The sequence below is a fragment of the Aptenodytes patagonicus genome, chromosome 1, assembly GCF_965638725.1.
Source record: "Aptenodytes patagonicus chromosome 1, bAptPat1.pri.cur, whole genome shotgun sequence".
Classification (NCBI taxonomy): domain Eukaryota; kingdom Metazoa; phylum Chordata; class Aves; order Sphenisciformes; family Spheniscidae; genus Aptenodytes; species Aptenodytes patagonicus.
Genome location: NC_134949.1, coordinates 215648780 through 215792120, shown reverse-complemented (window position 1 = coordinate 215792120; position 143341 = coordinate 215648780). Strand labels below are relative to the sequence as shown.

Here is a 143341-nt window from a genome sequence, read left to right as displayed (position 1 = left end):
AATGAAGTAACTTTGTATTAATTATTTAGATTGACACTCAATAAAATTAAAGAAAGGGAGTAGCACAAAATGACCCTATTATTTTATTTCGTCTTCTTTCTGTGTTATGAAAGCTGTAGAAAACTGCTTTTTAAAGAGAGCACATTTCTGTTCGTGTTTGTTTAATCAATAGAAGTGGCCGATTGTCCTCAAAGAAGTCAGACCGTCTGACGTTGGGAATGAAACCTGGTTGTGCCAGGAGAAAAATATTTTCATAGGAGAGGCTGTGCTGAGTTATTTTCCATATGAAAAGGAGCATTTATTGAAGTTGGATGTCTGCTGGAAAAATGTAATTTCAAATAAAACAAAAAATGTCTCTTGACCTACAGGGAATTTGAATGTGGTTGGATTTTCCCCCCCCTTAAATTTCAAAATGAAATTGAGATTGTGTTTATTTTGATATTCAGCACGTAGTTTTACAGCTACCTTTTTAGCTGCAGCTTTTTTCATCCTTGTTCATCGTTGTCTTCAGCTGAGCAACAAAAGACAAAGGGCCCAAAGCTCTTTCCCCTAAGCTTTTGTTAACACCGATTGCAGCACGGGTGATTGCTTACCTCTCTCTTTACTCATCTTCTGTACTGCTTGGTGCATAGTATTGAGAAGTTTCAGCATTTCTGAAACTTCCAGCCCAGCCAGGATGGGGTAAGTGCTACAGTCCTCACTTTTCCCCCCATCAGGTGATTGATGTTGTAGCACCATCATATTTAACTTTTGTAACTAGAGCTTAAACTGACTGCTTGTTTACTCATGCCTGAGAGGGGAAACGTTTTTTTGCTGGTTTTCCAGACGTGATTGAACTCTGGGTTGCGGAAACCAGTGGAAATATTTTTCTGCCAAACATTGGGTACCATTTGTTCAAGCTTGTTTGGTGAACTCTTAAAAAGTGAGTTACACTTGATTAAATTGACTTGCACAGCTCTCTATCCAACAGTCATATAAAATGGTATTTGTTTTAAGAGTGTAAACAGTCCTTTGTAGGGAGCATAGAGCTGACTCAATCTAAAATCTGTTGACGAGAACACAATGACTTAACATGGATTTAAGTGGTATTTAACTAAAGACAAATCAGGATCCAAGGATAAAAGCCTATTTCTAATCAGTAAAAAAAGTCATTATTTGAGTTACTCAGGTGTCGCTTGTAACCACCTCGGTTTAACAATTATGATCTGTATAATTCTGTATTTTCTTATGTATGGTCGGTTTAAAAACAATACTTGAGGCCAGAGTATGTCTATTCTACATTCTGCAGATGTTTTGCTTTATGAACTTGAGCTAATTACTTAAGCCTAAATTTGGCACAGTGGCAGCTATTCCTGGGAGTCTCACCCCAAAGAATATCTGAGAGGAATAAGACAAAGCCTGTTTTTCAGGAGCGCTTTGAGAGCTGCAGGGATTTGGCACTGCTGGCGGTAAGGTGCTTGGTGTGTTCAGGAAGCATCCTAAAGCTACGAGCCCCTTTTAATTGGAAAATTTTCTCTTAAGGAGTAAATACTTCTCTAAAGTCCTTCAATGATTTTAGGTCCTTGGAATTATAATTGCACGAGTTTAAATTTTGCAAACAGAGTAAAAATTGGACTTTATTTCAGTAACACTCAATATTTTAATAATATTCTTTTAATAACTATCAAAAGATGGTCCAAAATTTGAAACTTGCATTTCTCTCTATTTATTAAACCGTCTTTTGAAGTTAATCAGCCCACGGGTTCGTTGTATGCATTATGGAAGACAATTCTGCATTTGCATCCTCAAATTTGCCACTGGTGTAAAAGACGCTCTAGGTATTTTGGATGATGGGAAGCTCAGTCCAGGAAGAAACAGCACTAGCAATGCCCAAGTTGTGGCATACTATGGCTCTGAGATCCTGATCACAAGAGTACCTATGACTGGAAATTGGCCATCTTGTTTATGAGCAGAAGGCAGAAAGATGATTGCAAACAGAAAGCATAGATTATCGGATTGTGAATATATTTTGGTGCATTCATAATGCTGCCACATAACTTTGTGCAGTGTTAAAGATGATTGATTTATTTGAAGGAAGCACAACAGGACTACATGAAATGCAGCAAAATAATTGTCCTAAAGGCAAAGTTGTATTTAAAATGGAAAAATGATACCGAAATTAAAAAAAAAAAAAAGGCTTGCAATTGCAGGAAAGCATGGATATACATTTTAAATTCTTAACTGTGAACAAAGAGAATTTTCTTGGAAATGCTGACTCTAGCCCCAGTTAAAAACAGAGAACATACATAGGTTCAGAGTCGTGCTTGTGTTCATGCTTACATCTGTTTCTGAACCGGAACGGCCTCCTGAGGTTAAGGCTCTGAACGTTTTTATTTCCCTTCCGGTCCCAAACATTTTCCTTGGCTTAATGCTAGTTGCCTTTCTCTGTCCTTCACGCGTTGCTCCTCAAATGTGCACAGGCCTGTGGCTCTGATGGCTTCTCACTTTGGAGAGAAGAGCTTCTGACTTTGGAGAAGCAGAGCTAAGAATAGAAAAGTTAATATATGGATGTTTGCTGAGAATTTTGGTCGGATTTTGCAGTAGTCCTGGGATAAATGCAAGTAAGCAGTAGAGGCTGAAGACAAAATAGAGAAGCGTGTTTTATGGTAGTATTTTGTTCGAGACCCCAGCCTGGAGTGAAACCTCGTCAGATTTTAAGGCTGAGACTTTGTGCTGTGAGTTTTCTGTTTATTGGTGAAGATGATTTTGTCAGGTACTCCTGAAGATTCCCACTGCTATATTATCTCAGTCATAGAATCATAGAGATGGACTTGAACACAAAGACTTCATTCAGTGAAAATATGAGTTAGGTTAATTAAAGCAGAATTTGTGCTGGGTTCAGGCTCTGATAATCACCATCAGGCATATTAATGAAAAACCACAGGTTCACCGCCCTGTCTGTTACAGTACCTGCGGTAAGGAATGTTTTCTGCACTGAATCTTTGGAGAAAAGCTAGAGCCTGCATGACGCTGAATTATTCTTTCTCGTAATTCAGAGTGGCGTTTTATTCCATTGTGCTGCCATTATGTCAAACCTAGATTTTATTCTTAAATACAGATCCTAAATGTATTCTACCATTTTACAAAAGTACTTTAAAATAATAACAAGAATTAAAAAATATTTTTCACTGGTGTCACTGGGAAAAGGAAGTTGTTTGTGTGTTTGTAGCACTGAGCTAAGAACCGGGAGGTTTTTGCTATAGAAGTTTCTGCTCTAGTTGTAGACAAGTTATTTGTGAATATAGGGCTGGTCGGAAGCACTGGGGCCTGTCTTCTGCAGACTTCACTTTAGGTGCTCTGGGGCTGATCCTCACTTTTGCAGGAGCACATTTGATTTCCGGAGAGACTCCGGGCATACACAGCTGCAGGCAGCTGCTTGCATCCTGGGCTTTATCTGCTTGTTTCTACCTCTGCCCTGTGTGACAAAAAGAGGAGAACAAGGCTACCGCCAGCTCCTCTGTCTCTTCTTTTGCAATCTTCTGTCCCTTTTCCATCCTCGGTCTGGGCGATGCTCTTAGTGCTGGAGGAGGGTGAAGATGGAAACGTCTATGAGAGCCAGTGTGCGTGTGAGCTCAAGAGGGAGCTTGAGTGTGCAGCAGGTTAATGAAGGGAAAGACAAAGATCTCTCTCCTAATCACGCTTCCCAGTGTACAACCTTCTTAAACCTTTGAAAGAAAGATGACTGAACACAAGGGGAGGCATAGGCTAGTTTCAGTCTTTTTTTCACAGCTGGAGAATTGCTAGTTTATCTGGGATTATTGTAGGAGAGGAGAGAAAATGCATGCCCTCTCCTGCCCTCTTCCCTCTTGTAAGCTGAGGTTGCCTCTGGTGAAACACAACTGCCCTGTAGAATATGAGCCTTCCAAAGTGTTGCAGAAGACAATAATCCAACTAAAACTATGGCTACTTATCGGAAGGTAAGGTGCTTATGGCTCCACTTAACTTCAGTAGGAGTTTTGACACTGCTCTCACTGGAACCAGGATTTCACTCAGCTTGTATCTGCCCTTAGTAATGGATAAAATCAATCATTAAAAATAATGCTTTATTCACAATGTAAAAAGTGAGCATTCTGCTGAGTTCTTGTCAAGTTATTAAGGTAATTTAATCCTACAAGTTATAACTTTTATTTATTCTTGGCATTGGAACTGAATATTCAATTTTCAGTCAAATACCCATTATATCTTGTAAAACCTGCTAGAGGGAGAGGACTAGGGTGGCCATGCTCAGCACAGGAAGGTGCAGGTTGCATATCAGCAGCAAAAGAAAGGAGGCAATTCACATCAATAAAACCAGAAAAAGAAAGATTATCTGGGACAGGGATGGCAACTGAAATGTTCACTTGGAGAGCCCCAATTAATATGAAAAAAATGAGGAGTCTGTTTTGTTTCTTTTATTTCCATATTAACCCTAGAGGGAAAGATGCTTCCTGGAACTTCGTTGATTCTAGCAGTCCCTTTGTGAGTAACCTCTCCCGTAGGAGGTATCTTTCTGCTTTGGAGTTGACAAATAACTAGAAATACAATGTCAAGCTCTCAACTGATGGAAGCCAGCATGCCCACCTTTACCTCCTGAGGTGCTTCATTTCATTCTTGGAATATTATGTACCAATTACTTACGTCTTTGGAAAGCCACATTAAAGAAATAACTTTAGGTTTATAGAACATATCATTCCTTTGGTTTTGGTATTTAGTTTTCCCTTCAGATTCTTTGCCTGAAGTTGTATTGTAGTTTGTCATTACAGTTTAGTCATTTCTGTTTCTACTAATTAGAGAGTTATTGAAGTGAGGAGTAATCCACAGGAGCTGGTGAGTTCTTAGTAAACATTTTTTTTCTGCACCTACTGATACAGAGGAGAGGAAATCTGGCCTCCTGCTCGGAGTCAAGGAGCGAGGAAGACCCATGTTCTTTTTATAGCTCTGCTTCATGGTGGGTTGCAGATCACTGAGAAGCAATAGTGGAATACCATTAACAACTGGTTTGTCAGGAGTCGTCCAAAGTCCAATGCACACCCCAAAACTCTGTCTTCTTACCCCATTTGAGTTGCTGACAAATCCTGCCCAGCCCTTGCAGCAATGTTGTACAGGGCTTCGGGGACGTACCCCGTGCCTGCTCTCTACTGGGTGGCAGCACCGGGACAGGTGGGACAGAGTAATGGGAGGATTCTGGTCCATGTTTCTGTCCACACAGTACCTGGGCAGATGCTAAAGCCTGGGGCATCTTATGTCCCTTCTGACCACTGGCTTACATCACTCTGGAGCAGCCCCCAAGGGCACCATCACTGCAGGTAGTATGAATGAGTGGCAGACCTGGGCTTGACTCCATGTGTGAGATGGAGAAGATGATAAACAAATGTCACCAAATAATTTTTTTTTTTTAAGTTTTGAAGTACTTTGAACCCCATTGCCTAAAGAATTTGAAGAATGCAAGGAACTTAACAATAAAACATGCAAAGAGACCCTTTTGGTCACAGGCACAGGCTTTTCCATAGCCTCAGAATGTTCCCATGCCTAAAACCTGCAGAAACAAGCCGGAAAAGCCCCATAAGCTTTTTCCCATGTGCAGCAACTGAAAGAGAGCAGGAGAAAGCAAGGACATCACCAAAGCAGTAAAAGAAATATGTTAGATGAAAAGCTTGCAGGAGCCTGGGAGGCTGACTAGCAGCCCTGGTGACCTGACCAGGACAGGGGCTGGGGGGGGTGTGTGTGTTCCTTTTTGATCTTACATCTGGGAGTAATTTTACCCTGAGCATGCAAACAAGATAGAAGATCCACTCAGCCTCTAGGTTGAGTATCATCAGTAGGACCATCAGGGCACTGAACAACAAGTTAAGGTTCATCTCCAGTGTTTCAGAAGAAAGATGAATCTTGTTCCTCCCTTTTGTAGATGCCTGAGGCACAGAGGCATAGGCCACTTTCCTCGCACTCGTTACTGACTTGTGACGTATTGTGGGAAAAATCTTCCTCTCAACATCACCTCAAGGGCTGAAGTGATTTTAACCAACCTTTTTGTATCGCCAATGTTCTTACAACTCTACAAGCTGTCAACAGCTGCCTAGCCTCTGCAGCTGGCTAAGCTATGGACTCTTTAAACAGTGTCTGCTGGCTGTGGGACAGCTAGATATGCTATTTAGGTACTTGGATAGACTTTTTACAGTTTTAAAACCAGATCCTATTGCTCTAGTGATTGATGTGTCTCCCTGTGCACTTATCTGTTATATTTCTGCTGTGGGCCATCTTCCACATCTTGCTCTCATTTCCCTCTTAATGGACTGCTCTCCATCTCAGCCGCTTGGGCAGGTTAGTCTGGCCTGGCGAGTTGTGATACTCAACAGAAAAGTAGTATCATGAAACAACAGGTACATATGTGATTTTCTTTTTTGGTGGCCTTTTGGGATTGTGGATAGCCAGGCTGGAGAGTTACCAAGTTGCTGGGAACAGAAGGAAAGTGAGATGAAGAACTGAGTGATGTATCTCCTTGCCTTAACCAAAGCTAATCACACCCAAAGAACAGAAGAGCTTCTAGGAGGCAAGCGACCCTAAACAGCGGATTGAAGAAACTCTCCATATTTGCACTGTAATGTTCCCCATGACAGTATCGGGAATGGGAATGGGGAAATCTCCATTTCTTTTTTCTGAACACCTGCTTCTCCGCAAGTTTAAGTTCGATCCTTGACTGCCTCAGAGCACTCATCTTGTGCCTCTTCCCATAACTTGTTCACCTGCTTGATCCTGCTTAACTGCAAAGGGATCTGGACTGTTATAACGTGCCCTTGAGGCCATCCACTTTCCTCTAGCAGATGCGTAGGGCCTGGAGGGGGCAGTGAGCTCTGTGCTGGGAGCGCTGATGGCTCAGATCTGATGCTCACATCTGCCTAAGGGATGCAGAGACAGACCTGACCATATGGTTCAGCTCTGTGAGATGCCTGCTCCTCCTATGACCCTGCATCTTGTAGCTTGTCTACATACTTGAGCAGTGTTATTTGTGGGTACAGTGCTTCTGCACAGACAGGCAGTGGGTACAATGGCAGATCATATGGCGAGAGTAACTATGACTCTCTTAAGACAGGGTCATAGTTACTAACTGGGCAGAGCTGCAGAGGTCACACCTCCTCGTGGTCCTGCTGGATGCCCTTCATGGTAACCAAGATAGATGACCTCTGCCACAGTGTGATGGAGTTATAGCTGCTTCCTCCCTATCGACTTGCTTCACCGACCACTCGATAGTATTTATAAAAGTGAAACAAAGTCCGGCATCGATTGTTAATCATTGCCCAGACTCTGTGCCCACGGGTGTAGTTGGGCTCAGTCTGGCAGCCTTTGAGGGTGGTACTGTCTGGCTTATTGCTGTGGTTTAACCTCAGCTGGCAACTGAGCACCACACAGCTGCTTGCTCACTCCCCCCGGCCCCCGGTGGGATGGGGGAGAGAATTGGAAGAGTAAAAGTGAGAAAATTCATGGGTTGAGATAAAAACAGTTTAATAATTGAAATATAATAGTAGTCATAATAATAATAATAATAATAATAATAATAATAATAATAATAATAATAATAATAATAATATACAAAGCAAGTGATGCACAATGCAATTGCTCACCACCCGCTGACCGATGCCCAGCCGGTCCCTGAGCAGCGGACCCCCGGCCAGCTTTCCCCAGTTTATGTACTGAGCATGACGTCCCATGGTATGGAATGTCCCTTTGGCCAGTTGGGGTCAGCTGTCCTGGCTGTGCCCCCTCCCAGCTTCTTGTGCACCCCCAGCCTTCTCAGTCGGTAGAGCATGGGGAGCTGAAAAGTCCTTGGCTAGTGTAAGCGCTACTTGGCAACAACTGAAACATGGGTCTGTTATCAACATTATTCTCCTCCTAAATCCAAAACCCAGCACTGTACCAGCTACTAGGAAGGAAATTAACTCTATCCCAGCTGAAACCAGGACACCTTGATACTGAAATTAAACCTGATTTGCACATCTGTAGGAATCTGTATTTAGATTGGAAGCACCTGCTTCAAGTCCTGTCTCCATGCATCCCTACTGCATTCACCAGGGTGTTCTTAGGAAAACTGAAGTCCTCCCTTGGACTTGCAATCTAGACATACCTATGCACACGTAAATGCTGAAGAAATATGGCCTGGGTGACTGACAGGTCTGTAACAGAACAGAAAGTATCTGGTTGGTTTTGTGGAGCCTGAATCTGGCCCAAGACATTACCACAAGGGAACACTGGCTTTGTTCTCACTGAGGGGTCTGACCACTTTGTGCTCCTGGATTCATCTTGTTTCTCATGGTGTTTACAGTACATTAAAGCCTTCTATATTGATCCTTCTGAAATGCTACTGCTGGATCAAAGGAAAAGTATGCATTTGTTTTGGTGGCATCTCACCCGTCTGGTTTTACCAGAGCAGGATAAGTAACATCAGCGAGACAGTCTACTCTAATTTCCAGGGCTGTCAATCACCTGATTTTACAGGTACTTCTCCATTCTGCTAAAAGAAAATAAGTTCAATTACATCTCAGGTTACTTGGTTTATATGATGAAAACTCAGCATTAGCATTAAGCTAAAAGAGCGTATGGCTTTAGTGAAAATGTCACAAAAATTTGTCTTTGCTTCAGCCTCTATACAAAGTCTGGTATAAAACATGAGAGAGGTATCTGAGGGGTTTCAAAGTCCTGTGACCAGCCATGGCATCTTTCCTGGCCTTGACTCTTAGGACCATATTCTAGATATTTCATTGTCTCCTCAAAAGGCAACTTGTGCTATGTGTTTATGTTGATAATAACAGGAATTCAGTTTCTTCAAGCCATGAGGGTATATGGACATGCTATCCACACACAGCTGGTGCAGAAGGGGTCACCACCTTCTTGAAACTATTTCATTTGATCCTTGGACTTATTCCAGCTGCCCAATGGAGTGGAAAGAGCTTCATCTGTGTCCCTGCCCTTCCCAGTGCAACAAGGTGGATCTGCTTGCTGCCTCCCTGGGTGTGACAAGCTACTTGGGAACTCACAGGATCCAGGTGTGATCCTCTCTCTATGCCAGTTATACATTTTTTTCTGCTCTTCTCTTATGATAACAGCTCTCAAACTAGTCTCTGCAATTTATATAAGGCAGTCTTTTTTTGTCCTTTTTTTCTGCTGAAGAAAGTGGTGGGAACTTGGGCTTTTGTTCAAGTGTCCTGGTATTCTGGGATACAGATTCACCATGATTTGTGAGAGAAGTGCCTTGTCATTAGAATCATAGTATCATAGAATGGTTTGGGTTGGAAGGGACCTCTAAATGTCATCTAGTCCAACCCCCCTGCCATGGGCAGGGACATCTTCCACTAGATCAGGTTGCTCAGAGCCCCCTCCAACCTGACCTGGAATGTTTCCAGGGGTGGGGCATCTACAACCTCTCTGGGCAACCTGTGCCAGTGCTTCACTACTCTCATTGTAAAAAACGTCTTCCTTATATCTAGTCTAAATCTACCCCCCTTTAGTTTAAAGCCATTCCCCCTTGTCCTGTCGCGACAGGCCCTGCTAAAAAGTTTGCTGCCATCTTTTTTCTAAGCCCCCTTGAAGTACTGATAGGCTGCAAGAAGGTCTCCCCAGAGCCTTCTCCTCTCCAGGCTGAATAACCCCAACTCTCTCAGGCTTTCCTCATAGGAGAGGTGTTCCATCCCCTGATCATTTTCGTGGCCCTCCTCTGGACTCGCTCCAACAGGTCCGTGTCTTTCCTGTGCTGAGGGCTCCAGAGCTGGACACAGTACTCCAGGTGGGGTCTCACCAGAGCAGAGTAGAGGGGCAGAATCACCTCCCTCGACCTGCTGGCCACGCTTCTTTGGATGCAGATTGAGGTAAAATGCAAGGCAAGTACCTATTAATTTAAAATATCCTTTAAAGCATTAAGGCAGCATATTCGTTCAAGTCACAAAAAGCATAGAAGAAGAAGCGTAGAAGGCAAGATAGCTGTATAGAGAGTCTCCTGTCAGGAATAGTTCGGGAGGCACAAGTAGATTTCATCTTTTTCTGAAGTCTTACATATTTCTAACTAGTTGGAAGTCATTCTTCTCTGACTTTCCTGGAGATAGCAGTGCTAATTTCTAGGATAGATATCTTCCCAGCACTTAGGCTCCTCCTTCAGTCGGTGACCCAGCGTGTAATTTGCGGTGGGGAGGGTCTCCACTCAGCCTTACACTGCAGATCTGTGTGCATGCTCACAAATATCCTTCACACAAAAGTGTACTCAAAATAGGTAGATGTAGCTTATGATCAGTTCTTATCTGGGCTCAGAGATGGTAGTAATTAATGGTGATGGGGTGCTCGTGGGTTTGGGAGAGCTGGCTCCTTCCCCCTAAGAACACAACAAAGGAGTAAGACGGGACCTTCCCAAACCATTCCTTGTTCTTATTTTCCCCTCACTTTGATCACAGTAAGCTGCAAAGAAGCCCTCTGTTTGTAAATGGCCCTAATATTAACCTTGTTTCCTAGGGGGATTGTGAGATATTTTTCCCCATTAATAAAGTGCTTTGAGATGTATAGAGAAAAAGCTACTATGGTAGCATGAAGAAGCTGATGCTAGAGACTGCAGGAGTGCATGGCAGTCAAAAAAAAAAAGAAAGAGGCGCTGTATTAAATTATCCTGGATCCGTGACCTCTGCCGGGATAAGCCACGGGCATCTTTGCTAAGCTGAGGCTCTCACGGGAGTTCTTACTTCTCTCCTGGCAGCGCAGTGCATGCTACCATCCTCATTCCCATCCCCATCCTCATCCACATCCCTTGCATTTTGCCTTTGAGAGGAACTTCGTGGCACGGTGGAGATGGGAACGTCTTCTTCGTGCCAGCACTTCCCCACAAGCTTGACTTGGTTAAGTTAAAGGCATCTATTCACCCAAGACTCACCAAAGCACAAGGGAAATCTCTCCAGAGACTTTCTTGGTGTATCACCCTACGTGTAAGTGCTGTATTTGCCTACATGGCCACAGAAATTATCGTGGAGGACACAGCAATAGGACTGCTGCAATACTTACCAGAGTGACCACGCTGACGTGGTGTTTGTTCTGAAAGCAGCAGAAAGTGAAATAAGGTCAGACTGTTCTTTCCATGCACACTGTTTACATTGTATTAATTTAATAATATATTTACATACTTCTGGTGCTTTGCATCTCTTTGATCTTTGCGATCGCACAAGTTACAGCGCAAACAGAACAGGATCTGCAGGAAATAATACCGTGTTGTATGCCTTTGTTTGCAGCGAGCATGACCTTATGGATTGCATTTCGGAGGGTCTACAATACAAGAACCTTGGCTGTGTCAAGAAGCTGGTACTGTGGAATAAAAATAGTAAAACCACTTGCTCTGCTATTTTCAGGTGGGATGTTCTACAAAGGACATGTGCCAAAGTATTTTAGGTAAACTTTGAATCAGGCAAAAAATGTAGTCAAAGTACTTAACATCACAAATACAACATTGTGGGATTCTGGGCTGCAAAATAAGCTTTGTCCTGTCTTTGAAAGGCAGCTTTTCTTCAATATCTGAAGAAGACTCTTAACAGGATCAATATATATCAGTATAGGTTTTTAGCAAAATTTAAGGAAATTTTCCTTCAAACTAATAAAGAAGCTCAAAGTGGCAGAGAAGCACATAGCCCCAGGGTAGATAGAAGACTATCTCCTTGAGCCAAGGAGAATCTCCATCCTTTATTGGATGCAAGGGGGAACATTGTCACTGAGGATGAGGAAAAGGCTGAGGTACTCAATGCCTTCTTTGCCTCAGTCTTTAACAGGCAGACCAGTTCTCCTCAGGGTACTCGGCCCCCCGAGCTGGAAGACGGGGACGGCGAGCAGGATGAACCCCCCGTAATCCAGGAGGAAGCAGTCAATGACCTGCTATGCCACCTGGACACTCACAAGTCTATGGGGCCAGATGGGATCCACCCGAGAGTGCTGAGGGAGCTGGCGGAGGTGCTCGCCAAGCCACTCTCCATCATTTATCAGCAGTCCTGGTTAACGGGGGAGGTCCCGGAAGACTGGAGGCTTGCCAATGTGACGCCCATCCACAAGAAGGGCCGGAAGGAGGATCCGGGGAACTACAGGCCTGTCAGCCTGACCTCGGTGCCAGGGAAGATTATGGAGCGGTTCATCTTGAGGGCGCTCACAAGGCATGAGCGGGACAACCAGGGGATCAGGCCCAGCCAGCACGGGTTCATGAGAGGCAGGTCCTGCTTGACCAACCTGATCTCCTTCTATGACCAGGTGACCCGCCTAGTGGATGAGGGAAAGGCTGTGGATGTGGTCTACCTGGACTTCAGCAAGGCCTTTGACACCGTCTCCCACAGCATTCTCCTAGAGAAGCTGGCGGCTCACGGCTTAGACAGGTGGACTCTGCGCTGGGTCAAAAACTGGCTGGATGGCCGGGCCCAGAGAGTTGTGGTGAATGGAGTTACATCCAGTTGGCGGCCGGTCACGAGCGGTGTTCCCCAGGGCTCAGTACTGGGGCCGGTCTTGTTCAATATCTTTATTGATGATCTGGATGAGGGGATTGAGTGCACCCTCAGTAAGTTTGCAGACGACACCAAGTTGGGTGGGAGTGTTGATCTGCTCGAGGGTAGGAAGGCTCTGCAGAGGGACCTGGACAGGCTGGATCGATGGGCCCAGGCCAACTGTATGAGGTTCAACAAGGACAAGTGCCGGGTCCTGCACTTTGGCCACAACAACCCCATGCAGCGCTACAGGCTTGGGGAAGAGGGGCTGGAAAGCTGCCCAGCAGAGAAGGACCTGGGGGTGCTGGTTGACAGCCGGCTGAACATGAGCCGGCAGTGTGCCCAGGCGGCCAAGAAGGCCAATGGCATCCTGGCCTGTATCAGAAATAGTGTGGCCAGTAGGAGTAGGGAAGTGATTGTGCCCCTGTACTCGGCACTGGTGAGGCCGCACCTCGAATACTGTGTTCAGTTTTGGGCCCCTCACTACAAGAAGGACGTTGAGGTGCTGGAGCGTGTCCAGAGAAGGGCAACGAGGCTGGTGAGGGTTCTGGAGAACAAGTCTTATGAGGAGCGGCTGAGGGAACTGGGACTGTTCAGCCTGGAGAAAAGGAGGCTGAGGGGAGACCTCATCGCTCTCTACAACTCCCTGACAGGAGGTTGTAGTGAGGTGGGTGTTGGTCTTTTCTCCGAAGTAACAAGCGATAGGACGAGAGGAAATGGCCTCAAGTTGCGGCAGGGGAGGTTTAGATTGGATGTAAGGAAAAATTTCTTTACTGAAAGAGTGGTGAAACATTGGAACAGGCTGCCCAGGGAAGTGGTGGAGTCCCCATCCCTGGAGGTTTTTAAAAGACGTGTAGATGAGGCGCTTAGGGACATGGTTTAGTGGGCATGGTGGTGTTGGGTTGACGGTTGGACTCGATGATCTTAGAGGTCTTTTCCAACCTCAATGATTCTATGATTCTATGATTCTAAGACAGGTTTCTATTCTCCACCACTTAGATACAGCCTGTATAGAGGAGAGGTGTGTGATGGTCATGTCTCATCGTACTCAGATTTTCAGGGGGACACCAAGATTTTCAATGACCTGATGCTCTAACCATCATCTGCTACATTTCATTTGCCACCCCAGGCACACACTTTGGCAATGAAGAATGTGTTTATGTCTGCACACAGCAAAGCACGTATGGTCTTGGGAGCCATGGGGAAGAGGAGGTGCTGGATCAGGACAGCAGGCCATTGCCTCTTGGAGCAAACAGCAATGCAGCGATCTGCTTGGTGCTAGTGGCAGCCATCGTCACCCATCCTTGGCCAGGCTACTACATATGTTTGGGTAAAATGAAGTGATTTTCTTCATCTCTGAAGATGGTGTTCCCTATTCTCTTCTAAGTTTAATACAGAATTAATTTGATCTCCCATGCATGGGTATCCAGAGTAAATCCTTAAAATAATGGACTAAAGCAAAGAGAAGAAACTTGACCTATGTAGTAAAGAACTTTCCTTAATCTTCAGCCCAGCTTTGGAGAGAAAAGTGCCCTGAAGAGTAACACATGTACTAGCTAATGAAACTCACTGCTGGCAATGTCCTTCTTTTCTAGGAAGGGTAGGCTTCTAGCTCAAAAGCTACTGCCAATTTTAAATAAGACAGCATTGAACAAGAAGAGGCATAGGTTCTTTGGTAGCCTATACCAGGCCCCAAAGACCATTCTGGACATTCTGAGTTAAAACCAGCAGCTTGGATTTTATCACTAACTTGAAACGATCAGTGTCTCCTAGAACAGAGGGGTCAAAGACACAGGTGAAATTCAATTACAGAAGTGAAATTCAGACCCATGGGGTCACCTTGGGAAAAGTTTGGGGACCACACTAGATCTCAGTTGACCTGGTTTTCATACTGTTGGCCTTATTTGGGAGCAGTTTTCTGCCCTGGCTATGTATTACCTTCTGTTACTGTGATCATGTCCCAGGGTAAGATAAGCACAGATAACTGAGACAAAGTCTGCACAGAAAAAGACACGATTGGAAAAATCGTTATATTGTTATAAAATAGTTATGCTGAACACTCCTCTTTCTCCAGAAGCGGGTCAGGCTATCAGAATACTTCTGTTTTGTTATGTACTCATATTACAAATGGCAGCTGAGTCCCATTAGTCGGGTACATGGATATAATTGTCACTTTTGCTTCTGGTTACTTTCCAGAAATGAGGTAGGTTATCTCAGTCCTCACCACGCCGAGGCGTTGCCAGGTGGCTCTCACCCGTGACCATGACTCACCTGAACACTGGATTCTTTGTTCCACTGCCCTTCTTCAGGTCGGACAAGGAACAAATAATCAGATTGCTGTTCACTGACAGCCTGTTTTTGTTAGACTAAGATCAAAAGGTTTAACGACTAGGGCTTTTTTTGTCAAATCTTCATCTAGCCTCCAATATTTTTGGTGTAATTAAAGTGCTAAGCTCCTAAATGGAAACAACCATACATGCAGTTAACTGCATGAGTGTTTTATTCTAAATAGAATGCATGTCCATGGATACACAGAAATATTGATTTCCTTTGTTAATACTGATTTCCTTTGTTTGGAAAACACTTTACTTTGCTTGCAGATAAACAGCAGAATTGCTTTTCTTCTCACTATCACACCAGTGAGAACAGCTGGAGTGTGCATGCTCTTCAAAACTGAATGGTTCCTATTAAAAGCCAAAAAATATGGCTCATTTCCTCTGTGGGTATCGATAAATGCACTTTACTTGCTCATCAGTTCTCTAACGGTATAGCTGGTATCTTATATTTTGCAGTCCTTTATGTTATCTGTGTGTTAAGAGCTATAAGAAGAACAAAGGACTTGTCTAGGGCTGCCTGTGTCTCACCTCTGTTAAAACATAATGATTGCATGTGTCAAAAAAAGAAGCCATCCAGACTTCCTGAAACCTAAAATAAGAAAGAAAATATCATGCTAACAGCAGCCTTTCAGTACTGAGCTCAGCTTGTTCAGTCGTCCTTAAAAGCCCAACAACAGAGATGAGCATGGCGGCAGGCTGTGGATATTATCAGATTTGAGTCATTTTGGTTTCAGGAGGTGAGAAGCTGACTTCCAACCTCAGAGTGTAAAATCCACTCTGCTAGCACCTGCCAGAGCTGCTGCAGGAGCATGTTCCCTGCCATAACTGTACCACGATGGCCCAGAGATCTCAGATTTCAGGCATTTCGGATTCAGTAGAAAACAGCTCAAACTCAGTCCCCTAAAAGGCACGCTGTTAGTATGGAGTATGGGATCTGGGGTTTCATACAGCAGAATGATACCACATTGTTCCTGTGGTCCAGCCTGTGTCTTGTGTGCCTACAAGTGTACGTATAGGACCCTGTGGAGGGAGAGTCACCAGGCTGCAGGTAGCGGGGTGCTAAAATTGCTACTCGTAATGAAGCCCGTGATGTTTTGAGTACAAGGATTGGATGGGATTAGGTAAGAGCAATAGGTTCAGCAGGCTTTTGCAAGTGCAGAAAGGAGAGTGAAACAGCTTGGCATCCTGCAAGTAGTAATTAATGTCTGTACATAGCTGAGGACAGGCAGGGGAAGAGGTTTTAGCCTCTTCCCTCTCTTTACTGATTTTCCCTCTTTGCGCTTGCTGGTTTAGCCAAAGCATTGTGTATTGAACATCTGTTTTGTTACCTCTTTCATGTCACTGTTTTTACACTCTCTTGGCTTTGGGGCATTGAAGCTTTCAGTGAAGAGCAAAGTAAACCTCAGCTTTGGTGTTCTTCTTGTGCATTATTTCTTTAGTGTCCTCTATCTATAGCTAGAGTGTGGAAGCCAGATCCAGACAGATAAAGCAAGAACAATATGAATTAGGACAGTGTTAATATATAAAAATGACAGTCCTAATTCACTCTCCTGTATTAGTCACTGACACTATGAAAGGGTCCACTCTACATTCCTCTAACTGCAAAAAATGAAAATAGCTGTATTAATCTGGGGGAGACTTGCTTTCCTTGTAACTCTTGAAAGACATTACTGTACTGAATATACAATGAATGCTGTATTTTGTCTGTGCTGCTCAAAAAATGTATATGAAGAATGGATATTTATCATCCTTTAGCATAATTTAGCTATGCCTCTCTAGCCAGTTATTTTTAGGATGAGATGAATCGTGGCCTGTTTCTGCCCAGTGACTATAAAAGGAGCCTAAAATGACCATCTCAGATGCAGATGTCTTTTGTAACTGTTTTTGTTGTACTACTCTTCCTTAATTTAGTTTCACAGTTACATTTGGTTAGAAAAAGCTGTTCGTAAACCAGAAGGCATCAGATCTGTTATGCCAAAACGAAACACAAAATTAATTTATTTTATATAATAAAATATGATCTAGAGAGTATAAAATAATAGTAGGTGATAAAGTAACCCCCCCAAAGATCTTCAGAGTCGTGGTCTCCTGAGGTGGGTGCTCTGGCAGTGCTTGTGTGCAGTGGGTGGCGTGTGGGTACCGGGACTCTCCTTGCGCATCGTATTGCCAGTGGCGAGCCTTCCCAGCCCCAGCAGAAGAAACAGCATTTCTCAAACTCTCTTCTTCTGACCTATCTGAGACATCTGTGCTGAAGTGAGATGAAGTTGCTTGGAGGGCTCATTTCCATCCCTCTAGGCTCCCCTCGCAGTTGGGAACCACTGCGGAGGCGAGGTGTCTGCAGCATCAGCATCCCTCTGCGACGCGATAGGCCAGGCTGCGTCCTGAAGGGGCTTGCATGGGGGAAAAAACACAAGGTGAAACACGTTGGGATGGTGCTGGCAGAAGGGCACGCGCCGTACAGCACAGATGTGGCCAGTTGTTATTTGTGGTTTCACGGACGTATTAACAGCATCTCGCAAGATCACTGCAGAGGTGCTGAACGGGCTTTGCAACCTGAGAAAGGAGCTTCCACCGGGGCTGACCACAGGGGAGCGTCAAACCTGACTCCAAAGTGTGAGCGTGCAACCCGCCACCCTGCTTTGCTCAAACAAATTAGTGGTCAGTTACATTATAAGCACATAGGGCAGGGACCATCTTTTTTTTTTTTCTCTGTTTTGTTCTCTGCTTCTTCTCTGACGTTGTCACAGTAGAGATAATAATGCTTTTATTAGAACATATTGCAAGATTGGTGTAATGTATCATTTTCTGACTAAAGGTATTGGTATTTATGAGTGTTAGGCACAGAATGCTGTAAATAAATTAATTTCAATGGTATAAAAATAAAACACTGATTTTGTTTTGTAAAATAATTTATCTTTGTTTTGTAAAATAATTTATCTTTTAGATTTTTGAAACAAGAATTAATAGATTATAATGTCACACTAGTTATTAAGCCAACTGGGACAAGTTTAGTAAGATTAATTTTGCATTCTGATGCTGTGTACTCTGCTGGCCAAATGAAAAGCAATTAACTATAATGAACCTTCAGATTTGCTATTCATTTTGCAAAACCAGGAAAAACAGAAGATTGCAATGCTAACTGCATCTAAACTTCATTGATCCCACTGGACCCATTAAGAATGAATAATTTTAGGCTTTTCTCCACATTTTCATTTTCTCCGTGCACTTTTTCCACACTGCAGGAGAGATCAGATTCACAATGCCAGAGAGGGGGAAGGCGGCTCACTGTAAGATTCAGGATTGAGAAATAAATACCAGAAAGACAATATCAGATACAAGAGACCATAAACCAGGTAGAATAAAATTTTTTGATTGCACTACTCTGCATTTCTGGGATGCGATTTGGACAGTGGCTGAGCACTGGAAGGAGGGGACCTCACTGGTTTTGCTGTGAGAGGCTCATAAGGCTGAAGCTTTAAATCAGCACTTGGAAATACAAAAGCATGCTTGTGCAAAGTGCTCATCTCTGGTTTTAGGTAGTCATTACCTCTGAGAGGGTGCTCGGAACACGTGTAGGAGTTTCCCTCTGCCAAAAGAATATTTTGAGATGTCTTTTTTTGACATCCCAATTTTCTTTGAATGCTTCAACTCCTTGGCTTTACTTCCTGACAAGGCAGTTCTGTCAAGCATTTACAATCTTTTTGATTCAAAGGGATTAGTAAATCTAACTAGGGTGAAATCCTGCTAAAAAAAATAGTACAGAAGGCTTTCTATTTTTTGGAAAAATATTCTTTGTATTTTTAAAATACAAATTTAAAATACAAATTTAAATACAATTTTTTTAAAAAAGCCCACAGCGGCAAGTCGTCTTGGCTGTCTCCTAGCATTGCTCGGAATTAAGAATGAGGTACCAGGATTATTCAGACGCACAGCACCAGGGTGGTCCCCCGTGCGTCACCCACTTCTCCCTGGCAAACACCAAGCACTTCCCAAATTCATCAGGCACCCCGACGCTGTTAGCCCATCAGCAACCTCTTTGCTCCTTAAAAGCAGATGCCTGCTGCCATTTGTCCCCTTGCTTTTACACCAGCACAGGGAAAGGGGAATGAAAAATAGCTGCTTAGAGAAGGTCTGAAGGCAGCGCTGAAGAAATGAGGTTACTTTCCACTGCTGCTGGCATGCACAGCAATGTGCTCCTTCTCTCACTGCTGCTCTCCTTCCTTTCCTTCAGCTTGTCTTCCTCTCAGCACTATGAATATCCCTTTGTTCGTATCTCTTGTAATAGGTTTAAAATCTGCTCAAATTATTTGGTAATTTTTAGAAATACTACGATTTTTTTCATATCGGTATTGTGCGGGATGAAAATGTAGGGCCCATTGCTACCACCAGCAGTTAGCTGAAGGACATTTTGGTTTAGATCTTCGCAGGAAGATATCTCTAAAAATCACTGTAGGGTGAAATGGGATCTTGTAAGGAAGCACATCAGGCTGTTTGCTGCTGCTGACTTTTCAGTGTGAGATATTTGGTTGGGATGGCCCCTCTGCGCCTGCCCTAATCCCTACTCAGGGGATTATGGCATCGCGCTTCGTGAGGGGTGTTGGCTGATGTAATCCACTGCTACGTGAGAGATTTGCTGTAGGATGATGCCAAAATGCAAAGCAGTATTTTTACTCAAAATATACTGTTATATTTCAGTAGGGCTGTTATGTTTGGGGCTATGAAAAATCAGTGCAGCGTAACAATGTGCTGCTTGTTACAATGCGTATCAGCTGGAATTTGAGTTTTTTATTGAACACTTCAGTTCAGCCCCATTTCTCTGTTATATTTTAAAAATGTGACAAGTAAGCGTTTTACAGGCGTTTGCATCCTGTGATAGAGGTTTGCAGGGGTCTTTGGATTTGCTTTCAGTGCAGTTGTTTTTTGATTCTGAGTCTTGTTTCCATAGTCCTTCAGAACACCCTGAAGGTTAGGACAGTGTCCATTTGCCATATTTACTTGTAGTTTTAGAGTTAATTTTTTCTATTTCTTCCCTTATTTTCTCTATCGTCATAATTTCCGTAAGGTAAGACATGTTAATAGTGGAAAATTAATTTTTTTGTTCTCACTTCAGGCTTCTTATATCTTCTTATGCTTCACCAGAGAAGATACTGTCATCACAAATCAGTAAGAACTAAGGTATTACTATCAACGATGTCTTAAACCAAAATTTTTCATTTAAAACTGACTGGTGGAATTGCAGGGAGTGGACACAAGCCTCTGTAGTTAAGGTTTGCCGAGGATGCTGCAGTTGTATCAATACCACGTAATGGCAGACTCAAGGTGCCTGCTACTTGCTTGGCTTTACAACCTTGAGGAATTTCATGGAAAAGCTGAAGCATCTGGTGGTGCTGCCCTTTTTCTGTCACAAAAGCTAGAAACTTTTAACCCTGCTGAGGTAGATAAATAGGTGTGCAATTTTGCATGCATGTTTTGCAGGAAAAATTAAAAAATGATGGCTTATATGCTTTGTGAGCACCTTAAAAATTACACTTTCTGGGCCTGAGTGCATCATGATACTATTGGCTAAAATGTCCCCGTGCACCATCTCCTGTCCTGCCGAAATTTATAATGTGGCAGTTTTTCCCAACTGTTTTTCTCCTCTCCAGACCTGGCTGTGTTTCATAACAAATGGGCAAACTTTGAATGTGCTTAATTGAATTAATTTTTCTCCTGTTTGTGTTATAAGGCATATAAGCTTTAATTGTCAGGACTGCCTGTCTTCTGTTTTTATACACTTGAACATATCTCAGGATATTTTTAAAAATAAAAAACCTGCAGGACTATGATAAATCAGAGCTCTACCGCATACCTTAAAATGGTGCCGCCATACCACGTTGATATTGTTAGAGTGTGTGGCTGTCTTCGGCCGGCTTGCAAGCACTTTGCTTGGGTGGCCTCATCTCCACAGTAGAAAACTTCAGAGCTGTGGTGGGGTGCTGTACCGTGGTGTTAACCAGCCTCTGCTCCTCAGGCAGGGCTTCCTGACACAGTGTTGGCTGGTTTCTGGTGCGGAGGCACCGGTCGTGTTCCGCATTTCCAGCAGCTCGCTGTTCCTCCTGCTTGCATGTGGGCTTGCTGAGGTATCTGAGATGCTTTGCTTCCTCGCACATCCTCAGGGCATGGCCAGAGTAGCTCAGTAAATGGAATTAAAGGAAGCCACTCATCAATGACCTTGATTTGTGATTTTTTTTGGCCCTAAAACACAGTATGGGACTTAATAGAGGCAATTTTAAATTTAGTCCCAACTTAATGTCTTTTACATCTAAGGAATTTCACTTTAGGATAATTTTGTTTAACTATCCTGTCTCACTTTCTGAGCTGAGCTACCCACTGATGTTTCATGCATTGCTATCATTCTGACCAGTGGTTTTCCCATTTTCAATATCTTTTGATAAGTCATCTGCTGCTGTGTGGTATGTGGGAAGGTTTTGAAGACATTCTCCAAATAGCAGGTTGGAGAGAAATTCTCCTCCCTCAGAGCTCATGGCAATTCTCTAGCACAACTCATTTTTGTGTTTCCTTCTTTTCCCCTCTTGTTCTTGTTATCCAGGAATTTGATATTTTTAATGAAACTTTAGAGTTTCAAAAGACCTTGCTCATTTTTTCTTGCTGCAAATCAGCTTTATTGATGAGTTTTATTTGAAAGCAGAATCCCCACCATCATACCAAACCCCAACATTTTGTTGTGCTGTTTTGGATATTCCAGATTCTTGATAGAAATTCTTGTTCCCATCAGCAGTACCCCTAACAGAAGGGAAAGAAACGTAGGGAAAAAATTGGTAGTGCAGCTGTTTCGTGGGTAAGAAAAGGAAATCTGAATTTTGCTTATATGCTGGTTTCTGGAGATAATGGTGTTCCATGTATTATAAGCACAACCAAGATGTCTAATGTTAGGACTGATGCACATGGAAACATATTAGACAATGCGTGGCTATTGTTTTATTTATTTATTTATTTTTATTGCTGAGATGTGTATTATGAGTAAGGTTGGAAGGACCTTGTTGTTTTTGACATACGCTTGTCCAACTTATGGTGATTCCACTGACCTACACAAACACTATGCTCAACCCACCCTACTTTTGGAAACTGCCTGGAGCATCCCAGGCATCTGCAGGTGGCTGTCGGTCTGATACAGGACCTTAGAGGAGATCTGGTTCAGTAAGGGGAACCAGGCAGGATTGTCCTGGCATGTCTCAAATGCAACTGAGGTCCACAGAAGTGCTTGGATCACCTACCCATACTGGCGACATCCCATATCACGACAGGGGGCTCTAGGGACACCCTACCTGATCGACAGCTACTGCTCCAGAGAGGTGCATGTGTCTTGTGGATCCTGTGTCTGATCTGCCGACTAGAGTTTTGGATGCTCCAGGGCATCTCAAACAGCGCTTGACACTTGAAACAAGCCTTGAATTTCTCCTGCTGCCAGTTAAGCCAATTGACGTTTTTCCTTTTCCTGTGGATATGGAAAGAGATTTTCTTCTGCCTCTTACATATTTAATAATCATGGTCGTGTATCTTCAGACTAGGTATAAGGAAGAAATGTTTTACGCTGGGGGTGGTGAAACACTGGCACAGGTTGCCCAGAGAGGTGGTGGATGCCCCATCCCTGGAAACGTTCAAGGTCAGGTTGGACGGGGCTTTGAGCAAGTCCAACCTTCCTCTAGTGGAATGTGTCCTTGCCCATGGCAGGGGAGTTGGACTAGATGACCTTTAAAGGTCCCTTCCAACCCAAACCATTCTAGGATTCTATGATTCTATGATTCTTGTCCACACCAGATAAATACTATGTTTGAGATTACTTTTAATAACAGTTAATAAAATATCATACTTTAGGACTGGTGTTTGTAAACATTTTGTGGGTGAAAATGCTATATGTATGAAATATTATTGGCATTTTGTGTTGTGTTAGATCATTGGTGTAGTCAAGCAGAACTCAAAAATCTTCCCACTGTCTCAAGACATTATTGGGACGCAAAACTCCTGATGAGTAACAGCTAAAGCAGAGTGGAAGTACTGTAACAGTGAGTACTGACTAATATACTGAGGTGGTGAGACACAGGAACAGGTTGTCCAGAGAAGCTGTGGATGCCCCATCACTGGAAGCGTTCAAGGTCAGGCCGGATGGGGCTTCGAGCAACCTGATCTAGTGAAAGATGTCCCTGCCCGTGGCAGGGGAATTGGACTAGATGATCTTTAAAGGTCACTTCCAATTCAAACCATTCTGTGATTCTACCTTGTTCAGAAATAGTGAGACCCAGAGTGCCCATGCATCATTTGAACTGAGGACTTTGGCTGCAACTGCACTCAGTAAAATCTGGGATAAACAGAAAGAAGAGGGAGATGCATTGTGCTCCTCAGTGCTAATCTTGATGTGAACAGAAGCTGAACTTTCATTTTCCAAAGTCAGGTTTGCTTTTACTTTTTCTTGTAGCAAATTTTTCTGCATTCATGGGTTTACCAGCTTTTTAAAATATTTTTTGTTTCAATTGTGTTTAACCAGTCTAATCCCTCTTAAAGTATTTTATTTTGTATAGCACATACTTAGGTTTATATATAATCAGTACTTATTGGTGGGAACAGGCAGGGAAAATGGAGACTAGAGTAGCACAATAAATGGTAAAATTAGATGAAAACTGAAAAAAAGGGTGAGAGAGATGTAGTGCAGGTAAAAATAGGAGGGTTTAAGAGCTGTGTGACAAATCAGTTGTATGGAAAAGGCAGGGAAAGCGGGGGTTTGGGGCTGGAACAGTGCTATTTTAATTAAAAGCGGTGCCCTTCTCACCTAGCGCTGAGCTGCCAGCTGCACATGCCTCTCTCATAAGCTGAGACGTGACTAAGTCCCCTAGATGGTGTTATAGCACTATAATTCTTGGTTACTTCTTATTGCTTGTTCTGCACTCTCAAGGGACTAGCTGATAAAATAGGCAATATCCTAAGAATGTCTTGTCTTTGGAGGGGTCACATGATGTTGGCAAATGCCACCCAATCTAATCATCTAGTATTGGGTTGTTTTTCTTGAGTAATAGTGTGAAACACAACCAGATTCTTTGAAAACTAAAGTTTGCTTATTTGATAGCTGTTTCTCAATTTTGTTAGTGTGTGCTAAAATTCTTGCCTTTTATATCAAATAAAATGCTTCTGCAGAAACAGAGGCTTGTTTGTATTGGAGATCTGGCCATGCAGCTTGCATGCCAAATTTCTTTAAGTGGACAAGCTCTCCCAGCTGACAAATCTTAATAGAAGAGCAGAGAGTAGGTTCACAAACCTAACTTTCACCATAAATTGCATATTTCTGTGTGTCTCCACAGTCTGGGACTGCCCGTCAAGTGTTCTTTGTGGTAACACATCTGGGTTTTCAAACCCTGGGGGGAAAAGCCTGCTACTGGAGAAAGGCCAGCTATGTCCTTGTCTCAGTTATAAAGAAAAAAAAGATGGTCTTTGGACAGCCGTAGGGGATTGCTATTTAACATTATACAGTTTGTATCTGCAGCGTACATTCCTATTCTATTATAAAATAGAAGTTCCTTGGCTGCAGGAGGTGACCTTTTGTCCTGGTTTCGGCAGGGATAGAGTTAATTTCCTTTCTAGTAGCTGGTACAGTGTTTTGGATTTAGGATGAGAACAAAGTTGATAACACACCGGTGTTTTAGTTGTTGCTAGGTAATGCTTACACTAGCCAAGGACTTTTCAGCTTCCCATGCTCTACCGACTGAGGAGGCTGGAGGTGCACAAGAAGCTGGGAGGGGGCACAGCCAAACTGGCCAAAGGGACATTCCATACCATGTGACGTCATGCTCAGTACATAAACTGGGAAAAGCTGGCCGGGGGGGCCGCTGCTCGGGGACTGGCTGGGCATCGGTCAGCGGGTGGTGAGCAATTGTGCTGTGCATCACTTGTTTTGTGTATTATTATTATTATTATCATATTATTATTATCATTTTATTTCAATTATTAAACTGTTTTTATCTCAACCCACGAGTCTTTCTAACTTGTGCTCTTCCAATTCTCTCCCCCATCCCACCGGGTGGGGGGGAGTGAGCGAGCGGCTGCGTGGTGCTTAATTGCTGACTGAGATTAAACCACGACAGTCCTTTTTGGCGCCCAACGTGGGGCACGAAGGGTTTGAGATAATAACAGATTAACCGGAGTGTATTAAGGAACTTATATCTGTTAATAGTTGTGGGTCACAATGTTGGTTTCTCTGTTCTCGATATTGATTTGTATAATCTGCATCGCGCTCTTTTTCCTGCTGTACATGTTAAAGATTGGTGTTGGGTTTTGCAGTTTGCTGTGGTCTGCAGTGAATAGTAATGTCTCGCTTGTGAGGTTTGTTTTTAGAACATTGACCTTGACGTTTCTGTGGTATGTAAACTTCGCAATGAAGCCGTTACTGTACAATGGATACCATATCGTGGAGACAACTAGCAATTGCAGTAACTTTTCTGAGAGTTTTTTTACGGAGGAAATACAGAATGGCAGTGTCACTACCTTCTTCTATGATGTTTCCTCCTTCATTACAGTAATTTTTCAGTATTTTGAGCATCCTTGGGCAGTTAAGATACTTCTATTAATACTTCTTGGGAATATTGTTTCGGTTTTGTCTAAAGTTGGTAAGCAATTTAAGAATATCATCCAGAGATCTGCCCCAAGGCTGAATAATTATGAGTGGCAGGGTGTGTGGGACAAGATGGGCAAGTACCTAGGCCAATGGGCACCCCCAGTGTTTTGGAACTTCACCCCTGAGCAAGTGCAGAATCCTGAAAAGTTAGTAGAATATTTGGAAAAAGTATGCTGTCACCCTGGCAACTCTAGAGAGATGCAACTCATTGCAACGTGCTGGGGCCTGGCCCATGCCTACCGAGCCCTGTTCAACACCATTCAGTACCCTCAAAGGGAAGAGAAGGTCTCTGGCTCTGACAGTAAAACGACACGCACTGCGGCCACTCAGACCCGGGCAACGCGCCCTGCAGCCACTCAAACCCGGGCAACACGCACTACGGCCACTCCGACCCCGGCGACAGGCTCTGCGGCCACTCAGACCCCGGCGACAGGCCCTGTGGCCACTCCAACCCCGGCGACAGGCTCTGCGGCCACTCAGACCCCGGCGACAGGCCCTGCGGCCACTCCAACCCCGGCGACATGCACTGCGGCCACTCCAACCCCGGCGACAGGCCCTGCGGCCACTCCAACCCCGGCGACATGCACTGCGGCCACTCCAACCCCGGCAACAGGCCCTGCGGCCACTCAGACTCCGGTGACATGCACTTGCACTGCGGCCACTCCAACCCCAGCAACAGGCTCTGCGGCCACTCAGACTCCGGTGACATGCACTTGCACTGCGGCCACTCCAACCCCGGCGACATGCACTGCGGCCACTCCAACCCCAGCGACATGCACTGCGGCCACTCCAACCCCGGCAACAGGCCCTGCGGCCACTCAGACTCCGGTGACATGCACTTGCATTGCGGCCACTCCAACCCCAGCAACACGCCCTGTGGCTGAACCAAAGAACGAGCCTGTGCCAGTATCAGTCGCCCCTGTACACAAGAAGAAATCTTGGAAGCGGAAGTCAGCTCGTTTAGTAAGGGAGGAAGAAGCTTCTTCTAAAAGGGAACCGGAGGAAGAAGTATACGAGACAGATGACCCTAGAGAAGGACCATCACGAGAACGGGAGGAGGAAAGCCGGCCGCTGACCGGGGAGGAGGAAGAGGAAGAACTCATAAACGAGGCAGTGACCACCCGATCTCTATCCCTGAGTGAGCTGCGAGATATACGAAAAGATTTCAGCCGCCGTCCAGGTGAGCATATTGTCACCTGGCTGCTCCGATGCTGGGATAATGGGGCCAGTAGCCTGGAATTAGAGGGTAGGGAAGCCAAGCAGCTGGGATCCCTTTCTAGGGAAGGGGGCATTGACAAAGCAATTGGAAAAGGGACACGTATCCTCAGCCTTTGGAGGCGACTCTTGTCAAGCGTGAAGGAAAGGTATCCCTTTAAGGAAGATGTCATATGTCGCCCAAGCAAGTGGGCCACCATGGAGAAGGGTATCCAGTTTCTGAGAGAATTAGCTGTGCTGGAGGTGATTTATGATGACCTCAACAATGAACAACTATCCAAAGATCCAGACGAAGTCAAGTGCACACGACCCATGTGGCGGAAGTTTATAAGGAGCGCACCATCGTCATACGCCAATTCATTGGCAGTGATAACCTGGAAAGATGGAGAGGAACAAACAGTGGATGAATTGGCTAGTCAACTCCGGCAATACGAGGAAAGTCTTTCTTCCTCCATCGTCTCGGCTGTGGAGAAACTGTCCGAAAAACTGTCCCGGGAGATCCAGCAACTCAGAGAGGATAGGTCCTACTCCTCACCTATACGGACCAGTATCTCGGCTATTAGAAGTAAGCGTTCTTTTGCTCAAGAGAGAGAATATAAAGGATACACACCACGGGGCACCCTATGGTTTTACCTGCGTGACCACGGAGAGGACATGAGGAAGTGGGATGGGAAACCTACTGCAGCCCTAGGGGCACGGGTACGTGAATTACAAGGGAAAACAATCACAGAAAGAGGTTCTTCCAGGAAAATTGCTGCTCCAGTTTCCAGCGGGCAGTTCCCCAGAGAGAGTAGAAGGGCTGATCTTACTCTTGATCTTAATAAAGAAACTTCTGACTCATACGTACAAGAAATGAGAAACGAGTACTGTGATGAGGATTAGAGGGGCCCTGCCTCCAGCCAGGGGGAGGAAAGGGACAACCGGGTTTACTGGACTGTGTGGATTCGGTGGCCTGGCACATCAGACCCACAGAAGTATAAGGCTCTGGTAGACACCGGTGCACAGTGTACCCTAATGCCATCAAGATATATAGGAACAGAACCCATCTATATTTCTGGGGTGACGGGGGGATCCCAACAGCTATCTGTATTGGAAGCCGAAGTGAGTCTAACTGGGAATGGGTGGCAGAAGCACCCCATTGTGACTGGCCCAGATGCTCCGTGCATCCTTGGCATAGACTACCTCAGGAGAGGGTATTTCAAGGACCCAAAAGGGTACAGGTGGGCTTTTGGTATAGCTGCCTTGGAGACGGAGGAGATTAAACAGCTGTCCACCTTGCCTGGTCTCTCGGAGGACCCTTCTGTTGTGGGGTTGCTGAAGGTCGAAGACCAACAAGTGCCAATCGCTACCACCACAGTGCACCGGCGGCAATATCGCACCAACCGAGACTCCCTGATTCCCATTCATGAGCTGATTCGTCGACTGGAGAGCCAAGGAGTGATCAGCAAGACCCACTCACCCTTTAACAGTCCCATATGGCCAGTGCGGAAGTCTAATGGAGAGTGGAGACTAACAGTAGACTATCGTGGCCTAAATGAAGTCACGCCACCGCTGAGTGCTGCTGTGCCAGACATGCTAGAACTTCAATATGAATTGGAATCAAAGGCAGCCAAGTGGTATGCCACAATTGATATTGCTAATGCATTTTTCTCAATCCCTTTGGCAGCAGAGTGCAGGCCACAGTTTGCTTTCACTTGGAGGGGCGTTCAGTACACCTGGAACCGACTGCCCCAGGGGTGGAAACACAGCCCTACCATTTGCCATGGACTGATCCAGACTGCATTAGAACAGGGTGGAGCTCCAGAACACCTGCAATACATTGATGATATCATCGTGTGGGGCAACACAGCAGAAGAAGTTTTTGAAAAAGGGAAGGAAATAGTCCAAATCCTTCTGAAGGCCGGTTTTGCCATAAAACAAAGTAAGGTCAAGGGACCTGCACAGGAGATCCAGTTTTTAGGAATAAAATGGCAAGATGGACGTCGTCAGATCCCAATAGATGTGATCAACAAAATAACAGCCATGTCTCCACCAACTAGCAAAAAAGAAACACAAGCTTTCTTAGGCGTGGTGGGTTTTTGGAGAATGCACATTCCAAATTACAGTCTGATTGTAAACCCTCTCTATCAAGTGACCCGGAAGAAGAACGATTTCAAATGGGGCCCTGAGCAATGACAAGCTTTTGAACAAATTAAACGGGAGATAGTTCATGCAGTAGCCCTGGGGCCAGTCCGGGCAGGGCAAGATGTAAAAAATGTGCTCTATACCGCAGCCGGGGAGAATGGCCCTACCTGGAGCCTCTGGCAGAAAGCACCAGGGGAGACTCGAGGTCGACCCCTAGGGTTTTGGAGTCGGGGATACAGAGGATCCGAGGCCCGCTATACTCCAACTGAAAAAGAGATATTAGCAGCATATGAAGGGGTTCGAGCTGCTTCAGAAGTGATCGGCACTGAAGCACAGCTCCTCCTGGCACCCCGACTGCCGGTGCTGGGCTGGATGTTCAGAGGGAGGGTCCCCTGTACACATCATGCAACTGATGCTACATGGAGTAAGTGGGTCGCACTAATCACACAACGGGCTCGAATAGGAAACCCCAGTCGCCCAGGAATTCTGGAAGTGATCATGGATTGGCCAGAGGGCAAAGATTTTGGAATATTGCCAGAGGAGGAGGTAACGCGTGCTGAAGAGGCCCCAATGTATAATGAACTACCAGAAAATGAGAAGCAATATGCCCTGTTCACTGATGGGTCCTGTCGTCTTGTGGGAAAGCATCGGAGGTGGAAAGCTGCTGTATGGAGTCCTATGCGACAAGTTGTAGAAACGGCTGAAGGAGAAGGTGAATCAAGCCAATTTGCAGAAGTAAAGGCCATCCAGCTGGCTTTAGACATTGCTGATCGAGAAAAGTGGCCAGTGCTCTATCTCTATACTGACTCATGGATGGTGGCAAATGCCCTGTGGGGGTGGTTGCAGCAATGGAAGCAGAGCAACTGGCAGCGCAGAGGCAAACCCATCTGGGCTGCCGCATTGTGGCAAGATATTGCTGCCCGGGTGGAGAACCTGGTTGTAAAAGTCCGTCACGTAGATGCTCACGTACCCAAGAGTCGGGCCACTGAAGAACATCAAAACAACCAGCAGGTGGATCAGGCTGCTAAGATTGAAGTGGCTCAGGTGGATCTGGACTGGCAACATAAGGGTGAATTATTTCTAGCTCGGTGGGCCCATGACACCTCAGGTCACCAAGGAAGAGATGCAACATACAGATGGGCTCGTGATCGAGGGGTGGACTTGACCATGGACACTATAGCACAGGTTATCCATGAATGCGAAACATGTGCTGCAATCAAGCAAGCCAAACGGTTAAAGCCTTTTTGGTATGGAGGACGATGGTTGAAATATAAATATGGGGAGGCCTGGCAGATCGATTATATCACACTCCCACAAACCCGCCAAGGCAAGCGCCACGTGCTTACAATGGTGGAGGCAACCACCGGATGGCTGGAAACATATCCCGTACCCCATGCCACTGCCCGGAACACTATCCTGGGCCTTGAAAAGCAAGTCCTATGGCGACATGGCACCCCAGAAAGAATTGAGTCAGACAACGGGACTCATTTCCGAAACAACCTCATAGACACCTGGGCCAAAGAGCACGGCATTGAGTGGGTGTATCACATCCCCTATCATGCACCAGCTTCTGGGAAAATTGAACGATACAATGGACTGTTAAAGACTACGCTGAGAGCAATGGGTGGTGGGACGTTCAAACATTGGGATACGCATTTAGCAAAGGCCACCTGGTTAGTCAACACTCGGGGATCTGCCAATCGAGCAGGCCCTGCCCAGTCAGAACTTTTACGTACTGTAGATGGGAATAAAGTCCCTGTAGTGCACATAAAAAATATGCTGGGGAAGACAGTCTGGGTTATTCCTGCCTCGGGCAGAGGCAGACCCATCCGTGGGATTGCTTTTGCTCAAGGACCTGGGTGCACTTGGTGGATAATGCGGAAGGATGGGGAAGTCCGATGTGTGCCTCAAGGGGATTTGATTTTGGGTGAGAATAGCCAATGATCTGAATTATGTGATGTTAAGTACTAATTATAGTTATAATAGTTATACTAATAATACACAGATATACTAATAATACTAATAATATTATATGCCATACTAATGTTATTATAATAAGAATCACCCAGATTAATGAAGAATAACTTCAGTGAAACCAAGCAAAGCACAGTGATGATGGTACCAGAACTGACTTCAACCTGAAACAATCCAACACCACATACCATCTCCATTTTTTCCTGCCCTGAAAGATTATTATGACAGATGGAGCCTGAACTCATGGACTAAATGAACTCACCGAACATTTTAGAGGGATGGCCCACAGATGAAGGGAATGATATCTGTGTATGTGTGTATATATATATATAAAAGGGGGTGGTGATTAATGAAAATGTACTGGAAAATGTGAGACTTGAGCATGATGCAAATGGTATAGAATAAGGGGTGGATATTGTCCTGGTTTCGGCAGGGATAGAGTTAATTTCCTTTCTAGTAGCTGGTACAGTGTTTTGGATTTAGGATGAGAACAAAGTTGATAACGCACCGATGTTTTAGTTGTTGCTAGGTAATGCTTACACTAGCCAAGGACTTTTCAGCTTCCCATGCTCTACCGACTGAGGAGGCTGGAGGTGCACAAGAAGCTGGGAGGGGGCACAGCCAAACTGGCCAAAGGGACATTCCATACCATGTGACGTCATGCTCAGTACATAAACTGGGAAAAGCTGGCCGGGGGGGCCGCTGCTCGGGGACTGGCTGGGCATCGGTCAGCGGGTGGTGAGCAATTGTGCTGTGCATCACTTGTTTTGTGTATTATTATTATTATTATCATATTATTATTATCATTTTATTTCAATTATTAAACTGTTTTTATCTCAACCCACGAGTCTTTCTAACTTGTGCTCTTCCAATTCTCTCCCCCATCCCACCGGGTGGGGGGGAGTGAGCGAGCGGCTGCGTGGTGCTTAATTGCTGACTGAGATTAAACCACGACACCTTTCCATGCAGGTGTTTAGCTATCAGCATCGCGCCTAGGGAGTGCAGCACTTTTTAATGTGAAATGATTGATCCATATTGGGAAATTTCATTGTAAGCTGTTAATGTGAAAGAGTCAGATGTGTGCCTTAATAACAAGAAAGGAAGAAAGGCTTGACCCTAAATTCCTTATAAGTAACAGGTGTCGGAGCCATACTCGCTCAAACGCCACAGTGAGCTGGCACAGGCTGTCAAGTTTGGGTCTGAGGAAATCCTGTGGTCCCAAGCCGCAGGTGGAGGAGCTGAATGAGGAGGGAAGCCACCGTGTTGGTGCCATCAGAGCACCCCCTGCACTGCCAAAGCCCTCCACGTTCACACTTCCCAACCCTGCTCCAGGGCGCACTCCCTCCTTGCTATGCAAAATGGCTCTTTTTCCTGCTTTTTCCAGATATTACTCATGTATTTTAGCTTTCCTTTGGAAGAAGGGGCTTCCTTTCTATCATTTAATATTAATTACTTGCACAGCTATAGGAAAATTGTTCCTGAGCTCTTAGTAAACATGACATCTCTGTCAAACCTGTGTACCTGTCAGCTCCTTGCTCCTCATTCCAGACACAGAATCAGGGTTATCATAGAATCATAGAATCATAAGATGGTTCGGGTTGGAAGGGACCTCTAAAGGTCATCTAGTCCAACCCCCCTGCCGTGGGCAGGGACACCTTCCACTGGACCAGGTTGCTCAAAGCCCTGTCCAACCTGGCCTTGAACACTTCCAGGGATGGGGCATCTACAACCTCTCTGGGCAACCTGTGCCAGTGTTTCACCACCCTCAGCGTAAAAACTTCCTTCCTTATATCTAGTCTAAATCTACCCCCCTTTAGTTTAAATCCATTCCCCCTTGTCCTGTCACAACAGGCCCTGCTAAAAAGTTTGCCACCATCTTTTTCATAAGCCCCCTTGAAGTACTGATAGGCTGCAATAAGGTCTCCCTGAAGCCGTCTCTTCTCTAGGCTGAACAACCCCAACTCTCTCAGCCTTTCTTCATAGGAGAGGTGTTCCATCCCCCTGATCATTTACATGGCCCTCCTCTGGACCTGCTCCAACAGGTCCGTGTCTTTCCTGTGCTGAGGGCTCCAGAGCTGGACGCAGTACTGCAGGTGGGGTCTCCCCAGAGCAGAGGAGAGGGGCAGAATCACCTCCCTCGACCTGCTGGCCACGCTTCTTTGGATGCAGCCCAGGATACGATTGGCCTTCTGGGCTGCGAGCACACATTGCTGGCTCATGTCCAGCTTTTCATCCACCAGTACCCCCAAGTCCTTCTCGGCAGGGCTGCTCTCAACCCCTTCATCCCCCAGCCTGTATTGATACCGGGGGTTGCCCCGACCCAGGTGCAGGACCTTCCCCTTGGCTTTGTTGAACCTCATGAGGTTCACACGGGCCCACTTCTCCAGCTTGTCCAGGTCCCTCTGGATGGCATCCCGTCCCTCTGGCATGTCGACCGCACCACTCAGCTTGGTGTCATCTGCAAACTTGCTGAGGGCGCACTCGATCCCACTGTCTGTGTCATTGATGAAGATATTAAACAGTCCTGGTCCCAATACAGATGTGCAGGTGATGCTTTTCAAAGACGGGCAATGGAGCAATGCTGTGAAAGCCTCACTTGAATGGTGATGCATCCAGCTCCCGGGGGAAGCGGGGGAATGCTTTCCTGCTTGGCGTTTGTTCATGCACCGTGAGACACAGCTGCCCTGCACAGCCCTGTTCAGATGTGGGTCACTACCACCACCACCCTGCTGCTGTTTGGTCATGCAGTTAGATTAAGTGCTGGGGAAAAAAAAAAAAAAGTCATCTACCTCTCTTAACTGCTAGAGCTGCTGGTCTTCAGGGAATGATGCTGGATTTCCTTTTGATCAAGGTGTAGCAGCTCAGAAATGACAGTTCATGTTTTCTGTTGGAGGAGATTGTTTATGAAGATCTCTTTTCTGATGAGGGTTTTTTTTTTCTTTAATGAGTTGGTGGTTTTTGTAGGTTTTCTTAACCTTTGCTAATTGGCTGCCAGTTAGTGCTGGTGATCTGTAAAAGGGCAGCGAAGTGCATCTTCTGGGTAGCTGGCTGCTGTTGCATTTCTGCAGAAGAGCAGAGCTTGCAGAGCTGGCTGAAACAGTCTGAAAAGAGCCAAGGGTGTAGCAGGGTTTCATATGAAATATCCCAACACGTGAGGTTTCTCAGAGGTGCCTCGGTTTGCTTAGCAGGGTTTGTCAGTCTCGGTGCTTTATCACAGCCAAGGGTAATAGTAAGAAAATGCATTCATGTGCCTATTTGATCCAGCAGCATGTAAAGACCTTTCACATGCTTTTAAAATCAAAAAAAGACCACTAAATTGATGAAGGACAAATGAAGGCAGCTTCTTCTCTCAGCCTGCTTCTCTCTCCAGTGTTGTGTTTGCTTTCAGTGTGCTCCCCACTGAGTGAGCAGCAGTCCCAGTCCACATCAGTAAAAGAAGGGACCAGTCTTCTCTTCCTTTAGATCTTCTCTCTGAAGATGCTTCCTCCCTACCACAGCTATTAAACTGCATTTTCATAATGGACAAGTAGCAGCTTCAGGTAGCTGGTACGGGGAACTCCTTCTTCTTTGTGTGTCTTCCCCAGGACTGCTGAGATGTTTGACTTCACGTGCCCAGAGCTGCTTTAGATTTTAAGCTGTTTGGGGCAGTTACTGCTGGGCTAGAGATGCCATCAAGTCAGAGGTAGGTGCTGCAGCTTAATAACTGCTTGCCTGCTGGTCGAAGCATCGCAGCTGTTTGTGAGTGCCCTTCGTCTGTCCGAGCTGTGAACCTGTGAACCTGTCTGGTTCTGTGTTGTGTGCTGCGCTCAAACCCCCTGTGTAATAATAGCAGTGAATTACAGACTTTAAGACAAAGTTAAATACAGCTTTTAAGGTGCAGACCATCTTGCCTGTGAGTAGACAAGGAGCTGGTCACCCCGTGGTATGGTATGTCATGCGCTCTGCAGCATGGTGACTTGGCTGTGTAGTTCCCCTGAGGTTTGAAGAGACTCTGTGCTAATTTTGGAAGCGTGGGGAGGTGAATGAGTGGCATCAGTAGGCGGTAAGGTAGTGGCAACATCCTCAGTCTGTCTTGCCTTCTGATAATGAAATAGGCAATATCAATTTTTGTGATTATTTTGGGTTTCATCCTCTTCTCCCGGGCTCCCAGGGCACCAGCTGGGCTGCACCAGGGCTAATATATAAAAGGGGCCAGGGTTCCCCCTGCCTCTGACGGCAAGCTGCACAGTACAGCTCCCGTCCGCATGGCTAAACACTTTCCCGGTCCAAAATTGGGTGATCTGAGCCCTGCTGCCTGCTGGGGAGGTCCCTGGCCTGTGTGGACATTTTGAATAACATGGCAAGGGTGACAGCATCTGCAGGTGACCATGTCTTCAAGCCATGATTACCCTGCGCTGAGCTCGGCCGCAGCTGCCTTGTGCAGGGGCAAGACCCAGCTGGTCCAAATCATATCTTTTTTGTCAGCCTGAGCTCCTGCCACATGTTTGGAAACAGGAAAACAAATGAAAGTGGAAAGGAAATTAAACAGGAAAGGAAAACAAGTTCTAACACTCTCCTTTTGAGTTTCCCAACCCAGAGTTTGTGGCTTTATGTGTGCTGTAGATGGTCTCTAATGAAGTGCGCAGCTGCAAAGAGTTTCTGGAGTGTGGTGGTTCTGGCTTCATCTCCAGGCCAGCCTCTGCCAGCCGCTGGCACTAATTACATGCCTCCATCAGGATGGGAGCATGCAGGCTGGAGAGCTGGTTTTGTTCCAGCTATGAGCTCCCCATCCTTGGGAGACACTGCACTGGCCATCTGCGGGCATCCCTCAGTGAGAAGATAACTGGAGTTATCTTGAAATACGTTTTCATCGAATTACCATGTTTGACAGCTGTTTTTTTGAGCTGGAGCTGTGATGTGAGTCTTTCCCCTCACTACAAGAAGGACGTTGAGGTGCTGGACCGTGTCCAGAGAAGGGCAACGAGGCTGGTGAGGGGTCTGGAGAACAAGTCTTATGAGGAGCGGCTGAGGGAACTGGGGTTGTTTAGCCTGGAGAAAAGGAGGCTGAGGGGAGACCTCATCGCTCTCTACAACTCCCTGAAAGGAGGTTGTAGCGAGGTGGGTGTCGGTCTCTTCTCCCAAGTAACTAGCGATAGGACGAGAGGAAATGGCCTCAAGTTGCGCCAGGGGAGGTTTAGATTGGACATGAGGAAAAATTTCTTTAGTGAAGGAGTGGTTAAACATTGGACCAGGCTGCCCAGGGAAGCGGTGGAGTCCCCATCCCTGGAAGTATTTAAAAGATGAGTAGATGAGGCACTTAGGGACATGGTTTAGTGGGCATGGTGGTGTTGGGTTGATGGTTGGACTCGATGATCTTAGAGGTCTTTTCCAACCTCAATGATTCTATGATTCTATGATTCTATGATTCTATGATTCTATGATTTGCTTCATGATTCACTTGCCCACTCTTCCCTGAGCACGCCATTCACTCCCACTAGGTGGGAGGTAGGTGCAGAGATTGGGTGCTCCTCGGCAGTGATGCTGACGGGCGGTTCGGTGCCAGCTGCACGGCCACCCTCTTCCTTCTGCAAGGTGACCGCGAGTGGCTCTGTGAACTGCCCTGTGGATTTTACACAGCTGTATGACACCCAGGTTTCCTTGAGAAGTAACAGCCATGATCAGAGGAGAGCCGAGATGGCAGGGCTGGGTGCAGAGCTTGGTGCTGTCCCAGCCGCAGGGACCTACCTGCGGAGCCAGTGCTGGAGGGGACTTGCGCAGGTCCTGCATCCACAGCTGGGTGCGCTGGCATCTCTGCTTTGCTGGTGCTTGTTACTAAGCATGTTCCCTAGGTTCAGCTCCTGCTAGAGCTGGGCTTACTTGGGGTTGTTAGCTGCTTTTGACCATAGAATCATAGAATCACAGAATGGTTTGGGTTGGAAAGGACCTTAAAGATCATCTAGTCCAACCCCCCTGCCATAGGCAGGGACACCTTCCACTGGACCAGGTTGCTCAAAGCCCCATCCAACCTGGCCTGAACACTTCCAGGGATGGGGCATCCACAGCTTCTCTGGGCAACCTGTTCCAGTGTCTCACCACTCTCACAGTAAAGAATTTCTTCCCAGTATCTAATCTAAATCTACCCTCTTTCTGTTTAAAACCGTGACCCCTCGTCCTATCACGCTCCCTGATAAAAAGTCCCTCTCCAGCTTTCCTGAAGGCCCCCTTCAAGTACTGGAAGGCTGCTATAAGGTCTCCCCAAAGCCTTCTCTTCTCCGGGCTGAACAACCCCAACTCTTTCAGCCTGTCCTCATAAGGGAGGTGCTCCAGCCCCCTGACCATCTTCGTGGCCCTCCTCTAGACGCGCTCCAACAAGGTCCATGTTTGAACAAGGTGTGTATGTCTGCAGAGCCTCAGTTTCCAGGGTCAGAGTGGTCAAAGTGACTGCTGCCACCTCAAGCAGCTGCTGTTGTGCACACTACAGCATGCAGGTATTACTGCAGCATTCTTTATACACTCGTTCTGGAAGCAATTTATTCCTTTTAAGAACTAGTTACCCCCAAAAAATCAGGTTTTACAAAAAAAAAATCCTGGGAGGTTTTTGAGTATTATATTTGATAGATGTGGTATCACACTGGTGACTGGCCCTCATCTGGGAAGATGAGCAGCAAACAGGTATTTGCAGCCAGTGCCCAGCTGAATGTGTTTACTGCACGTGTTTTTGTTCAGATGACAAGCACCCGAGCACCAGGTGGCATTCCCACAGGCAAGGCAGCAGCACCTGAATTTTGATGCACAGCTGGGGTTACTGCCTTTTGTTGACTCAGGCACCTGTTGGTACTGCATTTGAAGAAGATGCAGCCTGACTTCTGGCCCTTAGGGAAGGGAGATGGAGAAGGAATCAAGTCTTGACAGCTCAGAGATCGGAAACCTTAAAGCAGTTTGGATATTGGTACCAGCATGACTGCAAGGGAGCGGGGGGCTGCATTTTGCCCTGCAACCTGCACTGGAGGCTTTGCTCTCATAATTAGGCTATGACTGGTATTTGGACGAGTTGGTTGAAAGCTATATAAGGCATATTTGTGCAAGGGGCAGTCATTTCTCTATTTTTTTAGGGTAGGCATGAAAAGGCTGTGGGGGGAGCGGGGTGGAAGTGCAGTAGGTCCAGGGGTGGCAGCTTGGAGAACACGACGTCCTGCTGCACGTCTTCTAATGAAGTATACTTGCTTTTTTTCTCCCCAAGAACTGGGCTAAAGTAAGTGTGCTGCATTTGCTCCCTGGCCTGGTAGTGTTGCCGTCACGGGGGTCTCATGCTCCCGTGCTTCAGCTTGTTTGATCCGGGCAGGATTTGGCCTGGAGCTGAGTCACCGGTTTATCCAGTACAGTCCATTTAGGCAGATATCGTCAGCCCTGTTATATGGATCTCATTTTCCAGCTGTCATCTGGTCTGAAAAAGAAGTTTGCAGAACAACTAAGTTAGTTAGACTTCATAAATTCTTCCTGTTTCAATGGGAAAAACTTTGTACGTGTTTAAAAAAGTGGAAAACCCTCAAGCAGGAGGAGATGTGTGGAAGTGGAGCACTGCTGCACCACCTCCATGCCTTCTGGGGAGGGACGTGGGTGCTGTGAAATTTATATGTGGATCTAGTTATAATATTGCTTGAATAATAAAACTGAAGGCATTTGAGACTATCAACATAAAGGGCAGGAAGGGGCATGTGCCAGGGGCCAGAGCAGAGAGCAGGGAGTGTTACCCCCAGGACGACCTGGCCGGGGACACTGTCCTCCTGCGCAAGGAGGAAGACCAATCAGAGACAAACTCTTCCTCTGCAAATTGGATGCTGGAGATATTTTAGCCTTTTCTTCATGTAGGTCCCAGAGGCGTGGTGATCTGACAAGTGATGTAGGAGGTTTTAACAGGTAGACTTCACCCTGGTAAGCATAACCAGTGCGAGGTGCCTGTCCCCTGGGGACACTGTGTGTCCTGCCGGTGCTTTGGCACTGCAGAGCTTGAAGCCAGAAGGGGCTGTGTGTGGGGTGTTTCAGCCGGGTCATGTGAAGTAGCTGACACGAGAGAATACTATAAAACTAGTTAGCTTTTTCCATTCATCAATAGATCAGAAAATAATTCTATGTCCTTTTCTAATTGGTCATTTAAGGATGGATTAGCCCAACATTAAAATGTTTCTTGGTCTTTAAAAATAAGCAGATGCTTAGTTAGACAATTAGACAATTATTTAGAAAGTATTGTACATTTTATCAGTGTATTAGTAATAGGAGAAGTTTGCCCCTATGTTACTGACACATCGACAGTAAATCTGGCTTTCTTTACTGTTTTTCTCCCCATCTTAATTATTAAAAAAAGGTTTGTCAGCACTGTAGAAGTTCAAACACCAGTATAATTGAGTCACACCATTTGATTTGAAGTGACCCATCACTCATTATTGGCCTCATTATTGAAATCTGCCCATTTGGTTTGACTTCTGTGCATGGGGATGTCATGGGCCAAGTCCAGTATGGGCCAGATTCCCACCTCGGTTATAGTCATAAATCCAATTATTTTCTTCAAACCCTCTAACAGCACGCAGGGATTGTGCAAGGTGCAGGAAGTGGCATCAGGCATTATAAAAATCATAATGTATAAAATGTAATAATGCATTAGCAGCTCATCAAAACCAGTTTATCTCTAAATCACTCCAAATTTAAATACGTTATTTCACAGTTCACATCACTACTGGTGACTGATGCCGGTAAAGACCCCGTCAACGCGGAAGACTGGGTAATGGGGTTGGTGGCCCACCCTAATTCCAGCATCATGAGGTAAGGCTTTGCTAACACAGCCGCTATTATCGCTGTGTCTGCCTTCCTTATTAGGGCTGTCTGAGGTTTAATTTCTACTTGGACCGCCTCATACAAATCAGATCATCACTGAACTGGAAGACAGCAAAATCCTTACTGGTAACACTTGCAGCTGACCCAAACTTCAGGAAATGGGTAAAAGAGGAGGGAAGACAGCCTGTAGATGCTGAATGGCCCAAATTACCTCCAGCCATGGCCAAATTCTCGCTGAAGAGCAGGAGGTAGTGACTCATCTGGTGAGCCTGGTTATACAGCATGAAGCTTTGCTCCTGCCCAAAAGCATGTGGCTTTGGGGGGACCCAAGGGCAGCCCCAGTGCCTACAGGGAGGGCATGGAGGAGCTGGAGCCAGGCTCTGCTCAGCGGTGCAGAGGAGGACAACAGGCAACAGGCACAAGCTTAAACATGAGACATTCAGATAGGAGAAGCTTTCTCCCCATAAGGACACCCACGCCAGCTGCTGAGGTAGTTGAATAGGTGAACCCGAGCAGCCAGTGCTGGACTCGTCCCCTGGACCAGTGCAACCCAGGGAAGGCACACAAAGCTGCAGTCGGGAGCTTGGCACAAAACCACAGCTTTGTCTCTGATGCTCTAGTTAGTCACTTGGACAGAGGTTCAGCAAAATGCTTGGTCTTGCTGTAAGAGTGTAAATACTTCCATCATCAAAAAACAGCTTAAATTACACTTAGTTCCCATGACTTGGTCGCATGGACGGTCTAGTTTTACGCGCTTCACTTTCTGTAACTGTCATATACAGATAATGACTCACTAAAATGCAGCATTTCATTATTCATCTCTGTATAATTAACAAAATGTGAAATACTTTTGATGAAAGCCACATATGAACATTACTGTGTTGCAACTAATTGACAGTCACAGGCTTAAACTATATTTCAAATAATGCAAACTTAGTGTCAGCTCACAGTAAAAGATGTACACACTTTGTCCTCTGCATATTTAATCAGCACTCATGATGTACTCCACTTTATAGAGCAGTGTCCTGGTTTTGGCTGGGATAGAGTTAATTTCCTTCCTAGTAGCTGGTACAGTGCTGTGTTTTGGATTTAGGATGAGAACAATGTTGATAACACACCCATGTTTCAGTTGTTGCCAAGTAGCGCTTACACTAGCCAAGGACTTTTCAGCTCCCCATGCTCTACCGACTGAGAAGGCTGGGGGTGCACAAGAAGCTGGGAGGGGGCACAGCCAGGACAGCTGACCCCAACTGGACATTCCATTCCATGGGACGTCATGCTCAGTACATAAACTGGGGAAAGCTGGCCAGGGGGGCCACTGCTCGGGGCCTGGCTGGGCATCGGTCGGCGGGTGGTGAGCAACTGCATTGTGCATCACTTGCTTTGTGTATTCTATTATTATTATTATTATTATTGTTATTGTTATTAATTTCAATTATTAAACTGTTTTTATCTCAACCCACGAGTTTTCTCACTTTTACTCTTCCGATTCTCTCCCCCATCCCACCGGGGCAGGGGGAGTGAGCGAGCAGCTGTGTGGTGCTCAGTTGCTGACTGAGGTTAAACCACGAAAAGCAGTTTTCATCACGGGGTTTAAATACATTTAAATATTAACTAATTAACTGCCCAGCATTTTTATGAGAAGGATGTGCAATAGTAAGGTAATGGTTTGATTTTAAGAGCATGTGCTGAGGACCAGCAGGAGCATAATTCCTGATGCTAACACTGGTCTCTGCAGCGCTGGGCACCATCTTTTCAAGAGTTTTTTTAATTTAGGAGAGTGTATTTAGATTTTAATCGACCTAGTGTAAGGCTGTTGTCACAATAATGGTCAGGTAACAGTCGTCAGGGTGCTGTCAGCTGAGGTGCGAATGGGTATTGAGAAGCACAGATGGATAAGCAGAGTCATGAGAAATGACTCAGCTGGAAGTTGTGGGAGCCGGGAATGGAGCCCTAACTGGGAATCAGACCTCCCAGGCCACCAGCTCCATGTGTTACATATGGCCACCTTCCATGCTGATGGAGAAATGTGAAGACATTTTCTTCTTTTAGTCTACATGCAACCCCTGTCATTGTTACTGAGCACAGAGAAGTGATTTCTAATAGACTGAAAACATGGCACCACCTTAAGTGATAAGAATGTCTTAAATGTCATATGTAACAGTGGATAATCTCACATATGTTATACACCCATTCTGTTTTTTATCCTGATAGTAAAATCAGCCACAGTCATGGGTGTTGAGGTTCCCTAGCTGCTAAATGACACCACAGGATTCAGCACAGGGACAGACATATGACAATTCTTATTTTCCTTTTCACACTCTAGGAGCCTGAGCAGGTTCAGTGCTTACCTGTTCTGTGAGGTTTTTTCCCCCCAGAAAATATATATCTAAAAACTTTAAAGGTTTAATGTTTCTTATTTCTATAAGGAATTGAATGTAGAGAGACACTGCCTAGTTTTATACCAGTGGATGTCTTTCTCGTCCCGAGCCCAACAAATTGCTTAGATGCGGAGGCTGCATTCACAGTGAAGGGTCACGGTGTCACACACATCGAGTGCCTCTGTCTCTGCTGTTAGCGCCACGTCCACCTCCCCACCTCCTGACACATAGCTCAGATACCTATATGAGATGTGTGGTTGCTGTGGGCTCCACCTTTAGACAGTGAAGAAGACATTGCAGCTCTGGGAAGGAAACCAGATCTTACAAGGACTGAGCCTGTCTTCAGTGATGCTCAGCTCATGCAGTGTCTCCGTAGGGATCCTAAGGTAGGACAGGTTCCTAGGACTTAGCTGCTTCAAGTGCATCCTCAGGTGAGATAAATCTGAGCTTAAATTCACCTATATTTAGGAAATATAATATATGTAAGTACCTGGATATGTGTGCTTTTGTCTTCTCTGTTGTTTCAAGACCCAAAATGTCACAGCTGTGGTCTGGGAGAAATGCATCCCTTGGTTCCTTGCATGCACCCTGAATGGCAAGGAGGGATTTACATCAGGCCGAGAAAATGTTTGGCATCTGCATACAGCCCAGTGAAGACACCCAAGCTAAGGGGGAGTCATGTTGTTCAGAGGGTATCTGCCATCACTCAGCATTTTGAGAAAATATTCAATTCAAAACCAGGCCACATACCTGGACCAAATGAAGAAGTGCATGACTATTTTTAGCATTTCTTCATCTAATAAAACTTGCCTTGCCTTAACTACTTCACAGAAATTCTCATATTTTTAAAATCACAGATATATATTAAAATTCCAATATGGAACTTGCTGACAGAGTCGTTAGTTACATTGCAAAAGGTGCATAACAATCCATGTTAACTTTTTTATGGCTTTATGATGATGACAGTTCATTAAAAATAGAAGACGTTGCATATAGGCCAATTTCACCCATATAGTCTTAGATTTTAAAGGTAATTCCTAATATGTGTCCCTCCTGGAAGAGAAAAATACAACTGCAGAATTTCTCTTAAAGTAATTCACATAAATCTGATTCCACAGTTTCTCACAGCAGTTTTGCATTGCTGCTAACACAATTTTAGAGTGAAGTGTAGTAATAACCTTAATGGACAAGAAACTATATGAAATAGGTATTGCAACAGGTAATATATTGTGAAATCATAAGCGGAAGAAGTCTGCATTTGGATATTTCATAACATTCAAAATCAGAACTGAAAGTGTCCTGGAGAAGAAAGACTTGCCTGGAACATAAACAAGAGGGTTGCCACACACCTCATATAGGTATCTGAGCTATGAGTCAGGATACAGGGGAGGTGGACGTGGAGCTAACAGCAGAGACAGAGGCACTCGATGTGTGTGACACTGTGACCATTCACTGCATATGCAGCCTCTGCATCTAAGCAATTTAGTGCTCATGTGCACGAAATGCTCTTCCACCTCCTGCAGCGCGGGTTCAGTGGGCACGAGCAGCGCTGCCTGTGCAGAGGCTCCTTTCTGATGCCCAAGGGGTCCGGGGGAGCCTTGGGGGAGCTGAGCAAGATGCAACTTTCTCCATACGGTTCCTGGTAAATAGGAGGGTTGGGACGGGATGCTCTGCCCAGGCTGGCATTGGGCACAGGGAAGCCTTTCCCTTGCCGGAGCTGCCTGGAGGCCCTCAGGGGCATGGGGCGCATTGCCAGGCACTGCAAAGTCTTCCCAGAAAGCTTGCAGCTGCTGAAAAACTACTAAACGTGCTTGTGGTCTGAACCTGTTGTTAGTGTGCCTGTGTCAGGGCTGCTGGCTGTGAAGAGCATCACTGGTAGTTGCAGGAGAGGGTCTAACAGCTAATAGCTGCTCTTTCTCTGCTAGCGTTCAGGGGAGACTGAAAGCCTTGGTAAGGGCTGGCTGGCAGCGTGGCTTTGGAGCCTAGGTCATCTGGGACCATTCCTTCCGGAACAAGACAGAGCCTGTAATAACAAATATTTAAATATATTTGCATATCTTCACACAGCACACACACACACATGCACTCTGGTGAAAGAAAAAAATTACAAAGCTTTAAATGCTTGGTCTCACGTGTCTTGAAAGATGACTAAATGTAGAAGGCATCACAGCAGGTATCACCCCAGTAGGTAGCACAGCAGGCATCACCGCAGGCATCCCACCAGTGCATCTCAGCAGGCATGAGAGCAGGCATCTCACCAGACGTCACTCCACATCATCTCACCAGGACATCACAGCAGGAACCACAACAGGGTGGTGCTTTGCTGCCAGCCCTGGTTTTGAGCCTGGTGGGAGCAGACGGATGGGGAAGGCAGGGCAGTTGCGTGGCCAGAAGCAGGCAGCGCAGGTGACTGATCACCCACCAGGTTAGCCTGAGTGGGGTGAGGAAGGGCTGAGGAAGGCAGAAGCAGCAGCCTCCAAGAGCATCCAATTGTTGTGTTGGTGGGAAGAAGAGTCCTGAAGGTGTCATGCCGCTCCTCAGCTGACTTTTAAGGAGCTTTATGAATGTTTAGTCCAAAAATTGTAAAAAATGGCTTTCCTTCCACCTGCTATATATGTCATGTCCCCAAAAATACAGTTTTCATGTGAAATCGAGCCTCTGGCTAAACATGCAGAACATGACCTTGGGTGGCCCATGCCCGCCAGCGATGGGGAGAGCAATCCTGCGACAGCACTGTGTACAGGAATGGTGTTTCCCTGGGCTTGTCTCTCTCAGAAAAAAGAAAAAAAAGAAGCAGTGGTGCAGAGAAAGAATGACCATTTACTTTTCTCAAATGCTTCTTTCACAGGGTCTGTGAAGGGTTGGCTTGTGAGCACCGCATGCCCACGAACAGGGGGACGGAGCAGCCACAGGGAGCCGAGCCTGGAGCTGCCCGACCGGCTCCTCTGTCTAGTGAAGGGAATAACTTCATACCGTAAAAATGATTTTCAGAAATCCGCTGGAATCTCAAGGCTGCCAATATAGTCGTGGTCCAACTTTCTCTTGCATTCGAGAGGGGAAAATATTTGGGTTTATATTTAAAATGAGGAATAATCTGTTCTCTGAATTAGGACAGCTGAGGACTTTGTGTGCCTGGTGTAGCACAGCATCAGAAATTATGATATTTAAATTCACATTCTGGTGTCCAGGAGCAAAACCCTCACTAATGGCCTAAGACACGGGGCATAAATAAACCATATCTTACACTGCAGGCACACACATTTAACTTCTGGGTTCCTTTTCAAGGTCGCTTCTCCATTTACAGAATTTTTTTACTGTCTGTTTACGAGAGATTTCAAATGGTTCTTTAAGAAATAAAGCTTCATTGCATCATAGGAGTATTTTTGCTACATAATATGAACGTTGAATTACTAAGAATGTATTACGCTGAACTTTTTTCTTAGCTCATTCTGTTGTTAATCTTGATATCGAGGTAATCTTGGTAAGGAAACAGGCATTGGCACAGATGGTTTGGAAAATGAACCCTAATGTCGATTCAGCACAGCGTACGAACAGGTGAAGACATTAAAACACACTGACACATGGGCTGGAAATGGAGGAAATGCTCCAGGCCTTGCTCTGGGCTCAGCTTGTACAACTCAAGAGAGTCATTATATTCTTGCTGTCTCCCCGCCATGGTTACTTGAAGGAGGACTGTACTCAGGCAGTGGCTGCAGTGCAGGTTTGGCTCCCGAAAGACATAATTTGTAATGATGAGCTAGGACTAAGCCTTTTTTGCAGGGAGTTTATACATTTCCAGTCCAGCCTTGCTGGATACCAGTGAGTTTCTGTCCAAACTATTTCCACATCCAAAGCACAGCGCTTGGCCGTGCAAATACGACTCTAAGTAACACTCCTACTTCGGTCTGAATTTTATGTACTATAAGCATTGCTATTCAGGTGAAGAGTCCAAGAAGCTAAAAAGATCAGGTCACGCATTTCAAATGGCAGCATTTTGTGGATTTTCTGTTTATATTTCAAATATTAGGAGGCTAACAAGTTGGTATTTTCATTTATAGATGGTTTGGCTGACGCTGGCATCCAGTATTTGTCCACCCCTGCTGTTTTTGCAGTAGCTGTTTCCTGTATTTGACAATCTCCCTGTGTTTTATTTGCATGCTGGGCCAAGCTCTTTCCCCAGCTCTTATCCACAAGTGGTTACAGGAGAACTGAGCCATATGTGACTGTGAGTTTAAATACTGGCACGTGAACAGCCGACATGCTCTTAAACACTAAGAAAACTTCTGGAAATTATTTTCAAGAAGGAGCGAAGGGAAAAAGATCGCATGAGTTAGTTTATTTGAGGGCGGGGACAACTGTCAAGGCCAAGGAATGCCTGTCTTTATTAATATATCAGTAAGAGATCTCTCAATCTCCAAATTTATTTCAGTTCTTAGTATCTTGCCATACCCAGCCAGAACAGAAGTTCTTTAAATCAATGTGATGGGGCTATTAAACATGTATACGTCATCCAAAGGCGATACTTACATTTGTGTGTTTTCTTTTCAAATTCTTTTCAAAAGAATTTATTTCAAAATAAATAAATTCATTTCAAAATAAGAGTGAGTGGGAGTTTTAACAGGATAAAACTGGATTTGACTCAATGTTTTCATTCCCTAACATTGCAGCATAATAATTTGTGGATCAAGGAAAGCTGTGGGATCTTCAAGCATCAGTATCCAATACTTTACATTTTTATTGAAAGAACCTACTTTTACAGCAAACGGCTAACTCGCTGAGGTGGTGAGGACCAGGAGATGAATGTCACCTTGCAATATCTCACCTTGCATTTTATCCATGGCCTGAAGGCCCACGCATGGCTCTGGACTCTGCCCTGGCAGTCCCAGGACAAGAGCTGGGTCCAGCAAGCATCTGGCTTCTAGGGACCCCTACTCCTGCCTGGATGGAGCCCTTCAGCACTTGGCCTGTTGGAGCTGCGTGTGTGCACGGGCACGGCAGCCACTCTGCTTCCGACAGCACGTTTCCCCATGTGGTAAATTGGTTAATAACAGTAAAATTTCAAAAGCTTTTTTTTTTTAACCACAGAAAATAAAAAAAGCCAAAAACCTGAATGTGTGGATGGTTTTATTCAGGATAGGTTTGAATCCAGCATCTAATTTAGCCAATACACTTTGAATTATATATAGATTTAACATTTACTCTTCAGAAGCTTAAGGTTCCTTAAAAGGTCATATTTCATTTTGTATTAGAACATGCTGTGTTGGCTTTCTGCTCGTGGTTTTTTGCACGTATGAGCACTTAAGGTAAAATGTTTTCTACTTCCAAAAGCAGCAAGTGTACAGACACTTAATTAAAAAATGTTTTCTTCATGCCCATTTCTGATCAGTAGGAATTTTTCCTCTCTCTATAGAGGAGCAGGGTAGAGGAATTGAGGCTTATTTCTTCAGGTTTCCATCTCAGATTCTCCAGAGAGCAATGAATATCATAATAATACAAAATTATTCTTCATGTTAGTACCATTCCTGAACGATTTGCCTGTCTAGCTCATCACGCCGATCTCAGCTGCCCACTTTGTTTTTATGAGTTCTGGAAAATCAAAACACAAACCAATTTGCTTTAGCAATCGTAACTTCAACCAGACAAGAAACAAAGCACGTGTGAGTCCTTCTCCCTTCCCCATCAGGTTTAGAAGAAGCATGACTGAAGTTAATGGAGTAACACCTGCGTTATATCTACTAGAGTAAGCCAGAAGAGAATGAGACCCATGATATTTACTCAAAATTTTACAAGAGTGGCCTGGTTTTGACTCTGTTAAACCGAGTATAGACCCAGCTATGTCATGTCAAAGGTTCAGTGCTAAACTGAAAGATGTATCTGCTTAAACGTGCAGCTATTGCACTGGTTTCATTAAACTGGCACAACCCCGGTGTGCATACGTCTGACAAGAGTGGCTGTAATGTAATTTGAGGGTCCACACCAGTTTTTAGTTTCTTCAGATTTAAATGGGTCGAATAGTAGAACTTTGCCAATCATCTGATGTGTTTTGGTTCAAGTGGGCTGAGGACATCTGCATGCAGGTCCCAGCCAGTAGATGCAGGAGGTTGTGCTTCTCAAAGCAGGGCACTGGCCTCCGGAGGAGGTCATCTGTTTGCAGCCGAGCTACAAAGCTGCAGTTCCTGCCTTTGAAGCAGCCCTTAATGAAGCTCCGAAGTAAAGCAGCCGGAAAAACCGGTACAGTCCCTGCAGTCATGGAGTTGTAAAGAAAAAAGTTGTAAAGAAACCTCTGAAGCTGAGAAAGTGTGAAATGTCTCTGAACTGAAACTGAAATCACTGTAAAGTGATTTACATGGTAACACAAGGAAAAGAATTGGAGACTGGAGAAAGAGGACAAAATGCACGTGTGTAAGACAGAGACAGAGACACAGCTATGCTACAGAAAGAAATGCTGTCTTCCACCCTATCTGTCCGCAGCAGATGATTTCAGTTTTATTAAAATTCCCTTCTGCTAATTGCAGTCCAGAGAATAGCCACAGTCTCCCACTTGCTTCTTTAGAGGTTTGTGGATGACTCAACTGAAATGTGATATTTTGGTTTAATGGCAGCCAAAGAAACATCATTTTTCTATCACACCAGGCTATAGGGAAGCGTTTCTGGAGCCAGCTGCTGCCTTGTGCAGACGCATCCACCGTATGGAGCATCCCTCTGCCATGCTCACCGGCACATCGGTCTGCCTGAGCACACCAGCAGTAAAAACAGACTGAGGAAATACCCAAAGGGAAAACAGAGTGCATCTAAAACTCCAGGAGAAAATGAAATTTGCAGAATGCCATCTCTTCCTGGGAAAACCCTCATAGCTCATCAGCATGCTTTACCTAGCAGGCATGGAAGGGGCACACACATGCCTAATTTAGCTTTGCAAATATGTCAGCGGGCACAGGATGGAAATCTACCTAAAGTTTAAGAAACAGAAAGAATTTAGAAGATCCTGACTTTTAAATGCAAGAAATATAAACCAAAGGTGCCTGTAGGGGCCCCAGCTCCAGCCCTATAACTCCTCAAGCACAGGCACTGCGGGGAGTGGCCGCCTTCTACCAGCTATGGCTCATCTAAATTGGTCATTTGAGTGCTGGTGTCAGTGAAGTGAGAGAGAGACACAGCTTTTGAGGGTGACTCAGCCCATCCCTAGTCAGGAATTTAGTCTGATTCATCTCATCATGAAAGTAGGCACCTCCATTCACCTGGGATGAATTTTACAGCTTAAATCAGGTGAAGCTAATCCCATCCGCGTACCCTTTCCAGATTAGAAAGCTTTGAAAGTAGTCTGCAGTTGTAGATCCATTTTGGGTGGGAATCATCTCCCCTCTTTAGGACATTCAGAAATCAGATATCCAAGTCAGAAGTAGTTGCCTTCGGCTTGCTTTGTCATCAGCAGAGAAGAATGGGCACCTCTGGAGGGAGATTCATCTGTTTTAAGAGAGCTGGTAGGCTGGTTGGCTGAATCATCTTCTGGAAATGCTCACTGCCTTCTGTTAAGGCAGGTCACTGTTAACAAAAACTGCTTAAAAATAAGAAAAAAAGGCCTTTTGGGAATACAGAAAATATTTTATGAGCTAGAAATACAGGGGTTTGCTAGCAGGTGGAGAACCTGGGACTGATTCTGTAGTTGCAGATGCACTGCTGGAAGCACTCGACAGAAGTGCAGTGGAGGTTAGCCCAAAGATGACTTACGCGTGTGCTGCACAAATAAAGCCCCACAGGTTCTCTGATCTCGGACAAAATAAGGAGTGTGGCTCCCAGAGTAGCCTCTGAGGATGGGACTTCAAACACTGTTCGACCAGGCTATTGGGGCAGTGTTGGATGCAGCTTCACAGGGTTGACACCTGAGTCGAGGTGCCTACCTGGGAGCTGGCTGTCTAGCCCTGCATGTATATATATGTATGTATATACATACACACAGAGAGAAGTCAAATGGACTGACATGGAAGGAGCTGCTGAAGCTCACTTTATGCTCCAGCATACAGGTTAAAAGAGCAAAGAGATGAGGATGGTTGCACAAGAAAGACTAATTTTCTCCACTGAAAGCACTGGGTTGGTCGATGGGAGGAGAAGCTGCCGTGCTGCGCCATATGTAATTCATATTGCCAGTTATTCCAGGCTGAGCCTGTGCTTGTCTACTCAGAGTTAGGAAATTATGTTTGTAAAAAAAGCAAAGCAGTTTCATCTGAAATAGGTATTTCTGTATCAAAAGTTCATTGGCATGTGGCATAACAATTTAGTTTTGTGCCCAGGTACTGTGTAGGTGAAGCTGGTGGGAGGTGTTGGTTGCCCTATCACTCAATGCATTTTCGTTAGCTACACGCTAACTCATGTGTAGGTGAAAATGGTGTATGCTCTACTTTTATGGATGATGTGGTGCTAACTTGGCCAAAGTTTTCCTATCTTTTCATTACTAAATTGCATGCAAAATCCATATATAGCAATCAGAAATGATAGCGTGCTGCACACCGAGCAATAAGGAACTGTCATCGTTAAAGTCCTTTGCCCTCTTCTACATCTTGCTGGATGAAGGGTTTTGCTGGATGAAGGGTTTTGGGTTTGCTTTTGTATTACTCTTAACACAAGATTGAGACAGCGCTACGGCTTTAGATATGCTTGTAACATCTTTTAAACCTAAGTAATTGTATTAATTTGTCATAGAGCTCTGTAATTTCATAATGAAAGAAGACAAAGGATATTTGTTTCTATTGACAGAAAATACATCCTTTTGAAAAGCAGCACAGACTTTTTAGATGCAGAATACACATAGATGCAGTTAATTACACAACCAATTTTCCTGCGAAGTTATGCTTCATTTATTTCTGAGTAGTCCCTTTAAATTTAATAGGCCTACGTGTTAGAATAAAATTAAGCAGATGAATCTTTGCATGTCACAGCCTTAGGGGGCCAGTATATACCAGCCAAAAGGTATAATACAGCTCAGTGCTGTATATACGGGTTATGACTGCTCTTTTAAAAATAGATTCCTGGGTTAGAAAAGAGGATGGGACTGAACTGTTTAAACTAAAAGAGAACATTGGCTTAAGAACAAATGGACATTAACTGCCCATGAATGTATTTAGATTGGAAATGAGAAGAACATCTTTAACCATCAGAAGGTGAGAACATTCTTCTAATAGGAAAAACAGATATAGAGGCTGAAACTAGCTGTGAGATACACCTTGGTTGGTTTAGCACAGTCTCATGATGTGATGCCTTGTGGCAGACAGCAATGGAGCGCGATGACCCAGGAGCTCTGCTCCGGCCATCTTCTGGTTCTAGTATAACATAATGAGTACTTTTTATGTAAATAACCTCCATGGTTCTTCACAACGAGTGCTTGGATCCACACTAATCACCATCGAACTCATTATGTTCAAGCACTTCAACATGAAAGCTGTGAGGTAGAATCAGATCCTCTTCTGCAGAGGTAATTGGGCCAGTGGAAATGACTGTTGACCTTCAGTGACTGCAGCAGGAGGTGGGAAGGTGAAGGCGCTTGCAACATGTCCCTGAGCGTAAGCAGCATCAAAGAGAACATATTAATCAAAGGAGGAACAAAAGAGGGCAGAAGAATGACTGATCTGAGAACAACACTGTGTCTTGCTCATTAGCTGGAGAGTCAAATTGCAGCAAACATCCTCAGCAGTCACAGACTGTGAAAACCTGGGGGACGATGCACAGTGAAAGGTGGTTGTGAAATAGGTAAATTAATGTCTAGATGCACAAGTAGCAACATTGGAAAGAAAATGAAAGTGATGGTACCTGATCCTTGAAGATGTCAGGTGTTTGTACCCCAAGAGTGAAACAAAGGCTTTTCTGCGGAAAGTATTTGAATTCTGCAATGAAAACTATTCCAGATTTTTGAAAAACACATCACCCCCTGATGTAGTGAGTGTATTATTCCCCTGTGCAGTGCTGATAAGGGCCCATCTGGGCTCTGCTGTGAGGAGGAACACCCTGAACATGAGCCTCCCACATCCCGTGGGCACGGAGGACCTTCACAGGCTGAAGCTATGGTGATGATTTTCCTCAAGACAGAGAAATTTGGAAATGCTGTCAGAAGCCCTTCCACATATCCAATAAATTTGATTAAAATCTGAAAAAAAATTCATTATACTAATAATAAGCTCTACAACTTGTCAGCCAGATTACATTAGTGTACTCTTAGGTATCATTAATGTCAGAAACAAGAGGCTGGACTTGAGTGCTGTCAGCCTGCTCTGCTCCACTGCCTTTTGGTATTAGCACTGGCTAGGGACAAGTACTGAGAAAGCAATTAAGGGTTATCTTGTTTCTTACAGTCTGGCTTGGAATTAGCTGCTTCCCATGGCTGCCGTTTCACTGGCTGTTTGGTGGCTGCAGAGCTATTCCTTCAGGAAAGCAAACAGATGGCTTTTTCCTTGCACCCAAAATGCTCCAGCCTCTATTATTCAGGTGCCACACGACTGCAGCAAAACAAGGCAGTTGCTCATACAAGATGGTATGCTCAGAAACAGAGAGATGCTGCTTCTGGTCTTGTCGAACGTGGGTGTCCCACGATCTTCATACTTAAGGTATGTGAAAATTCAAGGGTATTACTGCAATGGCTTTCTGGGATGTTCTTCACACAAGGAATAGAGAGAGCTTTGCAAGAATCAACAAGGAATCAAGAGAAAAAAATAGAGTCTTCACGAAAGAGACTGTAAACTGTAGAAGCCATCTTCTGTAAGTACTGAGGTTGCCAAAACCAACCTGCATTGCAATTACACACCTACAGCTTCTACCCACCTCTACAAATGGCAGACAGACTTGAGATTCAGAGACTGTCCTTGGATTGTGGAGTTTCCTCTTCATCTCTTGGGGGGAGCTGCCTCTTTTGTGACTGTTTCCCGTTCTTTTCCTTTGGAGGTACACTCCCCTGGAGAGGGGACATGGTGGCTGCAGGAGGCTCTTGGGGGAGTCCGTGGTCTGGGAGCTGCTCGGTGTCACCTCCCCTCCCACATCATCTCCACGTGGGGGGCACCTCCGTCACCCTGCAGCCTTCCACCCCGACCAGTGGAGCAGGAGCAGCAGCTCCATGGGGCTGTGTGATTTCAGGAGGGGCTTGCCACAGGCAAGCCCAGGGAGGCTGTTTGCTTTTGTGCTGCAGCAAGCCACAGCACACCTTGCTGGGGGGGTATTTTTGAAGGGGTGATGTGGCGTAGCAGTGGGGCTGGTGCAGAAACTCCTGACTCCATCCCCTGCCTTTTGCTTGGGGTGGGAGGTGTTTGCAGTGTGCTGTCTATCTCCTGCCAGCCTGGCAGCAGCTTTCCTCCAGACCATTTTAGGACTGTGCTAATCCCCTAAATTTAACCAGTGATGTCAAAGGCTCATGTTAGCTCCCTGCACCAAGTCCTGCGCCCACACACGCCGACGTGAGCCAGGAATAACTCCACCACTACGTAGATCTGAATCCCATCCCAAGCAATGCCGCCTGATGCCCGTTTTCATAACACAGACCCCTGAGCCATCGCTGTGCAGGTGGAGCAGCACCAGAGCTGGGGGGGAAGGAGATGCCGGGGCTGGGCAAATTCGCCACAGGAGAGCTGGATACAGCCAACAGGGTAAGGAGAGACCTCTCAAGGTAAGCTGGAAACGGAGCGGTGTTATTTATTGATCCAACGGTGCCCGGAGAGCAGGCGTGGGGACTGCTGTGTTTGGTTTGGCTGCTGAACTGACAAATTGGAGGAGGAAAGAAAACCCACTCTCCTGCAGTTTATATGGATGTTACTTTTTGTTGTTGTTGTTGTTGTTTTTGTCATTAAAACTGCAAAGGAAAGAAGAGAAAGTTCTGTTCAAAACAAAATGTTGGATGGGGCTGGAGATGACTGTTTCCACTTTGGGTGCCGGTAAAGAAAAACAAGGGAAACAAAGGGCTCATTTCACAAAAATGCTGGCAGGGTGGCAGCCCCCCCGGCCAGCCTCCCATCCACCCCCCTCCTTTCCTTCCTGCCCCCGAGAGGCAGCAGTGCAGCACCCCACCAGTGTTCGGGACACAGACAAGCTCCCACCCAACCTCATCCCTGAGCTGCACTGCAAGGTGGTGCCCAGAAAGGCTTTCCTAGGAAAAAGTGTCTGTTTTCAGACAGAATTTGCCAGCCACAGTGGGATGGCCTTTCTCATCCCGTTGCCTGGTGTGACCCTCTGTCTCCATTTGCCCTGCTCTTTTGGGGGAGTGCAGTGCTTGCAGCTGGGCAGATGTTTAGCAGAAGACAGGCCCCAGTGTGGAGACCTTTCCCCCACCAGTTCAGAAGAACTGGTGAGCAGGAAAAGCTGAGAGGAATGGGAGTTTTGACATGATGGTGTTTCATTGGGACATTGTCGTTTGTGAGGATGGACTCGTTTGGTGCTATTAGGAAAAAGTGGTTACAGCCATGCGTGGTGTTTTGCTGCTGGGGCAGGACATGGGTGGGCAGAAGGCTTGAGCCGAGTTAGCACAGGACAACCATCACCTCCGCCTTTCTGTCTGGCTGCAGGCTGTTACACACCCACTGAAACCTTTAGCCCTTCTCATCTCCCAGAGCCAAGTGGCAGAGAGCAGCCGCAGCGTGGATGGTGCAATCTTGGCTCAGGACATGCAGACATCATGGGAAATGCGTGGAGAACATTCCCTGGGAGTAAACCAGCCTGAGCTATGGCTGGGAAGAAGCACTTTTCTAGCTTTATCCTTTCTACCCGACTTCTCAGGAGGACCAAATCTCATCTTTATATTTTTTTGATTTATTGATTTTGTTGGGAAAGGAGTTAGAGCCCGAGATCGTAAGCAAAGGGTTAAGGGTGTGGGACGCTCAGGTCTGAGATCCGCATTTGAAACAGGCCATCTGAGGTCCCACCATCGCTCTGCCCTAACCACTAGCTGCTGGCACCTCCCAGGTGGCTTTTCCACACATGGACTAAAAATTCCAGCCTAAGAAACTTTTCCTGGCAGAAGTTTTGTTGAAAGTGGTACATTCCCCAAAGGAGGGGAAAAAAAGGATTAATTGCTATTTTCCAGGGAAATATCAATTTCCCTGGCAACTGGGAGGCAGCAGGGCGGGCGCAGGGGCCGTGGGAGCTGCTGCTGACCCCCTTGAGTGCAATGTCGGCTCTTCCCTGGACAGGGAGCAGCTCTGGGGCCTCAGTGTGTCCTGGCCACTGCTGACACAAATGACAGCCCTTTGGAAAACCGTGGAGGCCAGCGTGCGGGCTCCAGTGCCTGGGAAAAAAACAGCAGTGGAAACCCCACCGGCACAGCCCAAGCCGCAGACAGCCAAAAATTAGCTGTTATAGCTTGTTCATGGGGGGAAAGAGATAGATTTGGTCTCCTTCACTTCCCATCCAGGGCACATACGCAATGTTTCATCCTTCCTGAAAAAATCTTGGAGAAAAAGCCTAATTCTTGGCTTTTTAGGTAACCCAAGCTGTATATCCAATGTGGTTCACTGTCCCCATAGGAGGGCAGAAGGCGGCTTTGCAGAGGACCCTGCCTGCTCAGTGGGGAGGAAAGGAACTGAGATATGGAAGGAATCAAGGAGCACCAGTGGGTTTCTTTGAGCTGTAGTGATGGCGAGCTTGGGGTACGTGGTTACTGGGAGGAAGGAGGAGGGAAAAGGGAAAGGGCAGCCTCTGTCACACCATCTGTTGGGGAAGAGCCATGGGATTGCTCCATGCCCTGGAAGAAGGTGCCTCCAATTTGCTCAGACCCCCCGGGCACACTTCCTGTGTGTGGGTTGCAGAAAGAACAGAAAAAGGCTTGAGAGCAGTTGTTTTCTTTGGGGGAGAGGGACTCAGGCAAAATTTAATGCATTTAATAGAATTTAAAGCTTATCCTTCATTTATGAGTGGTAGGAAAAAAACCACAAAACCTCTGAAAAGAGTTCATGTCCAAGTTGTCTCTGATTAGAGAATCACAGTGACCAAAGTGGGTAGGATTGACCGTTACGGTGAGCAGCCTGGTAAAGCCACAGGAAAGTTGTTTAGTTTGTTGGCAGCATCACAAACATGTTGGTGTTAAAGGAGGTGTCTTCTTGGCTATTAAGAAATGTAGGGCAGTTATTATGTATCATACAGCAAAAAGATAGAGCTACCCCCATACACTCACTTTGTTGCAACTGGGGGGTCTGGTCCACCATCTGTTGAAGTCAACAGGGAGAACATTGCTGACCTGAGGAGGTCTCTCTTTGCCCCACACCTGGAGCTGTTTCCATTTGAGAAGTGCTTCCCACCGACATTGGATTGCTGATGAATTTTTCAGTAATGTGAATGAATTTTTTCTGTGTGAAAGTAATAATTGTCTGTATATTACCTCAAGGGATGATTAAATCACCCAGTGTCTCAGTCTCCAGGATGCAGTTGGACACATCCTGTTAGACGCTGTTCTTCCAAAATTGACCTTAGCAGACTTCCTTTATGGTTGTTTCTCACCGATAACTCATACCGGTTACCGGCATCGCTGTGTTCGTCAGAGTCTCCCATGAATCACCAGACCACGGGGTGGATAATTGTTACTTTGGTTCCTTGCTGAGAGTTCAAATAACATGCACAAATCAAAAGCCCCTTATTGCTACAAAACGCAAGTCTAAAGAATACTCAAGCAGTAATGTGAAAGGAGAAGAGGAGCTGGTGTGCTTCACATTTCAGCTGGAACAAATGCCGCTGCAATGCTGATATTTTTATGGTGGAGAAAGTTTTGTTTTCTTAAGCAGCAAGTAAACCTGGCTGAAAAACGGCATTTCTCTTTTATGAGATACTTAGAAGTTTCACCTTTTTGTTTTGTTCTAATGTGGAGCAAAACCAAGGTCTTCTCTAGTTTTTCACAAGAACTGAAGAGAGTGTGGCTGGGGCTTGGTGACAGGGACTCACCTCCTACCGTGCCATGTCTGAGACTGGTGGCCAAGCCCTTGCTCAGCGTAATTAGTGGTGGGGGCTTATAATTGTGCCATCCTCATGCCCAGTGAGGCACCCTGGCTCCTCCCATGCCAGCGGGCAGAGGGGACCCTGCATCAGGCGGGGCTGAGACCTGAATGCATCCAGGTCCTCCTGCAATTAGAGGAGGGACCTGCAGAGGATGCGGGGCAGGAGGTGACCGCAGCACCTCACTGCACAGTTCATAGGGAAGAGCAGGCAGCCAGGACAAAATCAGGAGAAAGTGGCTGATGGATGCATTTCTTTGACCCCAGTGGCAAGACATTAGGTGTCTGTGCCATGACTGACCCTGGTGGCAGAGATCATACCCTCATAAATTGGCACTGGACTCTCAGGGGTAAGGAGACTTATTTCTCTTAGAGAAAGGAGGAGGGAGATTTATTTCTCTTCTCCCCACCACCACAGCAGGACTTTCACTCACACTACGCTGCTGCGGTAGACACAAGCAAGCTTGTGGCTTACTGTCATCTCAAGGTCCCACTTGGTCTGCTCTGTAAATATCTGTGCTGGTTTTGGCTGGGATAGAGTTAATTTTCTTTATAGTAGCTAGTATCAGGCTAGGTTTTGATTTGTGCTGAAAACAGTGTTGATAACACAGGGATGTTTTAGTTACTGCTGAGCAGTGCTTACACACAGTCAAGGTCTTTTCTGCTTCTGACACCACCCCACCAGCGAGTAGGCTGGGGGGGCACAAGAAATTGGGAGGGGACACAGCTGGGACAGCTGACCCCAACAGACCAAAAGGATATTCCACACCATATGACGTCATGCTCAGCATATAAAGCTGGGGGAAGAAGAAGGAAAGGGGGGATGTTCGGAGTGATGGCGTTTGTCTTCCCAAGTAACCATTACGCGTGATGGAGCCCTGCTTTCCTGGAGATGGCTGAACACCTGCCTGCCGATGGGAAGGAGTGAATGAATTCCTTGTTTTGCTTTGCTTGCGTATGTGGCTTTTGCTTTACCTGTTAAACTGTCTTTATCTCAACCCACAAGTTTTCTCACTTTTACTCTTCTGATTCTCTCCCCCATCCCACCAGGGCGGGGGGGGGAGGAGTGAGCGAGCAGCTGTGTGGTGCTTAGTTGCTGGCTGCGGTTAAACCATGACAATAGCCCAGCCTACCCAAGCAAGACTTGAGTCTTCTCTCTTCCACCCATGTGAAACCATCAACGAGCATCCGTCTGTGCATCTGTCCAACATGCATGCCACAAGGCCAGGTAGGTGGTTGGCCGGGACCTGGAGGCTCCACACCAGCACCTCCCGAGTGCCAGTGTCTTTCACTGATGGAACTGGGGCTGGGATGCCCAGCAGCCCCGCTCCTGCAGCCCAGGCAGAGGCACGCTGGGTGCCGGCTGAGCTGGGAGTGAGTACAGGCTCACCCTCAGATGGTGAAATACGGGACTCGGGGAGATCAGAGCTGTGTGTGGGTGAGCCGCAGGGATCAAAGGTGCTGGGTTAACCCTGAACCAAAGGAGGATGGATTAGAAGCCAGACCAGGTATGGGATGCCATATCCCCTATATGCAGCCAGATAAGGAAGGAAGGATAAGGCATCCTTTACATGGGCCACTGAGGTCTGGTTTTGCCATGTAACTCCTCACACAATCGCCAACACCACCACCCCCTTACCAACCCCTTTTCTGCTCTTGTCTGATCCCAGGGAAGCCATTCGATGAGATGGCAGTTGGATTCCCTCTTTATTTTTCCCTTCAGAGCTCTAATTTTGCTTAGCACAGAATTACATCCCCAAAAGCAGCTTCCTCTGAAGAGAGCGCTGTAAATATGTCTAACTCAGTCCTCTGAAAAATACTGCAGCTTAAAAAAAAAGCTGAAGTGTTTCCCATCTGCCAGCAGAGATCCTGCCTGAGCCTCAATTGCATTGAATGATGTACTTAGGTTTTTGAGCAAAGAAGCTTCCTCAGCCTGCTCTTGTCCTTCACTAGGGAGAAAATTATTATGATTATGGCTGTGGTGTCCGTCCGGGTCTTGGGGAGACAGAGCTCTGCTCTGACTTTCCCACTGCTGAGTAACCCAAGAGCTGCTGCCCATCTCTGCCTGCCCCACAAGTAACCTGAGACTCCCCGCTGCCTGCGGCTGGCCCAGGACTTATCTCCTTCCTCCCACCAGCCACCCTCCCCTCCTCTCCCTCACTCAGTGCAGGTAACCCAGCAGTGTTACTGAGTGAGAGACCATGATGTGTGCGAGGCAGTGCCCAGGGCATGGGGATGAGGGACAAACCAGCCCTCAGCCACGAGGCTCCGCTGCTACTCAAGAGGCAGCAGTGCAGCACCCCACCAGTGTTCGGGACACAGACAAGCTCCCACCCAACCTCATCCCTGAGCTGCGCTGCAAGGTGGTGCCCAGAAAGGCTTTCCTAGGAAAAAGTGTCTGTTTTCAGACAGAATTTGCCAGCCACAGTGGGATGGCCTTTCTCATCCCGTTGCCTGGTGTGACCCTCTGTCTCCATTTGCCCTGCTCTTTTGGGGGAGTGCAGTGCTTGCAGCTGGGCAGATGTTTAGCAGAAGACAGGCCCCAGTGTGGAGACCTTTCCCCCACCAGTTCAGAAGAACTGGTGAGCAGGACAAGCTGTGAGAGACGGGAGTTTTGCCATGGGTGCCCGGGTGCAAGGCTCAGGCAATGTGGCTGGAGAAGGGCCAGGAGGCTGGTGACATCCAGCACCACCCTGTGTCCCCGGCACAGGGTGGGAAGAGAGGAGAGACACCCCCTTTGTGGGTAAACCCTTCTGTGGCAGATGCAATGCTGTGCAATGACTGATCGTCGCCGCCTCACCCCGTCTCACCCTGGAGCTTGGCTTGGGCTGCAACCGTCCGCTCCATTTGTCTGCAAGGCAGGTCAGTGCTGCCAGCTGTAAATCTGCCGGGGAGCTCATGACTCACAGTGCAAGAGCCGTGGAGCGCCGTGAATTATGCGGCGCCGACTGCTCACCTTTCTGAAGGCGGTTTTGGCTCCCCAGGATGTTTGTGCAGGAGCGAAGAAGCCTGTGCCTCAGCAGGGCAACCACAGCCCTGCACGGACACGCCAGGAGGAGGGTAAGAGCGTGGCCCATGTAAGCAAGCCTGGAAAAGCCATCAGGACTTGGTGTTGCTGTAATTACAAGCCTGCTATGTAAGATTTTTTTTGAAAAAACAAACTTAATCCAAAGCTTCCATTGCACATACATCCATTGGTTGACTTCTGTCCAAGTGGAGTGGTTTCTCCAAGTGTCTCCCATTACAGAGTCTAAGCCTTGGTGCAACCCCATCCTCGGGGTGTGTCCTGGGGCACCAGCACCCCAGGGGCTTGGTGGGAGAGCTTCGACACTGCCAGGGCTGCTCCTGCTGCTTTGCAGCTGTGGTGGGTGAGCCTGGATGTGAGGATGGCCTTGGGACATCCCAGCACAGCCAGGACTCCTCTCAGCTCCTCACCTGCACACAGGCGGTGGCACAGCCTGAATCTTTCATGGCCCCACACATCAGCTGCCTCCGCAGCTGGCACCAGTTGGTACCGTGCTGGCAGTCCCCAAAACGCTTCTTGGTAAGAGCTTGGATGCTTTTTCCTTTGTGGTCAGAGCTGAGACATTCCTCTGGAGGAGGTGTGGGAATGCAGGGTCTTTGAGGGTCTTTGCTTCCCGGCTGATGTCTGCTGCTCCTGGACCCGCTGGCTTCCTAAATGCACAGGCATCCCGCAACCCACTTCATGCCTGTCAGTACCCCAACCTGCTCACGCCCCATGAAGGTGCCGAGCACAGCCAGGTACTGTCGGAGGCATTAGGCAATGCTGGCCAAAGCCGGGATGGGGTGATAAAACCGAGCCCCAGCTGGAAGGAGCAAAGGCCACCTGTCAGAGTTGGCTCAAAGGCTGCACAGCACATTTCTCTTTGTCATTCAGTGCATATCGGTGCTTGAAGCCCTCCTGGTTCTGGGAATGGGAGCTGTTTCCCTCCCAGGTATAAGGGTTTCTGTCTAACCTGCTGGCTGGAAGTCCTTCACAGCTGAGCTCATAATTTTGAAATCACCTCCTGAGTACCGTAAGCTGTCAAGAGAGATGATGGATGGAGCTGGTCTTTTGGGAGATGGAGCAAAAAGCAAGATCCGTTCACATCTGCCTCAGGTGCGTGGACTGCCTACGCTCAAGTGAGCTTGCTGCTGTCATGCACAAATTGGAGCTTCACTTCTGAGATGTCCTTGTTGTAAGTCATCTGGGAAAACTGGCAACTCTGACAAAACATTGTAGGGTGTGAACATCAGCTGGAGCCATTTGCTCCATGGTAAGCCCATATTCTTCCTTGTGAGAAGATGGTGTAATCAAGGCCCCCTACACTGTTTGCTCTTCATTCTCAGCCTTCTCTCCTCCCTTAGGCTTGGCAGAAGGGGCTTCTCTGGGAAGCTCACCTATGTGGTATCCCATTCTCTCATGGTATCTATTCCTCTTCTGAGACTGCCTGAGGTGGCATTTGATCATGGCAGAAATCCCTTTCCTGGTGTCACCTTTCCCCAGGTGCTTCTGACTCAACGGAAAACCCAGGAAGACACCCGCCACCCTTATCAAGATGTAACTAGCCCAGACACACACTGCCGCATCACATCATTTTCTCAGCCCGTATCACCGATGACTCAGCCTCCATTTACAGCAGTCATCAGGGACTATTTCACCTTTCCTCCTGGCCAGAGCCCATGCCGTAACCTGTGCAACCCACCAAACTTCAGATCAGCTCTTCCAGCACTGTGGCTGCTTTCAAGACCGTGCTGCTCCTTCTCCTCGCCACTCCCCGCACATGCTGCTGCAAACTACCGAGGAAGGCAGGAACAAAGGTGGACAGCCCAGCATCTCCATTAGCTTTGATGTTTGGGACATATGATTTAACAAAGCCTCTGTTTGAGGTGATCTTGCAGGGCTACTGCCAACTGTCGAGGGATTTACATGGCCAATTGTTTTTTTTTTACCTCTGCTGTGCTTCCGCAGGTTACTTTCCCAAAGATAATTATATGACTCAGGAATACAAACACATACCTCACATACTTGCGGAAACCATAATGCCGATAGGTGGTCTAGAGCATTTTGAAGCTCTTTGAACACACAAGAGCAGCTGAATTCCCGTGACTTACCTACCCAAACCAAAGCAAGTCCAGGCAATGGCTGCATAGTTTTCGTGGAGCCCTTACCCAACGGAGGACAAAAGTCTCCCCAAGAAAGCTTTGGTCTTGCAGCACTGAGGCACGGATGCTTTTTGTCGCCAGAGAAATCACAGGTGTTTTGTCAGGTAAGATTTACCATTTCTATTTTACCGGTTTTTGAAAGATCTTGTCCAAACTGAGGCTGGAACGGGAACATTTCCTACTATGAATGCAAAGAAAAGGCAGTCATGTGCTTTCTGAGAGGTCACGGGAACAGCACAGAGAAATTATCCTCTCTTGAATAGATAAGTGATTGTTATGGCTAAAATAACCTGGCAGCTAATTGCCTGTGAAGATAACTGGCAGAAATGAGGTGCGGTGGTGTTTGGTATTACTAGTTTAGCACAGACAGCTCTGCAAAAGACAAAGGGAGACACAGGCTTTGCTTCGAGTGCTTTAACATTTGAATCGTGGAGTTGCAATTCCATTTGCTGATTTTGGAAGAAAACCAGAGAAGTAAGAAAGAGAAATTTTATTCCACATGGTAACTTGGAGAACCTTACAGATCTTAAAACCACCCCAAATCTGGGTTGACATGCGCACCCAGCATCGCCTGTACCTTGTCATCAGAGCGGTGGTCCTGAAGTGCTACGACGTGGCTCCTGGCATCCTGCAGTACCTGCGGGATGGCTGGGACAGGTTTTGAGCTCCTTCAAGACTGTTTTGGGGGGCACCCTTGCTCAGGAGTGAGAGTAAGAGCTTGGCTGAAATTGAAGCTAGTATTTTCAAAGCTTTTCAAGCTTTTGTTCTGGTTCCTGAGTATCTGTGTAGATGTGTGTCCCTAGCTAGGGATGAGCTATTCAAATGAAATCATGACATGTAAATAGGGATGTATTTATTGATTTGCCTCCTATCTTTATACCCAAAGGGATATAGAGGATATAGAGGAGCTTCTAGCACTTGTCTCCATCAGTGCGGGTGACCTGAAACTACCCACCTGCCAACATCTCCCCTGAGACCAGACTGGGACACGTCCTCCAAAAGGGCTTCGTCATACAGAGGGCTTATCAGAAATGCCTTGGGGTCCCTGAGCAATGCTGGGAGCCTGCCCCCAAGCCCCTTACCGCTCTGGCCATCCTTGCAGCCCTGAACTGAGGCAGGGGGACAGTGGCTGTGCTTTTGGGAAGGCTCCCTTTGGAGGACATCCTGTGTTTCCTGGTTCCTGAATGTTTTTGATCATCAGGGCGAGGGGACCGATACAACTTGCAGCTTGTCCTGACATGTGCCTGCTGTGTGTAAACCCACAGCTTTTATAAAAAGGGCTCCTGTCCTGGGGGCTGTGGAGCCTTCAAGTGCTTCTTGGCTCTGGGCTTCTCCTTTAGCTGTTGTAAGATCAGATTAATGATGTATTAGTTTGAGATAACTGCCATGAGATCATGTAATTAACTTGTGATCATGCTCTGTGCCAGTTGGCTGAAACTCACCGCTTTTAAAAAAAACTCTTTCAGACCAGCTACAAATAGAGCTTTTTGAATGATGGCATTAACAAATAGCTCATTAGTCACCTTTTGGACTAATTAAGGGAGAGCATATCCAAGGCAGTAAAGAACAGCAGTGGGTAATTAAAGGCAGCCGTCAGGCTGAGCTCTGCGGTACGGGGAAGCAGTTTACCACCTTGTGCCCTTCGCTGTGGCCATCATGCTCCCAGTTACACAGGTTTGTGATGTCCCCCTCCAAGGCCTGATCCTGCCCTGCTCAGCTCCGTAAGGCTCAGTCAGACCTTCTCATTTCTGCTCGCGTTGCCCTTGGGCAGGTGAATAGCTGTGGAGAGGCGAGTGCAGAAAGGCGACGCCTTCGCAAGGCGGCGATACCTGCCCAAGAGCAGCGGCTGCTTGCCCAAGTGATGTGAATTCACCTCGGCACTGCTCCCACATTTGGCATATGTGGCCTTTTTGACACATAAAAGTTTTGCTCCGAGCAAAACTGAGGGTCAGGGGATGCTTTAACTTCTCTGGACTCATTGGGAGTGGGAAGAATCTGGGTTACCGTGTAGGCACCATCAGGATGTATATACCATTTTGGTGAGCACTGGGCTGGAACAGGCACGGTAAGGATGTATATATCATTTTGGTGAGCATGGGGCTGGACATTTCCAGCCCATGCCTGACAAGAGGAAGGCTGTGTCGCTATCCCAGTATTTTTGCAGGGTGCTGGGAAACATCCCAGGGAAAGGGATCTGTTTTGTAGCATTTAATCCCATGTGTGGTTGCTGCAAGACTGCTGCCCGAGACCTTCTCCCGCAGTCTGCCCGAGCTCTCTCCCTCTTCTCCAGCTGGATCAAGCTCCCTTCTTCAGTCCCTGCTTCTTGCCTCAGCCTCAGTCCTGCCTTGGCTGCCACTTCATCCCTTTGGTGTCGTGAACGTCCATCCCAGACCCCACAAATTGCTCGGAGGCACAGGTTAGGGTCGATGCCCTCTCTTGCTGGAAAACACACTAGCAATGCCCGGCCCCCATTGCAGGGTTTGCAACATGAGCAAAACAGAGATTTCTCTCCTCTGTCCCACCCTCCCACGCCAAACTGATACCCAACCCCACTCTCCTCAGTGTCCTCCCTCCTGCCCCATCTACCAGACCTCCCATGGCTGGTGGCCACTTCAGCTGTTGTGTAGCCCTTTCTCTTGCCCCAGTCCCTGCTGATGCTCACTTCCCCTTTACACCAGGCTGCGACATGCTGGTGGTGGCTCTGCAGTCACCCACCCTGGCCTGATCACCAAGCCCTGTGATGGTGTGTCTTGGGGCTGCTCTGCTGCCCAGGAACCAGCTGTGTGCACCCCATGCTGCCCGACTCCCCTGGGCCAGATCCTGCTCAGAACAGTTCACATGTGAGCTCTTCTTAGGTGCTACAAGGAGTTTGAAAGGTTGTTTATCTAAACAAACAAATCATTAAGTGCAAAGGGCTCCTGTATGCTGCTCTGGGGGTCGGACAAGCAAGGTGGTGTGTGGTTATCACCAGCCCTAGGTGGTCACCAGCCCTAGGTGGTCACCAGCCCTAGCAATGCCCAGGTCAGATTTGACTGAGCATCTCACGAAACTGTGCCCTCCTTCATTCCTAATGGAGGAGAGAAGAAGTAGCTGAGTCTGCATCTTCTGGAAGATGCCAGTGATTTTTACCCCCAGTCAAGCAGGTGGATGCAGCTAGAGCTCTGAAGTTGAACCGTATGTAAGGAGATACAATAGCTCAGAGAAATGGGAGATCCTTCATACAGCGTCTGCATCTCTGCTTAGCAGCGCCTGGTTTTGGTGAGCCATGTGGATAGAGGCAATTTTGAGGGCAGTGTTTGGGCAAATGTTGCTGGCTTCTTCCTGTCCTCCAGATCAAGCCCCTGTGTGCTGGAGCATTTAGGGTTTGACGCTTTAATCTCTTGTCTGTCTGGGTTAGTCTCAGGTCATTAACTTTTATTTTCCTGCTGTTCTGGCCATGTGAATTCTGCAGTTTACGGTACTAAAAAAAAAAAATCCCTGTGCAGCTGCTGGGTGCCCAGAGAGGCTGCCTGGCAGATTGTCTTAAACTGGAAATGCTCCAGAAGAGGAGCTTAACTGGGGCTTGTCCTCCGACAGCCACTTCTTACAGATTAGAGGGGTTGTAAAATATTGCTGAAATGGTCATTCCAATATTAAGCTATTTTATTCTGCAGTTCGGAAGAGATTTGCTGGTTAGGCTGAAAATGGACAGTGGCTTGTGATCTGTGTGGGTGCTATTGAGGTATAGTGAAAGCTGTGAAGTGAAAGGGGTCTTAATTAATTCAGCCCCTATTATTTTTTTATATTGTATCAGGATATGACATATAGCAGGAATGTGAGTCAAGTCTTTTCTTGTTTTTTCTTAGAGGACTGGTGGAAGCTGTAGGTGTGTAAAATGAACTCCCCCTGCCCTAAATGAAGACTGAACATAGGATCTGAGTGCAGGCACTTTGGAAAATATGACATTTGATTTGTCTTCTTCTTAAAAGATGGAGGTAATAGGTGTTGACTATTGACTGCAACAAGGCTGAGCGCTTCAAGCAGCTGGAGCATAAATCCCAGCCCTTGCGAGACACCAGGCTGAGCAGCAATGCCTCTTTCTTCAGCTTTGCATTTTAGTGAGAAGTGTATTGCATGAACGCTAATGCAGCTAGTGGGCCCTGGTCCGTGTTCGTACCCATCCCTTTCCCTCCCATCCCATCCTGCTGGGTGGCCGCAGCGGAAGGTGGGCACGACGGATGCTCTGTGGTGAGACAGGGACCATAAACCCATACCTGATCCTGTGATGCTGGCCCCAAGGACCTGACACCACCAGCTTCTGCTGGCACCAAGCTCTGCTGTGAAGGGAAGGGATGGATGCCCTAAAGCTACAGCAATGACTGAGGTTTATGATCTTTTAGGTGTTTCTCATTGCCAGTATTATTGTCCCAAATAAATTTTGGCTTTTGCTTTCTCTAGTATTGGTTGGACCTTATGCATCAGTAAAGTCAGAAGTTTTATATTTGCAATTAATCTTCTGTGTGATGGGAGCTCAGGACTCGTGTCTATACGATTTCGTGTCCATACGATTTCATGTCTATACGATTCTGAACAGAAGGGGACAGTGGACAAAGAGCTGAGGTCTGGAGGTTTGCGTTTTTCTTCTTTCAGAGAAACGAGTGAATATGGAAAATCCATTTTATCTTCTACGTTATGTTGATAAATTGCCCTTTCGTTCTTTCTCTCATACTTTTATTGAACTTGCAGACAAACCTCTCCCTTGGCAGGTGGAAAGAATAAATTGCCAGCAGTACACATTGACGAGATGCCTTTCAGTAGTGGAGTTGTACAAATAATAGGTTTTTCATTTCAGTGGCTGAACAGAAAAGTTGAAAATACTTTTTGTTTTGGGTCACCCCCTAAAGGAGAATGTTTCTTTTCTTCTTTGATTTCTTTTCATAAGCATTACATGAGACATTCTGGTTTGAGATTATTTAGTGCTTTTCATAACTTAAAAAAAGAAGAGAAAAGAAAAAGCAAACTAGGTCACTTTCAAACTAAAAACATCATTTGAAAGAACAACAAAAAATGTTTCATTTTAGAAACGTCAAAATGGAGCCTTGCAGCTTTTCTCAGAACTTTTTTTCTTCTCTTTCAGCTAAAACTCATTACATATTGAACCCAAATTCACCCAGTGTCTCAGTACCTATTAATTGCCCTTTGGGTGAATTTGCTACATCAAAAAACCCCAGTCAAGCTCCACCTGCATGCGGCAGTGACCGGTCCTGTTTGCTGCTCAGCAAACGCATATGCACAAGTATTTAATTCTACTGAATTAAGGTGTTGAGCAAGAGACTGGGTGAAATGACCTCTCGCAGGTCTGGCTGGCTCACCCTGGTGAGACCCAGCAGCGCGCTGGGGCAAGGGCTCAGGACTGGAGCCACTGGGGCGATAGCCGATGTGGGGCTGCTGCCCCTCCCCACAGACCGCCCAGCTCTGGCATCTCCCCCTGATGGGATGGTGGCTGGGGTACGCCAGTGCTTGGGAAATGCAATGGTGTGGCTCGGTTATGCTTCGCTTCCCCATAGGGACAGGGCCCATCCACCTCTTTCTTTGCCAGGTTTCCTAAGGAAATGGTGCTGCTGTGATGGTGTCCCTCCATTACTACCTGCCCGTCCCTCCCAGGAGCACCCTGACAGCATTAAATTACAACAAATTCCTACAAATGATGATGATGAAAATCAGGGGCTGAGTAGAGATGCACAGCTTCCATTGTGGTGGGTACCAGGGGACTCACCTCGCCGTGAAACCAGCTCCATTGGTGGCATTTGGGGTCCAGGTTTGGCTCACACAATGTTAGGGAAAGTCCCTGTTGTCACCCCCACTTCAGCATCTTCCCGCAGAGGCAAAAAAGCTCTGCAGTAACTTTTTGTTGCATCCCAACACTGGTGTGTGCTTCCTTGATAAATTAGAGGTTGTTGATGCTGGAAGGACTTTATTCCCTCCCAAATCCGTGTAATCCTGAAAATTTAGGAATGGATGAAATGCCCCTGTGTGCTTACCCCACCGGGGATGCACAGGTCCAAGGGGTCAGGGAGGGAAAATGCCTCCACATATTCCCATGGACTCCCAGGTGCAGCAAACCTGTAGGTAGTACCGAATGGCCGATAGACAGGAAAATAATTCAGTGTCTACACCAGAAAGGGAGTTTTTGGGATTAGGAGCTCCAGCTTTAACTGTTCAATAATCTCCATCCTTCCCCAGTGGCTCATAGCCACTGCTCCAGGGCTTGGGCAGCTGCGAGAACCAAGCGGCCAGTGGTAGCATCGGCTTGTAATGTGTAACTGATAACTCCCAGCCTGTAACTCCTGTCCATGGCGGGGCTGGGATGTGGGAGCAAGGGCCAACACCCCTGCCCACTCCCCTCGTCAGCTGGGACCCTGGGGTGCAGTCAGGCTGGGCATGTGGAACTGAGACACTCATCCCCGATGGACACCCTTGTGGCACATCACCCTGCTCAGAAATAAAACCCCATCCCTGCAAATATTGTAAGGGATTAGGAATTTCTCAGCATTGGTCAGACTGACAACAGAAAATGGAAGAGGTCCAAGCATTGGTGGCGTTTTGACACAGCAGGGAGACTTGTCGACGTGATAAGTCAAGGCTTGGCAGAGTCAGCCGCTCCTTGGTCCAATAGTCCCCTGTGAGCCATGTGATTTTTTTCTTTTCCTTTTTTTTCCTGAAATATTTACAAGACATTTTCCTCTGCTGAGGGAAGCTTCTCAGCAGCTGGCCATGGTGTGGACCACGACAGGCACTCAGAGTATCTTCTGGTTATTTCCCAGAGAGAGCGGCAGGAGGCATTGCGAGCAGATCTTTGATGCTGCAGATCAGAGATGGACCCTGGTGAAAACTGGAAGCTGGATGAAACCAACTGGTTGTCTCATGGTGGGATCCATCCCTTTGCCAGTGTGAAAGGAGGTAGGACATGATTGCTGGTTTTTAATCCACCCAGTGAATATGCTGGGAGCCTTTCTGATGTGCTGCCGCCCTTCACTGTGCTTGCAGTGGTCCCAGGGGTTTTGCTGGGCTATGTCCAAAGCAAGGCAATACTCGGTATGAAGGTGGGAAAGGTCTGACCCAAACTGCAGTATCTTGCCAGGAGCTGGCACACTGACACAGGCACTCGATTTGTGGCTTGTCTTCCTTCTCTGGAGTGGCCTTTTGCCAAAAAAAAACCCCAACACCCACCTTTTGGCAAGTTAATATGCCACTTGTGCTAGATGTGACCACCCTCACGCTCCACAAGCAGGACTCTGCAGATGGCAGTGGTCAGGGAGGAGTGAGGAGGAGAGCCAGTAAAATACCCCTTTCTTTCTTCAATCATATTTGCATGGGACAATTTAGGATGGCTCCAGGGAGATACGCTGTCCCAGCAGTGACAGGAGGGCCAAGGGCTGCCCTGGCTGGGGCTCCCTGTGCAGGACCATTCAAGGTTTCAGCCCACCTTAGCATGACACAAGACCTCCCAGCCCAAGGCTAGGGTCCATCACTCTCCAGAAATTGCCAATCTCAGGAAAGCACTCAGGGCAGATGCAATGCGAAATAGCCAGTAGAACTATCGATTCATCTCTACCTAATTTCCAGCTGCTGTAATTTGCTTTTTAATCCCTGCTCAAACATCTGGCAGAAGCAGCCACATGTGCTCCCTGCTCAGCCCCAGCTCATCTTCATCACCGGAGGTCCCCATCCCCCGGGCCAGCACAAGCTGCCCCTCCTTGGGCAAAGCCCCTTCTTTGGCTGGGACACACTGTGCCCCGGACTAAAACCAAAATAAACCCACAGCCTTCCAGATGACAGCACCTTGGGAACAGAAACATTTTGCTTTGGTAAAATGCTTTGCTTATCTCCATCTGTTTCCCTTGGCTTCCCACTGATAGCCCAGATGCCTGGGGAAGGGGACAGTCCAAGATGCAGCATTGCCTCCTTTTCCATGAGAGTTAAATTAGATAAGGAAGTTTATGCTTTTGAACCCAGCAGCCTTGGGTTCAATCTCCCCAGCCAAGCACCACTGGGTGGCACCCTTATGATAGCACATCTGCTGCTTCCACAGGTACCCGGCCCAGGGTGGCTCCACGGGACTAGCACAGGGATGCTTGCTGCAGTCCATCCTTTTTGCCCATTAGAACAATCTCTGCTTCTGTCATTTTTCTAAAATCTTCGCCATGTGCATGGTCTGTGTTACCGTTTATAGGTTGGGTTATACTGTTGGGTTTGGGATCCCACTGTGCTTGGGTCTGTAATGCAGAGGAGGGCAGAGTCACTGCCATCAGGAGTTTATAAAAATCCCAAATAGTTAAATGTGGTTATACATTGGCCTTTTGTTTTATATGCAGCCTGTTGCTATCCTAAACTAGTGGCTCACAGCTTTTTCTAACTGATGGGCATAACAGCATTTTATAGTGGGGGGCAAGATCTCTTAGAAATGTCACAAGTATGGATTACTATATGGTGTCATGCACCTGCCCTTCTTATACATTCTCCTTGAACACCCTAGGAGCAGTCCACAGATTCCAGACCGAAAGGTTTTTTAGTCTAACCCATGAACATTGAACAAATGTCATGGATCTGAAAGGAAAAAAAAACCCAAAAACCAACAGGAAAAAAACTACTCTCTGCAAATTTATTTATTTTTTTTTTTTAAATTGCATTGAGTCTCTGCAATTTAGCAGTATTTTGACATTGAAAGAAATGTTTGAAAATAAAGAAATCCCCACCAACTCCAAGGCACAAATGGCATTTAACACTTGGCCACATGCTCCTGTGTGGCTGCAGGTCCTTCTGGCAGTGAGGGATCCCTGTGCGCTGTGGTCTGCAGCGCGGAGCAGGCGAGGATGGGTGGGCTCATGGTGGGATTGGGCTTGGGATCCAAAATAATCTCCCACGAGCTTTCAGTGAGAGATGCCACTGGCTCAGGAGTTTCCAGAGCTCATGGTCTAACCTGCCACAGGCACTGAGTTACAGCAATATTATTATCAGATGACTCAAGGGTTTGCTCAGCCTCTGAAAAATTCCAGCCGGAGCATTTTCCTGCTCCCACTGGTTAAACCTACCCCAGCTGCCATTGTTGGAGGACACTGTAGCACGCAGGAAAGCTTTGCTGCAGGCAGGATGCTCCTGGCCGTACCCTGAGACCCGGGTGAGACGGGGAAAGGGAGCAGAGAGCCATGGCATGGCCAAAATGGGGAGCACGGCCAGGGGATCCCAGCATGGGCAGAGACAGGGCAGCAGAGCTTTTGCTCTTTGGCAATGCTGGAGGGGTATAAGGGTTCATCCTGCCAAGTCTCCATCTTGAGCTGCCTCCAAGGTTTTTCAGTAACAGCTGAATTAAAAGAAACACACATATAAAGACTGTCAGGGGTGAACTGGAAGCAAGTTGAGCAGGGGCTTATCTGCAGTGCGATTAAAACAGCATTGTCACCCCAGCTCTCCACGCTTCCCTCTCCAGCTGACCTTTCCAAGCATTTGTTCTTCTTCCCTCAGACAATGAGCTCTCCGAAGGTGCCCCAGCCCTCTTTGCTCTGGATCAGCTGGGTAAGTCCGTGTGTGATACATTTCCTCTTCCTTTTTTCCTATGTAAAGTAATTAGGGGATGACTTAAAACACAGGGCAGCCATTGAATGCTTTCCACTGCATAAATTCATCATCACCAGTGCCTCCTTTCTGTGTTGCTTTTGAATGCCATCCATCAGAGGGATGGCACAGCTCGATGCCAGATGTTTTTAGGACCTTTCTGTGTTTGATGCAGATTTTTCTTCCCTGGGAGAGAAGCTGTCACTTTTCTGGTGCAGAGCACTCTCACATGCTGCTGCTTCTTGGCTGGGGGTTTGAGGTTTAGCCCACGGCTGGCACTGGAGCTTCTGTGACTTTCTGGTGCCTTGCAACTCAATGAGGGTTTTCCCCCCTCCCCGGGAGGCAGAAGTAGAGGTGTGTAAAGAGAGAATGAAGAGTAAGACACCCAGGGAGAATATAACCTCAAATGGGCATGGGAAGCTGAAGGCTTCGGAGGCTGAATCCATGGGGGAGCCCTATCTGGCAGTGATCTCCCCTTCATTCCAGGGCCAAGGTCAAAAAAGATGTGTTGCTCAGGAGGAGTTAGGTGCTCAAGGTAAGGTGGGGGTGAGGACCTGAGCTGCACGCTGGGAAACTTCTGCAGGAGGTCTGATGTGCAAGGAAGGGGGAAATCAAGCCCCCAACCCCTCCTGAGAAAATGGGGGAAGGCTGGAGATGGAGCATGTGGGAAAGTGCAAATTAGATATGTTGGGAGAGACGTGAGGCTCGGGTCTGTGCACCTTTCCTTGCTCTTCGGCAGCATGGTGGGACCGCCCCCACACGCTGCAATGCCCATCACCTATACGACCGAGCACCGGCCCTTCCTCCCAAGGAAAAGGCACCCTCCTCTTCATTTTCAGGGCAATGAATTCTCCATCCTTGGAGATATTCAAAAGCTGTCTGGACACGGTTCTGGGCGACCAGCTCTAGGCAGTCCTGCTTGAGCAGAGGGCTTGGACCAGATGACCTCCAGAGGTCCCTGCCAACCTCAACCAGTCTGTGACTCTGCGACTTCCCCGCTGCTCTGAAAACTCACCTTGTCACCAGTAAGGATTCTCCGCATGCACCCACTGGGCTGCTCACCACATGCGGCACTAGTGGAAACTTGGGGTAGGAGGGTAAAAACTGCAGGAGCGCAGAATGGTGATTTTTATCATGTGTAACTATCTCTCCTGTAAACCTCTGCTGCTAAGAGCCAGGATCTTGAAAAAATTCCTGTAAATACAAAAATAAACTGTATGATGCCTCGCTGGTGCTTGAAGGGGTGGCTGGGCCGGCAGCTGTCCTCACTGGCAGTCTCATACACTTGATCTTAAAGGAGTCCTTGTGAGCTCTCTCCACTTGGTGTCAGGATAGAGACTGCTCTGACATGCGTTCACCCAGAGGAGTGTCTAACAGGGAATGGGAATAAAGCCAAGAGCCTTCCCTTGGCAGCCTCATTCATTACCCGATTGCTGTTAAAACAAGTCAAGTAACTTTAAAATGCATTTTCAGTGACACAGCTTCCACCAGCTCCTTTTCTTCTTGATCTTCCCCATCTTATCCCTTGACCGGTGCCTTCCCTCAGTGACACATGCCCATTTCTCCTAACCGTGGCAAACCCTCCAAGTCTTAGCAAATGTATTCAGTGACAAAGAACAAGCTCCCTCTCCCAAATAACAAGATTTGGTTGGTTTTAGCTGAGTAGCAAAGAAGTGCATTAGCAGCTAGACAGATGATTTAGATGTGCACAGTGAGGCTCGTGGTGACCCGTGGTCAAGGGGCAGGGCCCTGGAGAGGCAGGGATCAGGGCTGTAACACGGGACAACCGGCTTCCTGGCATCCTCCTCGTGTTAATGGGGAAATAGTCTGTGCCATCCAGTATGATCCATTGCCTCCTGAGGTGGTGGTTGGCATCTCCCAGGGCTTCCGCACAGCCCCATTCCCAGCTGAGGGGCAGCAGGAGCTGCTCGGACACCGCTTTCCTCTGCACAGCAGTATTAGACATCCCTCAGTCTGGAAAAGATTATTCAAACCAGGGCTTGTATCACCTTACATTTCCACTCTGCTTTCCAAACACAGCACAAGACGTGATTGCTCCATCCAAGGTAGACAAGACAGACAAAGGATGTGAGATAGCAGAACAAGTAATGGAAAACTGATCTCTCCTCTTGCCTCCCTCCCCGCTGGTGAGTTTTCAGCTGGATCAGTCTCCTGTCCTGAGTCATGCACAGCTGCGTGGTCTGCGGTGCCAGGCAAGCGAGGGGGTAAGAGCAAGCACATGTTGGAGGGGGAAAGGACAAGATCATCCCAGTAGCAGCTCAGTTTTATGCTGTGTTGAAGTGATCGTGTAAGTGGGGCCTGAGAATACCAGGTCAAAAATACTCAGCCCTGGTCAAATCAGCCACCTGAACAGCAGGAGTTATTAGTAGAGGAGCAGAGAATAAAGCAGCATTATAATAACAACATCCTGAGACAAAACATCAATATTGTAACAAAGCATCATCACCATAAAAATCACAGAAAAGCAGGTCTGAGCGGGACTTCAAGAGGTCAGCTACACCTCTCTTCTGCCTGAAGGCAGGACTAGCACCTCCAGTTCACCCATCACCCCACATGGACAACCAACCTGTCCTAGCAGCCTTCCTAGGCGATCCACCCCAGTGCTTCACTGCACTCTAAGGGTTTTCTTGGTGTCTAACTAAATTTCTGTAATTTAAGCCAATTACGCATTGTGCTGCCAAAGGCAGGCATAAGCAGGGAAAAGCCCTTCCACGGGTCAGACTGAGAGTTTCTTGTCCTCTGTGCAGGGGCTGGAGGAGGATCCCAACGGAGGATCACTGGATCACATCCTTTTTTACCTGCTCGTCAAGTCTGCCTTGACCTCTAGTCCTGCGTCCAGCTTCCGTGCTACTTGTCCCAGCCTGCTGTCAACTGCAAACGTAAAAAGCCATGCTTGGATTTTGAGTCATTCATGGAAATGCTGATCAGTATCAGTTTTATGAGAGGCTTTTTGCGTTGCCTCATGTCATGAGTAACTAACCTGCAAGAAGGGTTTTGACCAGTGATGCAGCCATCTATTCATACTTTCTCCTAGTCCAGGTGTCCCTCTCTTGCTTATAGTGATGCCATACGACACAGTATCACAAGGCTTACTTATACGGCAACATATACGGCATCTGCACCTCCTCCCTCATCTATAAGGTTTATTACCTCATCACAGAAGATTAGATGAGTCTGACCAGCTCTGTTCTTGCTGAATCTGTGCTGGCTATTACTCCTTTTCTACATGTTTGCAAAGCCTTTGGTCATTCTGGTGCTTCCAAGGATGGAATTAACAATGACTGGGAAATCACTTCCTAACTCTTCTTTCTCTCCTCATCTTAAAGACTGGTGCTGTGCTTGCTATGCCCAACCTTTGGAAATCTCCCTGTGGTCTGCTGCTGTGTAAGTCAGTGCATGGCTCACCTGTACCTTGAGCAGTGAGCACATTTCTGATGTTCCCTGAAGAAGTACCAGGCAAGGGAGGCAAAGGTGACCGAGGGACAGAGCAGCTTCTACAAAAGCAGACACTGAGTAAGCTACAACTTGATGACGTGGAAAAGAGATGCTTGAAGGAGGATACGGTAGAAGTACAAGAATTATGAATGGCATAGAAGGAAATAAGTGCAAGAGAGACACGAACATACCGGAGATAGTCCAGCGAAGGGCCACAAGGATGATGAAGGGACTGGAGCATCTCTCCTGTGAGGAAAGGCTGAGAGAGCTGGGTCTCATCAACCTGGAGAAGAGAAGGCTCTGGGGGATCTTATCAATGTATATAAATACCTGAAGGGAAGATGCAAAGAGGACAGAAACAGGCTCTTTTCAGTGGTGCCCAGGGACAGGACCAGAGGCAGTGGGCACAAGCTGAAACACAAGAGGTTCCCTCTGAGCATCAGGAAACACTTTTTTTACAGTGAGGGTCACTGAGCACTGGCACAGGTTGCCCAGGGAGGTTGTGGAATCTCCATCCTTGGAGATATTCAAAAGCTGTCTGGACATGGGCCTGGGCAACTGGCTCTAGGTGGCCCTGCTTGAGCAGGGCGGTTGGACCAGATGACCTCCAGAGGTTCCTTCCAACCTCAGCCACTCTGTGATTCTGTGAAATACGGAAAGGTTTAAAACAACGCAAAGGAAGTATGTCTTCACACAGCACACAATTCCATTGTGCAACTCGCTGCCACAGGATGTCCAGGGTGCCAAAAGTATGAATGGGCTCAAAAAGTGATTAGAAAACATCATGGAAGAAAGGTCTATGAAGGGCTTTCAAACCTGATGATGCAGCTACAACCTCTGGGTCAGGAAGGGAAACGGGATCATGTACTAGAGGAAACAGCATTTGTACTTGTACTGTCCCTTGTATTTTCTCTGCAGTCATCTACCAGAGGCCATGTCAGAGAGAGGACACCAGGGGCTCTTAAACTTTGGTATAATCCAGCGTGGCCCTTCTTGTCTTTCCTTAGGTCCACAGTGACTAACCAGAAGAAAAAAAACAAACCAAACCCACACCTCCTCTTCCTTTCCTTTCTTCATCTGTCTCTCCTCTCCCACAGCTTTGGCTGCTGGTTTTCAGCAGATATGAATCAGACGGTGACTGTTGTGTTCCTTTTGTTCTGTAAATGATTAAAACAGAACATTTCACACTTGCTTTGTGGCCCAGCAGAGGAATGCTGCATTGTCTCCTTGGCAAGTCCTGAGGTGGAATTTCTGGCTGTGGAGAAAGTGAGGTCAGGGAGAGAGAAACTCTCCGAACAGGGAACATGTGCAGACTGCTTCGCTGTCTTTCTCCTGTGCTTGCATGTCTTCTCCCTGTCTTCCATTCCCTCATCTCTCCTCTCTTTTCCACCTCCTTCCTGCTTCACTGGCAATTTTTCTGCTTGCTGCTTTCAGATGATTTAGCTGAATATCAGGAAAAAGAATGAAGAATAAAAAATGCAAGGTGAAAGCCCCCAGCCCAGAAAGCCTTGGGTAGACTAATGAGAATGTGATGAAATGGAAAAATAAAGTGGGACTGTGGGGTATGAACCCCACCTTGCCAAAATCAAGATGAAAATGTTTGTGTAGGAGATGCAATATCTCAGTGGAAACCCCTAGGACCTGTGCCTCACATTTCCTGACAGCTGACCAGAGGAGGGATTAGCTGGCTGTGCTATTTATACCTGCACCCTGGGTACGGTCAGCCTGCTGCAGGAGGCTCCCCACAACGGCGGCTTGCAGGAAATACTGCTTTTGCGATACCATCTGCTGGGGGAATAAATACGCCCAGGAATGAAATCCCATTGGATAAATAAAAAGGGAAGGAAAGAAAAAGCCCTGGTCCCTGCCCTGTTTGTTCCCACTGCTTTGTAGCCATCCAGCTGTTTCTTTTTCTTTGTTGTCCTGACCTCATCCCATACTGGAGTGAATCCAGAGAGCGAGTGCTCTGCTTAGCCGTCTTCTGCCAGAAAGCAAACAGGTCAAGTTATTAGAGAAAAATGAAAGCTCTTTGGCAGAACTGGAAAAACAGATGTGTGGAGATATTTCTGCTGCCTCGAAATACAATGCTGCCCGTTAAGTGCATATCAGAGGGGACCAGATAAATATGTACATTTGTCATTGTGGAAATCTTAACAGTGGCTATTAATTTAGCAGGATGGGTTTCTTCGGGGCTCCCCGAGCCCTGAGCTCACTGCCTGCCTGGTAGCAAGATTGCTTAAAAACCTTCTGTAGATGTGGTTTAGAAAGCGCTGCTCCAGCGCTGCAAGAGGATTTGCCTCTGCTCAGTAGTTAGAGATGCTTCGGGGATGCTGAGGATAGGTCGAAGGGTCTCTGCAGGGCAGGCGAAGCCTGTGACTATCAAGAAGAGGTAGGATTATCTCCACCCGAGATAATGGTAAGGGCATCTTTCATATCAAAGGCTTTGTGGCTTTTATTTACTAAACCTATCTGGATGAAGCTTTCTACACGGTGTATTCTGATTTCTTGATTCAGCTCTTGCTGTGGTCTCAACATCGTACGGTGGCTATTCATGCCGTCCCCACCGGTGGTGTTAACGGGGCTATAACTCTCCAGCTGCCCATTGGCCATCATTAAAAGCAGCAGCGACAGCAAGAAGTGAAACTGCATGCAGGCATTTGGGGTTGCCACAGTGTCAGGCGGAGCAGGACGATTATTTGTTTGCTTGCAGCATTAGGAATCTGTGGGATTACATGCATGGGTGGGTGCAAATGTAACGAGTGTCAATACCCGGGTGCGCTTGCGGTTTGGGATGGCCGCGTCCCCTCTGCAGGGCCTCGGTGGTCCAGCCCCAGCCATGGGGGATTCACGGTGACGCAGGGATGCTGAGTGATCCAAGGGGCTGCTAATGGCCGAGCCAGGGAGGCACCTGGAAATGCTTCTCCTTTCCCATGCAGCTCGCTGAAATGCGTGGGAAATCCATGAGAGGTGTTTATTTTCCACGGCAGGTTATAACAGAGATGTGCTTCCAGCCTGTGGATCATGTGTGTCTCCTTGATCCATAATTACCAGGGAGAAGCCGAAGGGAGGTAGTGAAGTGAGATGGCGCTGTCAGCTCCGCTCTGCTGACTTGACAACTGGAGTTGTGGTGGCACTTGGCCCCAGCTGAGCAGGTTAGGACCAAAAGGAAGGATGGAAGGTGGAAGGATGAACTTCTTTCCTTCTCCAAATTCAGTGGGGGAATAACATAAAAAATATAAAAAAACCCCCCAACAACCCAACATTTATAAAAATAGTGGAGTTATTCCAAAATTCATTGGGGGAACAACGTATTTAATATATATTTTTAGATATATAAAAATTATATATTATATATATAATTTTATATATCTTAAAAATATATATATAATTAGTGGAGCTGCAAAGTGGAGAAGGTTGAGCGGTGGTTGCCTTGCCCTCCTGGGCAGACACAGCTCCCCAGCGGTTTTCAGGTGTATCAAACCACAAAGGGATTAGAGAACTCCCTTTCCAATCTGCCATCCTTAGTTTACCAAATCAAAATAGAGTTGAACGGGAAAAAAACTTTGAAAATCACTTGGAAACATGCACCAGAAAATGAATAACGTGGGGGAAAAGAAAAAAGACACTTTTACCTAGGCAGAAAAAAAGACTGTTTTCCTTGGAAACGTAACAGCATGGTTCATGAGGTCCTTGTGATGCTACTGAAAGACAAGACAGCAGATAATCCTTTTTCTTGATATATTTGTTCTTCTAGCACTGAAATCATCACTGATCATCATGCAGCAGTAGATGAAAGGGGAGCATAGACTGTGGGGCCAGAATGAGAAACAAAATAAGCCCTTGGACAGGCTGGGTCTGCTTGGCTGGGGGTAGTACAGCCAGATTGCGCTGCAATCGCCCAGTCCCCCATGACACAGACTAATCAAAGCAGAATAACCAAAAATACGTGCCCCATTTTGCTCAACCACATGATAAAGCTGGAGCATGACAAAAAGTAGCGCTTGAATTGCCATTTTGAACTGGGCTCGGCGAGCAGTGTCCTCATCCAACTTCATCCACCGCTGTGAACAGGCACCTGACAAGCCGAGGGCAAAATTTCACCTTCATTTACAGCTGAGCAGGTTCATGGTTTGCCTGTGTCTATGAGCAAAGCCAGCATTTATCTCCAGGGGAGGTAGCAGAGAGCAGCTATACAATCTGAAAAACCGAAGGCCAGCTCCTCCAGGGGACCGAGGTGTCTAACTCAATCTATCGTCAAGGTTCCCCGTGATTTTGCAGAGGATTTAGCATTTAAAAACCTTAATTTGGGCCTGACTTGCTCTGAGATACTCAGGGCATCTGTAGGAGACAAGAGAACTGAACATCCCCCTCTTGTCCAAGTCTGGTACCCAAAGCACTAGCCTGTGGTTTTTCCCCTGAGGAGGCCAAGGATGCGATGGTTCCCTTGCCTCCCCCTCAAACAGCAGCGTATTTGCAATTCTCTGCTCTTCTGCTTGAGCGTAACTCCGGCCTGTATTAGGTAACCTCAGGGAGACAGCTAATAGCTGCCTCAGTTTCAAAGCTTCAGAGAGACACTGGCAGGGACAGCACCCGACTGTCACCTCACCTTGCACACCAACACGGAGGGAAGGGCACCTCTGAGGATGCTCAGCTCACATGGAAAATGTAGTTCTGGGGTAACCGCTGCCGTGGGAGATGTGCAGATGTGGGAACAGAGGAACCTGATTTCACCACCAAAATTTTTTCCTCCTTTGCCCCTTCCCCATAGCCTGTAGTTTCCCTGTGCCTTGCATACACCTAAGCAACATTGAGCAAAGCTGGGTTTTGCAATTTGAAAAAGCAATGCCTCAGACTGCTGTGATTCACAGCACACTCCCACCACCTGGAGCTGCTAGGAGTCCCTGCTGCATCTATCCAGCCCTGCGACGATGGCACCGGGCCAGCTCCAGTCTTGCCATGCCCCTTTACAGGGCTGCAGTGGCACTAGGCGCTGTTCCTCTTCAGCCTGTTGCTGCATTTCCACTTGCTTTTACCACTTCAGCACAGTATTTCAGGAGGCAGAAGCCACCATCAGTCCCTTTGGGGCCTGAAAATCTTGTCTGTGTGTTAAGAGCTGGGAGAAATGAGTGCAAATCAAATGGATAATCCCAGTGTCATTGGGCATCTTGCTGGGGCAACGGGATGGGGAAACCCAAGCAGCGTGGTGGCAGCACCAGTCATCCAAAAAGAGGTCTGCCCTGTGGGGCAGTGCTGGGAAAAGGATGCAGAGGGACTGCTGAACCCAGTTTGTGCCCACATGGCCCCGAGGAGGGGAATGAAGTGCGGTGCAAACACCCGAGGAGATCTCCCATGCTGTCCCCCACACCAAACCCTCGGCAGCAGGGCCGGGGTGGGCTGGGGAGACAAAGCAGTGGCTCCAGTCCTAATGAAAACGCATCCCATGGAGCTGGTGTGCCGAACCGCAAAGAAACCCTGAGCTGACAAATGTCCTGTGGTCCCATATCACAGTGCTCGTGGCCAGCATCGGCCATAAATCCCTTGACGTCAAGGGGTATGTGCATCCGCTGCTGATGTGAAAATGGGTGATGAAGCAGGTGGGCAGCAGAGGAAAGGGACTGCATTTAAGAATGGGGGGCTGCCCCAGCTCCGCACTGGCTAGATACAACCGAGTCACTCCCCAACAGCCACCCGCTCCTCCAGGCGCAGGGAAAGCACCCAGAGCCCTGGGAGACGGGGAGGAAGCCTGGGGTTAATGTACGGGCTTGGGACTCAGGGTAACTCCTATCAACTGCACATTGCCTGCGAGGCTTGGAGTGGGGTTTGGGGAGCCTGTGTTGGCATCTAGGATGGTATTTAGGTCCCAAGCATACCCAAGCACGAGGTGGGGAGGCCGTGCCGCCACGCAGGCTCACCCCTGGGCGCATCCAGGTGTCTCCGAGGCTCCGTTCGGGGCTGCAAAGCTCCAGCGAAGCCCGTGGCCCAGCCTGGGGGGCTCCGGCTCGCCCTGAGCCCGCCGGCCCCGTAGCCTCGATGGGAGGCACTTGCGGCCAAGGCCCCCCCCGGACGCTGCCCGGGCGGTGCTCAGCGGCCGCCCCCCTCCGTCGGGAGGTGCCGGGCCCGCCTGGCCCCGCCCCGCCCCTGGCCACACCCCGCCCCGCCTCCAGCGACCGGCCCCGCCCCGGCCTCTAGCCCCGCCCCCGCCGTGCTGCCGGCCCCGCCCCGCCCCGCCCCGCCCGGCGGTGCGCGCCTGGGGGCGGCGGGGAGCGGCGCGGATGGCCAAGGTGCTGCCGGGGGCGGCGGGGCGCGGAGCCGGAGGTAACGGCGGGGGGGTGTGCGTGTACGTGCACGTGCGAGGTGTGTCTGTATGTCACCGCACAAGTGCGTGTCTGTGCATACATGTATGTGCACACGTGTGTCTGTGTGCAGCCGTGTGCGTGGGAGTGCGTGTGCCTTCGTCCACGTGTGTACCGGGGAGTGCAGCGGCGTGCGTGTACCGGTCTGTGTGGGAGTGCCGGTGCGGGCTGTCCCTGCTCATACGCACCCGTGCGTGGAGCGGGCGCTGCGTGGGGGGCCGGGCCGGGCCGGGGTCGCTGCCGCTCCCGCTCCCCCGGGAGCCGAGCCGCAGCTCCCCCCGGGACGTGCCCCGCCGCTCCCCGGGGAGGATGCGGGAAGGCCTGGGCAGCCCTCAGCGGGCTCCTGGACCCAGCGCACCCGGCTGCCCCCGGGCTGCGTGGAAACCCCACCCGGTGTGGGAGCGAGGGCGAGTTTATCCTTCCCCCGCCCCGCTGCACCGTTAGGGCCGAGCAGCCCGGCCCGGCCGGCCGCGGGATACTCCATGTTTCTCCGCGCCCTGAACCCTCCCCGAGTACTCCTGCGAATTTTCTCCGCTCTGAGAAGGCAAAGCCGGCCGGGTGCGCGAGCCCGGGGTTGGCGCCGCCGCAGCCACCGGTCGGCTCGGGATGTTTGCAGTTTATTTTGAAGGAGGAACGTGTCAGGCGTTGAGGGGGGGCCGCCTCCGGCTTTCCTGGGGAAGAGCGAGGCGGGCGGCCGGGACCGCGGGGGGAACGTTTCCAGCGGGACCCGGAGCGGCCGCTTGTGTTTCCGCAGTAGCGGTCGCAGCGTCCCCGTGGGTCCCCCAGCGCCAGGCTGTCACCGCTCGTCCCAGCCCCGCCACCCGGTGGAGCGGAGGGCCTCCCCCGGGAGCACCCGCGGGGGTGGCGGCGGATCCCACCCCGCTCCTCCGCCGCGGACGGGGCGAGCGCGGCCGCGTCCCGCCGCGGGGTGCGTGGGGAGGGCAGAGCCGGCGGGCAGGGCGAAATGCAGGAAGGGCCTCCCACGCCGGGAGAGCGTTTTCTCACGTTGTTGTTGTAGGGGGATGGTGAGAGGGAACTTTTAGATTTAACCTTCCTACCCCTGCGGGGAGAACAAAGATAAACTCCGCTTTAAACGCGGGGGGGGGGAAGCGTCGAAAGAGGAGAAAAAAACCCCACGTGAATTTAACTCGAGTCCTCCTGCCAGGTTTTGTGATTCGTAGTTTTCGATACAGGAAGGTCGCCGCTTGGTCTTTTTCCTCTTTCGATGGAAAGAGGTGGTGGTTTTTTCCTCTTTCCCGGTGCTGCGTGGCCGTCCCGGGAGCGGGGAGCGGCGCCGGGCCGGGCTGCCGCACGCCCGCCGGAGACCGAGGTCTGTCTGCTGAGGCATCTGCAAGGCCCTCACCGGCATCCGCTCAGCCGAGGTTTTGTCTTTTTTTGTATACAAATAAGCCTAGAAAGCTTTCTGCGAGAGGGGTGGCCTTGAAGATCGGGAGTCCCCGGATTTTTTTCTTGCGCACGGCTACCTGGCAACGCCGTTCCTGCTCACAGGTGTGCATGGAGGTATATATATTTTTTATATATATATGTTTTTACATATACGTAGAGTTCTATATGTAAATATATGTAGATATATATTTTTATATATGTATGTAGAGATATATAAAAGATATGTAGATATATATGACTACATATATACCTATATAAATATAAAGTATACTACATATATTTATATTTTTGTGTGTGTGTGTGTATATATATTTTATATATATATGTAGCCATTGCTAATGGCTAGAAAAGCTCTTAAAAGGGTCCTAAAATACCATATCAAAAAATGCCCAAGTGGTGAGGACAGGGAGTACCGGGTGGGTGAGAGCCCATAATAAAACCCTCTTTGGGGTTGCCTTGGGTGCGTGCTGTGGCCCCGCGTGGAGGGGCCGCATCCTGCCCAGCCTTTCGCATCCTCGGCCCCAACTGGAGCAGCGGTGTGAGGGGATGAAGTTGGGGGGTGGTTTTAGGTTGTTAAATAGGGAGGGATGTGCCCCGTAGCATTGCTGGGGCTGGGCCCCCCAGTTTCCTCAGGCTGTGTGGGGCCAGTGGGAGTCCCTCCATCACCTGCATGTCCATCCTCCTCCTCTGTCCCGATGTCCATCGCTCCCCTTTGCTCTCTGCCAGCATTTGGCAGGGGGGCTTTGCTTTCCCTTTTCTTTTGGAAAGCACTCGGCTGCTGGAGGAGCATAGCTTCAACCAACACAAGCACGTGCTGCCCCTCCAAAGCCTCGATGCCCACAGGATCAGTGGTTGCTCTCTCTTGTTTTTCATTTCCAAGCACGTGCTGCTCCTGCGACATCATGGAGGAGCGTAGGGGCAGTTCCCGGGGTCCTGGCCCCGCACAGTGATTTGGACCAAATCCACCGCACATTGGCATCCTGGATGGAGGGACTGATGCATGGAGACAGCTCTGGCGCTCCTTGCAAGGGCTCCTCTGCGAGGAACCGCCAGCGCAGAGCTGAAGGCATTGCGTTTCTCCAGTGCAGACACACCGAAGGGGGTTTATAGGGATCCCTGCAGCAGCTCCAGGAGGGATGTGCACGGGGCTGCCCGCGGGTTCAGGCTTAGCTGGACTCTGGGGATGCATGTGGAGGTTTCAGGCTGACGTGGAGATGTTACTGCTGACCATTGCAGCTTTCCTTTGGGAAATGAGAGCCTGATGGTCCCCAGTGCCTTTTTTTAACACTGATAGGCATATAACTCGCTTTAAAGGCCAGATCTGGTATAAATGTTATTTGGTGCTAAGGTGGGAGTACGTGCCTTGCGCAGCCTCCTTGTCCTGGAAACCATTAGGAGGACGGCTGCATACTCGGGTTTTCGCACAGAGACTATCTATCTGCTAATGTAATAGTCCCAGTGGAAACTTTAGTGCTCAGGAATATTTTGCGGATTTGGGAAAAATCCCAGGAGGATTTTTGGTTTCATACAGCAATTGCTTTTTGGCAGCTTTGAGATAGATGTAATCTGGTTCCCATTTGTGTCCTGAATTTTTAAATGGAACAGCCTGCCTTCGGCTCAGGGCAGAAGTAGAAATAGATGGAAGTAAATAGAAAATAATAGTAATAACAAGAACAACATCACCTCTATAAAAAAAATTGTTAGGGCAACTTTTCTATTGAAACGTTGCATTTAGGAAGTGTATCTCTTCTTTTTTGGTCCTTTAAGTGGCTTTTCAGTAGGTGAGATGCTGCTGTGGGTGTAAATCTGGAGTAAATCTGTAGAAGCTGGTGAAATCACTCTGGATTTGGACCAGCACGGGTGAGATCAGACTTTTGCCTCACAGTAAGGTATATCCTGCGTGCGGCAGCAGGTCCTGCAGCATTTGCTGGCATGCCTGCTTGTCACTGCCTCTCGGTGGCCTTGCCACAGACGCGGCGTGTCCCAATGTGTTGCGTGGCCGTGCCTTTCCCCATGCGCGTCTCTACCACGTCTTGAAGTTGTGGCGGGTCCTTATTGCACGAGCCAGGTGATGACAGCTGGCACGCGTCGAGGCAGCGCCTTTCGAGGAGCAGGGTGATCTATAGGGGGATGCCACATCTCAGGAAAACATAGCCTGGGATTAAATAATTGAGCAATACTTGGGATTATCTGCTCTGACTGTATTGGTTAGCACAAATATAAATGTGCTTTAGACAACAGTAACTCCAGTGATCAAGGCTCAGGCTGGAAAATAATGAAATTATTTAATTAATTTAGTTTTATTTTATTTTATTTAATTTAATGAATAATTTTATGAATGAAAATGCTTTTAGTAAAATTCAGTCTCCATTTAAGACCTAAGCGAACTGAAATAATTAAAAACCTGTTTTCCTCTGCCCTCCCTCCTCAATGTACAAGTTGTGAGCACATATTTCAGTGAAGTCCCTGCCAGGCTGAGGGATGGCACATGGGTCCCCGAGGTGCCTGGAGGGCAGGAGGCACCGGGGTCCCCCCCAGGGACCTGGTCTGGGCTTCGGCATCCCGCAGAGATGGGAAGGTACTTCGCGGGGGGACTCCACCCTGGGATGGCTACCTGGGTTGGGCAGGGGGTCCCTGCCTGTGACATGTCCCGTCCCCTGGGACATGTCCCCCTGCCTGCGACGTGCATCGTTTTTGGGCCGTTTTCGAGGTGATGGCTCCATGCCGTCGGCCGTTACTGTGATTTTCCCTGTTCTAAATCTGAGCTCAGCCAGCTGGGAGCAGGAACTGAGGCAATTATCTTGTTAGTGCGTCTGTGTATAATACCTTTATTAAATTTCTGCATTTTAAAAATAGCTGAATATAAATTGCATGTAATCATTTAATAATGGAAGGCTCATATTTTTAATATATATTCTGGTGGAAGACAGTTTAATTTCTTTAGACATGACACTTAAGAATAATGCAAAGGCTCCACTCAGTGTAGGGTTATCACGAGCAGTTCTTCACATGGATCAAGTGAAGCACTGTGGATCCTTAGCCTATGGTTTGTTGCCTGTGTTTAAAAAAAAAAAAAAAAAAAAAAAAGGAAAAGCTCTAGAAATATGAAGATCCATACGATAGAGTTCAATGCCTGCATTTTCAGTTAGAGTACTGTACAGTCTTTGTACTATTTTTGTTCTGTCCTTATCCCAGGCTCCTTTGTACGCTGCAAGTTTGTGGGAATGACTCAGGGAGAAAGCTATTTAACCTAAAGGACACCACTGGCAAAAAAAAATAGATGTCAGTGACTGTGAGTGGGAACCGAGAAGAATATTTGTGTGTAACTGAGGAAGAGGATCCTGAAACCGCCTCCAAATGGGGTGAAAAAAAAAAATCCACTTTTTCAGATGCTGTTTATTCTGTTCAAGAAGGGAGTTCTATAATATGGTTGCTCGAAGTAACGAGGAACTAGACTTGATCCACAGTCCTAGGTCCTATTTCACTTCTTGGTTAATTAATGGAAGGGCTTAAATATCCAAGTGACACGGATCATGCCAGTGCTTTTCTGTAACGTGATCATTTTTAAAGGCAGTAAGTACAGCAAAGTTAATCATAGCTTAAACTCCTGCTTTGCAAGTGTCTTATCTGTATGTCGTAGCTGGTTGACTTAGGATTTTTTTTCTTCCCCCAGTGGAAAAAAAAAATCCTTTCCTAAGAATTTGCATGATGAATTTTTATCTTGGAGTTTTTTATGGCTTGGAAATCAGAATTTACGGCGTAGTGAAAATGTCTGCAGACTCTTCGCTGTGCTGACAAGCGGCACGGCTGTAGCAGAAGTGTTGTCTCACTCTCGAGCTCCATGTCAGCCTTTGTATTTCACTTTTTTACGGAGAGTTTCTTCCCTTACTTTCAGCTGAATAATACTTACCCTTTTATCTCGGAGCAGCAACGCTGACATGAGTCGTCATTGTGCCACTGGCACTTTGATCAAAGTAGAAATTTCAATTATTGATTCAATTCTTTGAATAAATTTAGGCTGGCTCCATATTGCAGACTCGCTGTTATAGCTGCAGAGGCAAATGTATAGCTCATAATATATAGAGGCCTTTAAAATGCACATATTTCTGCAAAGCCTAGCGCAGCCACCGAAGGAACTTGCATCCCTTCCTCCATTGGGCTGATGCCCAGGTAACTGCTCGGTGCCTGGAGCTGCGATGAAAATACTCTGCCTGCATCCTGCCTCTCCTCCGGGTGTGAGCCTGGGAAGGGGGAAAAAAACAGCAGGTCATTCTAAAGTTAAAAAACCTGTAACCATCCGAGATGAAAGAGCACCGTTTGCCCCCACATGCCCGTGCACCTGATTTCCATTGGGAAGGCGGGGAGGTGTGGGCATCCATGGGGGATCTCCCGGGCAGGGAGACTTGGCTCCGCTCTTTCCTGTATCCATCTGATCTCATGCCAGGTTCAGGAGCTGCTTTCAAGGCGCCTTTGCTTTGCTTTGCTCATAGCTTTTTTTGCTTGTCTGCTTTGTTTTTTGCTGACGGGAAGCGTATATGAAAATAAGCACGTGAAGCTGCAGTTTCACAGAAAGTGTTCATCCTTGTAGGCAGTTAAATTTGGATGTGTTAGCACGATTCCTTGGGATAGATGGGGTTTGGCTGCCTTCATTGCCTTTTCTCATTAGTCTTGCTAGTGCTTTCTTGGACAATGCACTTTTTGGAGAGTGAAATGATGGTACGCGAGCTGGGAGACTCCAGGAGCTCTTCTTGAGCAAGGGAATAGCACAACGTGGATCCCAGAGCTAACACTGCGATGAGGATTTCTTTCCCCAGAGCAGGGAGCTGCTGGGGGGTGCTCGGTCTGGTGAACCCTGCCAGGCACAGGGGTGAGGCTTCTCCCGGCTCAGATGTGGTAGATCCCCAGCTTTCATGTGGGAAACGAGAGGTGCTGCTCGCTCACATCTGGTGTGAGTTATGTGGGTTGGATTTCTGTCCTGCAAGATGTTGCTCTGCTCCCGTGAAAATAATATTGGTGATGGTTGTTCAGTCCTCGCGGGGCTCAGGAGCCCTGGCAGCAGATGTGAGGTTCCCAAGCAGAATTACAGGGTGCGGGAGTGAGTCAGCCACCCCAGAAGTGACCTAGAAAACCTGCACATCAGCTGGGGAGCTGCTGATGGGAAACAATCACCAACGCGTGTCTGAGCCCCTACTCTTTGTGGGAGCTGGGGCTGGGGCTGCAAAGGAATCCCAGCACTGCCAGAGAAGAGCTACCAGCAGTACCAAGAGCATCCTTTGCAACAATGTTGGAAGTGGCGTCTCCTTTTTGTAGGTAAACTAAGAAATGGGACATGCGAGTTAATTTTTTCTGAGCTGAAGGAAACTCAAATCTGCCTCCCAGCCTTGGGAGAGCAGCATGGCTGTGTGGATGGGGTACGGCAATCCCCCCCCACTCGAAACTGGGCTGATGCTCAGGAGAGAAACTAAGGTTCATGGGCCAGGTTGCACATGGAGGGGCACCCAGCCTCGATGGAGGGTCCCTGTGACCCATTGGAGGGACTGATGGGTCCACCCTGGCGGATTCATGGCACAGCGTTCGGGCAGCCCCTGGGACGCTGGAGCACTTCGACCATCCTTTCGTTGGTTCCCTTAAATGATTATTTTCCTTTCTTGTTGACCTGAAATTTTTATGCAGCAACAGGGCAGAGAAAATATTTTAAATGTGGAATAAGGTATTTATACTCCTTTCTGGCTTGGCTATGAGACAGAGGGACAGATGTGGGCTTGGAAACGATGTCATTTTTGTTCTGTCATTTTTGGACCTCCCTTACAAACCGCGGCAGAGTTTATAGGAAAGCGTAAAGCCGCCTTACTTACTTTTTAATTTCAGATGATTGCTTTGGATGGTATTTGAAACGCCTCAGTCTCTTTTAAACCGCTAGGTCAGTAGGGTACAAATTGGGAGAGGATTTTTTGGAGGACAGCTCTGTGTTTTTGTTTGGCTGGGTGGCTTTTGGGTGGTGGAGGAGGAGCCGTATGTGCCAGCAGCGCAGGCTGTGCCGCAGGCAGTCACAGAGCGGTACCCAGGCGGGCAGTGGGGTGTGATGCAGAAACTCATCACTCGGGTGCTGCCTCAAGGTGTTGCCTCTAAATAGCAGCAAACTGTCTTTGCACAATGGGCATTTTTTCGTGTTTTACTGAAGGTGAGAGTAGTGGTACAGTTTGGCTGTAAGAAAACCATCTTCTCCGACTAGTTTTTTGAGGAGGAAATTTGCTTCTTGGGGATGCTGTTGTTGCTCTAAAACTGTGGCTTTCCTGTAATGTCACAGCAATGAGCTTCCTGTCAGGTTTTGCTTTAGATCCTTTTCAAAACCAGACTGAAGCCACATCAGAAACAGGAAATATTTAAGCATTGCTTCTCTGTCCCTGGGTCCTTGCTGACTGTCTGGTGTTAATCTTAGCAAATGATTCATTGAAATAGTTCTGAATCTTCAAATGAATTGCGCTGCTGTGTAGTAACCCTCCAGGATAATACGTCTGCTTCTGTATGGTGTAATGCATGTTTATCTTGAAAACAAATGAATTGGTGTCAGGCAATCACTTAGATGTGGGAGAGTCGGCAGAAATGCAGAAATGAAGGCCTGGAGCAGCTGCCCAATTCAGCAAGGACTGAACCGGGCCAGGAATGCCTTACAGAGTTGGCTATAAGAGACACCAGATATATGGCAATTGAAGAGGTGACGTCTATGGATTGGGCTGTATCCTAGCATGCTGGGGCCGAGGGGGCTGGGCTGGCTTTGAGAGGGGGAGAGGAGGGGGCACGTCACAGCCGGCAGCTGCCCGCAGGCACCTACAGAGGTGATGGGTTCAGCTCTTCTTGGCAGTGGCAGCAACCATGGTTTATGACTTAGGATGTTTGGGCTGGATGTGGGTAGAAAGCCCTTCCCCGGGGACATGTCCTTGGAGGGGTGATGGTCTCCATCCTAGGTTGCCCTCAACTGGCTGTTTACCTGCGGACCCTGGGCACCGCTGCTCTGGCACCAGGATTCAGTTTTAGGGATGGAAATTGCTTTTTTTGGCGAGCATCATAGAAGAATGGGCAGGTGTGGGGAAGGAGCAGGTGCCCGAGCATCGGAAGGGTGCCTTGCACCCCTGCAGAGCTGGGTGTAGCAAAACCTTTCCCTCCGGAGAGGGGAGCTGGGATTTGGGAGGTTCCAATAATAGCAAGGGGGGAAAGAAAAAAAGGCTTGTGCCTTGCTCCAAAAGGCTTGTGAGGCTTCACTAAGCTTTCAAGTGCTGTGTTATTGCCCGTGATCTGGATGGTGGCCACGCGCCAAGCACTGATCTTTCAGCAACTGCTATCTGTTTTACACATAAACTGGCTTTCTGTGCCAGTTACAGCTGACATTTTATTAAAACCTACCGTGAATGAACATAAAACATTGTTACATCATTTTTAACATCATAAAACATCATTACATCATTTTATGATGATAAAACATCAACATGGGTACAGCAAAGTGCAGTGGTTTCTGCCTGGGTCAGAGCTACTTGGTTTCAACTCCGATATAACAGAGATGGGAGACCGAGCAGTTTGACAGATGCCAGCGTTTACCAGTCCTTGTGATTATAGTACAATATTGCTTGGCCACAGCCCCAGCCCCCAAAGACAAGTGGTTAGGTAAGAATTTCTGCTCTTATCACAGAAAAACCAGGTCTTTATTCTCCATTTTGTATCTTGGAAAATTTGAAAACATGACCCAAGGGTGCCTACAGACTCAAAACACAGAAGGCGAGTGTACAGTTTTAGTAACAGTTTTTCCTTTAAATTCTGTTTGGTGAATGGTGAGGCCAAGCTGGTAGTTGCTGGTTGTTCAGGTTACCTTTAATGCTTGAAACCGCTTGTCTTCCTTGGGTGTGTGGATTTTCTTTGTTTCACCCCAATCCACTTCTTATTCATAAAACAAGCCCGGGCTCAAAACTTTCTTGTTTCACACAGAATTCCTGATTCCAAGGCAGGACTGTGTGTGTGTAGGAGCAGTGAAGGGTGCCTTTAATATTATTCTGTACCAGAATAGGGTAATAATGTTGGAAATTAGGGTTCTTGAGATTTTTCTTGGGTCTGTATCAGCATCAGCACAAATTCCAGACCAGTCTACCATGCTCATTTTCACAAACATATTCGGCTTAGATCTACTCAAGTGAGCAATCTTTCCCTCTTGCTCTCTAAATATAGATAACTGCCATACACGTTCATGCATAATATAAATGGTAAAGTGATGAATTCATTAACATTTCACAGAAATGCCTATTTCCTCTCCTCTGGGCACAAAAGAAAATAGTATCTTCATGCCTGTAGAGAAGATGGACTGGATCATACCGTCCACTACCCTCCTTCTGCCCTGCTCCATGCAGGGGCATGGGGTTAGCTATGACCTGTACGTAAGGAGGAGAGCAAGGCAACCTCTCCATGTGATATATGCCAGTGAGCATGCAGTTAGCCGAGCACAAACCAAGCAGTCAGGATTAATAAGTCCAGGTCATCTGTGGCCGATGTTTTTTTCCTGCAGAGCAGGGTGCTGTGGCTCTCTGTGCTCATGGGCTTCCTGCCCCACTGGGATGGACAGATGCTCTGATGGGACGGATGGATGCCCTGCCGGTGCCACTGCGAGCCCTCCACCTCCTGCCCGAGCACGTCCCTTGGCAGTGGCCGGTGCTAGAGGTCGATGGCCGTCCCTTAGTCTAAAATGTCTGGCAATGGGTGGTGTAAATGGAGAGCAATTCTGCCGTGTCCCCGCTGCACCAGGGTACTCAGGGCCAGGAGACACTCACCTCCAAGGTTTGAACCTCAAAGAGCCTTCTCTTTACAAAAATGAGGTAGTGCTCAGAAAAAATAAGTAGGAAGCGGAAAATCATAGAACAGCCCAGGTTGGAAGGGATCTCAAAAGATATCTGGTCCAACCTTCCATGGGAAGGGGAGCCTAGATGAGATTATCTAGCACCCTGTCCAATCGCATCTGGAAAACCTCCAGTGATGAGGACTCTACCATGTCACTGAGGAGGTTGTTCCAGTGAATAATGGTTCTCACTGTAAAAAATTTCTTTCTTATTTCAAGATAGAACCTCTCTTAGTGCAACTTGTACCCATTACCCCTTGTCTTCTCCGTGTGGCACCTTGTGAAGAGCGAGCCTCTGTCCTCTTTGTAGCCGCCCTTTAAGTACTGGAACACTGTGATGAGGTCCCCCCCAAGCCTTCCCTTCTCCAGGGAGAAAAGACCTAACTCCTTCAGCCTTTCCTCATAGGGCAGGTTCTGCAGCCCTTTGATCATCTTTGTGGCCCTCATTTGGACCCTCTCCAGTCTGTCTGGGTCTTTCTTGAATTGTGGGGTCATGCCAATGTCATTCCTGTCTTAACACTGCTGTGATGCATTTTGTATAAGCTTGTTAAAACAAGCACTGCTGGAGAAAGCCATGCCTGAGAGCAGATTTAGGATGAGCCTTGTTGCTTGCCAGGAGAGCTTGTTCCTGCTCACTGATTGTGAAAGGGGCTGGGGGACTAGTCCAGCCATCGATGTCTGTGGGACACCGGAGTTCAGGCATGCGGCTCCTGTGCAGTTGGTATGCCGGACACATTCCTGTGGCTCTCCAGCTACATCGTCTTCTTACGGTATTAAGAACATCTGGACAAAGTGATTTACAAACTATCTGCCTTGATAGTGTTGTCTGTATTTTATGTTTCAGCAATTTTCTGTGTTGCTGAACTATTATTCGTGAGCGGATTTTGTTGCAAAGCCTTTCCCAGACTTCAGCCCTATTGAATGTGTGGCTGGGTCCTCACCTATCCTTCTTTCCTTCTTTTTACCCACTCCCTCTTTCACTTTTACTCTGGCTCTGTTGGCTTCATGTCCCAGGGCCGTGCCTTGATTTGTGAGTTTGTCACTGTCAGCTCTTAGAAGCCGGGCTGTGCCAGCCTTGCTTTGTATCTGGTCTGGGGACCTCAAAGGCCAGGCTGGATTGGTGCAAGGAACATGACTTGGTGGCTGCCTCTTGTTCCTCAGAGCTAATGGTGTTATTTGGGTGGTGAGGACAGCAGAGGTGGTTGGCTCAGTGGCCTCAGCAGGGCTTCTCAGGTACCTAACCACGCTCAAGAAAACATTTTGGACTTCTGTCATAAGTCATGGCTTTGTATTTTGTCATTCAAGTGGTTTATTTACTGACAACCCTTTCTTCTTTCTTGCAGGCTCCACATCTGTTTGTTACAAGCCTACCAGCCCAGTCCAGGTACTGGAGGACACTGGCTTTCTTTACCAGGATCACCAGTTATTTGCTGGCAGGCATGAAGTTTCTCCGCTAGCAGCTGAAGCAATCAGTGCCAAAGAAAAAGCTGGTAAGTGGGTGGCCATGCTTCCATACGAACCCACCGCATTTACTTCCAGGTTTTTCCTGAAGCATAAATTGAACAGTTTAGACCATTTACAAATAATACTTACGGAGTTGAAGGCCAGCTTCTCATCCTCGGTAGAGTCAAAGGGGAGTTACCTTTGACTTGACTGTTAAACCCACCATCATTTGTCACCTGTGCTTGTGGAGGATGCAACGTTTCTGCTTGTCCTTCAGGACATGGCTGCTCTTCACTGCACAGCTGGACCAAGGTCCATAGCTTTTTGCTGATGGAGCAGGACCGCAGGTACCCTGTGGAAGGCACACTGTGGTCGATCCTTTTGGACCTCAACAATAGGCAGTTAAAGTACATCTCCTAGATATAAGGATGCTAACAGATATCTAGTACAGGGGTGAAAATCCTTGTGGTGTATGATAAAGAGCTGCCTTGACAATGTAGCATTGGCTTTTTCCACTTTCCACAGGCTTATCTCAGGCATAGTCTAACAACCTACACTGTGAGCTTTCTGGTACGTTAGGGAGGTTTTATTGCACATCTGCAAAAAAGTCCAGTATGGTGAAGCTTCTGTGCGCTGTGATAACACAAATAAAGCAGTAAGAGGTTGCTGTAGCTGCAGGGGCATATAAAGTAGATGGATACTTGTCTGTGCAACAGCCAGGTAGATGGAGATGTGTGTGTCTGTGCATCTTGTTGGCTCAAACAGTGTTCCAGGGAGCTGACAGACCCTCTGAAAGCTGGTGGCCAGGCTGCAACCCCAGTGAGTCAGGCTGGTAGGCAGATAACGTTGTCTCAGGGAAAGCAGGAGAGGTGTATCTCATAGAGCAGGCGTGGAGTGAAACAGCCTGGGAATCTTCTCTCTCCCTCGAGCCCCACAATCATCTTTAAGGCTTTGCCACAGAAATGTTAGTGGAAATGACCTATTCCCATAGTTAAGAGTCGAAGGCTTTTCTTCCCCTCTGGCATCCGGGTTGTATATAAGTTATCCCACAGCATGTACAGTAACTGATGAAACCTCAGGGAAATACCAGACCTCAAGAGAAAGTTTGCCTTTTAACTACTTTCAAATGCCAAAAAACAAATGTAAGTACTTCTGACGAACTCCTCTGAGAATTGGAAACAGCAGGAAAGAGGGAGAAAGTTGCCAAGAATGACCTCAGAAAACTGAACTCAAAATGGCACCTCCTTCTTGCCTAGGGACATGGGAGAGCTCTGTCCAGAGCTGCGGGCTTATTCTCACTTTTGTTCACACCGGGGTCTTTCAGGAGCCACCCCTCCGGGCTCAGACACTATTCAGACAGACATCTCCCAGGAGGGAGGGATCCCAGCCACCCAGCCGTGGTTATATGCTATTAGATGCTTAGCTCCAGGCAAGCTCCACTGTGTATGTGGTGCAAAAATGGTACCATTGCCTCTGAATTACTTCATTAGCCTGTGTTAGGATTGTGTAGCTGAGCTGTCTGTGCTCTTTTTAAGATGCTGGCATTACATCTATGACCATAATGCCTTCCTTATACTCACCCAGCAAAATTACTAAAGTTAGTATTGACTCTCTTAGAAATACCGTTATTGGCCAGAAGGGAAATTGCAGTTTTAGGGGAAGATGCCAGAGCACAGACTGTTCTTTAATGGCACTTTTAGGACCCTTTTATTTTCAGTGTCGTTTCACAGTTTTTCTGCGACACGTTCTGTATTATATTTTGTCGTGGCAGGCAGTGCACTTTGGAGGGGATTTGACTCATCTGACTTTGGCCATTAAAAATGTAGCATCTCGTTTAGTATTGCCATGCAGGCTGCCTCTGTAAGCCATGCAAGGCATCTCCGGGGGGGTGGTCAAACACTAGAACAGGCTTCCTAGAGAGGTGGTCGATGCCCCAAGCCTGTCAGTGTTTGAGAGGCATTTGGACAATGCCCTTAATAACATGCTTTAACTTTTGGTCAGCCCTGAATTGGTCAGGCAGTTGGACTAGATGATCATTGTAGGTCCCTTCCAACTGAAATAGTCCTGTCCTATTCTATTCTATTCTAATCTTAGAAAAGACCGAATTTCCCTGTGATATCGCCTGTCCCTCTGTTGACTCGGGACGGGGTTCAGAGCCATGGGTATGGGACGCACGGAGTATTATGGAGGGGAGGGCAGGGAGAGGATGGGAGTATGTTTTTAGGGGCCACTGGAAACAGAATTAGGGATAAGCTGGCATGGGGGGACGAGCAGGGAGTGGTGCCCTGCCTCCTTTGGTGGCTTCCAGCCATGTCCCCTCTGCTCCCAGGGGTACCCTGGCAGGGCACTGCCCCAGGGGTGCATTCTGGGCACGGGGTCACAGCCGTGGGGTGTAAGAGGGAAAAAAAGGGGGGGGGAATCAGACCTCCTGGGCAGCAGAGCTAATGGCCGCCTCTCTCTTTCCCTGCCCAGCCGAGGAGGCCCTCTGCACCCTGCGCCCACCCAGCTTCCGCCGGGTCCCAGAGGCAGAGATGCGAGGGGCGGAGGAGGTGGCAGCCGGCACCGTCCTGCAGCGCCTGATCCAGGAGCGGCTGAGGTATGGCAACCCCAGCGAGAACATGAACCTGCTGGCCATACAGCACCAGGCGACGGGCAGCGCCGGCCCCTCCAACAGCACTGCCAGCACTCTCTCTTCCGCAGAAAACCTCACGCCCGAAGAGCCGCCAATGGTCCAGCCATCGGGGCGGCAGGAACCGCAGGGGCAGGAGCACCAGGGGGACAGTGCTGCGATGGAGAAGCAGCCCCGGGCCCCGCAGCCCCCACACGGCACCGAGGAGCTCCCCACCTACGAGGAGGCCAAGGCGCAGTCTCAGTTTTTCCGAGGCCAGCCGCCAGCCACTGCCGCCGCGCCGGGTTTTTATGGTGCATCCGGCCAGAAGTCCAGGACAGAGGGGAGGCCGACGGTGAACCGGGCCAACAGCGGGCAGGCGCATAAGGACGAGGCGCTGAAGGAGCTGAAGCAGGGTCACGTCCGCTCGCTGAGCGAGAGGATCATGCAGCTCTCGCTGGAGAGGAACGGGGCCAAGCAGCATCCCCCGGCCCCGGGGGGCGGGAAGGGCTTCAAGGCGGCCCCACCGTCCGGCAAGGCCACAGACCCGCGGGGCCCGCCACCTGAGTACCCCTACAAAGGCAAGGCAGTGGCCCCCGTCAGCAAGGCGCAGGAGCACGGGCTCTTCTACAGCGAGCAGCCAGCGCAGGATGTCCTCAAGGCCTCCTACGCCGCCCCCCAGCCCGCCCGGGCAGAGGTGGCCCTCGTCCGCTACCAGCCGCCCCCAGAGTACGGGGTCAGCAGGTAATGACCGTCAAGGGGGGGGTGGGTCTGGCGGAGGGGCCTGATCCTGCCCTCGCTGGAGGAGCCGGCTTCTGCGGGGCTTGGGCCTCGTGTAGACGTGGCCCCTGTGAGCTTCAGCCTCAGGCACGTGGTGGGGACATCACACCCCCGCGGCCGGGCCTGCACGGGACAGCTGGTGGAGGCACCTGCATCTCCAAGAGGGCTATACAAAGCATATACACCGCTTATGCCCTACTTAAATCTTCCCAACAGAGCTCACGTGGGGCTTTCACGGTGCCGGGCCTCCCCACGAGCATGGGTTTATTCCAAGCACATTAAAAATAATCCGGGGTGTTTACTCATTGCGAGCTGATCCCTGCGAGCAGCGCGGGTCCTGCCTAGCGCCCAGGCAGTTTTGCTGCCTTCAGAGGCGAGCCCATGCGTTAAGGGCTCCCTTTTCCTTGCTGTACCTAAATACAAGTGTTTCTCTGTCTCATCCCTGTCTCTTTGACTGTTCAGACAGTATTTTGCCGGATTTGGAAGGCTGGTGTTGTCTGGTGTGATTGTGGGTGGTTTTCGTGTTGTATGTTGCCTCATTAGGACTTTTCTGACCCCAAAATCCCCAGAGGTTTTGTCGGCGTCGACTTAACTTGCCTGCACTTATTTTGCCACAGCGCAGGCACAGTGAAAAGATGGCGCAGCTGACCCGGCTCTTCCTTTCTGAAATTTGTAAGGCATGAAATCAGGGGGTGAATGCTCTGCCTTCCTGTGTTTGCAAAAGTGACAGGTTTCGTGTCAAGATGGGGAGGAACTTGGAGCGTGGCTTTCATGAATGTTGCAAGGCAGTTGTGACAAGCGGAGGGCCCGCGCTGAGTGCCGCTGGCCTTCCTCCAGCTACACATGTGTTTTGATTACCAGCCTACCACTGTGCAGAGTTTGTGCAATTTTTTTCAGAGCGAGATGATATTTTTAAGAGCTCAGCGAAAATCTCTGTTTATGCTAAGAAACAGCTATACAAACTTGAGGGCAACAGGCTCGAGCTGGGGCCATGCTCTGCCGCAGCCATTTGCGGTGCTAACAAACATCTCCGGCACCAAGCAGATTCATCCCCACAGAAAAGGAACTGGTTTGGGTTTTTTTATTACTCTTAGAAAATACTGATTCAATACCCACAGAGTCTGTTGTGCTGAGTCCGTGTAAGCGAGTGGACCTGAGCGCTGCATGCACTGCTGCAGCTAACCAGGAATGGCATTGGTGTCAAGTGGGAAGCCCTTTGGGACCAGTTTCAAAACCTTGTCCAGGTGCCTGATCAGCAAGGTTAATGCTGAGAAACCCCTTGATTTCAGTGCAGCTTTCCACACTGACAGCGCAGGCCAGCCCACAGCCTTATCCCAAGGTGCTGCTGGATCACCCCAGCAGTTGTGGGGAGAAACCCCCTGGCTCATGATGGTGCTTACTGCTCATTCCTGGTAAGGCAGCATGGTTTAACTGCCAAATCACACTGCAGAGGGGATGTCTCCTACCCCTGTGTGCTGTTTTCTTTGCATGACGGTGGAGAAATGTCCTTCCTGGCAGGTTTAGGGGCACCGGGGGGATGTGTTGTGCAGCAGAGGACTGGCAGCGTGGCAGAGCAGAGCCGCTGCGGTGCAGACTTATTAAAAAATCTTGGGTGGTGTCTTTCTTGCAGCTCAGCAAGGGCCTGAATACCTCTCAGTCTGCATATATTCCTGCTGGCTACTCGAGCACGCGTTTCCAGGGATCGGGTAGGAGATTGGCATAGCTGGGGGGTGTTTCATGAAAGCTAGCTTTGGTCTAAGGTGTATGGTCTCTCTTGTGCTTTCTCTAAGGCAGTTCTGGGTCCTGGTGTGCAGACAGGGATTTTCAGGTCCTTCTTAGCTCCTTTCACACGGTGCCTGGATTTTGAGGGATGTTTCCTGCCTACGTGTTCCTGCTGACTACATTTTAGGTGGTAATTAGCACTAGCAGGACAGTTGCTCACTTGCAGACTGTATCTTGTGTCATTGCTTTGCACAGCGCCAGCAGCTTGGGGGACATTTGGCTGCACAGGAGATGTCAGCAAGCAGTGGTCTTCATCCTCATCTCAGGCTTTTTTCTGTGATATTTTGTGATACAGGAATGTCAACCTTTCACTTTGCTTGGGCGCAGTGAAATATTCACTGTTGGCATTACCCAGACTTGTTCTTAATTGGTATGAACTGGTTTGGTTTCTTCTCCTGTGCCATATCCCAGCTTATAACTGGCCCCATGGACTGCAGGATCCCCTTAAGGCCCTGTTATCTGGGAAGATTTGGGTGACAAAAGCCTTTAGGAAGTGGCAGTAATCCCAGTGTGCTCATCACTTGCCATTTCTCTGTCTGCAGTAGCTCTGCTCCGGTGCATCCCCGCACGTATCTCGGGCTGCGTCACAGGATGGGCTTGCCCAGGTCCGGAATGAGCATGGTTAAAATGCAATTTCACAAAATGGCCTCTGCCCCAAATATTCCTCTCTATGGAGAGGGTTAAGGCAGGTTACCTGTCCGGGGAAGTCAGCCCCATCTCTGCTGGAGGACTTGTCTGGGCGGCAGCCCCTGAGCATTGCTGGAGGAGAGCCAGGGGCTGTGTTACACTGCTGGGTTGCTCCCAAGCACAAACCTTCCTGTGCCTCTGCTCTTGCTCACCGCTTCCTCCCTTACCTGGGCTCTGGGGAGGCTCCCAGCCAGCCATCTGGGATGGAGGAGCTTGATAAGAGAGATTGAGGTAGGGGACAACCTGGTTTCATAAGGTTAATGGAAGAGAAGGGTTTGGAGAGGCTGTTTTTTCTGTTAGAGGAGCAAGCGAGGTGAGAAATTCCAGCTTTCATCTCGTCAGGAGGGCCTGGGAAAGAAGCTAATGGAAATAGAGCTTTTCCCATGGTCAGATGGGAATCTCATAGATCCCAGCATCTCCTTCCCTCTGTCCTGGCTATATCTGTTCCCCCGCCCATCCATCCTGGCATCCTCTGGACATGGACTGTTCAAAAGGCTTCTGCCTTCCAGAAAACAGAGGAGAGAAGCACAGAGCTGCATCGGTCCAGAGGAAGCACCCACAGATGGTGGGTGGGATAGAAAAGACCTGTAGGGTCACCGATCCCCCACTCCCCTCCAGTCTTTCTGTGATGAGGGAAATGTGGCTGGAAACCCACAAATGCTGGCAGGGAGCTGTTGAAGGAGATGGGATAGCTGCAGCTGCTGCTTAACTTGCTTTTTTGGTTTGGCTTTTTTTTTTTTGCACGTGGCTGGTTTTAAAGGGAACATTGCCTTTATAATCACCGTGGTGAAATCTCACAACTTTACTGTAAATCTCAAGATATTTGGTGTTGTCCTGAAGACCTCCTAGAGTCATATGATGCTGCAGTAATATCAGCATTTATATAAATTAGACTTAGTGACCTCTGCTTTATGGACATCACAGTTGCAGAGCAGAGCTTGAACCCTGAAGCTTAAAAGGCCAAAAAACCAGAAGGCAAATAAAAAGGAACCGATATTTGTTCCTGTTCTAAAATATCAGTATTTTTAAGCCAGTTGCATGATGCTTGGGGCCCTGACTCATGACTTCTGAATGCTTTAAGTTGGCCAAGTGTAATAATCTTTAGAAAACCTTTCCTTTCCTAGATATGCAGCTATTCCTGAATGGTGTCTTTGCTAACTTTCCTTAGGTGCATGTTCAGAGAGCCATAGCTTGTCAGGTAAAAGGGCTTGGAAATAATCTAATTTAGTGTTTTGCACAACGCTGTGAATTAACACCAGTTTGTGAAACATTCAGTCCTGGTGATTATAACACTGTCTGGAGAACCCATCACAGCCTTTACAGATTTGTTCCACTAGCTAATTGCCATCTCTGGCGCAGATCTGCATCTTAGTTTTAGCCAGTATTTTCTAGTTACCAGTTGGGATTTTGCAATATCTTTGTCAGATACAGTGACGAGCCCTGTGCTGTCTGTCCTTTAATGTGTTTAACAGATGGAGCCTGGAGCCCCATAATTATTTCACTGTTGTCAAAACCCCTGTTTTCACTGCAGAAAGCCAACCTGGACACCGTTGCAGTACCAGCTGAACCAGAGGCTAATCAGATAAAATATCACCTCTGCAACGCGACTCAATGTTCCTCGTTTATGTAGCTCATTAATACTTGCTGTTTCAGATGTTGGCACCCTGGGAGCTCCCCATCCACCTTGTTATCCGGTCAGGCATGTGAGGGTAGTCACAGCCCAGGATAGGATTTCCCACCCTTTTAATGTAGTTTGCTGTATTTATTCCTGGGTGGATGAACTTGGATCTGCTCAAGTCCATATTGTTTCTCCGTGCCCTGCTTAAGCAGTGATCCAGATCACCCAGTGCAATGAATCCCCTTCATTGCTCCCAGTGGCCCTTGTCAGATCCTGGTGTCTTTTATCCAGAATGATTTCTTTCTCTGCACCGTTAATAAAAAGTGTGTATGATGCAAATGAAGCCTTGAACTGGAAACACCACTGCTTGTTGAGGAGACTTCATTCGTGGCTACATGCAGAAGTCAATCATGTAGGCACCTTTTAATTCTGATTTAATCCATGCATTTTAAAAAACAGCATGCAACTGAAAAATAAATCTGGGCTGTTTTTAAAGATATCCCAGTTTTTTATGTGCCTCATAAAATTCCACCCTGCCTGGATGTAGAAGCCTATATTTAACTGCCAGAATAGTCTGTAGCTTCTCTGGTTATTTGTGTATTAACCCCCCCCACATTACCACTGTTTTCAGACAACCTGTTGAAATTTACTCATTCAGCCATATGTCTGTGGCCGCTGAGGGGACTACAAGGAGCTCCTTTTCCTCCCCAAGACACCCCAGGCAGGCGGGCGTGCTGGCAGCGTGGCCAAGCCAAGGGATGTCACGCCCAAGCTGACTTCTGCTGGCATTTCTCTGCGAGGATAGCCCAAGCGCGAGCGTGGGTCAGAGGCTGCGCTTCCAGCTGACATGGATGCTGGCAGCCCTGCAGAAGAGCTTCGTATCCTCTCCTTCCGGTCTAATCTGCCTTTCATTAAAATAAATGGAAGGGAAATTAAGCCATACCCACAGCTTGGGTGATGCCCATGTCATTTCTCCTTACCCTTCTGTGTTATTATTCCGGTTGGTTCCTCTAGGAGTGCAGAGGTTGAGGAAGGCACCTTTTCCTTTGCTGAAAATCAGCTGGGCTTTAGAAGGAGTATTTATTCTGGGTGTGGATCCCTATGAAGAAATAAGATATCCTGTCCCTCTCTTAACTACGGAGGACATGTTTAATACAGTGTGTGTCTTTTCAGATGATAATTTTGCCCTACAAATCTTGATGTAATCACCCCTGAAGAGGCCAGGCCAAGTCTTTCTAGCACTAATAAGCTTCACTAACAAAATAGTGAATTCTAGAGATGTGATTCCAAGTCCGCAAAATGGTTTTTGAAATAAACCTTTGTCTTTACAAGGTGCTGCAACTGTTGCTGATTGCATAAACCAGAGGATACCATGAGGGCTACGTCTTGGCTATGGAAAGTCTTCTCCCATTTCTGCTGTATCAGCATTTAATGATGGGTCTATAACTGTGTTTCCTTACACCATGAGCATTAGACTGGGCTTACTGACTTTCCCAGGATCCTGTCTTTTTCCCCCATGGTGACAACACTGATTCCTCTATGTTATTCACAGCTACAAAGAATAGCATTTGAAGTCTGCTTCATAACTGCAGAAATCATAGCTGAAGTCAGGTAGACATCTGGGTCTGAGGTTAGTATCCAGACTCAAGGCTCCTGGTCAGTGGGCAGGAATAAGCACCTTTCATGCACTTTTACTCTTATTGTAAGGTAAAAGCCTAAGGCAGCTTCAAAGATCTGCACCCCAGAAACGCTTCTTTCTCTTTGCTGACTCAGCTGGAGCATCCACAGTAGATGTGTGAGGTTGTGAGATGAAGTTCCTTGGGAGAGTCTTTGAGAGATGAAGTAGGCCAGTCTGCCCTAGAGGCAAAGGAAGGCAGAGCATTCAGAGAAAGATGAGCTAAATAGGTTAGAGGAAGGCATTTTAATTATGACTGTAAATGCCATGGTATGTTGGAAACAAAGTCCTTCCTCCACTGGCCACCCTTCATCCCTACATAGAGGAGAGCTGCATTGTACCTGTAGCAGGGTAGTGGTGAACTTTCCTTTCCAGAACATTTACAGGCATTTTCATTTCATTACTTCCTTATACTGCCCTGCTTTATTGAGCAATAGCTATTCTATATTTACGATTTCCTGGTGGTCAGCAGCAAGTGGACTTCATCATTAATTGTCCTTTCAGGGTTTCTTATTCCTACATACAGCTACAAATTCCCCCCAGAATTCCTCTATGTTGGTCATTCTTCCTTCCAGGGGTTCCAGTATAAGAGATGTATTAAGACCATGCCGAAATTTGGGGGCTTGAGTGGCCTTGCTGAATTCTGAGGAGTTTCTCATGAAAGTGAGGTCCATGGTCAAGTATTTTGCTGAAGACACTGTATTGCAAGCTATATATAGCAAGGTATTACATATATCACAAGCTATACATCACTTAAAAGAGAGAGTGCAGTCTGGTGACCCTAGCATGGTAGCCCTTGAAAAGCTCCCATATACTTCTGCAATGCAATGCAAAGAAGAAAAAAAGAAAAAACTAAGGAAACCAGCTTTTAGAATAGGGAGAAATAGGAGCCCTACTTCTACAAAAATGTCAACAAAAAAATATGTTTTCAATAGAAACGTAGCTGCAGTGTTGCAGAGATACCCAAAACTCATAATGTTAAAACAGTTTCATGCTTTTAAGGACGATTTTCGATGAAAACGTGTTTGACTGGAAGATTTTAACCTGCTTTAATGCAGAGTAAGATCAACATTTAAAATACAGTAGAAGCATTTTGAGAATGTCATTCTTTACTAAGTCCGAAGGGGTTCAGGATAATCCTGATTGCTTCATTTCTTTGGAGCTTTATGTGAGTGGTTGGATGTGAACTAAGCTGATGTTATAACTCTCCTATTTCTACAAATGTTGATTTGTTAGTATGAATCGCTCTGTTGATTTTATTGCATATACACTTTGTCGTGGTTTAATCTCAGTCAGCAATTAAGCACCACGCAGCCGCTCGCTCACTCCCCCCCACCCGGTGGGATGGGAGAGAGAATTGGAAGAGCACAAGTTAGAAAGACTCGTGGGTTGAGATAAAAACAGTTTAATAATTGAAATAAAATGATAATAATAATATGATAATAATAATAATAATACACAAAACAAGTGATGCACAGCACAATTGCTCACCACCCGCTGACCGATGCCCAGCCAGTCCCCGAGCAGCCGGCCCCCCCGGCCAGCTTTTCCCAGTTTATGTACTGAGCATGACGTCACATGGTATGGAATGTCCCTTTGGCCAGTTTGGCTGTGCCCCCTCCCAGCTTCTTGTGCACCTCCAGCCTCCTCAGTCAGTAGAGCATGGGAAGCTGAAAAGTCCTTGGCTAGTGTAAGCATTACCTAGCAACAACTAAAACACCGGTGTGTTATCAACTTTGTTCTCATCCTAAATCCAAAACACTGTACCAGCTACTAGAAAGGAAATTAACTCTATCCCTGCCGAAACCAGGACACACTTGGCGATTTTGCAGTAGGCTTAATCAGAATGAAATTGGGACAGATTAAGCGAGTCAAAGGAAAGTCAGAAATGTATTCATTATGTTGAACAGACACGCTTCAAGGGATGTAATGTTGATTTTGCTGGTTTAGTTTCCAAGCTGGAAAACGCTTTGGAGAGTCTCTCCTGTGGCCCTGGCTATTGAGAATCTGGTGCCTGCTGCTGCTACAGGGTGTAAATCTTTAGCAGCTCAACAAGTGGTTTGTAGTTCAAGAAAATGGAGATCCCGGGGAGCTTTCCTCCCTCTGTAGTGTAAAGCTAGACAGACCAAAGTGCATGTGAAAAGGTCAAATTGATGGGAGGTTGCGATTTCCTAAAAGTACAGTGTCAGGAGTTCCTGCAAGTGTTTAAAGGGTGTATCTACGACCAAAGAATGTACTACTTCATTATGAAAAAGAAAAATTGCTATATCTCCACTGGTTTAGATTCAGAGATCAATTTAATTATATTACACTAAGCTATTCCCATAAAGAAGTGAGAAAATCTGTACCTGTTGCAAATCTGTGTCTTTGTAGTGATATAACTGTGTCCAGACAGCTGGGCTTTTACTTGCATAAAATCAGCTGTGGCCTTTATTTTGGTAAAGACAAGCAAACTCACACTTAGCTCAATTAATCACTGTGGTAAAACGCGCAAGTGCAGACTGGCTGTCAGCAGCACTGAGGAGGTGCCGCGTGCTTGGCTGTGTTTGCACATGCTTGTGGAGCATCTTTTGCATCATGACATCTGTTGCTCCACTGCTCATGATGTTCTTTATTGTTCAGATTTTCGAGCAAAAAAATATTCCAGTCCCACGACGGGCATGGGGTCCCTTGTTGGGATTTACACACTGGGGCACCAAAAGAAAGGGGCACTGTGGAGATGGTGTGAGAGCTGTGCTCATGGTGGGCTGTCCTTGTGATTTGCCGAGCAACTCGGCACAGGGCTCGCTGGGCTCACTGGCTCGCATGGCCTCAGATCACCAGGTACTGCTAGGAGACGTGGTTTTGGTCTCAGGAAGGTAAAATGAGCCCTCCAGGTCAGTGTGGCCCCCCAGGGCATCCTGCTGTGAGGTCCTAGCAGCAGGCAGAAGTGGTGAGGCTGGAGAGGGAGTAAACTCCAAAGGCAGGTGAGCAGGGAGCAGCATTTTAACCCAGTGCCAGTGTCCGGAAGCTCTGGGGCTACGTTGTGCACACCGCTTTAAGGAGATTTCAGGGGGAGTCGTGACTGCTTCTTTTTGCAGCCCTGGGCTTTGCTGAGCACCATCTGAAGGCTACAGTGCAGATACACCAGCCAGAAAGTCAGCTTGGGGGTGGGGGTGAATGCTCCTTTCCTTTCTGATGACAAATGCAAGAGAGCAAGGCAGCCTAACATCCTGAATTAAAATGATGCATTCCCTGTTGGAATGCCCCCCCATCATTCCAGGCCATGTCGAGCACCACAGCAAATCACTGCAGTCAGCACAGAGGAAAGAGCTGCGGTAGCATCCTCTCCTCTGGCAGAGCGGGATGTTTTTTGACTCCAGCTAGTGTGGCGTTCGGTGAGGGGTGTTTTTGCATAGCTGCTGCAGTTTCCTTTTTCCTGTTTCTCCATACTGTCACATTTCTGCTGTGGTGTGCGCCATGTGGGCACAGGGATGGATGAGTGGGGCCAGCACGGGCAGAACCTTCACCAGCCATGACAGATAAAACTTTGCAATGTTATTCCTGGGAGCTATGTCAAAACATATGGAAAACAGAGAGGTGATTAGGGACAACCAACATGGCTTCACCAAGGGCAAATCAAGCCTGACTACTTTAGTGGCCTTCTACGATGGAGTGACTGCATCAGTGGATAAGGAAAGAGCTATGGATGTCATCTGGCTAGACTTCTGTGAGGCCTTTGATATGGTCCCCCACAACATCCTTGCCTCTAAATTGGAAAAATATGGGTTTGATGGATGGACTGTTAGATGGATAAGGACTTGGCTGGATGGCCATGTCCAAAGAGTTACAGTCAATGGCTCAGTGTCCAAGTGGAAATCAGTAATGAGTGGTGTCCCTCAAGGGTCATTACTGGGACCAATACTATTTAATATCTTCATCAGTGACATAGTGGGGTTGAGTGCACCCTCAGCAAGTTTGCAGATGACACCAAGCTGAGTGGTGCAGTTGATTTGCCTGAGGGATGGGATGTCATCCAGAGAGACCTTGACAGGCTTGAGAGGTAGACCCGTGTGAACCTCATGAAGTTCAGCAAGGCCAAGTGCAAGGTCCTGCACATGGGTCAGGGCAGTCCCCAATATCCGTACAGGCTGAGCAGAGAATGGATTGAGAGCAGCCCTGCAGAGAAGGACTTAGAGATACTGATGGACAAGAAATTGAACATATGCCAGCAATGTGCGCTCACAGCCCAGAAGGCCAACTGTATCCTGGGCTACATCAAAAGAAGCATGACCAGCAGGTCGAGGGAGGTGATTCTGCCCCTCTACTCTGCTCTGGTGAGACCCCACCTGGAGTACTGTGCCCAGCTTTGTGGTCCCCAGCACAAGAAGGACGTGGACCTGTTGGAGCAGGTCCAGAGGAGGGCCATGAAGATGATCAGAGGGCTGGAGCACCTCTCCTATGAAGACAGGCTGAGAGAGTTGGAGTTGTGGCTCCAGGGAGACCTTATTGCAGCCTTTCAGTACTTCAAGGGGGCTTATAAGAAAGAAGGAGAGACTTTTTACCAGGGTCTGTGGTGATAGGACAAGGGGCAACAGTTTTAAACTAAAGAATGGTAGATTTAGATTGGATATATGGAATAAATTCTTTTTATGATGAGGGTTATTACGATGAAGGTTATGTCCAGTGAGACACTGGAACAGATTGTCCAGAGAAGTTGTGGATGCCTCATCATTGGAAGTGGTCGAGGTCAGGCTGGACAGGGCTTTGAGCAACGTGATCTAGTGAAAGATGTCCCTGCTCGTTGCAGGGGGGTTGGCCTAGATGATCTTTAAAGGGCCCTTCCAACCCAAACCAGTCTATGATTCTATGTATGCTTTGTTGGCCATATGTAAAGTGTCATACAGCACCACCCTGCCTTCCTGTCCTTTGGAAAGTTTTATCCACTTTCAGTAGATGTTTAGCTCCTTAGTCATCAGGTTGCACCTCTGCCGGAGAAGTAACATGCCTGGGGCTGAGAGCAAACCCTTCTGGCCCTGGGAGCTGCCCATGGGGAATGGCCCCTCTGCTGTGCTTCTGAGCTGCCTCCATGGATGTTTAATTTATGAGGGGAGACAACAGCCTTAGCGTTGTTAGGTTAGTCTATGCTGTGCAGGTAAAAGCCGTTTTAAGGCGAGGGTGAGCTCAGCACAGGCTTTCCCAATGCCGGCTGCACAAAGCTTGGCTGGGCTCTTCCTCCCAAGGATACTGAGCCTGGACCAGGGTCTGTGCTGCTGGGCAGGTTAGCAGTGTGCTTGTGTTTGAGAATGGGCTCATCGCTGGTCTTCGCACCATTTCAGTACCTTTCTGTGCCACTGTGGATGCATCAGGCAAAGCACGAGAGCCGAGATGGGAGTGCGGGGCTGTGTGTGCGCTGTGTCTGGGGGGCTGCAGAGCCCTGTTTGCTTTCCCTCTAGTTTGGACAGAAGATATGGCTGAATTGCTGGCTTTCTTCGCTGTCATATGGCTTGGTGGGGACAAGCTTGTTAGAGCAGCGCTGTTTGCTTTTAGGGCAGGGCTTTAAAATTGCCTTCGCTTTTCATCTTGTTCTGCTGCAGCTGAAGGCAGTGACGGGTTATTGTCAGTAGAATTAGGCCAACGCTGAGAGCTTTTGAAAACCCCGCTTTGAGAAGCCATGTAGGTGCTGAAGACAATGGTAATCATATTTATTATGTATTTATATAGCACAAAATCCACTGTCTAAAAAATAGTATTCATGGATCTTTGAGGCCAAATGGGGTAAATGCATCTGTTCATTAGGTCTCCTGCCTTGTGCAGGGTACAGAAATAAAGGCAATGATAGCTACAGCAAGCCTAATAGCTTGTGGTTAAGCTAAAATACAACTTTCAGAAGGTGCTTGATTGCAGACTTCAGGTGGGGTCCAGCAGCCAGCTTATTTTCCAGCCAAACTGGGCTCTGACACAGATGTCCCGCGTGGTCTGGGTTGAGTCTCTTAGACAAGCACGGTGTAGAAATTTCACAGCTTTGGCATCTGGGCTGAGGAGCGGTTCAGCCAGTGCACAGCGAGGCTCTGCGTGGGGCCGCTCACCCTGGCCGAGACTCCGAGGCTGCCTGTGCAGTGGGTGGAGGGATGGAGGTGGGTCCAGTGCAGACAAGCTTTGAGCTGCTCCCTGCCTGAATTTCCCCCTTTTGAAACGGGCAGTCTCCCTTCCTGAGCTCGCAGGGCTGAAATGCAGGACAGAAGTGAGGGACTCCAATCCCGCCTGGCCACCAGCCGCAGGGTTGCCGTCACTGTGAAGACGTCCTCCCGGGTTATCCTCCAGCCATTGCAAATTGTGTCTTGGGTGGATTAAAGAGCTGCCCGCTGTCAGAAAGCCTAGCCCACAAGCAGGTCCACCGCCAGCTCGCTTCTTATCCTTCCCCGACATGAGCTTGGTGGGTGATGGATGCCGTTAGTCGGGGAGTGACACAATGAGGTCTCGCACTGGAAGATGGGTTTCGTGGCTCACCATGATTGACTGGGGCTGTGCGTTCAGCAGCTCCACAGCAGCCCTTCCCTTTGCCGCTTGCTAAATCCACTCGGGGACGCTGCTTCACTCACATCACTTCCTTTCGCCTCCCAATTCGGCCGATCAGCTGGTCTCGCTCCAGGCAGGGAGCGGTGTTCGAAGGGTGAGTAATGCATCCCTTGTGTTTCCTTCGAGCCCGCTGGCTTATGCTTCTCAGCAGTGGCGTTTGTGGCAAGGGGGGCAGGGGGAGGCTGCCTGGCTGCTGAAATATTAGCTGCGCACCTAGGCAAAAATGCTGTTTTCGAGTCAATGCTTCCTTTATCCGTTCGTGCCAGATGTATACATCACTGTCAAGAGCAGGCGAGGAGACAATTTACCCGGTCCCTGCTGCGATTGTTGGTATTTAGGAGTGACTAAGGACCGGAATCACGACCATACAGTTATAACCCTATTAATAAACCGTGCAGTCATTATGTGAAAGCTCCTGTGTGCATTTTGAGGGCACGCAGCTCTAACGCCTCCCCCCGCATGTGCTTCCCCACAGCCGACAATGCCAGCCGCCCTTCCCACCACCGCCGGCCCAGCAGCACAGCCCCATGTCCTCGCAGGCCACCACTGCCAGCGGCCCTCTGCTCCCGGCTGCCTTGCCCCCGCTGCCGGCCCCTGCCACTGCCCAGCCGCCGACACCGACACCACCGGGCCAGCAGCTGACGCCCGACGCCTTTGCCATCGTGGAGCGGGCGCAGCAGATGGTGGAGATGCTCTCTGAGGAGAACCACGTGCTGCGGCAGGAGCTGGAGGGGTACTATGAGAAGGCGGACAAGCTGCAGAAGGTATGTGGAGGGGTGGATGGGGCCTGGGCAGGGCGACTGTCTTGGTGCTTCTGCATTTGGGTCCCCCAAGCTGTTCTTCATAGTCATGTCACTGCAACAGGGACAGATCAGTGGCCATCTCTAACCATTACCTCTCCATGGTGGTCTCCCAGAAGTGTGATCCTGTGCCCCATGGCCTGTGGGCTCCCCTACCTTTAGGGCAAAATGGGGCAGCCCATCACATGTCTCTCAGTTGGGGACTTAGCCCTTCCATCCTTCCATGCTGGCCTCACTGGAGCTTTCCCTGGAAGTCTCCCATGGGCAGAGTCTGCTCCTGGTGCAGCTGGGTCCTGCACCATCTGCACAGGTGGTAGAGCTGCGGGCGAGAAGCATTTGAAGCCACATCTGTCCTGAGCGGTCTTGTCCACCACATTATGCTCACGTGGCACTTCACGCTCTTTGGAAGTGTAACAGCTGTCGGTGGGATTGCCCGTTATTTGGAAATGTGTTAACTTGGTTGTCTCAGAGGCTTTCAGTGACTGCTTGATGGGTTTCTAAGAGCTGATGTTGAGACACCCACCTTTGAACGTGTTGGTTCAAAAAGCACTGCCCCCTTATCTGAAAGAACCATTTGGTAAAGGTTTTGCTCAAAAATCCTTTTGCAAAGAGATCCTGCACCCTCTTTTCTGTATGCAAGCTGGCATTTTCAGTGGAGAAGGGCGATGTCTTGCGTACTGCCTGGGGTGACAAGATGAAGAGTCAAATCAAACAAAGTAGAAGTTGCTTAGAAATGAGAGCTCACTAAAGGCAATGCGGAGATGCTCCCCAGATCTGCTGGCTTTGGGTCCCAAAGGCCCAGACCAAATGAGTTATTTAGGATTCTACGCTGCTATTTCTTTTATGTGTTCCCATCGCTTATGCACAAATGGACTTAGGCTGCAGGTCTTTTCTTTCTGAATTTGGGAGTCTAAATAGGAGCTCAGTTTTTTCTATGCTGTGTGGGATCAGGGTGTTCTTGGAGGCACCCGTCACAGGAGAAGAGGCAGCTCTGAGAGACCATGTTGCAGCCTCAGCTTTGGGAAAAATCTGTGACAATCTGTTCAAACAGGTTAGAAAAAAGACTTGTTGTTTTGTAGCTGCTGTCGTCTTTTCAGCCTCCTCCTCTGCAACCAGATGAGTTGAGTTTATTCACAAAATTTCCTAAACTTAGTTGAGAAATTTTTGCAGCAACATTAACTATGTGTGAAGACGTCTGCAAAGATTTTAACGCTGACTTCCCTGTGGCCTTCGTGGGCAAAAGAAATATTCCAGCTATTAATTTTACAAAAGCTGCGTTGTTCAGTAAAAGGTATTTGAGTGCAATGCCCTAAAAATACTCCAATTTCCTTTTACACTCTTGGAAACGGTGCTCTCTTTATCTTGGATGCCCCGCGAGTCGATTGCATCAGACACCAACAGAAAGGTATTCAAGCACGGGCTGAAGTCTCACTTCAGTCAAAAGCATGGACTTGAGTCCCATTGACTTTGGGGGAATGTAAGCGGAGTATTAAAGTGAAACACATGGCCCAGGTGCATTCTTTCTTCAGGAACATGTCCTGAACCAAAGCCTTAATACACAGTATCCCTCCCATGCTGTTTTTTCTGTGTTTGAACACAAGGACAGGGCAGGTCTCCCTCTGTTCCCACAGTTTCAGCTGAACATCACTTCTGAAAACGTGACAGTGAGTTAAATTACATACTTTGGGTGTGAAAACTCTTCCCTCTTACTGGAAGTGGAAAGCTCACAAGGAGTACTTCTTGTTTGTCTGTGCGTAACAATTTTATTCTAGGTAGGGCCACCGTCCCATCACTTTTATTCATTACAGAATAGGGGAAGAAATTAGAGAAAATCAGCTTGACGGGGAGGGCTCCTTGGGCATTCGTACGAACAGATCAGCCCTGAGGGTTGTCAAATTCTCAGTCATGTCTGAAGGTACACAGGGGTACAAGGTGGTGATCTATCCCTGTGCTGTTTGATGAGTTGTCTGGTTTTCTTACCTAAAAGGAGTTGGGGGGAGTAGGGGTTGTGTACATTTAATTTTGAGCTTTTTTTGCAAAAGCAAAGCATTATTTTTTCTCTTTTTTTTTGCTGTTTTTTTTTGATGGGGGGTGTTATCTTGCTGAAGTTTAATTGCCAGGCTGGGCTGGCTCTTCCCCATGCTGTGTGTGTGGGTTGTTTGAGTGGGTCGGCTCAAGGAGCTACCAGGCAGAGAAGAGGCTGAACTGTTTTTTCCCCTCCATAGAAGAAAGGGAAGGAAATCCCAGAGCTGCTGAGAAACGCCGACACAATTTATGGCTGTTCTTCTGCTCTCCTTTAATTTTGTTCAGTGCTGATGGAGGTTCTTTCTTTTCCTGCAGCAGATCTTTGCCTCCAGGGCTGCAGGAGACTTGCATGGTGATGTGTTTTGGGAAATAACGGCAGATAAGGGGCAGAGCAGAGACCTTGTGGTAACCAGCAGTGTTGGGCAGGACTGTTGGGCTGTGGAAACCCCCTGCCGTGTTGGCAAATCTGCTTCACTGTGGTAGGAGCTCTCTGGAGCAGGCATCCTCTTCTGCAGATAGTGGCTCATCCAGGAGAGGGGAGATGGGTGGGTGTCGGGGCACTCAACTGAGCACAGCGTCTGGTTGGGATCACGTAGTTAAGGATTCAGGAAAGTGCTTTAAAAATTATTTTTGCTAAGCCAAACCTTCCTTTCAAGGAGAGAGAAGCTCAATCTGCTTAAATACTCAAGGAGAGCAATGCAAAGTAGCTTGAATATAGCCTCTAACTACTTATAGGAAGAGAAAACTTTTGCTAGTGGAGGTCACACTGATCTAAAGAAAAAGCTGTGACAGAATCAAGTAGCTGAAACTCTGCTGTTATTGGAGTAACTCATTGACATGTCATTTTGATTCTGAAAAATTCACATGGAAACAGAGTTTTGATTGTAGGTCATAGTCATAGAACAGAATAGACTCTTTCAGTTGGAAGGGACCTACAATGATTATCTAGTCCAACTGCCTGACCAATTCAGGGCTGACCAAAAGTTAAAGCATGTTATTAAGGGCATTGTCCAAATGCCTCTTAAACACTGACAGGCTTGGGGCATCGACCACCTCTCTAGGAAGCCTGTTACAGTGTTTGACCACCCTCTCGGTAAAGAAATGCTTCCTACTGTCCAGTCTAAACCTCCCCTGGCACAGCTTTGAACCCTTCCCATGCATCCTATCGCTGGGTACCAGGGAGAAGAGATCAGCACCTCCCTCTCCACTTCCCCTCCTCAGGAAGCTGTAGAGGGCAATGAGGTCGCCCCTCAGCCTCCTTTTCTCCAAACTAGACAAACCCAGTGTCCTCAGCCGCTCCTCACAGGACATGCCTTCCAGCCCTTTCATCAGCTTTGTTGCCCTCCTCTGGACGCATTCAAGGACCTTCACATCCTTCTTAAATTGTGGGGCCCAGCACTGCACACAGCCCTCAAGGTGATCTTCTCAAAAAAGTTCAGACTTTTTGGTGAGGCTTTGTACAAGCTTGTGTTGCCATGCGTATGAGGAAAAATAAAATTCATTGACTTTTTTTGAGCCACAGTAAGGTTCAGTCTGAATTTCAAACAGGTTGGGATTTATGCAGCTTTCCTCCGAGTGTGCTGTCCTCGTGGTGGGAACATGCTTGGTGTCTGGCCATGCATCAGCAGGGTGGGGAAGAAGGACCTGCTTTTCTACATGTGGTTAGGGAAAATGTAACAGGGCTTCCTGGAGCTCCTGCTTTAAAAAAACAAAACGGAAAGTCAGAATAATCTGACTAAGTTTGTAGTTCACCCAAGAAGGAGTGTCGTAGCGTTGGATATGGCCGGTTCAACAAGTCATCCTTTTCTTGGAGCTGTGGAGAATTGTCAGCTGAGAACTGATCTACGTATGGTACCTTTTAATGTCATGCATGTAGTGGAGCGGCTTATATGTGTGTGAAATATTGGCGAGCTGTTAGATTGCCACTGCTGTGAGATAGGTGATGTGATACCCAGCAAGGTACTAATCCAAAGCTGCTGGTGTCACAGGGGCCACACCGTGGGCTTTGCACATCGCCACTTGTTTCAGCTCTTGTGCCTGAGGGAGCTGAAAGCAGAAATCAGGGAAGGTAACCGGGTTTCCGTATCACAGCTCTGCCAGGCTTTCCTCCGTGCGTGGTTCGGAGGTGCCACGTGCCCATGCGCCGTATTCGAACAGAGTGGCCCTGGCATCATGGGAAGCGCAGGTCCAGGCTGCTGGAGCCTGGCTGCAGGTTCCTATGCAGACAGTGGGGTGACAGTTCCAGTGTCCCTGGAGCTTTTATTCTGCAAGTACTGCAGCTGCCAAATTACACCTAAAGCTTAACGAGCCCTGGAGAGGGACCTACCTCCACAGCAAGTGGAGGTAGCTCGCACCTTGGCTTCACAAATCACAAATCCGTCCCACCCACGGTTCAAGAGGCTAAAAAAGCACCAGATATAGAAAGGTATGTGGGAGGCTATCTATATCTCATGGTTTTCCAGCCTGTGCACATTATCAAGTTTTTCTCCACAAACACAAGGGCCAGGCATGCAGGAGCAGATTCCCACATCGGTGTTGATCATTCCTGCAGCAATGGTTTTAGCAAAGCTGTAATGCTTAACATGACATTAGCTTATTAAAAGAGTTGGATGGGATTGACCTGAACAGCAAAACTCTGCCCGGGACTATCCTCCTGTCAGTCTTTTGGGCTCAGGTCTTAAGATGCAAGTTCACTGCAAAGGGCTTCCTCTGTATGCCCTGCCTGCAGTTTGCCAGATTTCAAGGAGATGAAGTTAAGAAGATTAAAAACCCAAAACAATTGGTTTGGTCTGTTATAGAGAGTTTCTTCTTGTATAGAGCAGTCTTCAGTCAAGGATAGAAAGCAGTGGACCGCAATAGTTTAAAACTGACATGAGGTCAGAGACGAGCCTAAAATGCTTCTGGTGGCATGCAGAACTCAGAGCTAAGTTTTGGATCAGGGATCTCGCAGAATAATAAATCTTGCCTTCTACAACCCTTTCTAGGAAAGAATACAGCCTACACAAATACACCGTTTCCTGTGTTTCTCCTCTTGGATGGAGTTAAAGCAGCCACCTCGGTAGTAGAGAGAAGGCAACCAAGCAGTTACATCAAGTCCAGCTCACCCCAAGCTTTTCTGGGAGCTGCCAGCGGGGTGGCATGGGGTGTTGTGGCATGGTGAGCTGCCCCGCAGGGCGTTTGCAGGAGTCTCCACTGCAGGAACCTCCAGCACCGCCGGGGGCTTCACACCATCCTCTGCTGGGGAGATTGGTCATTGCAGAGCTGGTGGCGCGAGCATCACCCTGACCCCCACGCCCCATCAAAACGCGCTGGGCAAATGCTGGGATGGGACGCATTCCTGCTGGGCTTTAACGGGAGCTCTCTCTCCTTTCAGTTTGAAATAGAGATTCAGAGGATTTCAGAAGCTTATGAGGGCTTGGTCAAGACCACCACTAAGAGGGAGTCTCTGGACAAAGCGATGAGAAACAAACTCGAAGGAGAAATTAGGAGACTTCATGACTTCAACAGGGATCTCCGTGGTATGTTACACTTGCTTGTGTGTGGGTTTTTTTCCCTGATTGACATGGTGTTTCACTTCTCACAAGCTCCAGAGCAGCAGGCTTTAGAGGAGTAGCTTCACACATGTTTTAGATAAACATCTTGAGAAATCAGACCCTGCTCATTGGCATAAGACAAAACTGCTGTCACCCCCCTGGTGGCAAGGAAACCTTCTGGCAAAATATTAGTCAGCTTCAGATGGTGCCTTTGCATTTAGCACTTGCAAATATTGGTTTGACAGCAAGGCCACCAGTCCCGAAGTCTTGTCCAGCTCTAATGAGCTGAAGAGCAAGTTGCAATACAGAGCAATACTGTACAACCCATAAATCTCAAAATTCAGTGGCTTCACAAACCAGTAGCAAGTATCAAAGGGTATGTCTTTTTTGTATTAAAAACATAAAATTGAGGGTATATCCTTTTGAGAAAGCAAATGGAGGATATGTTGGGTAGCTATTACCTGTCCAGGTTCCTGATGGGGGCACTTTGGTACCTCCTTGTGCAGTGAGATGCCTTCTGCAAGCTGGCTCATGCTTTTTGCAATGGTGCAAGGAGGGTTGCGTGGTCTTCTTGGAGGAGGGAGGCACCTGAAGGCAGGACCTTCCTGGGGAAGCTGTCCCTGGCTACAGAAAACTGCTCCTTTCCCAGGGCATCCCCAAGGATTGGTGTCACTGGGCTGTGGGCTGCCTTCTCCCAGGGTGTCTTGCTGCACGAGGGGCAGCATTCCACTGCAGGAAGGCACCTATACCCTTGCAAAGCTGGGTAATTCAGATTGCAAATGCCTTGTGCATTTTGGACAGTGTGAGAGATGAACTGCCTGGGCACATCAGCCGCGAATGGCAGAGGCTTCTCGCCCAGTTTCTGTAAATCTGAATGACACAGCTTCATGGAATAGGTCAAAGGCCTCATCTTTTATGTATGTGTCAGCCTCCATTTTAATGTCCTCCTTCAGAGAGTCTATTTATACTGCTCTGCTGGCATGCATCTTATTTTCTTGGTTGGCCCACAATTTTATATACATATATTTATACTTAAGGTATTTCCTGTTTTTTGCAGAACGACTGGAGACAGCCAATAGGCAGCTAGCCAGCAGAGACTTTGATGGGCATGAGGACAAGTCAACAGAGGGCCTTTATGTCACTCAGAGTGAGTACTGTGCTAATCTGTTTTGAAGGTGCATATATATATATGCACACATATATATGTGCTGGAGTGGAGGTGAATACTTTGCTATTAATTGTTATTGTCCTTATGGCTTGGTTTTACTCAGCTAATTTGTCACATCCTCTTATTTAAGCTGCAGACTGGATTGTTTAGGCTGGTTTTTTTTTCCTCTCTGAGCACCAGAACCAGGCAGTGGGAGTTAATGGTAACACAACGTAGCTTATTTTTGATAAATAATCTCTGGAGATGCATGCTTTTTAGAGAAGCCAGATTCTTCTGTTGGCTGGTATAAGCCCAGAGCAACCTCTGCTGACTGGTTGTCAGTGGCAGGGGTTGACTAACAGGAGGCAGAGCAGAGTTGGACCCACCTTTTCACAAAGGATGGAAGAGACAAAGATTTTACAACTTCTACTGCTATGAAAAACATCCATTCCTGTCAAGTTTTAGGCTCCCGTAATGACTGAGCACAGTGCTGCGGCGTTTCCCTGCCATGTGCTGATGGCTCCATGTGACCAGCCAAACCAAAACCCGAGCGGCTGGATGCTGCATGACAGCGCGTGGCTTCTCACGTATCCTGAGCATCTTCAGTACACTTCCAGAAGGGCTTGACCGCCTGGGAGCTGTGCAGTACCTTGCAGGTTTAAATCCCATTGAAGCTAAATGCTGTGTACAACTGATCCTTCTATTTTATTTATTGCACCACAAGCTTCCTTGGAAGATGAGCTGCAACTGCAAATCCTTAGGTGGAGAACTGGCCACCTCCATTAGCAGTGTGGTGTTTGATACCACTCAGTGTGCCTCACTGCCAGCCCTGCAATGTCCACCTGCTGCTCCAAGTGCAGGAGAGCCTTCTCCTAGCTCCCACCAGCAGTGACAATGCCAGCACGGCAACTTCGCTAATAATTGTGCACGTGTGCACAAACCAGAAGAGAATCTAATGATCTTTTCCATGACTGTGTTACCTTTGCCATATTAGCAGAAGCCATAGGGGCATGTAGGTACTGCTGCGAATCCAAGGGGATGATCTGTTAAGAAAATAGCATCGCTATGCAAGTCTTGTCATCCTTGGGAAGAGTTCAAACAGGGTAAGTTGCACAGTGCTAACTGCAGACTGGGGTCTGCTGTCTTCATATAGAGACAGCCTGGCAGTGTTCCCATATGCTGGTAGCTGCAAGGGGGAGTTAAATCCCCAGGGTGGACTGAATTTGAGTCATTTTCCAGTTCATAAACACACTCTGTGCTTCTACTGATAAATATCTAGCAATAAAACTTTGCGCTGTGCACTCAGCATATTACTGCTATCAATTCACTGCTTATGAACAAATATAGCTTTTTGTATCCTATCACATAAGACAGGCTGGATGCTTGGAGTGTCTCCTGGCTAGGCCAGAGAGCTAAATGTTACCAATGTGATGCAGAGTGCTTCCAAGAATAGAAAAACGGGCACATGCAAAGCAGGTCCTCTTCAGTCACGTTCTTTGGGCTGCTGGGGCACATGCAGTAATGACCTCGATATCAGGGTATCAGCCTAAAACACCCGTCTGAGAGCCCGTAAAAGGTTTTGCTTGGAACTCCTCTGTTGCTGACTGCATTTATATCCTGATGTTTCTGAGTCTTCTGCAGGGGCAGACCATGACCCGGGTTGCACCTCACTGCCAACCTGGGGGTTTTGCAAGCATGGTCTGTACCCTCCTCATGTCTTTTGATGGGATGCTCAGGCAGAAAAATGAGAGGAGAAGGGGTGCAACTTATTTTAGCTGCCATGTGTACACTTGTCTACTGAGCCTGAAATAGTCATTTTTAGACGAGAAAAAATGGTGTCTACATGCGCTCCCATCAGCTGTTGCAATTTTGTTGTGAAACTTGTGTTTGGTTTTTTCCTAAGGGTAGTAGCTTATTAAGTCAGATTAGTAAATGCAAATCTTAATTTTCATTAGAAAAGCAAAAGCAGATTTCTAATCCCTACGTTTGTGGAAAACAGCCTGAAAACATGACCCTTAACACGCCCAACCCAAGTTATGTAAAAAGATTCCAACATCAGTAGGTTCCTACAAGCTATCATTTTTAAGGCAGTCTTATGATGAGATGAAGAAGGAAAGATAAAACTCTTGAGGTTTTTTTAATGCTCGTTCTTGGTAATACTGCAAATGCAGAATTAATACTGTGGTAAAACTCCAGCAATAGGAAAAACTCCCTGAAAAAGCAGTCTGACAAGGCAGGACATGCAGGGATCATTTCTCGTTCCTTGCACAGGTGTCCATTAGCAGTGCAACAGTGCAGAGCAGTTGTGCGCTCTGAGGTAGAGACCAGAGGTGACAAAAACTCTTATTTTTTGTAATAGTAATAGGCAAAGCCAGGCTGCATGCCTCAAGGTATTAAGTGCTAGGCATTTGTGCCTAAGAAAAATGCTACTGTTGTATCGGGGGTAGGAGAGAACTCACAGCCTATTAGTTTCATGATAATTATGTGATGTTTTGTCAGTGAAAAAGATTCTTTTAAGGAAGAACATGGAGCAGCGACCGATGAAGGTGTATGGTGCCATACAGGTGAGAGAAGAGCCAGGCACGAGGAGGCTGAAAGATGCTGTAGAAAGGGAGGGGCAGGAAGACTGAGGGTGGTTTCAAGGGCATAGGGCAGAGAGAAAGCTTATGATACAGCATATCATGGGAAAAATTTGTTTTAGTGGAGTCTGAGAATTCTGTGTGTTTTTCTGGGATTTCTGGACTTACAGACACTCTGTCAGAGCAGGGGTTCCTCCAAGGGGCTGTTTTTTCAGGTGTCTGAGGCAGATCGAGGTCTGTGCCCATCCATGTGGCTCTGCACCCATTAGTGGGGATGTGTAGACAGTTTTGGCAGTGTGTTAGTAGAGCCTCATGTTTCATGGGAGCATGCCGTGGATGTGCCGCCTACGACTTGTGCATATATCTCTGTCCCAAATATCCCAGGCAAAGAAATATTCCCATCGAATGAATCCAACCAAAGAAAATGCTCACAGTACATGTTTTTGAGAGCGGGGTTTTGGGCAGACTAAGAGCCATTTGGTATTGAGACAGGAAATAATCAGGGCAGAGGCAGAAGTTTCAGGGGCGAGTGAAAGGGAGCTCCTTGCCCTCTCATTTCACAGCCGTGAGCTGCATGCAGGGAAGCGGGGAGCCGCTGTCCCCCTGCACCCAGAGGCAAGGGCACCTGCGCAGGGAGCAGCATCCTGAATAAACGGTGTCGTATAGAAAAATGTGTGTGTTCTGCGTGACTTCCCCCTGCCCTCCGAAGGGGAGTGGGAAATCTGACTTCAGTTTTCAACAAGTGAAGGTCAAATTCTCCGCTGACGTGCACTTTATAACATGCAAATGGAAATGTCCTAACTGTAAATCAGACCATGCTTAAGCTGCCTGCGATACTTCGTAGGGTAAGGAAAGCCATCACGAGTTTCAATGGAGATTGGTGACTTCCTCTGACAACAAGCATCAAACCTTTCTGCATCCCTGCTTAGGTCGGTGACCACAAGTAACCACGTACTGAACCATTTATTAAGTACATTACAATTGATCATAATTATTAATGCCAATGCAGAATCCCTGTTAATCACCACGTGAGAAAACAGACTCAGGGACCTCGAGCATGACCTCCTGCAGCTTCTCAGCCTTTTCTTGGTGCTGGTGTGGTCCAAACTCCAGAGGGCTGTTGGGAATGTGCTGTTTGTAAGCGAAACTGCAGGAAGAGAAGATTGCAGTGAGCTGTGTTGGCATTTGGCTGGGACGCAGGGGTTAACACAGCCACTCCTCATGAAGCATGCAGGGTGGACCTGTGCTATCTGTAATATAGTGTTTAGTTATAGTGGTTTTGAGGGCACACATTCAACTGATATAGGCAAATGGTACGTTAAAAACATATTTCTCGTTTTTCTTTCAAGACTGATCAGATCAAAACCTTCTGTTAAGCATGAGGTCTGTGTGAAAAGCTGGGGGTCACGTGAATGTAGTGAAGGGGTGGCAGAGATTGAATGTATCTTTCTGTCTAATGTTTCTGCTTCAAAGCAGGGTCAAGACTGGTCTACTCTTGGTGTACCTACCCAGCTTGACAACTCAAAAAGCCTGTTTGTGAAGCACCAAAGCAGGCTTTTGGCTTTAGCTCCTCTTTCTTCTACCGAGCCACAGAGTATAATGTCCTCAGTGTGTTGAGGTACAACAGTCAGAGACAGTGGGTGGAAAACTGTGAGATTACAACCGTAAACTACAGCAAAGAAGCCTTTTGGGGACTGTTCAGTAATGGGATGTAGCAGTGACCCACCAGAAAATAGAAATAGTTATTAGCTGGAGTCTGTTAGGTAAAAACTACATGCCTGGGCAGAAGGTACACGCAAGTGTAGCACAGTAAAACAGTATTTTTAGACTTTAAGGATATCTGTATGTACTTGGGAGAATTTAAGGTTTGTCCAACACAGACCTTCTTTACTAAAAATTAATGTAATATAGGAAAGTACTTATAAAATGTGCCTCCAGCATTTTTCAGGGAGAAGCTGATGTGCAGAAGTGTTGAGAGCTGTTAAGTAAATTTTTCTTGTCGGCTTTCTAGTGGGTTCAGTGGTCATTTTGTGTACAGCATAATCTTGTCCTCCTTTTAGGGGGGGATAGAAAATGTAATGCAGCAGAGCAAGCTGAGTGCTTTGAGTTCCTCACGTGAAAGTTGAAAGTGAAGGTCCCAAGTCCTGTTTTTTATGTGCTGTCCTCCTATAGTATGGGTTTCAAATCTGGAGCACAGGAAGTGTGGTCCCAGCATGAGATGGTGGAGTGCCACAGAGCTGAAATGGCATTCACCTTCCAGCTTCTTCACCCTCTAGTGAAATTAGCTGCTTGATAATTTGCCCAGATTTACACTTTTGTACAATGGATATTAAAGTTCCTTCTGGTGAATCTGATTGAAGTAAATGTCTTTGCGTTGAAGGAGGAGACCTGCATGTCCAAGATAAAACTTCTTGCTGACGTGGGAAGATTAAGACCACGTCATACCGAGATGGCTCGTGGTGGCAGTTGGTGGCGCAGTGTGCGCGGCACTCACTGGGCTTTGCTTGTGGACTTTGCAGAGGTCAACGTGCTGGTGTTGCTGCCAGGGAATGTTTTTGTGAGGTGCTGAATTCCTCCTTTTAGAATAAATGGGAAGATGGCCGGGTGGGTATGGGCTCACCTCGGCCACTTGTGCCTTGTTCCGCATGGCTCAGCTTGTACGCGTCACACCTTGCTGCAGGCACCTACCGGTAGTGTGTAAATTAAACCTGTTCTCATCCCGCCTGTAATTAAGGAAGAATAAGGCCCTTCTGGGGGTAGTTCAGGTCTGAAATGGGCCGGCTTTGGCCACGTGAAGTTTCCTGACCGTCCTTGGGGGGAGGTGGATGGTGGGGCTTCCAGCTTGAATGGTCACGCTTGGGTGTGATGGGATGGATATGAGGGGCAGATTTTCCATGTTTCGATGTTTTTGGAGCAACTTCTCACTTCAGTTAAAAAATAATAAATTGTGTAATGCTGTGTTTAAAAAATAAAAAAATCAAAACAGCGTTTAATTGACACCAAATTAATTTTTGGAGGAAATTTTCCTTCCTGGAGGCTTGCCAAGTGCTCTATTTTTGTTGTCATTCAGAACAAAGGCCAGATTTTGAAATCTCAGATTTCACTGAATGAAACCTCCATCCCCTGCTCCCTCCAATCATTAACTGTTTGCAGGCCGGTGTCAGGGATCTAGTGATTGGCCCATGATGCTCGTGTTCCCTGAAATGGCTTCTCAGCACTGTCAGGGCAGAGGTAGATGGAGCCGAGCCTTTCCCCAGGCAACTTGCCAATGAAGTCAATGGTGGGCCTGCAATTTGTTGCCGAAGAAAAAGATGTGAGCAAAGCTGAATTTGGCTAGGTTTTTTTTTTTTAATGTCATTTTGAATCTTACCCAAAAAAGGGATGATTTTTCAGCACAGAGGCTACCTACACATTTTAGTCTCACTCCTGGTGCTTTAAGGAGCTTAATAAGGGAGAAGCACCGATTGCTGGAGGCTTAGAGGAGGATTGGAAAGTCACCCAGGGCCCCCACAGGGTTGAAATGCCTCCCACAGCCCCCCTTTCTCTGTATGGCCAGAGAAAGCCTGTTCAGATGCCTCCTATCTTATTCTTCCTTATTGCTTTCCCCTCTTTCAATTTTCAAGCCGTCCAGCACGGATTTGTGTTTATTATTTGGCTTCTTCACATGTTCTGTATCTCATGATCTCCATCCTTGCAAATAAAATGGACTGGGCACGGCACAGCCCGCATCCACATGGCTGAGGTTTCTTGCCCCTTAGAGAAGGGCAGCAGCATCCAAGCTGGCAGCTATAAGCAGTCCTTGACATAGGCTGTCCTCAAGCAGGGCCTGGGCATTGTGTGGGAAAGGAGTAGCTGGTGCAAGCCAAAATTTTGCTGGGGAACGTGCTAGTAGTTCAGCAGAATGGACAATTATGAGGCAGTGCTCAGGTCCACAAGCTCTGCTAGTGCAGATGCAGCCCAAGCTACCACTTGTTTCTGCTGCTGGCACTCACGTAAGGCTGGGCATTGAGGGGCTGAGCCTTGGCAGTAGAAACTCCTTGCCCGCTGTGTCTCAGCACTGTGTTGTAATGGCCCCACTTGCTGCTGCTTCACATAATTTTTGTTTTTCTAGGGATGTGGCAGCTTACCTCTGGCACGTGACCCAGGGCCTGTGAGCTGTCCTCCTGGAGCAGCTCTTGTTCTTGTCTTTCTTCCAGACAAAGAGCACTTGAAGGAGAAGGAGAAGTTGGAGATGGAGCTGGCAGCTGTGCGCTCTGCCAACGAGGACCAGCGGAGGCACATTGAAATCCTCGACCAGGCCCTGAACAACGCACAAGCCAAGGTCATCAAACTGGAAGAGGAGGTGAGGCATGGGGAGCATTTCTCTGCTCTGAGGCTAGCGGTGGCTCATGGTTAGGGCTTTCTCCATCCAAGTCCCGAATCTCTTCTAGCCATGGTGTGGCAGGTCTTCCTGTTCCCCTTGCACTGGCTCTCTTATAGAGAAAATGCATAGTTATACAATACTGAGCCAAACAAGCAATAAAAGGAGACCACAACCATAGATGTTTTCAGAGCAGAGCCTTCAACGTGTAACCAGGAGCAACACCAAACTCAGCTAGCTGGTGTCTGAGGTAATGGTAGGACTTAACAGAAATATCAAATAAAAAGCTGACTGCTCACTGACTTGGGACTGCGATACAAATATGTGATGTTGGTGCATCCCATTTCTTCCCAAAGAATGCCAGGAGGCTTTTGAGACGTGCACAGCAGTGCAGGGCTTCGTAACTTCGCATCTGAACGGTGGTCTTAAAATAACTGACTGATCTGGCTGGAGGCAGACCTTTCAGGATTTAGAGCTATGAAGAGCTACAAGTTTTATGTGAGAGCTGGAAAAAAACTATCATACTATGAAACCCAAGAAGTGCCATCTGTGCAAAACTCCCAAGAGGTCTTTAAGGCTTCTGTAAGCCTGATAGTGAAAATAGGTATTCAGATGGGAAGAGAAATCCCAGGAACAGAGGGCTCTTCAAACTGACAGACAGGTACAGAACAACATCTAGTAGCTGGAAGCTGGAGTTACACGAATTCAAAATGGAAATAATGCTCAGTTTTAACTGTAACTAAGAGTGATGTCAGTTCTCCATTATTGGAGGTCTCTGAATCTCAATTTATTTTGTTCCTTAAGACCTTCAACCAAAAGGTGTGGATTTAATAACTGAAGGTCTATGCACTCTGGCAGATCAGGCAAGACTGTCAAAACAGGCCTTTTTGGCCTTAAAATCTCTAGCCCTGTGACCAACAAAGAGGGAGGATGTTTTATGGGGAATAAAAGAAACATAATCTTTACTATCTGAGCGGGAAGGCCATTGGTGAGGGGAAGAATGCTCACCTAGCAGGCTTCGGTAGAGGTTCATGCTCTGGTACAGGCTGCTGGCATGAGTTTGGGCAGGTCTGTTCCCCTTCGGTGCTGCATTTCCCACTTGCACCCTCCCCAAGGCTGGCCTGGGTGGGAATCCATGGGAGCCCGCTGGGTGCACGGATGCAAGGGGTCTTGTGAGGAGCAGGGAAGGTCTTTTGTCAAATACCTGCAAGTAACTTAAATGCAGTTCATTGTCTTGGAAAGATGAAAGGTGAATTGACCTCAGTGATATTTGAATGTTTTTTATCAGGGTATCCAGCATGACAGACACCCCCACCCCCGTTAGGCTAATTAATGGTTACTTAGAGTCTGGAAGACTTAAGGTACTATATGTAAATGGTGAAGGCATTGCTGTTTTGTTCCTGACCATTAGACCATTCTGACTTCCTATTTAGGAACATTTCAAAAACTCCATTGCAGGCAATGGATACACTCAGCAGCAAGAAGAGGATCACATTAAGTTTAATTGCTCCTTTGTTAGTTAGACTGAAGCCTGCTCACCGTCCCAGTGTATTTGGGGCAGTCCCTTTGGGGTAGCTGCAGGAGCTAGCGTACCTTTAATCTGTTCATAATTCACTTGACACTGTTTGCCTTAAAGGCAACCAGAGGTTTTCTATTTGCATTTCATTATGAAGTGGCTGAATAAAGGAATGTTTTTAGGTGGCAACACCTGCTCCTGCAGTTGCGGCATCTTGCAGGGGATGGGAAGAAATACATTTAGCTCCTGTCTGCTCCACTGACTGTCAGTGTGGTATTGGCAGGTAACATTGACTTGCTGAATACACAGCAGTGAAGGCAGCAGAAGCATAAACGCAGATTTCCAGGCAGGTGGTATAAGAAGCTACCCTGTGCCTGCTGGGTTGCAGTAAATACATTTGCAGCCTTAGGGCTCTGTCTCTAAGAGCTCTGCAGTTGTCAGTTCCTCACCTAGGCATCCAACAGAAATGTGCCTCTGCTGGGGATCAGAGCTAGGATCCTGGATTGTGGACTGGTAGAGCTGAGAAGAGGGCAAATGTTCCCCTCTAGAGAGCTGCTAACCTCCTGCCTAGGGCATGGTAGATGTTACGGAGGTGGTAACCTCCTGCCTGGGGCATGGTAGATATTATGGAGGTGGTAACCTCCTGACCAGGGCACGGTAGATGTTACGGAGGTGGTAACCTCTTGCATAGGGCATGGTAGAGCTCAGGGGTGACAACATATGAGGGTGATGCTACGGTATTTGCCAGAGTTTGTCTGTCAGAGCTCTCAGCCTGAGCAAACCCACATTGACCTGGTAATGTTTAACTGCTTTTTTCATTCTAGGGGGAGTTCAAATGAATTTTATGCCAGCTGCCATGTTGTAATTGTTCAAGGCAGTGTCATGCAGCTCAGGTGAAGTGCAGTTAATCTGTGGCTGCCAGCGTGTGCCCAAGCTCCTGTGCTCCCTTTCCCTTGGTTTTGGCCTGTTTCATCACTAAATCAGAGCACCTTTTCAACAGTCTCCAGTGTTTCTGGAGCTTAATTTGACACATATGCAGCAGATATTGTTGAAGTTTTGAACCTTCATCTTAAACCAGGGATTTTTACTATAATTTGGAATATATTGAAGGAAACACAAAATCACTCAAATGAAAATGACTGTTATTATTAACAGAGCTCTACCTCATGCACTGCTTTGTAAATCCACCCAGATTTCTTCTACCACCAGAATGTAATTAAGTTTAAAAGCTTTTTAAATCAAGGCTTGAGAAGTAAGCAGTAGCTACTAAGTTGAATTAACATAAGATAGCGTACTATGTAAATCTACATTATCCTGAGTGCCTGCTAGTAGAAGGATTTAATTAAAAAACATGTAGGTGGTACTATCACCACATGTCATTGAGGAGTCTGCTTCTGGAATCATGTGTCTGGTCCACACTTTGGATAGAAGACTGAATAATATAGAGAGGGTTCAGAAAACAGCTGTAGAATTTATTTGAGGCCCAGAAGCTGTTCTTTGCTGTGAACAGTTAAAGTGAAGAGGTGGCTGAGCTCCAGTCCATGCACATGAACATGAAGAAGGGATTGCTGTCAGCCAGATTAAACGTTGCTCTTTAACATAAGAAGAAATAATGAGATGCAGTGTTTGGGGGCTGAAGCTGAGCAAGTCAGGCCAGAAATAAAGAGTTAGAGTAATTAACACTGAAACAACGTATGTAGGGTGATAGTGGATTCTCCATCTCTTAGAGTCTTTTAACTCAAATCTCATATCTATAGAATAGATACTGCATAGCTCAAACTGGAGTGATGTTCCTAGTGCAGATATTTTTCCAAGACCCACTCGTCTTTGCTCAGATTTATTTGCTTGGATCACCACCTTTTAGCCTTAGCTCTTCTTCATCTTTATTTTCCTAATCCCTGGGACAGGGGCAGTGTTCAGGCAAGTTTGTTGATCTTCTGAATATGTGAATTGTTTCATTAAATGCTTCTTGCTCTAGTAGATCACAATTTGGAAACAGGACAAGAAGTAATTTGCTTAAATTGCATAAGAGAAAGCCAGATTAGGCATTAGGGTAAAAGTTTTCTGGCAGTATAGGAAAATAAGCCGTGAAGTAGTTTGCAGAGGGAGGTTGTGGAGTCCCTACCTCTGGAGGGTTTTGTAAACAGATTGTACAGACATGTGCCAGGTTTTAAGTAGAGCTGATCCTACCTTGCAATGGGAGGATGAACTGGTACCTCTCCAGGTGCCATCCAGCTTTTTTTTATTTGAGTCTGTGTGTCTGTGAGGTAGTGGAGCTTAGTATCATGTACTTCTGATTGCAGTCCCCCTCCCTTACAGATGCATACTGCACTGACAAGCCCATTAATTTAAATGACAACATTTTGTACTTTGTTTTTTAAATGCATGGGTAAATTTTTTGCTTATGAATCTACAGGCAGGATAGAAAAGTCAGAATGGGCTCAAGAACCTCCCTATAAATTTTTGAATGTGGGAACTGTCTTGTTGCATATGTCCAACAAAATTGTTTTGTAAGGCGGTGGACGCGTGTGCATCGCCTCACTCACACAGGCAGAGGTGCACTCATGCGCGAGCATGTGAACCCTGGGGCTTAGAGGGCTTCTGCAAAGCCAAATTCTGGCTGCTGTGGTACGGATGGACTCTCCAGCATCCGGCAGTCTGCTGCCGAGGACGGACCCCGGGGGAGCCCCCTTCCCCCCTCCGATCCACACTGGCGCGGCTGGGAGGTGGCACAGGCACCTTCCTACTGCCAAAATAGCACATTCAGCAAGAAGCCATCACTGTGTCTGTCTTGCCAAGTTGTGCGCTCCCAAGGAATGCAATCTTCGTGTTGCTGCCAGAGACTAGTGGGGATTATAATCTCATTAATTTTCATGGAAAGCCCCAGGAGCCGTAAGCATTAGCCCAGATTACAGCAGGGCTAGGGAGGTCACACTGCCAGTCGTCGGCTCTGGCTGGGGAGGTTTGTTTAGGCCAAGTTTTGCTTTTGCTGTGAACAAGCCCGTCTTTCACTTCACCTGTGACATGGATGGATTTAGGGTGGCAGAAGAGGAATTTCAAGAAAAAGTGATTTTATTATCATTGTAATCAGTGGGAGGGAACCTAGGTGAATCCGGCATCACACAATTAAAAAAACCCCAAACTTCTTTTGCACATGCCCAGGAACAAGGCAGCAAGGGACTGCAGCCTGTGGGGAGAGCAGGCAGACCCTGCTGCCACAGCCCCATGGGAGAGTTTTCAGGTCAGTGTCCACACTCCCCAGGGATGAGGACTGCTCACAGACACCAAGGTGTGCCTGGCCCCCATGAGCTCGCCCCTTCTCGGTGCCAGATTTTGGCTGGGGGTCAGGTTTCAGCACAGGCTTTGATGCCCATACCAGTGCCCGGCACAGCTGATGCCCCAGCATGTCCGGCATCTGCAGCCTCCTCTCCCCGAGGGCTCTCAAGTGTGCCAGCTCCTGCCATGAGCCCTGATCATGATACCCTGTGGTGTCACTGAGTGCCTAGTGGCATGGTAGGAGGGCAGAAGAAGTGGGGATAGCCGCTAAGCACCCTGAACATCTGCAGTCCACTTGCAAATTCCTTTTGGGGTATGCTGCTTGCGCAATCTCTGGCAGTAAAACCCTGTATTGCAAAATCCTTGTGTCATGTTTAGCCCTTCAGTAATTGCATTATATACGTAAGGAGGGCCCGCCTTTAACTGCCAGCACATCGATATGGCCAAGCCTGTGAGCAGGATAGAGCAGGTGGAGCGCTTCTGGCTGCTGGCACTCCGCTTGTTCCACCTGCGTTGGACAGATACACAGGGTTGAAAAAACGAGACTCTGTTTGGGTGCAGACAATGTGCCAAGTGTTACCAGTCAATAAAACCCACTGGGATTCCTCTTAGCTGAGGCCAGCCTGTGTGCTTGCCCTAAGAGTATCCACCATGACTGCTCTTGCTCAGAAATGGCCAGCAGGTTTCATGGGTACCGGATCCCAAATGGGTGGAAGATCTGGGCAGCATTCCCTCCGAAAGGGGTAGAGCTGCCCCAGCAATGCCCACTATGCACTTTCCCTGCCCATCAAAGGGGCACCATCCTTCCCCTGCAGAAACTCTGCAAAGCAAATGGCCAAAGCCATGCTTGCGCCCAACACGCACCTACAAGTGCACAGCAGTCTCGGTGGCCCAGGGCGGGTGTGCGGTGCCTCCCGGCGCTGCTGACCCCCTGTCCCCCACAGCTGCGCAGGAAGCAGGCCTACGTGGAGAAGGTGGAGAAGCTGCAGCAGGCACTGACGCAGCTGCAGGCAGCCTGTGAGAAGAGGGAGCAGATGGAGCGGCGGCTGCGCACACGCCTGGAGCGGGAGCTGGACTCACTGCGGATGCAGCAGGTGAGGACAGAGTGGTCTGTGCGGGACCCCAGCATGGGGCCTTTGGCATTGCTTTTAAAGAAGGATGGTCGCTTGCAGACCTGCGAGATGCCACCTTGCTTTTGGGTTTGGGTCATTGGGCTTTCCACCTAAGCCTTTCCTAAGTGGATGCCCCATCATTGGAAGTGTTCAAGGTCAGGTTGGACAGGCCTTTGAGCCACCTGATCTAGTGAAAGATGTCCCTGCCCATGACAGGGGGGTTGGACTTAGATGATCTTTGAAGGTCCCTTCCAACCCAAACCACTCTATGATTCTAACTCCTGATTTTCAGTGGAGGATGGGGGAGCTCTGCAGTGGGGCTGCTGGACGCGGCTGAGCCCTGCCTGCAGTGGGGCTGGGAGGTCCTCGCTCCCCTGCTCAAGGGCAGGCAGGGCTCTGCCCCTACATGTACCCCCACACCTGCCAGGGGAGAACATCCTTCCAGGTTTCTCTCCAGCAATCACAGATTGTGCAAGGTCAGCTCCACACCGAAGGAGGAGAGGAAAGGTGCAGTACACATGGGCGTCAGATTTAGCCCACAGATTTTGGCTGATTTTTTTATTGAAAAAGCAAGGTGGGATGATGTGGGATTAGGTGGGAGCAAGGGCTCAGACAATATTCATTCTGGACAAAGATGATGTACTTGGTTCACAGAAACCTCTGTCCATAACAGATCTGGAGACAAATCACAGAATCATTGAATATCTTGTTGGAAGGGACCCATAAGGATAATCGAGTCCAATGGTGTCATCATCTTCAGACAATAAATTATTTAAAATCAGTCCAGTCCAGACTGGCTAGAAGTGTAGTTTTGCATTTCTGTCCCCTTGGTTTTTTGGCAGCCCTGTGTCCTCGGAGGGATAGCATTATGCTTGTATTTTATGCACAGTTATTTCTTTGGTTAAGTAACCTGGTCTCTCACATTCTCCTCCATCCCCGAGTCCCAAAGTCCAGTCATCTGTGAAAAGGGGAGAAAGAAGCATGGGAGGTTGCAGGGAGGATTTCCAGGTTACAGCCAGCACCAAGTGCCAAATACACGGGCACTGGCAAGCAGATGTACTAAGTGTATCAAACCACCACTTGGGGAAAAACCAGCAACATAAGCAAAGCATGATGCTTTTGTAACTCTTGAAGGGCTCACTCATATCTCTGTCAAGAAATACATCTGCTGCAATAACCCTTCCTTATTTATGAGCCATTAGTGGAGACCAAAGCAGCTGTTACACAGAGCTTGTGCTGCCAGAAAGCAGAGGGTCTGATTCTGCTGGCAGGATGCGGCTGGGAAACAGCTTTATGGGCAATATCAGCGGTTTGCAGAGTCACGAGGTGGCCGGACCTGAGAGCACCTCCTCGCTGGCAGCCGCAGGACAGGGCAGGGCAGTTCCCCCAGCACCCCTCCAATGGTATCACTGTCACTGCTGCTCCCTGGAGACCCTTCCCATCCATCTTGGCTCTTCCTTGCTGCTGTATGTTAAATCTTTCTTGCCCTGTCCACCGTGGGCTTGCTGTTCCTGTCTTCTTCCAGTAGCTCTTCTGAATTGCCCCTTAGCCTGCTCTCCTCCAATTTAGAAAAGAAATTACATGGGGTATGACATGCTAATGCTGGTGTAAATGAAGGAACGTTTGAGAAAATACAATTAAAATTCAAGTGAAGGTAAAACTAGAACTAGAAAAGGTTTTGTTCTCTGGGCTGGAATATAGGGACAAATTGATATATTAAGTAACTGGGATAGACTGTCAACAAAGTCCTTGTCTTGGGAGTTCAGGCTACGTCTGCTCATTTTGGCAGAAAATTCCTCTGTAACTTACAGATTGTTTCATTTTTAATTTTTTTTTTTTGGCACTGTAATCAGCAACTGCATTTTGGATTGCCGTAGTTCTCAAATGCCTACACCAGTTCCCTCTAACAAGTTTTAAGAAGAAAGATACTCTGACTTCACATCTCACCTATCAGCTTTGAGAGGAGACTTTGGGGTATTTTTTACTATTTATACCTTTTGTTTTATGAGCCACAACCCTGCAATGAATCATGTTGCTTCAAGGCGCCCCAACTTTTTACTTCAGAGCTGTCTTCTCTGAGTTATCAAAGTTATATCTACTGAAATATTTTCTCATCACAGAGAAAAAAGAGCTTTTTTTCTCCTTTTTACTGGAGTCAGCAGAACAGACGCAGCACACAAGGAGACAGCGAGCCAGAGTATCTTCTGTTCCTGGCTTGTTGGTAACCGAGTCCAAATAGCAAACCTTCATTATCGCTAATGCATGAGCTAGGACCAAAAAATAAAATCCTTTGACTTAGTGTTACAGGCTGAGCGTGCAGGGCTGGCAGAGGTTTTGACTGAAAATGAAGACGACAGGCACCTGTGATGTCCCAAGATGCCATTTACAGACCAGGGCTGCGCTTCAAAAATATATCCTTCCTGCCAGGGATTTGACAGTATTTGAAGTGTAAGTGCTGTTTTTTGCAGAAGACTTGCAGCCATTGCTCCTAAGGGTTACTCCATATTGCACTCTTCCAGAAAGCAGCTTCCAAACACGTTACCGCACCAAAGGCAAAGGCCACAGCCCTCCCTGGTGTCTCTAGTTTCCCATAAGCAGGGGATAAGTGTCTAGATGGAGGAAATGTGGTTTGGAAAATGGAAACAGTTGCTGCAGCCCTTGCTCTGGTGTGCCGGTACTGGAGCAGGGAGGGGCTTTGCCAGTGGAAGCTCGTGGTGTAGCACGGATGAGAAGCCGGTGCTCCCGAGATACAGTTTCCCTTTTAACACAGTCCTGTGTGCCATGGAGTATACCAAATCTCTTGCATTTTTTTATTGAAAAAACCATTTACTTCTATTGACTTCTTCCAGAGCTTCATGCCTCTCCCCCGGGTGTGCTTATTCCACCCAACCTCCCCTGAGCCGAGGGCTGGATCTCCGTCCTCCTTCACTCTCGACCAGCAGTGAGAGGAGCTCGGGAAGGCTACCTGTGCCTCTTAGGTGCTTTAATTAAGTACCTGTAACTGGGCGGGATAAATCTTGCCTGGATAAGTGCTTTCCTCACAGCGTAGATACAAGGGGTTACGCACCCACTGCTGCTTGTCAGCATCCCATGGGAGCCACTCTGCAGTGCCTGGGGATCTTCAAAAGTTACCTGCAGCACCACAGAAAGCATCTTCTGAGGGCACATTAGAACTAATGTGCTAGAAGAGACAGGCATAAATCCATGTCTGGGATATTTTCCCAGCCGCTGTTTTAAATAAGTTACATGTAGCTAGGTTACATGTCACTTTTTTTTCTGCTTTTATATATAAACCCTCTGGTAATAACTGCCTGTCCATACCGAGCACTGCCCAGCCGTGTGATGAAGTCCCAGCAAGAAGAATATCTTTTAAAGCTTCATTGCTTCTTTTTCCTACCAGCTTTTTTTCCTACCTTTTCCCTTGGCTTGGGATATCCCACAAAATCCCTGCACATCCAGGGAGCAGCCGGATCCCTACTTCTGTCAGCGTGGTCTGGAGAAGCGTGTGCTGGGCTTGCACACACGGTCAACCTGCCTGTCCTCCTGCAACGTAAGGGGTTTAGCCGGGGTTTCCCCTTGCCCCTGCCAAAAGACATGGGGATGTCTTTGTGAGCTCCAGAGAAGACGTGGGGAAAAAAGGGCCAGTAGCTCCCATACTTGGCAGGAGGTGAATATCTTGCTGTTTCCACTGGCAGAGGCAGGGCAGCTACCAGGCGAGCAGCCTCCCGGAGCACAATGCCCCAGCCCTGATGGAGCTAGTGCGGGAGAAGGAGGAAAGGATCCTGGCCCTGGAAGCTGACATGACCAAGTGGGAGCAGAAGTACCTGGAGGAGAGTACGATCAGGCACTTTGCCATGAATGCTGCAGCCACGGCTGCAACGGAGAGGTAAGATGTTGCTGCAAGTGAGCAACTCTGTTTGCAGCGGAAAGCATGGGGGAATAATAAGGAATGGATATTTTCTTACAGTTGGATTTTGCTTGCCTTTCCCTGCTGAGTCGCACTGCAAGGGTTAATGTGCCTTTCCGTGGTGTCATGCCAGTGAGATACAATAGTTGGTTAAGACAGGATTTACCCTTCTGACCAGGTCCAAAAGTTTATCAAATCCAGGTACCAGACTCAAGCCATGGCCTCAACGGCAAAGACTGGGGCTGCCAAATTGCATAGCATAGATGAGGCAGCTCCTCCCTACCACACCAATGGAGCAAGGAGAGACTGTTGATATATGGCTGCATCCATCCCGCAGTCTGCAACGTGGTCGTTTTAAAAACCTGTAATGAGGGAAATTTTGTGGCCTAAGTCCCCTGTTTCACCACTTCATTAAGCTTCAAAATAAAAAGGTTCTCCTGATAGCTAAGCTAAACCTCTTTACGGCAAACTACCTCAATTGATTCTTGTCCTTCCCAGGTGTACATGATGAACAACAGATCACTGTCGACATTGTAACAGCCTTGTAAATATTGGAAGACAGATATGCCCTGTTGTATCTTCCCTGGCCTGAACTAACTTACTTCCTTCAGCCATTCCTCACGTCCTAGTGTAAACCCCTTCCCATTCCCATTGCATTTGCCTGGACTGTCTCCAGTTTGTGTCAAAGCGTGGTGCCGAGAAGCACACAAGGCACTGCAGCGAGGCTTTCCAGCGATGAGGAGGATGGGATAATTAACTTCTCACCCCAGTTTCTTAGAAGCCAAATGCCCTGAAAACATCCTAAAATGAGATTTCCCTTTGAAACGCAGTTGAGTGTGTGACTCAGGATGATCCTTTTCTTTTGCACTCCAGTGTAGGCAGCAATTCCTGAGCTATTTTTCACCTTCCAGAGTGTGCAATTTTGTTTCTCATTTGTGATGTAGTCTTGTTGACTTGGGACCATTTCCCCAGTGAGTGAGTCCTTCTGATGTCTGACCCTGTCCTCTGGGACGGTTGTGAGCCCCATGGGGTTCGCCCACGATTTTAGCGTGCTCTCTGTTCAATGAGCCCAGTTATTTAATGGTGTTAATGACTAAACCTGAGCCAAGAGTAGACCGCAGCAAGGCAACCCAACACCAGACAGCTGTCTGCTTGAAGGCAACCATCAGTAGCTTGCTCTTTGAATGTGGGTTTGGGGTTTTCTTTGCAAGGACCAATCTCACTTGTAAAAGCTGCCCTCACAGCCTCAGGAGCCCGACTCACCATGTTGAACCACTTTGCCAGGGATGCCTCGGCCCCGAGCCACTCGCGCAACGGCAGCTACGGTGAGAGCGTGCTGGAGGTGCGGGGCTGGCAGGAGGAGGAGGAGATCGTGCAAGCCAACCGGCGCTGCCAGGACATGGAGTACACGTAAGGGGCCATTGTGCCATACCTGCTCGTCGTGGGGTTTGGGCTGGGTTCAGGTAAACCAGGATGCCCTTCTGTTCCTTCATGCATGCCTGGAAAGGATGGGCTTAGCTTCACTTGACTTAGTTTTGCTCTTCAGCGTTAAAACAGGGATTAAAGTGTTGCTGTCGTTAGGTAACTTCCTCCCTACCTTCCCGTTAAACCTCTCTGTGCCAAAAATGACCTTACAAAACAGACATTGTTCCACTATTAAAAGGAGGTTGGCACGCGAGGAAGCTGAATGCTTGTTTAATCTCAGTGAAAATCCCCCTCTGGAAACAAGAGCATCTGGTTGTAAAAGCTGAAGTTGTAATCCCACTCCTACATAATGAGCAACACGAGGGCTTGCCTTTGCCTCGCTCTTTGCTCCTTGCCTGCTTACTGCTCTTTCTAGATACACTGTTTCCCACATCCAAGTTGTGTGATGGTCACATTGGCATTTAGGAACAAACCTGCAAAATTTAGCACCACAAGCACCGCTAAAAAAGATGCATTTACAAGCAGTAGAAGATATAAAATAAACTTTTTTGGGCACAGGCAGTCAGCGAGAGTAACATTCGTTGTTGCAGATACTTCTCCATTTTCAGCACAAAAGTGGACATGTGGCCATGTAGTTCAATGAGCATTAGACCGGGGCAGTATTTTTAATCCAGACACTTTTCCTGGTGAAAATTGGCCTTTTGATGAGTAAAAATCCCTTGAGAAAGTTTGTGTATTCCTCTACGTTTTTACTGAAAAACTATTTAAAATCTGGTCTTCAGTGTTGGCTTCCCCACAAAAACACCGGTCTGCAGACATTTTTATAAAAAGGTCTATTTGTTGCTTGTGGAAAATATCAATGATTGTTTTTACTGGGTTTGGTTTTTGTTTTCCACTCACAGATGCAAGCTAATCCTGCTTCCAGTGAAGTAACGGAGTTTTGCCATTGACTTCATTAAAGATAGATTATGATCTTGTGTTTTCATTGCAAATTAGACATCTCATTATGAAAACTAATGCCCACATGAAGTTACTAGCTATCTCCCTTGTACGTATAGGTTTTCCAGATGCGGCATTTTAGCTTTCACTGCTTCACAAAATGCAGCTGCATTGGACTATATATTGTACATCACAGTCAAGCTATAGTCATCTGGCTGTCATACTGTACATGTACAATTATTTTTTTTTTAAATGTGGTTTTGTAGTCCTTCGGTATGATTTGATGTTAATCATTCCTGGAGAAAAGTCTCAGAGAATCCTATTTTTTTGTGATTTGAGAGTCTTCGGGGTCTGTATGAGAAAAGAAGTGAGCTTTGCTCGGCTCTGCACTCTGTGTGCTGATCGTTTCTGCAGTAGTGGGGGAGAAGCAAGAGCCCAGCCCAACTGTTAGACAAACCAAAGGGAACCTTTCCGCTCGGGAAGGTAAAGACCTTCAGCAGGTCTTTACTCCAGCTGATGACAGACCTGAATCATGGGGTTAACTCAGCCTGCCAAAGGAGGGTTTCCAGATTTGGCCCCGATGTATTACAGGGTGGAAATTGCCTGTGTGTTTGTTTTCTGGTGAAGGTAGCAATCTGCAGCCCAGTCGGGATACTGCCCTCATTGCTCCTGCTGGGCTGGTAAAGTCACAGCAATAGGTGGGTTCAGTTAACCTTGCAGAAAAGAGTTCCCAGTTTTGGCTTAATAGCTAGAAACGCTGCCTGTTTCGAAGTGCATGGCTATCCTCAGAGGAACTGGTGGGAGCTGCCTTGTCCGAGTCGCTCAAAACTGGAGGGGACAGAGCAGCAGGGCATGTGCCCGGGGACCCATCCTGCTGCCCCAGGGTGGGGAGAGCTGCCCATATAAATGTTTCTTTCATTCCTGTAAGCAAGGCATTCATATTTTGGCAGAATAAAGAATCTCCATGCAAAAATAATTGAGAAGGATGCCATGATCAAGGTCCTTCAGCAACGGTCACGGAAGGACCCCGGGAAAGCCGACAGCACCAGCCTGCGACCAGCTCGGTCCGTCCCCTCCATTGCCGCTGCTACGGGCACGCATTCACGCCAGACCTCGCTCACCAGCAACCAGATAGCTGAGGAGAAGAAGGAAGAGAAGATCTGGAAGGGAAGCATAGGTGAGCTCAGTTTTTGCTTAAGCTTTGGCTCATCCATCACTTTGTCCTAATCCTTCTGCTTGAGCTTAGCAAAAGTGACCCTGGCTATGGCACACATTGCCCCGACGGCTCATTTCCAGAGCATTTTCCATGGAAAGAACGTGTGTCCTTTTGCTGAAGTAAAAAATCAGTCATTTTTTAACCTTGCATTGTATCTTAATTATATCTTTAATCATATTAAATCATTCTGCACTGATTACGGAAAGCCATCATTGGGGGAAAGCCTGCCAGAAACAAGCAGATGATATTTGCAGCTTTGTGGGAGTAAATAACAAATTTAGGCTAGAAAAAAAGCCTGCTTAAACAAGAGGGTGAGCATCCCTTTGGGTAGGAGTGCATGATGTGATGCAGCAGCTAAATGGGAAAATGAGTGCAGGACTGTGGTTTGGGGCCGCATGGGACAAGGGGGTATGGAGGTGTGTGAGGCTGTGCTGGGGGTACCTCTGGGACGGACGTGCAGAAGGGGATGCAAGAAAGGGCAGCTGCTCTCAAAAGGCTGGTTTTGTAGGAAAGTACCATGTGGATGTCAGGAGAAGAGCAACAGGCGGTATCAAGGGGAAGAGCTAAGCTGAGCTAAAGGGCTGGAGACATATCCAGACCAGCGCCTTGTAGCTCTGAGGTGGGACAGAAGGAGAGCACTTACATTCAAGCTGGGATGTGACTGACCACCACGTGTTTTCAGGGCTGCTCTTGGGGAAGGAGCACCACGACCACCCATTGGGTCCCTCGCTGCCTCCTCCGCTGCCCTCCTTGTCCTGCATGCCCATCCCAGCACCGGCGGCCTCCCACACGAAGACGGGCAGCAAAGACAGCAGCACTCAGACGGACAAAAGTGCCGAGCTCTTCTGGCCCGCCGCCGCCTCCTTCCCTGGCCGTGGACGGCTGGGTACCACCCCCTCGCACAGCCCGGCCCCACGGCCCCCAGGGACACGAGTGGCCGGTGAGAAACTGGGTGAGCTCTGCCAGATCCCCGCATCGGTGCGAAACGCCAGCATCCTCAGGGCTGTCAGTAGATCCCCAGAGGCACCCCAGTGTTGATGGAGGGGGGTGATGCCTTCACAATTTGTAAGGTGGTGGGAGGTTTCTTCAGGGAAACTAAAATCGTAGGGAGGGAACTTTCCAAGGTTGCCCGGTCTGGCTTCGCAGAGCTTTGTGCTTGGCAGCTTCTGTAAAGCTTCACTTGCCTGCGGCAGGCAGAGTTTCCAACAAATGCAATTATTCATGCTGCCAAAGATAAAATTACAGTTTCACACCTTGAAAACACTCCGCACCTGCTCACATACTAAGACCCTTCTCTTTTTTTCAACTTAAAACATGGTTATTGAAAACACCTTTTTCTCCCTAATTTTTAAAGGAAACCTGTGGGGAAATAGTAAGGAGAAAGTGGAGATTTGGGGGGGGGTAAAGAAATACAATTTTAATTATTTTTGAAAGGTGGAAACTGCTGGTTTGCAGCAAGGGAGACATTTATTTTATACACATTATTTTGAAAAAGCCAGTTTCCTACACATTCATCTTGTCTCAAAAGCAAGCCTTCCCTCTAAAAACATGCCATGTATCATTAATCGGGCCGAATATCACTGATTGCTTGAAAATCTGGATTACTGTGTTTTGGGAAATCCAGATTGGAATTTGTTTCCAGGTACTTTTAAAATAGTCTTTCAAGCTATTCCTGCTTATAAGAAATTAGAGTCCTCCTTCTCCCTGAATTTGACTTTCGAGAACTATGGTGGTGAAGATAAACACCTAACAACATCTATCATACATTGTGATAATTGGCCATGTACATTCTCTTATCCCATCCCACTGGCAAAGTAATACATTTTAGATTAAGCCACCTACCTGATTATTTGTGTACTGCCTTCGTAATGTTTTAAACTCCAAAATTTTGTACTTGATGCAGAATAGCAGCATACATGTGGAGAGCTACCGTGGATCAGATGACAAGTAGTAATTTGGTAAAGTGATGTAGACCTTTCACAAATGCCTGTTTATCTCTAGGGCTACAGCTAAAGAGGTACTTTGGTCTGTATCTCTTAAATACTGTCTTTACGCCTGCCCTTGGGGTCTGTGCACACCAACACACCTACTGTCATTGTGCAGGGAATTCAGCATGACATGTTCTTGGCCTCCTGATCAAATTTGGCTTTCAGTATGTAGGATGTACAGTTAAGATGTGCTCCACCACCACCCAAAAAAAAAGGGTTTATATTTGGTTTGAACAATTTGCTGTTCAATTTGAGCTGAAGACCAACTTTCCCTTCTTCTCATTGCAGAGAACTCAAGCCACGGGAAGCTGCCCGACAGCAAAGGCAGAGTGAGCAGCTTGCTCCACAAGCCTGAGTTTCCAGATACAGACATGATGGAAGTCCTCATCTGAGCAGAGGACGGCATCTCTGGGCTTTCGTGTGCGTACAGCCAGGTCCAAGATGGTCCTCGGTGTGCCAACCTTAAAAACTAACCCTGAGAGTTTGAAGAAAGATAGAGAAAGTTTGTGCCCGAAATGAAGCTTGAGTTGATAAGTTGACTTTGGACCAGGAGAGAAGTCAAGTGCGCTGAAGAGGAGCGATGAAATGAACATCTGGGATTTTCTGAGCAGAAAGGGGCGTTGAAAACGGAATGTGGCGTGAGAAGGGGATCGTTGAGGGAAAAGGAAACTGCATTTTCTGGTGTAAAGAGAAGGTAGTGAAGTTACAGAATGGGTGCAAACTGCCGCTCTGTTTTCCTGCCTCTCTGCAGCCGGGACAGGGAATGAAATCCCGGCTCTTTTGAGGCCAGAGGGAGTTTCTCAATAACCCAGGAGAAATTTGCATCTTTCTCAGTATCAATTCATTTCTCAAAAGTATTCACTGCTTAATTTCAGTGAATAATTGGTCCATAGATGTACACAGCAGGTTCTTCTAAGTATTTGTTTGAAGTGGTGTGGTGTGGTTTTCCTGGGCAGGCAGGTCAGGTGTCTCTTTCCTAGCTGGACAAGTGTTGCTCTTGGAGCTGGATTTACAGTGCAAATATTCATGTCTTGCAACCTCAGAGCTTGCTGAGACTCCTTTTTTTGGTAGGAGCAGTTGTTGGCTGGAATTCCCATGGAGGATGAAAGTAGAGGAGGGGAGGAGGACCCTGCTGAAGCAATCCCTTTTGTAAGGATGGGAAGGTTTCAGGAGCGAAAGTTGGGGGAGGATCCCGGTAGCTTCCCAAAGGGCTGTGCAGTGCAGAAGCTCATTCAGAGGGGGGTTGTGTGGGTGCATTTCCACTGGAGTTAATCTGGGCTTGCATGTGAGATCAGAAGATGCCTCTAACTGTGCAGTGGTTCATAGTAGTGGAAGAATCAGTGTGTTTGTGGTAAGAACAGGATTTTTCATTATTTTCAGTGCCTACAGCCAAATCCTACCTTCCTTGAGCATACAAACCTGCCGTTCAAGCTGACGTGGGACTGGGGATTAAGGGGTGTAGGATCAGGCCGGGAAGGGTTTAACTGCAAAGCAAAGCATGAGCATCATCTGTTTTCTGTGCTGAGGTGCAGTTTCTTTTCACCTTGTTTTAACCAGGGTGGAACATTTCTCATTTTCAGCTTAGTCCCTGATTTCTGTAAGAGGTGGCGACTGTCTTTGTAAGACAGCCAACTCACCAGCAGCATTAATCATGGCATACCATTTGCTTCATGCATTGCACATGCTGATAGGGAAATTTTCCTCTTGGAGGTATTTTTGTGTTGGCTTTGCGGTTCCTGAACCTTGTGGTGCACCGTAATGACATTAGGAAGAACTTGGCTTTGGGAAAATGGGTGATGGGATTTTATGTGAAGCTGCCTAGAGTGGAAAATTGATGGGTGCTGGAAGTAATCGTGTGCTCAGGGCTGGCTCAAGGTCACCCCTTCCTGTAGGTATCGGATCAGAGCCCTTGATTGTGAAAACACCAGGCACTTTAAACTCTGCTTTCACTGAAAACTGAAGTCCTTGCAACCTCAACGCCTGCAGGGGCCAGAGCCCTGCGCTCAGTACTGCCTGGCTGATACCTTTTTTTAAAAAACAAAATGGCTATGTTAAATCTATGCACTTATTTTTGTGTGTACATAGAATTAGACATACGTCGGTGTCGCCCTCTTTCTGATTTTTGCACTTCTTAAACCAAGTAGCGGTAGGAAGGTTGTGCGGGCAAGCGAACTGTGTGTTTTGAGTATTAGCAGCTTTGCATTGTGAAACCAAATGTTGTAAAACCCTTGGAAGATGTTACGCAGCTTAATATATGCCTTGTAAAATAATTTTATTTTTTTCTCTAAAGTTAATTTAAAGGTTGTAAGTGTTTGCATAAAAGCTGGGCCCGCGCGTGGCAGCAGCGCTGACCCACCTCCGTAGCCCTTCCTCGAGTGTCTGTGGTTGGAGCGGGGCAGGAGGAAGACAAAGCAAGGGAATACAAGTAAAATGGTGGTGAATATTTCATTTCATCGTTTTTCTCCAAGAAATAAGGATACCCAGGTGCTTGGAAGTCCCTAAGCATTTTATTACCAGCTGTACCATTTCTTTTGATGAAACTATTTAATAATTTGTGTACAGGCAGACAGCTAGGTGTCCAGCAGAAACAGTGTTGGATCAGCACGTGTGATGTGGCTTTCAGTTATGTTTGGTAGTGGTGTAGCTCAGCTTCTCCAAGTCAGCTAGAGTACAGCACTCCTCCTCCTCCTCGTGGAGACCACAGTTCCTCCAGTTTCTGGTACGTGGTAGGTGTGTTTACAGCCGATGCTGCACCAGATTCATGGTCACATATAGGAAACCATTTGTTAGAGACTACGGTGTAGGCAGCTCTCATTTGCTTTTGGAGTCATAGCTCAAATAAACTCAAAGGTTCATTCTCCTCAATTATGTTGAAGTCAAGAGATGTTAGTTTTCCTGGAGGGAAGGTCTGGAGGACCAGCAGGTCTCCCCCCAGCCCGAGCACTAGCAGGACTTGCGTGGAGCACTACTGCCATAAATCAGTCCCTCTCAGCAGAGCGGTGCAACTCCATTTGTGCTGGTTTTCCCAGCTCTTTGAACTGTTTTGCGTTTTGGGAAACTGTGCTGTAGCCGTTCCAGGTGACGTTGGTAACTAGTTGTAAAATACTGTCATTTCTTATTGTCGTTGGTTGTATAGAGAAGTTGGTGTACAGTGTTGTACAGCTGGAGGGTTATTTGTACATAGGGGGGAAAATGAAGAACGTTATGTGTCACCCACAGCAAATATTGATATTGTTGGTCAGCCAAAGATTTCTTATTCTTTGCTGTTTAAACTTGTGCCTTAATATTGTATATAATAAATGTATAAACATGTTTCTTTTCTCACTTTTCCAGTGTGAATATATTCAGTCCCCAAGAAGAAAGGACTTTTTAAACAATTGTCTAAGCTTTGCACACAACGTGCTAAGACTAAGAAGTGATACCTCGGGGACTTTAAAGTTGCGTCTCCTCTGTTTTTCATAGCTGTTAATGAAAGGCCCCGCAGCAGGTGCTGTCAGTAGGTGTATATGGGCACAAAATCGGTGGGTCTGCAAAGCAGAGGATCAAACTGAGAGCTTTGACAAGCAAGAAGAGCAGGATTTTAGTGAGATCATCTTCACCTGAAGGAAATGGGGGTGGAAACTTAAGGAGACATTTTGGCGAAGATCTAAAGATCCTTTAGCCCTGCATTGCCGCTAAGCATAGCACTCCCATTGATTTTTTTTGTTTGTTTGTTTGTTTGTTTGTTTGTTCTTGAGGGTCTGGGGTTTCTTTATTTGACAGGTGTTGGACCAGTGTGAGTGAGATACCTAAATACCTTGTAGATATTCTTAAATTACTATAACGTCCTCAGTAAGGAGTAAAGATCAGATCCCATTTCAAGCTGTTGCGTGGGCAAGGGGAGTGCTCCAGCCCGGTGGAAATACTGCTCGTATGTTTGCTTATGCAACTGAAATAAACTGGGGGAGGGGAGCAAAAGTTACCCAAGTGTCTGGCTTTGAGTAAGGGAGGTTTGCTCAGCAGGCTCTCACATGCTCTTGAAAGTGTCTGTTAGAGAATTCCTGAATCGGGTCCCAGGGAGCTGCAGGCATGAAAGGCATGAAAGCCACTAAGGGCATCTCTCCCCTGTGGGCTCTCCTCTGCCTGTCCCAACCTCCTCTCCCCAAATCCTCGCACACATTAAAAAACACAACCTGCCCTGGGCAGGAGTGTGTCAGCAAAGACCCAGGGGTTTTGCAGAAACTCGAGCAGCGGTTTGCTTCACCCACATCCTGGCACCTTGTGTTCCCTGTGCGAGCATGGGTCGGCCTGACCCATCTGATTGCTCCATCTTCAAGACATGGCAGCTGGAAGTATTTTTAGTGCTCTGGCTCTTTACCACCAAGAACAAAAATTTGGTGATTGCTGAGATTATGGCTTTTCAGCTTTCTTCAAGTCAAGATTTGACAGTAGGATTTGGGGCTTAGCTTGGTTTTTCAAGGCCATGGGAGAAAAGAAATCAACAGAGGCAAAATCAGTATTAGGGTGGGGAAAGCCCCGTGGCCAGCTGTGTTCAGATATAACAAGACGGGGTGTTATCCCATTTTTCAGTTGTGCC

General features: G+C 47.5%; 1 protein-coding gene across 9 annotated transcripts; it reads left to right on the top strand.

The window, feature by feature from the left end:
* The first annotated feature begins 52560 nt into the window (after positions 1-52560).
* On the top strand, positions 52561-142086 carry AMOTL1 (angiomotin like 1). 9 transcript variants are annotated; one of them, XM_076328271.1, is made up of 16 exons: positions 53421-53636; positions 67688-67844; positions 68913-69048; positions 71611-71661; positions 93135-93281; positions 95707-96586; positions 109418-109706; positions 115141-115285; positions 116358-116447; positions 123223-123368; positions 129123-129272; positions 132986-133176; positions 134482-134607; positions 136512-136738; positions 137460-137729; positions 139054-142086. In XM_076328271.1, the coding sequence occupies exons 3-16, from the start codon at positions 68964-68966 to the stop codon at positions 139155-139157; spliced, it is 2901 nt and encodes a 966-aa protein (XP_076184386.1). In that variant the 5' UTR covers positions 53421-53636; positions 67688-67844; positions 68913-68963; the 3' UTR covers positions 139158-142086. The 9 variants fall into 9 exon arrangements, with proteins under 9 accessions (XP_076184388.1, XP_076184386.1, XP_076184385.1 ...); XM_076328273.1 differs by lacking the exons at positions 53421-53636; positions 67688-67844 and adding an exon at positions 52561-52587; XM_076328270.1 differs by lacking the exon at positions 67688-67844 and having other exon boundaries at positions 53421-53616.
* The last annotated feature ends 1255 nt before the right edge of the window (positions 142087-143341 follow it).

Bases quoted from the DNA above. Each gene is read 5' to 3' on its own strand.
- AMOTL1 (XM_076328273.1), top strand. From the start codon at position 68,964: ATGGACCCTGGTGAAAACTGGAAGCTGGATGAAACCAACTGGTTGTCT. The intron at 129,273-132,985 runs GTGAGGACAGAG...TTCCACTGGCAG, and splicing joins ACTCACTGCGGATGCAGCAG to AGGCAGGGCAGCTACCAGGC. The intron at 134,608-136,511 runs GTAAGGGGCCAT...ATATTTTGGCAG, and splicing joins TGCCAGGACATGGAGTACAC to AATAAAGAATCTCCATGCAA.